General features: G+C 41.4%; 3 protein-coding genes and 1 long non-coding RNA gene across 5 annotated transcripts; 2 read left to right on the top strand and 2 right to left on the bottom strand.

The window, feature by feature from the left end:
* Positions 1–60,593: 60,593 nt before the first annotated feature.
* Gm2a (ganglioside GM2 activator) lies at positions 60,594–72,297 on the bottom strand. The gene is made up of 4 exons (XM_047556807.1): positions 71,970–72,297; positions 67,057–67,218; positions 62,548–62,730; positions 60,594–62,227 (listed from the first exon to the last, which is right to left on the bottom strand). The coding sequence occupies exons 1-4, from the start codon at positions 72,057–72,059 to the stop codon at positions 62,072–62,074; spliced, it is 591 nt and encodes a 196-aa protein (XP_047412763.1). The 5' UTR covers positions 72,060–72,297; the 3' UTR covers positions 60,594–62,071.
* LOC124987523 (uncharacterized) lies at positions 72,221–83,746 on the top strand. The gene is made up of 3 exons (XR_007109201.1): positions 72,221–72,341; positions 74,007–74,099; positions 83,619–83,746. It is a non-coding gene; the product is annotated as an uncharacterized LOC124987523 (long non-coding RNA).
* On the bottom strand, positions 82,213–82,957 carry LOC124987521 (transmembrane protein 53-like). 2 transcript variants are annotated; one of them, XM_047556805.1, is made up of 2 exons: positions 82,766–82,957; positions 82,213–82,707 (listed from the first exon to the last, which is right to left on the bottom strand). In XM_047556805.1, exons 1-2 carry the CDS (start codon positions 82,955–82,957, stop codon positions 82,213–82,215), a joined length of 687 nt encoding a protein of 228 aa, XP_047412761.1. The 2 variants fall into 2 exon arrangements, with proteins under 2 accessions (XP_047412761.1, XP_047412762.1); XM_047556806.1 differs by having other exon boundaries at positions 82,213–82,704.
* Positions 83,747–93,756: 10,010 nt separating the features above from the next.
* On the top strand, positions 93,757–142,896 carry Ccdc69 (coiled-coil domain containing 69). Its single transcript, XM_047554800.1, has 10 exons — positions 93,757–93,780; positions 96,786–97,061; positions 117,472–117,541; positions 119,836–119,942; positions 122,224–122,311; positions 133,302–133,375; positions 134,340–134,441; positions 134,914–135,033; positions 136,001–136,098; positions 136,811–142,896. The coding sequence occupies exons 1-10, from the start codon at positions 93,757–93,759 to the stop codon at positions 136,986–136,988; spliced, it is 1,137 nt and encodes a 378-aa protein (XP_047410756.1). The 3' UTR covers positions 136,989–142,896.
* The last annotated feature ends 1,283 nt before the right edge of the window (positions 142,897–144,179 follow it).

Raw genomic sequence — 144,179 nt, 5'->3', positions numbered from 1 at the left:
GTGAAAAGATTGGGTCATGAGAGCTGTAAAATCAGCAGTGGGTGAGTCTATTAGAAGGATTCATAATTTGAATGGACACTGGGTGCCAACTGTGGGTGGTGGGATGTGGCTGAAAGAGGCAAGTCACTGGGAGTGTGGTCTTGGACTATATCTTGTACCGGGTTCCTCTTTCCCTGCTTCCTGGCTGCTATCAACTCCCGTCCTCCACCTGGACTATCCTTCATAGCTTCAGCTTCACCTCAGACCCAGAATGGTGGGTCAGCTAACCTGCAACCTCCCCACCGCGGGGCAATCTCAGGTGAGATCTAGAGATGCGGACTGCAGAAGGGGCAGGCGCGCTGCCCGCCAGTCCGCAGCCCTGAGTTGAAGGCGGTATCCGAGCAGTCGACTGGGAGCTCCCAAGATATGAAGGCACCGGCTGGAAGCAGCTGTGGCAGCGCCAGAGACCCCGGTGCGCAGCAGCTTCTGACCGCCTGTCCTGGCCGCCTCGCGAGCCACCAAAGAAAAGCCGCGAAATCCAAAGGGAGCCCCTCCTCGTCCACTCCAGTCCGGAGTCCCCCGGCAGCCTCCAAAACCAAGATGAAGGAGATGATCAAGATCATCGTGGAGGATTTGGAATTAGTCCCAGGCCACCGAAAGGACGTGGTCAAAGAACTTGAGGTGAGAGGTGTGGGAATGAGAAAGGAGTTCGGCGCTCTTGCTCCCGTCGGTTTTCCTGGTGCGTTTTGCTTGGGACCTCCAGATTTTCCAATTCCTGGCAAACTACAGAGAGATGTTTGCAGATGGGCTTTGTTGCTCAGGCGGCTCCTGAGAGGGGTTGCTGCACTTTCTTTTTTCAATCAGAAAGAAAATAGTGTTTTAATGGATGGACCTGAGAGGTGTAAGGGTGAGAGCTAGTGTGTCTCTGTATCTGAGTGTGTGTGGTGTGGGAGGAAGGGGTGCACTAGGGTGTGTCAGAGAGGAAGACATGCGCGTGGACCTTGCTCCTCTCCTGCCCTTGCTCCCTCCCCTGCCTCCTTAAAAATTTTCCGCAAGGCTGCTTCTTGCCTGGCAGCCTCTCTAAGCAGTGGTGAAGGGTCGGGGTCCTGGGTCCTGGGCCAGGACAGGGAGCCTCAGCTCTGGTTCTCCTCCCAGTCTCTGGAACCCCAAAGAAGGAAGGCGACCTGAGCTGCTGACAGGAGCGTCCAACTTTGTGGATGTGGAGAGGTCTCGGACTTTCTCACCTTCACAATTCCTAAAGCACACCCTATTCATCTCCTAAGGTTCCTCCCACTAACTCTGGACCTTTGCATCCCGCCCTTCCATCTGGCCTTTCTCCCTTCCTTCCTTTCATTCGGTCACCACTAGACATTGAACCTTGCGGCCCTGGGCGGGGTGGGGGGGATCAAGCGCGCGCCGGGGCCTTGCCACTTTTCCTCCTAGCTCTTTGGAAGAGGGACTGTTTTGGTGCTTCCCTTCCACCAACCCACTCCTGCACCCTCCGAAACCCCATCCCCACTCCCACCCCGAATGCGGATTGAAATCAGAGGGGATGTCTGAGTTGAGGCTGCACAACTCTGCGGTGACACCTGGCGGGGGCGGAGTCCCGACTGGCAGGGGTGGGGGTCTCTCCTGAGCAGGGCTGACTGTAGGTGGTATCGCAGAGCCAATGTTGGAGACCCAGCGCGCTGTTCCACTACTGAATGGACTCCTGGTGCGGTTCTTGGTGAGGGCGTCCCCAGCTCCATTAGCGCTGGGACGACCGTAACTTCGAAGGTGGTGTTGTCCGCAGTGGAAAGAGAAGGGGTTGGGCATTCACAGTGAAATTCCAAAGTTGTCATCCTGTTTCGAAGGCAAGGGGGAGGAGATTGAGGGTTGTTTTGGATAATTGACCTCTAGAGTATCCTCCCCTAGTTTGTAATTCAAATTTAAGGCGTTTCCCCTACCGCCCCTTCACACCTGCCCTCTATCAATTGAATTCCACGTTACCAAATTTTGGTCTGTTTAAAGCGCCCATTTATCACCAGGGTCTGTTTTGCCCATGACAAACTCATGACTGCAGGCTCCTCTTCAAACAGAATATTTACTACTAAGGTCCTGAGAGTGGCAGTTGACACACCGTGCTCTGGGTGTAAAATTTGATGGCATTTGCATGACTTTCCTAGGATTGTTGCTTTACGACTGGTTGACAGATGGAGGGGTTCTGCACTGAAATCAAGTCTAAATGTTTATTATTTATGTATTATTCATTTATTATTCTTTTACTTGACATGTTTAACAAGTTGTGTTTTCATTTGCAACATTGTTAGGGGTTGGGGAATGTAGCTCAGTTGGTAGAGTGCTTACCTCATTTGCAACATTGTAACACTTTTAAAGAACGAATAAATCTGGCCTTTTTTTTTTTTTTTTTTTTTTTTTTTAATCACAAGTGTGCTTATAGTTTTTGAGGTTTCTACTGGGGGATGTGGGAAACCTACAGTAGCACAATAGCATGCTCATTGTCTTCTCCAGGCCCAGATGAAGAGAAAGTCAGAATCTGTGTCTATGGGTCAGAGGTCCTTTTGTTATCATGTGTCAGTCCACTCACTATTTTGGACAGAATAAATGACAAGTAACTACACATGGCCTTGTTTCTGCTTTGCATGGCAAATGTAAGTGACTTTCGAGAAAAGTAGATCTACAGGGAAACTTTAAGGTCCTATGGTTTTTGGATAGAATCAAAAAGATGTAACTCAAGGAGTGTTGATCCCTCTGTTTTCATTTACTTGAGGGTCTTTAAGGGAAATAGAAAATAGTTCATAAAGGAACAGAAAATGATAAGTTACCAGGACTGCAAGCAAAACAATTCTAAGCGCTGGAAAGTTCAAAGAAGCAAATTCTCCCCAGTACTCCTGGAGGGAGTGTTGCCCCACTGAAACCTAGATTTTTTTGCTACATGAAACTGCATTTGGATTTCTAGCCTTTTAAACCACATAGTTTTCAGCATAGAAGAAAAGAAAATCATAAGTAATACACAGTCAAGTAGATGAAGAGATCTGACAGATCTGGAGATAAGTTTTTGTTTGGTTGTTGGAAGTTTTGATTGACTACCAGCACCTGTTCGGGTAAAAATCTCAGGATAAAACTGAAATTTATGAAAGATAAAGGATGATACAAGATAAATGGTGCAATGTGATTGTCTACCACTTTGGTGTTGACATCATCCTGGGTATATACTAGACTGACACACAAAACATTGGTCATTTATCTAAAATAAGTGGAAGTTGTTTTGAGAACTAAATATTTGTAGAGCAGGTTTAACCTGGGACATTTTGCAGCTTTCCAGCATTTATCTTTTTTGGATAGTTCTGCATATGTGACTGAACATGCCTTTAATTTAGTTCTGAAGAAAGAAATCACTTAAAACTTTATAAACTACAAAGCTTGTCATTTTCTATATCTCTAACATAAATATAAATATTACTATCATTTTATCACTTGACACATTTGATCTGGATACATACATATGATATGTATCATATACAGAAACTATAAACTGTTATGTTCAGAATTTTAATTCCTTTCTTGACAATGCTATTCTTTGTTTAAGCCATAAATATTTTTATATAAATTAACAGTGACCTTTCATTAACTTGGAATGGAAATTAAAAATTAAAAACTGGAATGAGAGGGAGGGGGTATGAAAAATTGTGGAATGAGACAGACATCACTACCCTATGTACATGTATGATTACATGAGTGGTATGAATCTACATCATGTACAACCATAGAAACAAAACAATGTACCCCATTTGTGTACAATGAATCAAAAAGCAGTCTGTAAAAAAAATAAAATAAAATAAAGAAATAATTAAAGAAAAAAAAAATGGGCCAGGTGCAACGGCGCGTTCCTGTAATCCCCGCAGCTCTGGAGGCTGAGGCAGGAGGATCTCAAGTTCAAAACCAGTCTCAGCAACTTAGCAAGGCCCTAAGCAACTCAGTGAGACCCTGTCTCTAAATAAAATGCAAATAGGGCTGGGGTTGTGGCTCAGTGATCAAGTGCCCCTGAGTTCAATCTCTGGTACTAAATAAAAAAAAAATTGGTTATGACCAAATCGCTGTCGGTCACCATATGGTATTTTTCTTTTGTGCTTTTAATGTTGTAATTAAATTCAATTTTGATAATATTGTGTCCTTTATCTTTGCATAAGCTCTGCACCAACAATATTGGAGTTTGATATTATATTGAAGTTGTATTTCTTTGTAGATTTCTGGACTTTAGTCATCTGAATTCAGTAAGGTGGATTTGAACTTAGTAGTAACTGTTTGAAATACTTAAATATTTAGTAACAAAACTAAAATCTATCCAGCAACAAGGGTTATTATTATGAGAATCTTTTTATGATTAATTATTTAGATGTAGTTACTTAATCAATTATAATTGGACTGTGTGTTGGAAAAAGAATTTCTAGAAAGTTCAAAGTCAGTTTTATTCTGCTCTCATAATTAAATAAAACCTCAAATAATTTGAGTTTTCATAATAATCTGAGTCATTTGGTCTTCTAGGCTATAATGCAAAACCTTAAATACAATTCAATACATTTACCCAACACCTACCGTGTGTTTCAAGTACTCTACCATCTTTTTATTGCTATCGAGAGGAATTGCTGCAGTGTGTGGTCTCAGTGAGCTCAAAAGTTTATATTGGCTCCATTTAAAGTTTTCTGAGGAATCTCCATACTGCAACTGATGTGATCCTATAATACGTACAATCAGAAAAATGAGAAATTACACTCCATTTATGTATGATTTATCAAAATGTATAAATGCATTCTGCCATGTACAACTAATTAGAACAAGTAAAAATTTTTTTTTAAAGTTTAGGGCTGGGGATATAGCTCAGTTGGTAGAGAGCTTGCCTCTCATGCACAAGGCCCTGGGTTCAAGCCCCAGCATCTCATGCACACACAAAAAAAGTTTATTTTGGGATGCATTTATTCTCTTTCAACATCAGTAATATAAATAGGCATCACTGCCTTTAGTGGCAACTCACACTGATGGCTTAGAGAAAGAAACAGACCTAAGAAGAATAATTAGTATAGATTCATCTACAAAACAGTACTTGTCCTGTATTTAGTAGTGTGATGTTCAGTTGGTGAAGAAAGTCAAATCTTAAAAAGATATGAATTTTATAAACTTACAATTCATTCAGTGCGGGGGCATCCGGAATTCCATCCAGTGCTTGACAAAGATCCTCTGGAGGATGATTGCAAAGGCTCATCCTAAAAGGAATTGCTGGATGTTTTGCTCCAAAGCATGGTGTTTTCTCTGCTGTGTTTTTCTGATAATATATTACTCATTTCAGTCTGAACGAATTGCTTAAGGGGATGAAGGGAATACAACAAAAATTCCAGAAAATATTACCTACAATCTGAAAAACAATGGGTCTTTACCATTAACAAAATTAAAAATAAGTTTGCAACCGTGCAATGAGTCCCTGAAAGCCTCTGGAGAAAATAGTTGTAGATCTGCCTTTGTTTCCAACAGGCTGGTTAAATTTTAACAGTGGTTTTGTTTATGTGTGGTAGTGAGGTAAGAGAATAAGGTTCCAAAACATTCCTTCCTTCCTACAAAGAATATGTCACCCCTATAATAAATGTTGGCACACAATATCCATTGGCACCGCTGCCTTCCTGTAACCCTTAACTCAGCAATTTAGATATTAACCAGAGGGACCTAATAGAAATGGTCACATGAGATTACTTGTCTATCACTTTAACCGCAAGAATAATAAGAATAGTCTTAGGTCACATAGAGTTTAGATATTAAGGAAATAAACATTGTATTAGCTCATCAATGTAGTTAGATATTCTTAAAACAATTGTGATTAGGTAAGGATGATCTGTAAGGTTGTTGTTTTCTGCCTATGCTTTGAAAACTTCTTTAATATTAACCACAAGACTGCCATTATAGCCTGAAGAAAACTGTATATAAACCCAACCCTCCCCAGAATAAAGTGTGATTGATTGCACCAGAACTAGAGTCTGTGTCTTTCATTCTCCATCCATCGCCGACGCTGTCTCCCCACGCCCTGTTTACCGGTGTGGAACCCATGGACTCCTGCTAGGGCTGGACCCCGGCAATTCAGGTCATCATGATTACTATGAATGGATCAATACCATATACAGGGCTCAGATATCCAGATGTTATCACTGAACACTATGGTTTAGGTATGAGGTGTCCCCCAAAAGTTCGCATGTGAGACAATGCAAGAATGGTCAGAGGTGAAGTGATTAGATTATGAGAGCTGTGACTTAATCAGTCTATTAATCCACATGAATGGATTAACTGGGGGTAACTGTGAACAGGTAGAATGTAGTTGGAGCAAGTAGGTCATTGGGGATGACCCTTTGGTGTTTATATCTTGTCCCTAGTGCCGCACTCTCTCACTGTCTCCTGGCTGTCTTCAACGGAGCAGCTCTTCCTCACCTTGCCCTTTGACCATGATGTTCTACTTCATCTCAAGTCCAGAACAGTGGCTCAGCTGACCACAGACCAAACCTCTGAAACACGGAGCCAAAATAAACTTTTCCTCCTCTAAATTGTTCTTGTCAGGTACATAGGTCACAGCGACACAAAGCTGCCCAAAACTAAATATTAGAGACTTCTGTGAAGGGTAGTCCTTTACACAAATGAAGAGTCAAAAAAGAAAGATTTTTTTTTTAAATCTCTCTTTGTAATGTGATAAGATTCAAAGAGGAAGACAAAAGGAATTAATAGGAAACAGCATTGGAATACCAGATTATGTTCTTTTTCTACACATTAAAGAAAAGAAGAAGAAGAAAGAAACAAAAACTAGTGGTGAAACTCTAAAATTTTAGGAATAAAGTTAACCATAAATGGTGTATCAAGTGTTAGTGACTCTTTTTTGCTAAGAAATGTAACTAATGCTTTTTTAAAAGAGTTTTAAAATAATCCAACATCTTCCATAATAATTTGCTTGTTCTTTGTTGAAGAACTCACTAGTAAACTATTTTGTAGTCAAATGCTAGTGTTAATATGGAATCACAGATCTTGTTTTCCGAGGAGACATTGGAGACATTGGAATCTCTAATAGATAGCCTGTTTTCTGAAACAAAATTATTTGCCGGTTTAGCTCAATTCTCTCTTTTTGTTTGTTTGTTTGTTTACTTGTTTTACATTTATTTATTAAACACCTATTCTGGCACTGTTTTAGGCATTCAGAAATAGAAAGATGTTTAATGCTTTTGAGAACAGAACAATGGAATGATTTCTTTTAAAATAAACAACTTATCTATGCGGAGTGGCACATGCCTGCTTTTAACCCCTGTGACTCAGGAGGCTGAGGCAGGAGGATTGCAGGTTCAAGAGCAGCCTCAGCAACTTAGAAAAACCCGAAGCAGCTTAGTGAGACCCATTCCATAAATAAAATATTAAAAAGGGCTGAGGATATGGCTAGTGGGTAAGCACCCCTGGGTTTAATCCCCGGTAAAGAAGAAGGAGAAGAGAAGGAGAAGGAGGAGGAGGAGGAGGAGGAGGAGGAGGAGGAGGAGGAGGAGGAGGAGAAGAAGAAGAAGAAGAAGAAGAAGAAGAAGAAGAAGAAGAAGAAGAAGAAGAAGAAGAAGAAGAAGAAATAGTAGTAGTTGTGCCAGGGTCCAGCCCTAGCAGGAGTCCATGGGTTCCACACAGGTAAACGGGGTGCGGGGAGACAGCATCGGCGATGGATGGAGAATGAAAGACACAGACTCTAGTTCTGGTGCAATCACTCCCACTTTATTCTGGGGAAGGCTGGGTTTATATACATTTTTCTTCAGGCTATAATGGCAGTCTTGTGGTTAATAGTAAAGAAGTTTCCAAAGCATAGGCAGAAATTGTTTTTAACAAGGAACAGAAAGATTATGAGAAAACAGTAACCTTACAGATTATCCTTACCTAATCACAATTATTTTAAGAATATCTAACTACGTCGATGAGCTAATACAATGTTTATTTCCTTAATATCTAAACTCTATGTGACCTAAGACTATTCTTATTATTCTCGCGGTTAAAGTGATAGACAAGTAATGTCATGTGACCATCTCTACTAGGTCCATCTGGTTAATATCTAAATTGCTGAGTTAAGGGCTACAGGAGGGCAGCGGTCACAGTGGTTCTTGTGGCCAAGTTTTTTTTTTTTTTGCTGAATAAATTACCTTGTCTTATGTAGCTCTGTTTTTCCAGAGCAGGGCATTGTGCACCAATGTTTATTATAGGGGTGACCTATTCTTTGTAGGAAGGAAGGAATGTTGTGAAACCTTATTCTTTTACCCCACCACCATCGTTAGAATTTAACCAGCCTGTTGGAGACAAAGGCAGATCTATAACTATTTTCTCCAGAGGCTTTCAGGGACTCATTGCACGGTTGTAAAATTATTTTTAATTTTGTTAGTGGTAAAGATCCATTGTTTTTCAGATTGTAGGTAATATTTTCTGGAATTTTTGTTGTATTCCCCTCATCCCCTTAAGCAATCCGTTCAGACTGAAATGAGTAATATATTATCAGAAAAACACAGCAGAAAAAACACCATGCTCCGGAGCAAAACATCCGGCAATTCCTTTTAGGATGAGCCTTTCAATCATCCTCCAGAGGATCTTTGTCAAGCACTGGATGGAATTCCAGACACCCCCACAAGGAAGAAGAAATAAGCAACTTTTGTTCATTTGAAGATTGCCTAAAGGAAGTAAAAACAAAAAAGTAAAGTACAGAGTGGGAAAAGATATTTGCCACATATATTATAGGGATTAGCCTCTAGAATATATGAAAACACCTTCAAATCTATGAGACAATCACATGGAGAAAGTGAGTAGGGACTTTATCAAAGAAAAAAATAAAATGACCAGTAAGCAGATGTAAATATGTTCAGCCTTGTTATTAGTCAGGAAAATGCAAATTATAAATAATAAGTAAATGTCTCACAGTGAGAAATTTGGCTAAAATTAAACAGAAAACGACTATTGTTGGTGAGGGTGTCAGTGCAGCAGAAACTGCAGACTGCTGGTGGTGGATTAGTGCATTCACTCTGGAAAAGAGCTTGGTATTCTCCAGTGGGGTTGAAGATAACACAGACCCCATGACCACGGTTCTATTGCCAGGTAGAAACCCTTACAGATCCCCTGAATATCTACACCAGTTGGTGAAAGCAACATTGTTCATTATTGTCCCCACATGAATACAGCACAGTGTCCATCTACAGTAGAATAAGCAAATCAATCACGGTATATTCCAACTGTAGGATACTCACAGCAAGGCAAATGAACACACTGCACCTCTAGTCAACAACATGATGAATCTCATAAACATCATGTTGAGCAAAGAAAGGAAGGCACAAATGAATATACACATGATTCATTCGTCTAACTTTCCAAATCAGGCTGGATGAAATTATGTTGTTTAGGAATACATACCCAAGTGACAAAACTATATAGAAATTCAAAGAACTAACTATGCTAAAAGTCAGGAGACTGGACACCTCTGGTGGGGAGGGAAGTTTATGACCAAGAGGGAACAAAAAGTAGGGATGGGGGTGTACAGTCTGGGAGTTATGGAAATGAGGAGGGTAATAGGTTTCCTTCTGAGAAGATTTTTTAAGATGAGTATGTTTGGGGCATTTATCACATGTTGGTTATATTTTATAATTTCATAATAAATTTGCTTTTTAAAAGGCATAATAACCACAAATAGAGACAGAGGTATGACATTTATGAGTATCATAGCATGACACAGGTGGCTCCAATTTTTTTGGGGGGAACAGGTACCGGGATTGAACCCAAGGGTGCTCTCCCATTGAGCCACATCCCTAGCTCTTTTTAATTTTTTACTTTGAGACAGGTCTTACTAATTTCCCCAGGCTGTCCTCAAACTTGCAATTCTCCTGCCTTAGCCTTCTTTTCTTTTTTCTAATTTTTATTGGTTCTTCTTAGTTAATAAATGGTAGTCGAATCCATTTCAGTAGAATGCATTTTGATAAAATTACACAAGCCAGGGTGGGCATGATAGTGGATTCACTTAGGTATTTTCATATGTGTACATGAGAAAATTATGCTGGATTGATTCTACTGTCTTTCCTATTTCCATCCCCTTCCTTCCCTTTGTTCTCCTTTGTCTACTGAACTTCTCTTCTTCCCCTCCCCTCAATTCTCTTTTAGTGTAGAATGTTTTTAACCTTGAACTTTTCTTATAGCGTTTTCCTTTACAACTTTAAGTTACAAGGCTATTATATGCATTGAACAAACCTGAAATATATCTTAATATATGACATAATATATTAATGCATATTTACATATTATATATTAATGTATATCTATATAAATTTGCATATGTATTTAGTTTTTTTAAAAAAGCTTTGTGAATTTCATGGAGGACTTGTTAAAATGAGTTGTTCTGTGAAGGACCTAGAATTACTTATGGGTGAGCCGGTGTCAGCACTGTGGCTATGAACTGGAAAGCACCCACAATTTTTCTTAAAATGTCAAAAAGTAAGTTAAACTTATTGAACTTAAGTTTAATTTTGAAAAAATTTGAAAATTTGTAGCAAACAGCTCTGGGAAATTCAACAGAGTGTTTTTGGTTAAAGAATCCATGCATATAAAATTCATTTCTAAAACAAATTATAGAGAATAAACTCTATTTTCCAAATTCCAAAGTTGTGAATGAATCAAATTTAACAGTTCATTTAATAATAGGAATTACAGTTTATGTAATAATAGGAATAGCTGTTGTACAATCCACCTTCCCAAACTGAATTATATTTACCAAACACTAAAATATTTTAAAATTTTATTAAATATGATGGCTTAGCATATTACTGAGAGAAGAGAATGATTCTGAGAAAACAGAGATAACATAATGGGCATCCCTCATTGTCTCTTTCCAATGAATTAAGCCATTCAACACTCAGAATTCACTGATAAGTAACTCAAGCAGCCTTAAAGTAATAGTGTGCTTCAGGCAGTGGTGAAGTAATAGATAATAAAACCAATATAATAGATTTCATTGTTACCTGGATCTGTTTTTTCCCTGCTAGATGCTCTAAGAATCTCAAGTATTTAAATCTAGACATAGGAAAAGAGATAGAAATGCAAGTTTGAACTCAACATATTTTCTCAAACACACTAAACTCCTGAACCTTCTGTAGAGCTAAGTCATGAAAAACTTCATGGGCAGTTTTTGAGAACTAAATGTTAAAATTCCAAAGTTTGCTGATTCAGTTCTGACTGAAATATGCATAACTGACATCAAGCTGCAAAATTAATACACAACAGAAGTACTACTCTTTAAAGAACAAATTTCTCTTTCTTCTGATCTCAGACATAATATACTATATGAATATTATATAAAGTCTGGAAAAAATTTTAAAGGTGAAAATAAAAATTATTCTTAATACTACACAGAAATAGGTACACTAAGCATTTTATTGTATTTCCTTTCAGTCATTTTGTATGCTTATTTTAACACAGAAGAAGTCATAAAATAATGAATTGTGTAAAATGTTATTTTCTGCTATCTTGAATAATATTAGATTCTAACCAATATAGATTAGCTGTTGATTACTTTATACTTCCCTTAATGTTGGGTATTCTAATTATTTCCAATTTTTGTAGTTATTAAATGTCAGTAGAAAGAACAGCTTTAGCACTAAAAGTTAAGTCTTACTTCTGGGTACTCCTCTAAGTACATTTGTTTATTTTAAATCATCTAATCATCAAAATAGATGAAGAAAGTACTATTGTTCCCCATTTTACAGATAAGAAAACTGAAGCCTGGGAGATTAAGGTCACCTGCTTGTAAGTGGAGAAGTGAGACTTCGATATCAGATATGTTAGTGTCAGAGCCCAGACATTTAAGATACTTTGCTTTTCCTAATTTTTGTTTACATTTTTCTCAGAAGTCAAGGATGCAAAGTTTTGCAGTTTTCATCCATATTACCAACTGTCTTCCAGAAGGTGTTCGCGAATTTTTACTCTCAGCAGCAGCAAATGCAGGCACACTGTTTCCTAGATTCAGAGTGAAGCAAATAATCCATTTAATTTAAGGCTTGCTGGGTAGTTTATTATCTTCATGAAAGTAATCATTTTTGTGGAACACACTTAATTTTCAGCCCAGCATTGAGGTAAAATTAATGGTGAACAAATTAGAATTCGCAGTTTGTGTTTTGCACAAAACTAGATGGGTAGTAATTTTCCTTTGACCCAATTGGTCTTCAACAAAAATGTTGATGAGACTATCGCAAAGCTTTTTAATAGCATGGCTTAGAAAATAAATGAGCAATTAATAGGGGTGCTTGCTGATGCCTAGCATTATATACAGGTTTTTTCAATGAATAAAAAATAATTTTGGATTTATTATCTTTTATTGTTTTCAAATGGCTTCAGAGGGCCACCTTCTCAGAATGTGATTGGGGTTTGGCAGTTGTTTTGCTTTCTGTTATGATTGAAGATATAAAGAACCTTGGTAAATTCTTTACCAAACAAAAAAATTATTAAATTGGCTAATGATATTATATGTATTTTGTAATTAAATTTCTGATATTAATTTTTGTGCTATTGATTGTAAGTCACATATGTATTCCCCCACAGACAAGTGGTACAAGAAATGCCTTATTCTACAGTCCTGTTCATTTCTGTTCCAGTATAATACTGAAATAGGACAGAAGAGGCTGGACACTCAAGGAATTAGCAGTAAGCAGGTTTATTGACTGCAGGATCCAGAGAGGTTATTGGATAGCCTAAAACATTCTCTGGACCCAGATTCTGGTAATTCTTTGAACTTTATACCCAGTGGGAGGAGGACCTTGGAGGTTTACAATTTTGTGGGGGTCTACATTAAAGTAATTTTTTTTCTTTCTTTGAGTTCTCAGATAGTGGTTTGTTTGGTTTTTGTTGTTGTTGTTGTTTTGGGGTTTTTTTTTTTTTTTTTTTTTTTGTCTCATTTCACATGTTTTAACCACAAAAGCAGAAGTAACATAAAGTCCGGGTTTAAACTCAGCTTTTGCAGGGCAGAGCAACAGGAAATAGGAAGTCTAACCACATTGAGTTCTTTTGCAGAAATGTTTACTGATATTTGCTGATATTCTGTTAACAAGATCAATTATGGCAAAGGTCTCTGGAGAAGCTTAATTAATATTCATTGGTGGAGGAGGGGGCACCACTACAATATGAACAGAAATGTTTTCATATGGAAAGTCAGGTAATCAGGAAGGATTGCTCTAAATTAAGGTTTTTGCATTGAATCTGGAAATCCAAAGTCAGCAGTACTTCAGCTCTAAACAAGAGCCTAAAGGTAACATTAACTGAAATGAAAAAAAATACATATATGTATATATATCTATATCTATATATATACACAATCAATGTCCAAATCAAAGTACACTCAAAAGTAGCTTGTCAACTCAGGACAAATGTTACCTTACATGGAATAAGCTATTTTTCTTTCTGAGAATGCAAAGTCATGAGAATCCCAAAGGAATTAAATTCCCAAGGCCCATATTGCAGGCAAGAAATATTAATGTTGTAGGACAGAACTTGTATTTACGATCTTTGTTATTCTTCCCTATACTTTACAAATGCTACTTCAGTAGGTGTTTGAGGTAAATGTTTACTTGTAGAATAACCGAAGTGAATCAAATTATATACCTTCACTCAATGACAGTTATAACGTTTGGCACATTTTAAACAGACTTTCAGCTACAGATAATATATGCCATATTTGTCTGGAGAAAAAGCAATTTGATGAGTTCAACAAGTTCTCTTCTGTAGTATCTCAATATAAAGTAACATATTGGTGTGTTCCTAATGTCAAATCTTAGCCTAAGATTTCAATCTGCCTGGTTCTTTGATGGGAAAATATCAGGTTAAAAAAAAATATTGGTCAAATCAGGTGACTTTAAGTATCAGTACTTCTTAATTCCCTTCTCCATATCAGATCCCTTTGAATAAATGATAAGAGTAAGGAATGTTTCTCCTGGAACAAAAGCTCATGCAGACATCAGTTTTGCTACATGTTCAAAAAATCCTGGGAAGGAGGAAATGACTCCAGGCAAAGCATCAAAATAAGTGATTGCTTGTCCTTTAAAAATTTTTTTTTTTTTTAGCTAGTGACTTGAGTTCCAGCTTCATGCTTTTCAGGATTTAAAAAAGTCCTGGCTCTACAAAAACTAAGTAAAGAAATACAGATGCCTGTCGTCTAATAGTTTTATTCCAGGGAGCAAATGGGTAGCATATCAGCAATTTACTTCTCTTAGAAAAGCCTGGGTAGATGTAATCTCTAAATGGCACAAAAATGTGTATATATATACATACATAAACACATGCACACACAGACACACACACACACACACACACACACAAATTCACTACTCTCCAAAATTGCAGAATATTCATGTATCTAAAGTCTAACTCATTTTGCTGCATTAGAAGGACAAAATATTTCCAGAGCTTACTGTAAACACAGTATATTTTCTTCTTAAAACATACCCCAGAAGAGCATCCTTCTTTATTTTGTTATTTTCCCATGTGACATTCATTCCTGAATTCTGAAATACATCTTGAATTCCTGATATGTGTAAGCTCTGTGCCGAACACCCTGAAAGATGCAAACACAAATAAGCTGAAGGACCTGTTCTTAGAGAACATCAACTCACAGATTACACTTCACCTCTGGTAGGGTGAGTTAGAATGTATAAGGCACCAGACTAAATTACACATAGAATGCAAAGATAGAAGAAGCTTTCCTCTTTCCTTCCATTTTAGTTGATTTCTCTCTGTGTTAATGAATTTGGAATTTTTCTTACTTTGGTATATTTTAATCGAATGCATTAAAAGTACATGTTTATCACATCAATTTTCACAGCATATAAATTCTTACTGTGTATCTTAAAATGTGTAAAACATTCTAATAGGTGCTGTGAGGACTTCAAAGATTAACCAGACACTGAATTTACTGTAAAGAGACTCAGATACAGATAACATATTGAATTTGGAATTTTGCTTAATAAGATATGTAGTAACTCCTGTAATACATCATGGTTTGAAATATGGAGGCAAGCCTTTTAAAGTCATGCATCTGTTTGTTATCCACTTTAGAGAATCCTGTGAATATACTATGTAATTTCCATACATATTACTAACCTGGAACTTACCTTTATGAAGCAACTCTCTCCCATTGAGAATTTCTGTTGCCAAAGAATGTGGATGCATTAGAAAACAATCAGCAGTTATTGTTCTTTTTAAAATTTGTCATTTATGTCTTATACACACTGCAACAACCAATCTTGAATAGGTATCCTATTTCTATATTTTAAGTTAATTCCAACATGACATTTGATAAAACATGACAGAATGACTGAAAAGGTAACTAGGTCTTTTTAATTTCTGTGGTAATTATATCTCTGTGGTCCAACTATAATTAATTGAAGATAACGTTGTAATTTTGAATCCCAAATATCAGAGATATTTCATGTCTGTTGAATTATAGGCAGAAGAAAATATATGCATGATTAAGTCTTTGTTCCACAGATCAATGGTTCTGGTAAATGTTTGGACTTGTCTTATTTTTTTTTAACAATAGGAGAATTTTGAGGTCATGTTGATCAGTAAGGTAGAATGGTATAGAAGGTAAGATAGACTCTGAAGCCATGTTTCTTTGCTTCACATTGCTGTTGTACAATATTTGGCACTTTGTTAAAGTGTTCTCTGCCTTCATTTTTCTCTTTAAAATGCCAATGATGATGATGTTACCTGGCGTATAGGTTGGTTATGGAGATCACTTGAATTATATCTAAAGCACAAAGTAAGCTCTCTAAGTACTTGTCATTATTATTATTTTAATTTGTCTGCATTCCTTTATTCATTTACTCAACAAGTAATTGTTTAGGACCACTGTATGCCAGGCGCAATCCTAGTTGCTGGGGATTTAGTGATAGACAAAGCAGAGAAATCCATGAAAGTGACACAGTGGGTGGGCGGGGGTGCAGGGCATGGAGAAGACAGGCCAATGTCATAAATGCCAAATCACATCGAATGTTAAAGGGACGAGTCCTGTGAAACACTAGGAAACTATAATCTAATAAACAATGTTGGGAGGAGGTATAATTTTAAATAGCGTGGTCCAGAATAATCCTGGTGGATAAAGTAACGTAGCAGCATTGGGAGGAAAACTCGATGGTGAAGGACTATGCCGTCTGGAAATACAGGGCAGCACTTTTCCCAGGAGAGGGAACAGTCATTTGAGGACCCAGAGTAGGCAAGTGTCCCACCTGCGTGCACAAGACATGGAGGCCAGTGTGCAGGAGGGGGTGAGCAGGGGAGAGAGGGGCAGGTGACAGGGTCAGAAAGGCATGGGGGACATTTCTAAGGATTTTTACTCTTAAAGTAGAGACTTTGTAGGATCTGGAGCACAGGAGTGACTGGACCCGATTTGCTCCCATCCCTCCCTGTGTAGCCTTTAATCTCTAGGTCAGGATTTCTCAAATTCAGCTCTACTGATTTTTTACAGGGGTTGGTCTTTGTGTGTAGTGCTTTCCTGTGTGTTGTAGGGCACAATATCCCTGGTCTCTAACAACTAGATGGCATTAGTGACCACGAATGTCAATGTGATGGCTCAAATAATTTCTAGACATTTCCACAGAGCCCTCGAGGCAGGAAACTACCTGTTGGCACTGCTTTCCTAGCTCTTCCTTCTTACTCGGTGTTATTTAATATTGCTTTCTCGACCCACCTTTCTCCTTCCTTATGCTCATCCATCAAGCACTGTGACTTTACTTTTTATTCATATGTTATCTTTCTTAAAAAATACACAATTCATATTTACCTGACTTATTTTTTCACTCAGCCTACTTTTAAAATACACCATTCCATTATACAATGTCCCCTATCATTTTTTTCCATTTTTTACAAAGAAATAAAAATTATATTAAAAATGTTCAAGGAATTTGGGCACATATGTGTACTTTGGGGGAAAAAAAAGGGAAACTCAGAAGGGACTATGGGAGCAGCTAAAGCTGAGCTGCTTCCTCCTACCTTTAGTTCATGAGTGAGGTTGGCGGCAACCTGGACAAGAAAGGGGGATTTTTCATCCCACCTATCAATTAGTTTCACATATCTCTTGCCTCTTTCATTGTGGTGTAAATAGGAGAAGTTTTAATGGTATCCCTGCTCTGTGACAAATTATAGAACACATACGATGAAGGCCATGATGATGATGGTGGTGATGATGGTGGTGATAGTGGCAATGGTGATGGTGATGATGATGGTGGTGATGATGGTGATGATGGTGATGGTGGTGATGGTGATGATGGTGGTGATGGTGATGATGATGGTGGTGATGATGATGGTGATGATGGTGGTGATGGTGGTGATGGTGATGATGGTGGTCATGGTGGTGGTGATGGTGATGATGGTGGTGATGGTGATGATGGTGGTGATGGTGGTGATGGTGGTGATGGTGATGATGGTGGTGATGGCTTCAAGTGCTGTTCTGCATTAGCCTATTCAATCCTCAGTCACCCTTTGAGGTTACTATAATTGTCTTCCATACAAGGAAGTAGAGACAGAGAACTTAACTAACCTAAAGACACATGATGGCGCTAAATTCTTAAACCACGTGCAGGGCAGCCTCCCCATTCCTAGCACTCTGGCATTTTTCAGGTTTTTAACTTCCACTTTATGTTTTTCCTCCTTCTCATCCTCTACTTCTTCTACATCATCTGTCTCTTTCCCATGTGTTGGGAGGAGGCTTCCTTTTTTCTCTCTCCTTCCTCTCTTCCTTTATTTCTCCTCTTTTTCTTGAGGCTCCTCATTCACTTCTCTGATATGCCTCCAGATTTTGTTCACTAGTTCAAAAAATTTCTTTTCAACCCCTTAGGCACTGAACTAGTGGATACAGGGCAAACAGGGAGCAAAACATGTGGTCCCTGACATCTTGGAACTCGCATTTTGGTAGAGAGATATTATCCAAATAATAATAGAAATTATATTGAGTTAGGGGTGTTAAGGATTGTGATGGAAAAGTTTAAGATGCCACGAGAACATAAAATCAGTGCTAAGCAGGGAATTTCAGATTGGCTGACTTCTTTCCCATTGCCACCTACTACCTATGCTATTAATTTCGTGGATGACGTTTTAATAGCCCAGAAGCTAATCTTTCTGTCCCTCCCCACAACCACCACCACCACTAGCAATTCGTTCTCAACTCTGCCAGCTTAATCCCAATCGACTGCGTTCTTTCAGCCACTCCCCAGTTTAAAGGATCCCTCACTGTTCTCTGGTTACTTAAAATGTCAAGCGACCACAGACAGTGTTCACAGAGCGTTGTGACGATTTGCTACTTCTGGCCGCATCCCTGCTATCGACTCAGAGCCACAGCCTTTACTGATCCTCACCAAAACCTCCCGGGGTCGCCCAGGCCTTGCCACCAAGACCACCAGGTCCGTGTGGCAGGTGCAAAGAGTCACCACCAGTACTCCTACGGCCCTCCACTGCCAGATACCCTGGAGCCCTGTGCCTCCCATCTCTACCTGCTTACATAAAGTGCATTTGAAGAACTTTGCCAAATGCTTTCTTCACCTGCTTCATGAGGAAAGAGAACACATGAGAAATTGAGGAAGCTCTAGAACCAACGAGGTGGCAGAATCTTCTTCCGGATATCAAGAAATCAGGTTGTGGGAAGAGCAGACTGAATGCAACAGAGCATGCACCACACTTGGGGGAAAGCGTGGATCAGTCACTACTGGAACTGTAGGAACTGGCCATAAAAGTAACCCCCTCAGTGAGAATCGTTAACTGAATGAGCATGCGAAGTCCATCTAAGAACTGGGCAACAACAAAACCAACTTGCACAGGGAGGGAGCTCCTGAATCTGCAATGGCAGAATCTCTCTCCAACAGAAGGAATAAAAGGATATAAATAGGAAAAAGAAGTCAAATTATCTGTTGACTGATGACATGATCCTGTATGTAGAAGACCCCAGAAAAACTACCAGAAGACTTCTAGAGCTGATACACAAATTCAACAAAGTAGCAAGATACAAGATCAACATACAAAAATCAATAGCTTTCCTCGACTCCATTAGTGAATCCATTAAGAATGAAATCAGGAAAACCATTCTGTTCATAATAACCTCAAAAAACCAAATAAATAAAATACTTGGGAATAAATCTAACCAGGGAGGCAAAAGACCTCTGCAGTGAAAGCTATAGAACAGTGAAGAAAAAAATAAAAAAAGACCCTTAGAAGATAGAAAGACCACCCCTGTTCATGGAATTATTATTGTCAAAATGGTCATGTTTGGGCTGGGGATGTGGCTCAATGGTAGAGTACTCACCTAGCATGCAGAAGTCCCTGGGTTTGATCCTCAGCACCACATAAAAATAAAATAAGGTATTGTATTCACCTATAACTAAAAAAAATTTTTTTTAATTATAAAAAGGGTCATGGTACCAAAAGCATTATACAGATTCAATGCAATCCCCATCAAAATACCAATGACATTCTTCACAGACTACAAATAACAGTTCTAAAATTCATTTGGAAGATGAAAAGACTCAGAATAAAAGCAATGTTAAGCAAAAAGAGTGATGCTGAAGGTATCACAGTACCAGATCTCAAATTAGAGATCAGAGCTATAGTAACAAAAACAGCATGGTAAAAACATACATTGGAGAACAGATAGTCTTCTTAACAAATGATGCTGGAAAAACTGCATATTCATACGGAGAAGAATGAAAGTAGATCCCTATCTTTCACCCTCCACAAAGTCAACTCAAAGTGGACCAAAGACCTAAGAAGTAAACCAGAATTTTGCAACTGCCGGAAGAAAACATAGGCTCAACATATTGGCACACACTGACTTTTTTTTACAAGACCACTAAAGTTCAAGAAATAAAACCAAGAATCATAAGTGGGACAGCATCAAATTAACAATCTTTTGCACAGCAAAGGAAACAAGAACATGAAGAGAGCCTTTAGAATGGGAGAGAAATCTTTGCCAGTTACTTCTCCAATAGGGGATTAATACCCAGAATATGTACAGAACTCAAAAAGTCTAACACCAAAAAAATAATAACCCAATCAATAAATGGGCAAAAGAACTAAATCAATGTTTCTCAAAAGAAAAAATATAAATGGCCAACAAGTAAATGAAAAAAATTTGAACATCCGCTAGCAATCAGGAAAATTCTAATCAAAAACTACATTGAGATTTCTTCTCACTCCAGATAGAATGGCAATCATCAAGAATACAAATAATAATAAATACGGGAGGATACAGCGGTAAAGGTACACTCATACATTGTTGGTTGGACTACAATTTAGTACAACCACTTGGGAAAGTAATATGGATTCCTTAAAAGATTAGGAATGGAAACACCATATGAACCAGCTACACCACTCCTTAGCACTTATCCAAAGAAACTGAAATCAGCAACTATGGAGATACAGGTATATCAATGTTTAAAACAGTGCAAGTCTCAATAACCAAGTTATATAACCAGCCCAGGTGCAGTCAACAGACGAAACAGGGATCTCTCTTGGGGAACTTGAGAGCAGCTTCTTAGCTCCTTTAGTGCCATTCGTTAGGTAGGGTCTCCTTGATGAGGTGGCTTCCTTTGGAAGCATTAGGGATGTCTCCGTTTCCCAAGGACCCTCCTTTGCAGCAGGTACACTGATTGACTTCTCATCCTCTAGTGGTCACATCAGTCTCCCTGATTGGAAGGTTGTGTGGCCCAGTATTGTAAAGCTCCTTAGAGAAGTTCTCTTGTTCCCTGGGTTTAGGCTAACTCTGAGGGCAAGAGCCAAATATTGATTTTCTTGACTCCTTTATTTTAATCTTAATCTTTAGGTTTTGATCTTAAACATCCAGCAAGTCAGTTTCACCAGTCATACAGTAAGAGTGCTGGGTTTTAAATTTAATGTCTATGACTTTATAGTTATTTACTAACTTTTATTAAACTGGGGTCTATATAATCTGTCCTATAGGTGATGACTTATTATCACTAATTAATTTAGCTTGTTCTTGAAGCAGTACCTCTGTAAAACATTAATCAGTCAAAAGTTACATAGTTTACAAGGAAAATACAAAATGGAATTCAAAGAAAGCTGAGAGAGCTTTTAGCTTTTCTTTTGTGTAATAAAGTGGCAAAATGTTTTCCTGTTTTATGATATTAACTTTTAAACAGATCAGACTCTTATTATCTTTTAGAAATACATTTACATTTTTATCCCAGTGCAGAAGGTAACATAAGGTTCAGGTCCAGTTATAGACCACTAAATGATATAAATAAATAAATCCCCAATAAAATTATTTTCTGATAAGTTTAAAATTACCATTACAACTTTAGATGGAGAACACCAGCTTGATAAAATGTTCTTTTAAACCTTTTAAAGACTTGTATACCTGGAAGATATGAACACATTTAATATATGAATAAGAATAATAGAATCATAATTACATTGATGTTTTTATATTAACCATGTTTATCTTTTAAAGAAAATTTAGACTTTGTAATGTAGTACAACACTCTACCAGAGTTGTACAAACTCCCAATTTTTAAGACTATTTGCTCTAGAGAATAAAACATAACAGATACAATGTTAAGAGTAAATTAATGCTTTTAGAATTATTGGCCATTTTAGTGTATAGACTGAAATTTGGTTTATATCAGGTACATTAATATTTGACCTTAGGAAAAACCTTGAATAGTTTTAACTGTTGTGTTACTTACACACGTAAACCTTTTAAAATTTACTCTTAATATACACGTAAACCTTTTAAAATTTACTCTTAATTAACATTTTTTAATCACTTAGACACTCGTTGTTTACTTAGATGTATTACAGCCTTATTTTATCACATAAAGACTTTTTTATCTAGAAACATTTTTATTAAATATATTTTTATATCTAAAACCTTGTAATGTTTTAATCTATTGACCCCCTTTTTTAAAATTTATATTCTGAAACAACCCTTATACATTTAGATAAATCACTCCATTTTAATTAGATGAGATACTTTGTTACTTATAGAATTCTATTTAAATATAGTTGAAACTTTTGGACCCTTTATATAGAATAATACCTGTTAAGACTTTTAGTAATCATGTTTTTGGTGATAACATAAAGTAAATTTAAACCCTTTTTTTATTTACCAATTTATGAAAACACCAAACATGTTTTAAGTATGTTACCTTGTGAAATTTAAGGAGTTAAGAGTATAGTTAGCATTTTAACTTTTTAAAACAATCAGATGTCACTAACAAACACATCCATGATCAATCCCATATATGTTAAATCTAATTTAGTTATTTTCTTAAAAACCAAGATACCAGAAAGTTGTATTGAGCCATATCAGTCATTTCTTTCCTGTTGAAGAAGAACCTAGAAACAATGGATATTAGACATTTTATAAAATTAACATTTTATTTATTTTGGACCACCTGGAAACAAAATTGTGTTAGTATCTTGAAAGCCATACTTTTGTTTACCCAATTTAAAAACCTTTTAAATCATGTGAATCAAAAATATTTGGATCTGTTTTTTAAAATTTTAATTTATGAGCTCACATGTCAATTTTGGTACCAAATATATGTAGACATGACAATACACCAGTGTACATATACATAAAATAAACAGAAGGACAAAGACCTTATAGCTTATTTTTTTAAACCCATTAGATTGAGAGTTAACCCTTGTAAACTGACCTCTGAATGAAACAGAGCATTAAGAAAACTTTATATTTGAACAAAATAGGTCTGATTAAAAATTAACTTAGGTGCACCAGATCAAAATTATGAACTCAAAAAAGCTTTTAAAAGCTTTTTTTTTTTTTTTTTTTTTTGGCCTCCATCCTAAGATGAAAAGAGTTAAGAGAATATAGACAATGTTATGCCCTATCCCTTCCTAAGGAGTTTCCCAAAGAGACAGCAAGGGAGCTGTTTCCATTGGCCTCCTTGGGAGAGCCCCCTCAGGTTGGAGTCTTGTTCTAAACGGTTTTTCTGGTCTCTTGGATAGCAGCCATCAAAATTTTAGCCTGGCATTTGGTGGACCAACTCCAATAGTTGGAAGTTCCTATTGGCAGCAGTTTACATTTTATATCTAAAACCTTTACATTTTAATGTAAACTTCAGCGAACATGGGTAAAAACATTTTTAACCATTTTTTTTTAACCCAAATTTGACTATAAAACATTTGATCAGGATGTTCAGGCTGCCCAAAGACAATTTGGTGGTCCCCTGAGGGGGCCATCTGACCTCAAAAGTTGGTCATTCTCTCTCACAGAATTTAGAGAGAGAAAAGACATCGCAGCGGGTTCCGTAGTCACTGGCTCTCTCCTGGAATTCCTGGAAATTAGTTAACAACTCTGGAGGGGAGTACATGACTGACGTGAGGGAGACTGACCCATGCTTACACTTAAAGGCAACAAAAAAACAGAAAAGGACAACAAACACTGAACAGATAAAACACCAAGACACAGACAAGTGGCCACTCCAGATTCCAGACCAGAGGGACTGAGCATCGTCTTGCCAGTCCCGGACTCGGGAAGTAATGCTGCGTCCAGCCTTCCTCAGAGTCCCCAGATGCGGATCTGCCAGAAACAGACTTACCGGTCGCCCAGGGGTGCAGGAACAGATGACTCTCTCAGAGAATTTAGTTCAGTCCTGGGGCGGGGCTCCACAGATTGGGCAGCCTAGGGCTGAGGAACATCTCAGAGGCCTTCCCCTAGGAGCAACGCTGTGGCCTCTCCCCTCCGCAGGAGTTTCCAGGTCAGTGGTGAGAGGTGGTTACCCATCGGGCAGCGAGGATCTCGCTGGGGCCTCCAGATGTTATGGGGCGCAACTTAAGAACAGACCAATCAACACTGAGAAGTCCAAATTTGAGAGTCTTTATTAAGCTGGCCAGCTGACTGTCTCACACAATGCCCCAAAAAATGGCTATTGGGAGAACAGCCCTGACCACAGGGTTGTAGGGGTTCTTATACCAAAAATCACATAATATTAATCATAAGTGTCTGTTGCTATGATTTGAAATTATACATTAACATCATGAGATCATCAACAGAGGGGGAAGTGGGTCAAAATGACCCTTACCTAGGTACAAACTACAGAATGGTTACTAACATCCACACAATCATTGTTCACATGGTACATTGTTTAGGAGCAATAGGAATCAAAAGAGAGCAATTCTTCACTACATAGGAGTTGCCATTGTATATTATTAAACATGTCACACCAAGTAACTGATGATGGGCACAGAGGTGGGGTGTTCCCATGGGAGAAGCTTATTTCCTACATAACATGGAGTCTTAGAGCAAAATGGAGTCTGTTTAGTCATTTCCCTTAGAGTCTGGCCTATAACATTCTCATGGAGCCAGATCTGTCAGTCCATCACAGATTCAAACTAAAAAGCTTTCTCTCAGCAAAGGAAACTATCAGCAATGTGAAGAGAGAGCCTACAGAGTGGGAGAAAAATCTTTGCCACTCATACTTCAGATAGAGCACTGATTTCCAGAATATATAAAGAACTCAAAAAACTACACCAAGAACACAAGTAATCCAATCAACAAATGGGCTAAGGAAATGAACAGACACTTCACAGAAGAAGATCTACAAGCAATCAACAGATACATGAAAAAAATGTTCAGGCTGGGGAGATAGCTCAGTCGGTAGAGTGCTTGCCTTGCAAGCACAAGGCCCTGGGTTTGATCCCCAGCACCGCAATTAAAAAAAAAAAAAAAAATGTTCAACATCTCTAGTAATAAGAGAAATGCAAATCAAAACTACCCTAAGATTTCATCTCACCCCAATTAGAATGGCGATTATCAAGAATACAAGCAACAATAGGTGTTGGCGAGGATGTGGGGAAAAAGGTACACTCATACATTGCTGGTGGGGTTGCAAATTAGTGCAGCCACTCTGGAAAGCAGTGTGGAGATTCCTCAGAAAGCTCGGAATGGAACCACCATTTGACCCAGCTATCCCACTCCTTGGCCTATACCCAAAGGACTTAAAATCAGCATACTTCAGTGATGTGCCAGGGTCCAGCCCTAGCAGGAGTCCATGGGTTCCACACAAGTAAACGGGGGGGCGGGGAGACAGCGTCAGCGATGGATGGAGAATGAAAGACACAGACTCTAGTTCTGGTGCAATCAATCCCACTTTATTCTGGGGAAGGCTGGGTTTATATACATTTTTCTTCAGGCTATAATGGCAGTCTTGTGGTTAATAGTAAAGAAGTTTCCAAAGCATAGGCAGAAATTGTTTTTAACAAGGAACAGAAAGATTATGAGAAAACAGTAACCTCACAGATTATCCTTACCTAATCACAATTATTTTAAGAATATCTAACTACGTCAATGAGCTAATACAATGTTTATTTCCTTAATATCTAAACTCTATGTGACCTAAGACTATTCTTATTATTCTCGCGGTTAAAGTGATAGACAAGTAATCTCATGTGACCATCTCTACTAGGTCCATCTGGTTAATATCTAAATTGCTGAGTTAAGGGATACAGGAGGGCAGCGGTCCCAATGGTTATTGTGTACCAACGTTTATTATAGGGGTGACCTTATTCTTTGTAGGAAGGAAGGAATGTTGTGAAACCTTATTGTCTTACCTCACCACCACATATAAACAAAACCATCATTAGAATTTAACCAACCTGTTGGAGACAAAGGCAGATCTATAACTATTTTCTCCAGAGGCTTTCAGGGACTCATTGCATGGTTGCAAAATTATTTTTGACTTTGTTAGTGGTAAAGACCCATTGTTTTTCAGATTGTAGGTAATATTTTCTGGAATTTTTGTTGTATTCCCCTCATCCCCTTAAGCAATCCGTTCAGACTGAAATGAGTAATATATTATCAGAAAAACACAGCAGAAAAAACACCATGCTCTGGAGCAAAACATCCGGCAATTCCTTTTAGGATGAGCCTTTGCAAACATCCTCCAGAGGATCTTTGTCAAGCACTGGATGGAATTCCAGATGCCCCTACAGTAATGCAGCCATATCAATGTTCATAGCTGCTCAATTCACAATAGCCAGATTGTGGAACCAACCTAGATGTCCTTCAATTGATGAATGGATAAAGAAACTGTGGTATATATATACACAATGAAATATTACTCATCCATAAAGAATGATAAAATTATGGCATTTGCAGGCAAATGGATGAAATTGGAGAATATCATGCTAAGTGCCAATATCAAAAAACCAAAGGACGAATGATCTCACTGATAAGCGGATGATGACACATAATGGGGGTGGGAGGGGGGCAAGAAAGAGGAAGGAGGGACTCTACAGAGGGATAAGGGGGGGGAAGGGATAAAATAACAGAATGAATCAAACAACATTACCCTATGTAAATTTATGATTACACAAATGGTATGCCTTTACTCCATGTATAAACAGAGAAACAACATTTATCCCATTTGTTTACAATAAAAAAAACAAAGTCTGGTTGAATCTGTGTCCCAAATCTTTCCAGAATCAGACCAATTCTCACCTCCTTCACTGCCACCACCCTGATGCAGACCAACACCCCTCTCATTGGATTGTTACTATACCGTCCTGACTACTCTCCTCCTATGCTCTTTTAATCCTTTCCTCAGGCTCGGCAGTCATGGTAAAAGTTAGATCCCATTCCTCTTCAGATCCCTGTAGCAATTTCTCATTGAACTCTAAGTCAAAATGTTTACAGTGGCTACAATTCCTTGCAGGATTTTCCTTTCCTTCCTGTTATCTCTTTGACCTTTCTTACTACTTTCTCTCTAGTTCTTGCTTCCTCTGCAGTAATCTTGCTCTTCCACAAACAAATGTGCTATGCACATTTTCATGCCTGCATATACTCTTGAGTTAATTCTTTCACCTCATTCAGATTTTGTTCAACCATCACCTTTCTGTGCCCTATTCTGACAATACCGTATGTAGTTATATACTCTTGTTTTACCTTTTCTCTTTTCCTTAGTACTTACCAGCCTTTGATACACTGAACGACTTATTGCACATGTTAAATACTGTTTCCCAACCCTAGAATGTCAGCTCCTGGAGGTTGGTGACCTCTGTTTTGTTTCCTCATACATCTAAAGTTACTGAGCAGTGGCTGACATGCACTTGGTGCTCTTTAAGTGAATTAATAAATAATTGGATTTTTTTCCAACTTGAAACTTATCCTCCAAAGATCTAAAGGTTCAAAACTATCACCTCTGCATAGCCACTACTTGCAGAGAATGAACATGTAATAGGTACTTATTAAATACATTTCATGTGGGTTCTGCCTATTACATATGTAGTGGTGTGTGAGTTGGCTAGAGGGAGTTCCTCTTTTCCTTACTTTGATTTCATAATCTGTTACTCTTCTTAAACCCACCCCATTAAACTTAACCCATGGTATTATCCTTTGAAATGATCAAAGTTTCTCTCAATAAGAGTGAATACAGTGAATGCTTACTATACTTCAATATATATATTAAAATATAAATATATTAACTGAGTTTTAAAATATATATATTAACTCATGAAATCTTCACCCTTCTAATTCCCCATCCAGTGGCTTCCAAGGTGTCTCTCCCATATGGAAATTCTGGAGACTTTCTGTCTATAGAAACCAGAATCTATGGCCTGGGAATCTCAGGATTGCACCATCAAAAAAAGTCTGGCTCTGATTTGAGGTATCCATTGCTTTTCTTTAGGCCCGAGGGCAGCTAACTATGTAGAATGATGTCTCCTAAATCAGGCACAACTCTATTTTCTAATAGAATATGTAAACTAAAATGAGGACAGACTACGTCACTACTTACAGCATTCCCCTCTTTTCCTGCTGCGTCTTTCTTGTCATTAGTCCTTTCAAGTTTTACATTAACTGAAAATGACATTCAAAAGGGAATATTGGATACTGTTTAAAAAGTTTTAATCACTCCATTTCAGAAATAAGCAGTTTGATGAGACCTCATGTTGTAAGAAACTCTGAGGAAGGAGATAATGTCAATGTTGGCTTTCTTTTCTTTCTTTTATACATACTCCCCTCTAGTGTTCAAAAACATGGAAACTTATAATTAATCTATTCAGATACCAAAATATACTGGTAAAAATAGGGTTTTATTTTTTTTCTTAAGGTTTTTTTTTTTCCTTAATGTTATTTTGTTTTACTTAGGAGATTATTGTCAAGTTATTCAGTATTGCATGAAAAACATATTCTCTCTCCTCTTAACTGTGAGGATTTGCTCAGGCCTGGCCTCTGCATAGGTTTGGCTTTTTCAATCTGTGCACTTCAGTGTAGGAGACCACTGGACTTCTGTCTTTAAAGATCGTTTAATGTGTTGCAAACTTTTCCTCTGTCTTTATAACTGAAGTCTATGTTTTAGTTGTGTGATTTGAATATTAACAAAACTTTCCTACATGCTAAATATACGCAAAGTGGAGAACACTGTAAACAAAAAAAACTGGAGTATCTTTGAATGTGGATATGAAAACATTTAATGCTATCACTTTGGTTTTAACATAATGAAATGTTATTTAAATATATTGGTTTCAAGCTGCATTAAGAAATAATCAAGATATCTCTAGGAATAACAACTGAAAAGAAAATATATATATATACTATTGTCATTTAATTTATAATATTAATAATCAATAATACTTTTAAAGTGATGATTATTTTAAATTAGAATTAACTGAATTATTGCTATTTGCTGAATTTTAAAAATCAGGGACTAATTGAATCTAATTGTAATAATTTTACAATGCTCAATAGCTTGCAGGTCACTTTGATGCCTACTATCTCAGTTACTCATTATTAGATAAATGTTCAAAAAATAGAAAAATAAATTATTTTCAATGATTTTCTGAGACATTGTTTCCTAAGCTCTATTCATTACCTGGAAGTAGGTTATGACATGATGATTAACACATTTTAAGATAGAATTCAAAACTCAACATTCACCCTGAAACATTTCTTCATGGAGATTTATATTCTCAATTCTTAAACCTTATTCCTAATAGGCTGCATTATTTACCTTTGGGAAAATGGAATATGCAGAATCACATGGCACAGCCTGTGTGTTGGTGGTTTTTACATTAATCACAGATAGTGTGCACCAAAATGCTTGAGAGATTAACATATGCGTTCTAAAGTCAGTAATGCTCAGAATATCTAATGAATTCTGCTGCTCACCAACAGCCTTTTAGGTTACCTAAGTTTTGTGATTCATTGAATACTGGGGTTAGCCAATAACACTTTTTGGGGAGCAGGGGAGGAGAGTCATTGAGAAGCTGTCCAGGAGAATTTTTATCATAATGTTGTTCTTTTATTCCCCCAAAAAGCAAAGTCCTAACTTACATAGTAACCATTTAGTATGGCTTCATGGTGTTAACTTCTATAATTGTACAACTAGCTCTTAGATTTGAAATGGTTTGGGTCATATTATGTTCTATTGGTTTCTGATAATGTGTCTTCTTTCCTTGAGAAAACTGATGAAGACAGGGGAATTTTATGAAAAATCACTGATACCTGAGCAGAGTTACAGCATGAAAAGAAAAACAGAGCAAGGGTTTTCACTGAGTAGAAAATATATTAATAAGCTTGTCCTGTATGCAGTTAGTAGTATGCACACTACTGTTTTACAGTTTAGTGGACTTGAAAGTAGGCTGTTGTTTGCTAGTTTGGTACAAGATGATGATTTTCTTAAATTGTGACAAAAGTTAAACCAATTAAGTATATTTTAGTTAGAAAACCTATATCGCCTATGAAACTATTTGTATTTCATTCTTATACCAACAGTAAATATATGAGAACTAAATCAATTTGTATCTCAAAATATTCTCTTCTAAAACACACAGTATAGTATTCATTGACATAGCATTAATCTGAAGTACTTTCTTTATTATGACAACTTTTTTTTATAATGTTAAAGTTCATGGCAGGCCAGTTCTTAGGTTGATGAGTTTACTGTGATATTTGCTAGTTTTCAAGTTAAACACAGCTATTTTACCAATATTTCAAAGTATATCATTGCAGAAATTGGTTACATTATTAGTATAGGAAAGAAAGTTAGTAAGCATATATGTATTATAAAACTTTCCTGCAAGTTTTTGAAATAACTTTTAGTTTTTGAAAAATAGAAGTAAAAGTAATAATGAGTCACATTAATATCTTTCTTCTACATAGTAGGAAACACATTATGCTTATTATCAGTACAGGTGGAATATGATACAATAACACAACTAGAAGTATAATTTAAAAATAAGATGTTTCCATGAAATTAAGAAAAACTTCCTAATAAAAGTAATGCTTTATTTACAGTGTCCTAAAAAACAGAATTTACTAGTGGTGAAGAAAATTTTAAATCATAGCATTTATATGATGTTAAGTGAAATTCATTTCACTCTTCCTAGAATAAATGTTTATCCTAAAATTAATTTTGAAATAGCTTAATTATTATATTCAAAATTTCCATTACTCAAGAGAACCAAGAAATATCTAATTTGACTTAGTATCTAATCTGTCACTCTAACAAAAAAATAACTAATGATTCTTTTGTTGTTGTTGTTGCTGTGACAACCATAATATATTTTTTAATGAAGTTAGGCATGGAAGCAAAAATTACATGTATAATTATTTATTTAATACAAAATGGGGAAATTACTAACTTTTTAAATGCATATTACCACTGGTATTGTCCTCCTTACAATCATGATGTAAGCTCTTTGAGAGTAAGAACTCATTTCTTTTGTATTACTCTGTGAGCTTACATAGAACAGCATAGTAAAGAATATTTAATGAAAATCTATCTATACACATGTAATTTAAAATGTGTTTCTTGACAAGTTTACTTAATAGTATGGAATAAATAAGGAATTTTTATATCCGAAATCTTATAATAAGATTTTAGTCTTATATCACCTCCCTTGTATTGCTTTCATTATTTTAGAATTCAAATATTGTGTTGGTCCAGGTAGGTTAAATTATGCTTCACTAATAAATTACCCTTGGAATCTCAGTCTTTTAACTCAACAAAAGTTTATTTTGTCTAACACAGTTTACTCAACAAAGAAATTTAGTGGGGAGTTCTACTTCAAAAAGTCAATTAGGCATCCAGTGTCTTTTGAGACTTCCATTTTGACATACTACTTGAGAAGCACAGTAGTGTACACCTGTAATCCCAGTGACTCCAGGGCTGAGGCAGGAGGATTGCAAGTTTGAGAACAGCCTCAGCAACTTAGCAAGACCCTGTCTCAAAATAAAAAGAACTGAGAGTGTAGCTCAGTGGCAAAGCACCCCTGAGTTCAATCCCATAAAAAATAAAATGCTGTTCAGGGAATAAAAGATTACAAGGAGAATTCATACCCACACTCTGTATTTAAGTCTGCAAGTGAAACAGATTGCCTGTGCATACAGAAAAATAGCCCCAAACAAAATACAAAAACCATAAAGCCTTATATGATGGACGAGAAATCAGCTGGGACTTGAAGAACCCTGTGTTAATTAGCTTTTGGTCATGATGAACAAAATACTCAACAATAGCAACTTTGAGGTGGCGAAGTTTATTTTGGACTTATCGTTTCAGAGGTTTCGGTCCATAGTCTGCCAACTCCATTACTCTTGGCTGGAGTGAAGCAAAGCATCATGGTGGAAGAGTGTAGCAGAGGAAAGCAGCTCTGAACTTGGCAGCCAAGAAGCAGAGAGAGAAAAGGAAAGGGTCCACAGGGAAAATGCATCCTTCCAGGGAATTCCTTCAAAAAGCCACCCCACCTCCAGCCCCACCCCACCTCCAGCCCCACCCCACCTGCCTACAGTCATCGCCCAGTATGTCCTTTCCAAGAGGAATGACTGGCTAGGTTACAGCTCTCAAATCATTTCTCCTCTAATTATTCCTACATTAACACAGGAGCTTTGGGGAGACACCTCATGTCCAAACCATAACAAACCCAGTAACTCTGTTGGCCTCAACTTAACTATTTCTGAATCCTTGCCTTTCAAACTAAGGTTTATGGAATACTAAATTCATTGAATAGGTTTTACACACACATGCACACATGCATACACACACAGAGTCTCTTACAAAGAGGACTTGCCAAATTCAATACATTAACATAATTTTCCAAATTTTTTATGAAAGTAATGTTTTTTGGAAACCAGATGTCAGAACTAGCATTCCAAGGAGCAATTTTACAAAACACTTTTCTTCATAATATAAATCGAGTAAATGTCAGAATGTGTCATAAAGTGGAGAAACTCACCTTTCGCAGAGTCTTTAGCCTATGGTTAATTATGGATACATAACTTTCAATTGTACTTGTCAGTAAAATCTTCTGTTGAAAAAAATTTAGTTTACAATGGTACAAATTTCTGAATACCTCAGATGCCAAGGCATAACTAAAAACTTGAAACTACATGAGAAAAGAAAGGCCTACCGCTAACAAAGTGATTCTTAACTAATTTGCACAATGACACACACTAAAAAAAACTTACTTTATTTAGTTCAGCTCCAATTTAGTCCTAGTTCAGAGAATACTAGCAATTTTAAGATTCTGTCCATAGTGGGCTATAGGTACCAATTTAGAATATGTGGTAGTTCAATACCCCCTCAAGGATTGATATACTAACACTAGCGTGAAACAGCATACAGTCCAACAATAAGGAAAAACCTAGACTGATGACTAGAAAACAAGCAAATGCATAATTAACAATATTTTTAAATAAAAGATAAGATTCCTAATCTTCAGTTATTCAAGTTATCCAAATGAAGTTAAATTACCATTAGCATACTCTGTTTTTAAAAGTGAGAAAATATAAAGACATTTTAAATGATATCAGATAAGCATTGAAAGTTAAAAAAAAAGTTTCATTTCCTAAAGTTGTGAACTTCAGAAACTTGAGGTTTTAGGACTATATCCTCATTTTCATCAATATTAAACTGGAAAACAATGACTAAATGATGACATAATGTTGTCTTGAATTTATAGAACAAAATTTGTCATGTAGATTTTTATTTCTTATTTTTCTCTTTTAATAAGATGATAAAATAACTAGGAATTTGGTACCTAGTCTTATAAGTAGTTTTAAATCATTTAGGTTATACATATGTTTTTATAATTTAAATATTTGTTATATAATTCTATAACTTAAAACTACGTATGTATATGTATATATGTGTGTGTATATAAATATAAATACATATGTATATATATATTTTTTTGATAGAAATGTTTATACTTTATGGGAGACAGGATATATGTTTTCTTCCCTGAACTTCAGAGAATCTTTTATACTGATTGAAATAATATAGCTGACTATCTAACTTGAGTACAATTATTTCATATGTATAATTTTTATTAGAATTTTAAATGGACAGTTAAGCAACTCTGTTAATTTACAGTTACAATGAAATATTAATTAAGTTGTTAAACAGTTAAATTTCATAAATATTAGCCCTATTAAAAGAGTTAATTTAAAAGTATTTCCCTATTTCTTTACAGTAGTTGAAATTTTGTTCATCGTATATTTTTTCTTTAAATTGCTTTCCATAGCTGGAGAATATCATGCTAAGAGAAATAAGCCAAACCCAAAAAACCACAGGTTGAATGTTTTCTCTGTTAGGCAGATACTGATCCATAATGGTGGGAATAGAGAAGAATGAAGGAACTTTGAATTGGGCAGAGGGGATTGAGGGGAGGGATTGAGGAGGTGGGAAGGACAGTGGAATGACATTATTACTCTGCATACATGCGTAACTACACTACTGGTGTGACTCTGCACCATGTACAGCCAGAGGAATGGGAAGTTGTGCTCCATTTGTGTACAATGTGTCAAAATGCATTCTACTGTCACGTGTAACTAATTAGAACAAATTAAGTAAATAAAAAAATAAATAAATTGCTTTCCATAATTCTAGAAAAAGTAATAAGATAAATACTGATTATCTTTAGTTTTAGGCATTTATTAGTGAAAAGCTATAAGTGAAAAGTGTCAGACATAATCAAGTTTACTTTTGAGCATGTTTGCTAGATGATCTTAGGTAATGCAAATGCCAACATTATGTGGACATTGACGTGATTATATGCTTATAACATCTGCTGTTTGTACTTGTTATGAATTTGATGAATTCTCTTAAATGGAAGCAGCAGTGCATCCTGCAAACCGTAGGGAAATTGTTCATTATGAGATACTAGTGAGGCTTGCACATGTTGGTGTAAATTATGTCTAAATTCAGTTTCTAATATTCTTCTGATGTCACGTTGAGTATGACATGTGAAGTGATGTGATGTGAAAAATGTAGAAAATGATGCATTCCGGTGATAAATTTTCTATTAATCTATTAACCTGACATTGAAAATGCATTAAAAATACTATACATTAATCATATTATTTTCTCTCCTCTCTCATATTTTTGTTTTAATTCATGCTAATTTTAAAAATGAGCATTCTGAGGGAACGACATCATAACAAATGTCATTAGGAGTAATTGATTAGTCAAAGAGTTTAGAATGAAACAATTACCTCCATGTATAGTATTACTAAAATATAAATTAAATTATAAATTACAGTGTTCAATCTCTTTATTTCTAATTCACATGTGGAAGACATATAGTGACCATTTTTATAAGGGTAATTTTTAATAATTTTTTGTTTATTTGTTTGAGTTTTAAGTAAAATGAAGAGGCTTATTGATTATGATGGAATACTGTATGCCAGAATCATTATACTTTTTTCTTGTGTTATTTAACCAAAGTCTTTAATAACTTGATACCATTTACTTTTTTTTAACCAGGGACTGAACCCAGGGGCACCAAATTAGGTCGAACCCCTGAGCTACGTCCCCAGCCCTTTACTTTTTTAATGTAATCTTTTTATTTTGAGGTAATTGTGGATTCACATGCAGTTGTGAGAAATAATACAGAGAGATCCCATTTACCTTTTCCCAGTTCTCCCCCCACCATACCAGTCTTGGTAATATCTTGAAAAATGCAGCCCAATATCATAACCAGGATATCGATATTGATATAGTCAAGCTACAGAACCATCCGTCACCACAAGGATCTTCCCCTTTTGCCTATTTATAGCTAAGACCCACTTCACCATCCCACTGCATTAGTCAGCTTTTCACCACTGTGACCACAAGAACAACTTCTTTTGGGCTCATAGTTTTAGAGGTTGAATCCACAGCCAACTGACTCCACTGCTCTGGACCCAAGATGAGACAGATAATCATGGCAGAAGAGCATGGCAGAGGAAGTTCATGGCAGCCAGGAAGCAGGGAGAGAAGGTGTGGTGCCAGGGACAAAATATAAACCCCAAAGGCATGCCCCATCCTACCTGCCTACAGTTACCACCCAGTATAGTAGTCCTTTCAAATTATTAATCCACCAAATAGATTAATCCACTGATTAGGCTACAGCTCTCATAATCTAATCAATTCACCTCTGAACATTGCTATATTGCTTAATGTAAACTTTTTGAGGGGACACATCATATCCAAACCATAACAATGAACATGTCATCCACCTTGACTGTAGAAGTATAAGGATAAATAAATTCAAAATATGAGAAAAAAAGATACTAAGTAATAGAGGAGCAAATCACAACCTAAAAAAAACTTACACCCCATAAGTTAGAATAACTCCAACAGAAGAAACAATAGAGAAGACAGGTAAAATGTGTTTTCAGAGCTAATAAAAATCATACACAAGAGAAAAGGCTCCTTGTGGTTGTTCATTTAGTGATTACTTCTGAAGTACCGATTGCATGCCAGGCGAAGAACGATAAAGCACAGTATATTGTCTCTCTCCAAATGGAAAACACATGCTAAATAAGGTAGCGAAGAGAACAAATATACACAAATGTTAATCACTAATATAGATCAGTGCCATGAAAAGGATTCATCAATGGACAAAGATAGAGATCCAAAAATACATGGACCCTCGTCTTAAGATTGCTGATTCACAAAGGCATCTGAGGAAGTGACCTCTCCACTGATCCTGAAGAATAAGATGATAACAGTGCAAAGAGAATGGGCATGACCTCTGCAGGAAGAGCAAAACCAGAGACGAGGCCAGAATGAGTTTGCTGCTTGGGGACCTCAGAGAAAGTCGCTGTCTTAATCTGTTGGGGCAACTATCATGAACTACCACAACTGTGCAGTTTATGAGCCACACACGTTTACTCTTACAGTTCCGGAGTGTGGGAAGGCCAAGATCAAGACTCTAGCAAGTTTCGTGTCTGGCGAGGGCCCACTTCCTTGTCCTCACACAGCCATCTTGTTGCTGTTTCATCCTGTGGTGGAAGAGAGCAAGGGAGCTCTCTGAGACCTGCTTTTAGGGGTACTAATCCATTCATGAGGGCAACACCCTCATGACCTAATCACTCCTCAAAAGACCCACCTTCAAATACCATCACATTGGGGGTTAAATTAAAGCAGACGAATTGGGAGGGGGGATACATTCTGTATAAGGCAGTTGGAGTGGAACATCAGGGAGAATGACTCAAAGTTGGAATGATGAAAAGAACTCAGATTTTGCAGCATCAGATGGGCCAAGGTAAGGAGTTCTGACATACCTAATACACTTTGAAAATTACAATGATATACAAGTACAGATTTATATACATATACACATATATATATGTATATATATAAAACATTATATTACATAATTAATACACACACAACTCCTAAGTTTCTGCACACAGGCTTATTCTAAAATTCTCTTTCGGAAATTATGAGGGTGATTGCCACTTAAAATTTCCTTAATGACCATTTTGAAATTTGTGTCTTCATAACTGAAAGATATTCTGAAGTGTGCAATGACTTGGAAAATCTCCATAGATAGAGGAGGAAAGAGGAGGTTGGTCAGGTTATCATAAAAGTATTGAAATCAGAGTTAAGAAAAATTATGTAGAGCTGGGGTTGTGGCTCAGTGGCAGAGTGTTTGCCTAGCATGTATGAGGTACTGGGTTTGATCCTCAGCACTGCATAAAAACAAATAAAATAAAGACATGCTGTCCATCTACAACTACAAAAAAAAGAGAAAATTATGTATTTGATGTATTTTATTTTCCAAAAATACTTTTAACTGTATTATTTTTATTAACTGTATTGTTATCAAACATTTGAAGTAGAAGTAAACCTTTTCCTTTCCATACATATATATACATATAATATACATAATATGTATGTATTTTATATATATATATATATATATATACATTGTATACACATATAGATATTCTGGTTTTATGCCTCATCTTTCTTGCATAAAACACCATATCCTTACTGTATGATCCAAATTTTATATTTGGTTTCTATTTGGAAAGCATACTATTAAAGACATGTATGAAAATACATAAGAATAGAATTCGAGATTTTCTGTCTCCCAGCCTTCATCATGTACCTTTTACTTTTTTTCGGTACTGGGGATCGAACCCAGGGCCTTAGTGCTTGTAAGGCAAGCACTCTACCAACTGAGCCATATCCCCAGCCCTCATTGTGGTCTCTTCTCTACCTCATCAATGGCAACTTCTCTCAGAACAAACTTTTTTCTGTCTCCTCAAGACATTCCACATGGTTTTCATAGAAACCACAATCCTTGTGTTATATTTTATAATAGTATTTCAAATATAACAAAGTACCTTGACTTTTATGTACTTAAATGCCCCATTTAATTACAAGTCTTATAGATGTAAAAGGTTTTGGAGTAAAACATAAGTGAGTCTTGATAAACATACAACTTAACTATTGTAGCAGAAATACCCAGGAGTGTTGATACACTGAAGAGTATTTTGTAAACCATGAGTCATCAGCATGTTGTGCTCTTTAGGTAGTTTGTTTTATAGAGGAAATGGAGAATATCAGTGGATCGGACTGATATTTTAGAAAGAGGTTAGTTAAAAGAGTTTGTCAGGGCTAGGGCTGTAGCTCAGTGGTAGAGCACTTGCCTAGCATGCGTGAGGCACTGGGTTCCATCCTCAGCACCACATAAAAATAGATCGAATAAAGGTATTGTATCCATCTACAACTAAAAAAATTTTTTAAATAAAAAATGTGAGTTGGTCTCTCTTTCACACAAACACACACACATGTGTTTGTTTTATATATATGTTTTATACCTATGCATATTTTTGGCCATATTTGTGACTTATAGAATGGAGAAATAAGTGAGGATAAGAGGGAAAATTCCAGAAGTGTTCTTATGTGACAAGGGCTGTGGTTGAATTGGGCACATTTCATCAACATTTCCCTGACATGATTGATGTACTAAATATTGGGCCAGTTATGACCTCTCCTTCAGTCCCTGAACTCTCTGTTTTTATCACCTGCATTTTTATTTTGCCATCTTTTTTTATCCCCCTCTTATAGGTCAGATGAATGTAAGAAAACTCTGTAGTAGATCTTGAAAGCACTCACCCTACATGTGGCCCAACTAGATGCACCTTGGGCCAGTGCAGGGATATCCATCCAGTCTCATTGTTGAAAAGAATAAATACTTGTGGCCTCAGACATTTTTACATGGCTCAGCAAAAAAAATTGCATAACCCCTATTTGCTTTGAGAATCACCAAGTGTTTCTTTTCAAAACCTATGTCATATGCAGTCAGCTTAAAATATCTTTCCGCCTCAAATTACATAAGGCACCACTGTGATATTCCACAATGCAATACATCTTAGTAACTAGGATAACTTAAAAATTGCAGAATCCTCAAATGGGGTAAAAATTTTTTGCAACTGAATACCAGTATACAGGAATGAAGTGTAAATCAAAAGTACCTTTAGATAAAGGTAAAGAATAAAACAAGGTGAAAACATCATTCAGAGTACCTGCTGTGATCTGATGTTTGTGCCCTTCCAAATTCATATGTTGAAATCTTGATGCCCAAGGGGATGATATTCAAGGTAGGATTTGGGGGCAGATATTAGGTCATGAGGGCTGAATGGAATTAGCACCTTTATAAAGTAAGTCCAAAGGAGTTCATCTCCCCTCTGTCATATCATGAGAGGACACAGCCAGAAGGAAAGTGTGTCCTCACCAGATACCAAAACCCCTGACACCTTGCACTTACACATTCCAGTGTTCAAACTGTGAGAAATAAACTTCTGTTGTTTCTGAGCCACCCAGTTTATGATACTGTGTGATACCAAAAAGCTTTCTCTCAGCAAAGGAAACTATCAGAAATGTGAAGAGAGAGCCTACAGAGTGGGAGAATATCTTTGCCACTCATACTTCAGATAGAGCACTAATCTCCAGAATCTATAAAGAACTCAAAAAACTCTACACCAAGAATACGAATAATCCAATCAACAAATGGGCTAAGGAAATGAACAGACACTTCACAGAAGAAGATGTACAAGCAATCAACAGATATATGAAAAAATGTTCAACATCTCTAGTAATAAGGGAAATGCAAATCAAAACTACCCTAAGATTCCATCTCACCCCAATTAGAATGGCGATTATCAAGAACACAAGCAACAATAGGTGTTAGCGAGGATGTGGTGAAAAAGGAACACTCATACATTGCTGGTGGGGTTGCAAATTAGTGCAGACACTCTGGAAAGCAGTATGGAGATTCCTCAGAAAGCTTGGAATGGAAACACCATTTGACCCAGCTATCCCACTCCTCGGCCTATACCCAAAGGACTTAAAATCAGCATACTACAGAGATACAGCCACATCAATGTTCATTGCTGCTCAATTCACCATAGCCAGATTGTGGAACCAACCTAGATGCCCTTCAGTTGATGAATGGATAAAGAAACTGTGGTATATATACACAATGGAATATTACTCCACAATGAAGAATGATAAAATTATGGCATTTGCAGGCAAATGGATGAAATTGGAGAATATCATGCTAAGTGAGATAAGCCAATCTCACAAAACTAAAGGACGAATGATCTCGCTGATAAGCGGATGAGGACATATAATGGGGGGTGGGAGGGGTTAGCATTAGGGTTAGGGTTAGGTTTAGGGTTAGGGATAAGGAGTGTGGTAAGAATGAAGGAAAGAAGGACTGTATAGAGGGAAAAGAGGGTTGGGAGGGGTGGGGGGGAAGGGAAAAAAATGAATCAAACATCATTGCCCTATGTAAATGTATGATTACACAAATGGTATGCCTTGACTCCATGTAAAAATAGAGAAACAACATGTATCCCATTTGTATACAATAATAAAAAAAAAAAAACAAATAAACTACCACAGTATTTTTTAGAAACCAGTACTTAAGAAGAGGTAATAGGATGTCTAGGTATGGTTTTGTTTGCTTAATGGTTATAAAGGGACTGTACCAATGAAAAGCATCAGATTGAAATATTTGTTCTAGTTGGTAAAAGCATGCTCTTATAGTTCAATGCTATATCATTAAGCAAGTTCTCTTACTTCATTAAAACATTTCTTTCCTCTATCAATTTCTGTGAATAGCATTTCTTACACACTTAGCCCCAATTCATCACTGAAAACTTCAGTAGATATTGTACTCCCATTATCTAAACAGGTCTCACTTTTATCATTGTCTCATTCTGTACCCCAAAGTCCCACCTCCCAGGTAGCTCTTCCATGTTTACATACACAAGACATTCATATCTTCCATTCTCATTAAACACTGAATCTACTGTCACAAAAAAAAATTATGTGATATGTTTACCTAAATGAAGCGTGTCTGCTTGGGTACATTTATCATTCTCATTTATTCAATTCTGCTTTAAAAAACTAGAGTACCAAAAAGACCAAAAGTCTGCTTTTAAATTTAGAATGATTAACCAGGTTTTGTGGTGCACACCTGTAATTCCAGCAATATGGGAGGCTGAGGCAAGAGGATCACAAGTTTGAGGTCAGCCTCAATGACTTACTGAAGCCCTAGGCAACTTAGTAAGACCCTGCTTCAAAATAAAAAAAAATAAAATGCGATGGGGATGGCAAAGCCTCTCTGGGTTCTATCCCCAATACAAAAAAAAAAAAAATTCTTCTTCATCTTCTGGGTCCTATCAAAGCAATGCCAGCTGGCAGCTTCTGTCAGTTTGTCTAAACAAACAAACCAGACCTGTTCCTGTCCACACTGGACTTTCTCTGTTTGTTCTCCTGGACTCAGGTTCCGGACATCTACCTCAGACACCAGTAGTTGCTTCTGCTGCCTACCCTTCTCTTTAGCATCCAAAACTTCAGTTTCTCACTCAACCCTTTACTCAGTTTTTCCTGACCTTAGACTCTCCTCATTACAGGATTTTTTCTTCCAGTTTCATCCTTAAGTTCTGTTAAGAAGTTTGCTAGACAGGCAAGAGAAGGGGAAAGATTCAGAAATTATTATTCACTATATCCCTCAAATATCCCCCTTTAAAAAAAAAGTCCTTTCCCATGTTCATATATGCTGATATATGAATACATAACCAATGTAATTCCACCTCGTGTACAACCAGAAGAATGGGAAGTTGTACTCCATAAATGTACACTGTGTCAAAATACATTCTACTGTCATGTATCTTAAAAAGAACAATAAAAACCTGTTTTAATTTTTTTTATAAAAATATAAAATAAGTCTGGGGTTGTAGCTCAGTGGTAGAGCACTTGCCTAGCATGTGTGAGACACTGGGTTCGATTCTCAGCACCACATATAAATATATAAATTAAATAAACATCCATCAACAACTAAAAAAGTATATAAGAAAAGAGTAAATATTAAATAAAATAAAACTCAAAATGAAACTTTTTAAAAAGCTACCCTATGTAGTCCCTACGCACGCACATGCACACACATGTACTTGCACATTTGGTTAACATTTCAATGCTGCTTCCTAAACATTCTGACACTCTGCATGGTAATTTATTTATGTTTGGGAGTGGGGTGGGGGTTGAAAGGCTGTCAAATTCGATGGTGAGATCTGGTGAGAGGGAGGTTTCTTCATTTTTGCTTCCCCTACAATACTGAGTACATAGGTGTTACCATACACGTGGAATTGAATTGAAGATGAGGCCTGCGCCTTTAGGGAGGTAGTAGAATCTGTTTCTATCAGATATGCTTCTCCACCCAGGGAGAGTGGGCACAGTGGTGCCCACCTATAATCCTAGTGGCTCAGGAGACTGAGGTTGAAGGATTGAGAGTTCAAAGCCATTCTTAGCAAAAGCAAGGCGCTAAGCAACTTAGCAGTGAGACCCTGTCTCTAAATAAAATACAAACTAGGACTAAGGATGTGACTCAGTGGTCAAGTGCCCCTGAGTCCAATCCCCAATACCCACCCCCAAAACACACACACACACACACACACACACACAACTGAAGGAAGGATTTTAACACAAAAACCTACAATCTCATGTACTTATTCATTCCTAGGACACACATGGTATTATTTTATAATTGGTATGGAGTAAAATCCACTGGTGTATATTCTCATTGATTCTATCCACTGAACAATCTCTTCATTATTGAGAATTGAGAGTTTTCATTATGGCCTCCAATCTGCAAAAAATCAAAAGTGTATTTCAGAAACTGTTTTTGCATGGTCCTCTTTCCAGTTCGACACTCTTCAGCCTGGGGCTAGATGAGACACCACTCACACTGCATCTGTCACGCCATTCTTCCCTGGAAACATTAAGTTTGTATAAAAGAATCAGGAGTGAACTAGCCATGGTGACGGCTGCACATGAGTTGTCTATGGGCACCTTGGTGTTCACACATGCAAGCACCCAGGATACTTTTTAAACGTCCCTTCTGGTGAGAACCCTGCACCTGCCTCACTCAGAAAAACGCTCTTTCTTTTCTTTCTTTTTGCAGTGCTGGGGATTGAACCCAGAGCCTGATGCATGCTATGCAAACACCCTACCACTGACCTACACTTCCAGCCCCAGAAAACCCATCTCTTTAAATATTCCTAGAGTCCTGTCTCTGTGCTTCACAACCCCACTGTAGGAACACATAAGTAATGCAGGCTTGTTCAATTAGTCCTTCCCATATTAAAAAAATTTGTTGGTACATTATAATTATGCATAATGAGATTGATTGTGACATATTTATACATGCTCATAGCGTAATTTGACCCATTTCATTCCCCAGTCCCCTCTCCCCTTTCCCTCTCCTCTTCCCTTCTGATTCCTTTCCTCTATTCTACTGGTTTCCCTTCTATTTTTACAAGATCTCCTTTTTCCTTTTTTCTCTCTAGCTTCCCCATATGAGAAATGATGCTTGATTCTGAGTCTGGCTTATTTCACTAAATATGATGCTCTCCAGTTCCCTCCATTTTGCTGCAAATGACAAAATTTCATTCTTCTTAATGGCCAAATTACCTTGTTGATAACAGTTCAATTCACAATATCCAAGTTATGGGACCAGTCTACCTGTACATCATCAGATGTCTAGATAAGAAAATAAGTTATATAGACACAATGGAATTTTATTCACTCATAATTTTTAATTGAGTGTGGAAGAAAGGATTTCCATCCTCTTAGATTGCAAGTTTAAGATAATAGGACTTTCATTAGTTATCTTTTCTTGTAATGTGGAGAAGCCTCATTACAGAGATATAAGGCTCCTGGTAGCACTGAATCCCAGTGTCAGTCTCTGAAGACTTGATTCTTCTGGGAGTTTCTCCGCCGTTGGTTTTGTGACTTGTTCCAGTATTCTCCAGTGTTCTTGCCAGTTACTAAGAAAACTACATTTTCCTTCCATTTTTCCTTCCTATGGTTTTCTAGAACTCATGAACCTACCTCTGCTGGTTTCAAACTTTTCTTCTGCAACTTTCTCACTTCTTTCAACATTCACAGAACTGAAGGAAGTTAAAGTCTTGCTCTGGATTAAGTCTTTTAAGGGATTGTTCTGGCTTGTTTGATCTTTCAAGACTGCTACAACTTTCTCCTATCACCAATAAGGCTATTTTTTAATTTTATTAATTTGTTCACTGGGGCAGAACTTTTAATTTCCTTTAAGAACTTCTTCGAGGTCACGGTGGTGCACTCTTATAATCCCAGCAGCTCCAGAAGTTGGGGCAGGAGGATTTCAATCCAAAGCCAGCCTCAGCAAAAGTGAGGCACTAAGCAACTTAGTGAGACCCTGTGTCTACATAAAGTACAAAATAGGGCTGGGGATGTGGCTTAGTGCCCCTAAGTTCAATCCCTGGTACCACCACCATCCCCCCCAAAAAAAGAACTTCTTAGCATTTACAATTTGGCTAATCATTTGGCATAAGACGCCTATTTGGGGGCTTATTTTGATTTTCAGCAGGCCTAAGCTACTAAGCTCAATCCTGTCTAGCTTTTCATTTAAAGTGAGAGAATGTGACTCTGCCTTTCACTTAAAGACTTAGAGACCATTGTAGAGATAATAATTGCTCTAATTTCAACACTGTTCTATCTCCGGAAATAAGGAGGTCCCAAAAGAGGAAGAGTAAGTTGGTAAGTTGAACAGTCACAACACACACATTTATCAGTTGAGTCATGAAGCCCCAAAACAATTATAATAGTAACATAAAAAATCTCCAGTCACACAGCACCATAAAAGACACAAAATTATGAAAAAGGTCAAAATTTGCAGTCGAAAGAATGCAAAAATTGCCAAAATGTGCCAGAGACAAGAATTGAACATATGCTGTTAGAAAAGCAGCACCAATCCACTCAGCTCAATGCAGGGCTGCCCCAAACCATCAGCTTGTAAGAAATGGCAAAATATAGGCAAATGTTATGGCTCTACTTCATGTACAACCAGGGAAATGATAGTTGTACCCCATTTGTGTACAATGAATCAAAAATTTAAAAATTAAAATTAAAAAAAGAAATGGCAAAATACACAAAGCACAGTAAAGTGAAGTGTATCAAAATGAACTAGATCTACAACATATTGCTAAAGGAAGTCAAGGCCTAAATAAATAAGAGACCCCTTATTCACCACTGAGAAGGTGCATTGTTGTTAAGATGTCAATTTTTCCAAGTTCATCTACAGGTTCAACTCAAACCCAATCAAAAATCTAGGAGGGTTTTTTGCATAAGCTGATTCAAAAATTTATATGTAAATGCAAATGACCCAGAATAGTGAAAATACCTTTGAAAAAAGAACAAAGATGAAAGATTAACATGCTCCCATTTCAAAAGTTATAACAAAGATGCAATAATCAGAACTATGTGAGGATTGAGGTATAGCTCAGTGGTAGGGTGCTTATCTGGCATCTACCAGGCCCTGAGTTAGATCTCCAGCAGTGCAAAACAAAGAAAAAACTGGTAGACAAAGAAATCAATGGACCAGAATAAAGTCCAGAAATTAACTCTACATACAGGTAAGCAATTAATTATCCATATAAAAATAAAATTGGATGGATATCATATATCCTATACAAAAATCAACTCAAAATGAAGCTAAACCTAAACTAATAACCTAAAACTATGAAATCTTAAGAAAAAATTGCAAAATATTCTGTAACCTTAGAAAATTGCTTAGATGCAACAGTAAAAGCACACGTCATAAAATAACAAATTGCTGAAGTGGACTTTATCAAAATTAAAACTTCTTTTCAAAAAGTACTACTAAAAGAATGAAGGGAAAACCACAATCTGAGAGAAAATCTTCACAAACATGTTATCTAATGAAAGAATCATCCAGAATATAGTTTTAAATTCCCAAGATCCAACAACAGGAAAACAACTTTTATTTTGTTTTGTTTTGCGGTACAGAGGATCAAACTCAGGGCCTCCCACATGCTAAGCAAGTGCCCTACCACGGAGATACATTCCCAGCCCACAACTTAGCTTTTAAAAATGGACAAAAGATTCTAATAGAATCTTCCCCGAAGAAAATATATAGGTGACAGAAAAACATATTTTTAAAAAATGATTTACAACTTTAGTCATTAAGGGAACTCCAAATAAAAAACATGATTAGAATACCACTTTTCATCGATTAGAGTGATTTAAATTTTTAAAAACTAGGACTGGGACTGTAGCTCAGTGGTAGAGTGCTTGCCGAGCAAGTGTGAGGCATTAGGTTCTATCCTCGGCACCACATATAAATAAATAACTAAAATAAAAGTATAAAAAATACAATAACATTATTTTAAAAATTTTTAAAAACTAACCATGCTGATGTTGGTAAGGATGCAGAATAACTGAAACTCCCTATGTTGCAATTGCTAATGGAAAATGGTGCAACCACTTTAATAAACAGGTGATGGTTTCTTTAAATGTTAAACATAAGCCAGGCACTGTGACACACACAGATAATCCCAGTCACTTGGGAAGTGGAGGTAGGAGGATCACAAGTTCAAGACCAGCATCAGCAAATCAGCAATTTAGCAAGATCCTGAGTTTTAAAAAAAAAAAAAAAAGGGTCTGGGAATGTAGCTCAGTGGTACAACACCCCTGGGTTCAGTACCACATAAAAGGGGGGGTGGTTAAAGATATACTTGTGATTTGATTCAACTATTCCATTCCAAGAGCTTCACCTTTAAAAGAAGGCAATGCATGCCTATTAAAATACCTGTATACAAGTGTTTGTGGTAGCTTTATTTAAAATAGTAAAAAGTGGGAAGGAATCTAAACATTATCAACAGGAGAGTGAATAAACAAATTGTGATGTATAACCAGACAAGGGAATACTACTGGACAATGTACAGAAACAAACATGATACACACAATAAAATGAATTAATCTCAAAATAATTATGCTGAGTGACATACTCCAGATCAAAAAAAGAATACAAACTTTGTGATTCTGCTTATATAAAATTTCAGAAAATGATAACTAATCTGTAATAACAGAAAGCAGATCAATAGCTGTATGAGGGTGAGAGGGAGGTATTACAAGGGGGTATGAGGAAACTTTGGGTTGCAATAATTTGTTCACTATCTCAATTGTGGAGGTAGTTTCATGGAAGTGTACATAAGTCAAAACTTACCAACTTGGACACTTGTAATATCTGCATCTTACTATATATCAATTCTATCTCAATAAAACTGTTAAAAATAAAATATGGAGCATGGTTCTATTTTGTCGTTCTGTTCTTTTTTAAGTCATATCCATATAATTGAATGATTTTGAAGAATATACAGAACAGGGTCTGGAGAGTGTGACTCAGTGGTAGAGCACTTGTCTAACATGCAGGATGTCCTGGGTTTTATCCCCAGGACAGAAATAAAGAAATAAAAGAATACACAGACAATAAAATGCCATAGAAATTTTCTCCAAGTGGATTGACTTCAGTGAAATTATAAATATACATATAATATGTATACATTATATATACAGACACATAATGTGTATGCACATATATCTATACTTTCTTACCTGTATTGTTATATTTTTAACAATAATGAATTGATTTTATAACTAAAGAAATCTCACTTGAAGGAGATAATTATTAATGATGATTTGTTTCATTCTCAAGGAAATACCGCTTTTTAAAAGTTTTTTGTGAACCATAACATCCACATGGAAAAGTATATAAAGCACAAATCTACTCTGTGATGGATTTTAATAGAGATCATCAGTTATCAACCTGACCTTCCAATGAGATGATTGATACTATAAATTGAATAATAGAAATTCAAGCTGGAGTGAGCAGAGTTCCCATCCCATAATGTATTATTCAATTATCAGTGGTTAGCAGTCCAATAACAACCTCTCAGAAAAGATATGAGGTGGCTGTGGCATCAGGAAAGACACAGAGGAAGAGAGAAACATCCTATTACTAGGCAGAAATCTCTAAGTCAACAATAAAAATCTTTGCTCTGGGGGGACCCAGATCATGAGCTTAGAGCTGCTGAGATTTTGAAGAACGTGTGGAAGCTTAACTATAGAATTTGGAGCAGTAAAACAGAGGTAAGGCAGTTGTATATGACTCTGGGAAAAAGGTGGTCATATACCTCATAAAATTTCTGATGAAAGCTATAGCTCCTCTTTCCATAAAACTCACATATATGGAGCAGCGAGTGGGACACAGCTGTAATTCCAGCAACTCAGGGGTCCAAGGCAGGAAGATCGCAAGTTCGAGGCCAGCCTGGGTAACTTATCGAGATCCTGTCTCAAAATAAAATAAAAAGGGCTAGGGATGGAGCTCAGTGATAGAGTATCTCTAGATTCAATCTCCAAGACAAAGAAAAAAAAAAAAAATCACCTACATGCACACATGCTAAACTTCACATGCATTTTCAGGATCAATCACAAATCCTGTGAAGTTAATAGACCCTCAGGTTGCCAAAATCTCTGGGATAAGGCATGCAAGAACTTCTCGTGGCATTGAACAATCTGAAAATCTGAAAATGGTGCAGAGCCAATCCTCATGCTAAGATATAACTGGAGAATAGGGCAATGTGCAAAATCAGATATGAGAGATTGGCTGCCAGATACAAAAACTCAGGCCACCATGTGACTGGTGCAGAAAATACCTTCGAATGCAGCCTGCACTCTGAGATCACTGATAGGTCCCAAGCTGATCATTCCACTTGCAGGAATGTGGGCTATTCTCTGCTGCCACCTGCTTCTTTTGCAAAAACTGGGGCCTGGTCATTGGAATAGAGACATTTGGGAGGATATAGGAGATGGGGGATAGAAAGTGTTGCTGACCTCCAGGACCTTCAGAATCATTTCCCATTGTACTTCACTACCATACAAATGTGACATGTTTTAGTATGATTGGGCTGGACTGTTTTTGAAGCATAGAGGGAAATGATCACAAAATCAGTTTAAGAGAGGCCGAATTCAGATCTTCAACCAGGCCATTGAAAGAAAAAGGAATGGAAAATTGAAATTTGCTAAACAGCTTAAGTCCTGCATGGGGAGGCTGGGGAAGTCACCAGGTGAAGAGGAGCATTAAGAATTAGCTACAAATGGACACAAGAACATATATGTGGTAGTTTATAAGCTCAGGGCCCCCGGGGGTGACGCCGACAGATAACACTGTTCGGTCTCGTGTTAGCTTTCCAAGCCTGGGACAAAACACCTGAGATAAAGAAAAGAGAACGATTTATCTTGGCTCAGTTTCAGATCTCAGTGCATGGTTGCTTGGTCCCGTTTCCCTGGGTGGGGCAGCACATCATGGCAGGAGCGTGCAGCGCAGCAAAGTTGCTCACCTCAAGGGAGCTGGGAAGTGGAGAGAGAGGAGAAGGAGGGGATGTCCCAATATCCCCCTAAGGGCACACCCCAGTGACCTCGCTTCCTTCTACCAGGCTCCACCTCTTAAAAGATCCCACCAGCTCCCAATAGCGCCACCAGCTGGGGAGCAAGCCTTTACTCCCCGAGTCTTTGGGGGACACTTAAGATCCAGTCGCAGTGGATCTACAAGATTTGGTTTTGGTGAACAATATCCAGTCTCTGCCTGACTCATACCTACACAGGAGCCCCTCAAGCAGTTACCCAATCCTAGGTCAAAAGTCAAAAAAATCCTAGCGGATTTTTTGCATCCCTGTAATCCCAGCTCCTCGGGAAGCTGAGACAAGATGTTGGCAAGGTGGAGGCCAGCCTGGGAAATTTAGGGAGATGCTGTTGGGAAATTTAGGGAGAAAATAAAATTGAAAGAAAAGGACTGGACATGTAGCTCAATGGTAGAGTGCTTGCCTAGTATGAGTGAGCTCCTAGGTTCAATCCCCAGTACTACCAGAAAAAAAAAAAAAAAAAAAAAAGGCAAAACCTCTGTGTGGCACACAGACCCCATTTAGGAGTGGAGCTGCTCTAATGATATGACACTGTCAAGGGAAATTGTTCAAGTGACCTTAAACAGAAAGTTGGACTTGCTGGTCAGGAAGACTCAACCATGAACCAAAAGGCACTGGGTAAACTGATCCATCCCCATCTTTCCAGCCTCTTCTTACACTAATAGCACCTTTTCCTTCTGATCACACTGGCCTGAGTCCAGTTCCCCCAAAGCACCGTGCTTCCCTGTGGCATGGGGTCTCCTCCTCTGCTATTCCAGCTTGAAATGCTTTTCCCCTTCTCTTCTCGTAGAGATTCCTTCTCATTTTTCAGATCTCAACCATCCCTTCCTCAGGAAAACCCTCTCTGATCTCACCCACTGGCCCAGACTCCACCTCCCTTAAGCCTCTATTGTTATAACACATCAGTTATATTACTTCATCCTGAAGTTACATAAAAGCAGGTTCATAACGTGTTCCCCCATCTCCAAAAAATAGATACTTCCACAATACATTTTTACACTGAAAACATTTAAACTTACAAGGGATGGCAAAAAGAGTGTCCATGTACCCTTCATCTGTCACTCATGTTTACACTTTATATAACCACAGTACGACTGTTCAAACCACCTAATTAACACCAGTGAAATGCCAGCATTCAAATCAGGAACTCACAATACACCTAGCTGTCATATTTCTGTATTCTCTTCCAGTCTGTGACTGTTCCTCAGTCTTCTTGTTCATGGTCTTGACACTTCTGAAAAGTAGTCGACAGTTATTTTGTGCGTTTATCCCTCAGTTTCAGTGTGTCTGATCTTTTTTCATGATTAGGTTGAGATTGTGCATTGTCAACAAGAATCTCACAGAAGTGACATTCTGCCCTCATCTATCATATCAGGAGTACATGAAGTCAATGTCTTATTACTGGTGATTTTAACCTGATCACTTGGTGAACGTGGTATGTGCCAGGTTTCTCTACCATAAATAGACAATTTTTCCTTTGGTAATTGGTGAGTATCCTATGAGGAGATATTTTTAAACCATGCAAAATCAGGTTTTCCATCACACTTGCATTCACTAATTTGGCACCCAAAAATGTTTCTTGTAATTCTTATGAGAATTATTCCTATGGTGTTGCCTGCTGATCTTTCTTTTTTCTCACAGCTATCATTCCTTCTACATTTCATTGAGATTCCATTGCATATAGGATTCTCTTGTGCATTCTTATTTAATGGAGTGGAACCCATTTTGGTCATTATTTTGTTGCTCACATTTTGTTGCCCAAGATTTAGCCATCAAATGCGAGGTGGTTCTTATAACCTTTCAAGATGTCCCCTCACCCACAATACATCTATCTTCTCTTTCCTAATATACACACAACATACTCTCCATGCTACTAAATTCTACAGTTGTGAAAAACAAATTGACACATGAGACTCAATATTTGTGTGCAGTTCCCTTATAGCAGTCCACCAAAATGCTGGAACCTAAACAAGTTACTTTTTTCTTACCCCTTCAGTGTGGTTATATTATTCACTTGAATTACAGTTCATTCATTCATTACTGAATTCCATTTTGAACTCTCCTGAAAATCTGCTTCATTTTTTTCTAAATTCCATATGAGTGAGATCAGGTGGTACTTGTCTTTCTGTGCCTTGCCTGCGTGTTTTTGTTTTTGTTTTCATTTGAACCAAGGTCCTTGCGCATCCTAGGCGAGCACTCTCCAAAAGGAGCTATTTCTTCAGCTCAACCTGTGACTTGCATGTTTTAAATCTTCTCTACAGATAGTTTCTAGCACATGTAAATGCTACATAAAAATGCACAGTAACATATGGAAACATTACTATGGTTGTAAGACTCACAGTTGCACAAGATACAATGAAAAGTGTCCCACTTTCTTCTTCCTTTATGCCCTGTTATCTCCTTCTCCTTTCACCTCTATTCCCACCAACCCTCCATATGTAGCTCATCTCATTCTTTTCTGGGTAATCTATGCTTGTTTACTTTGCACAGATGGGCAGACACATGTATCTTTTCTTATATTCTTTTCTTTCTACACAAAACATAACATATGCTTATTACACTTTGGTTTTTTGCACTTAACAATGTATCCTGAAAAGAACCCCATGGAGAGCTTCCTCCTTCTTTGCAACTAAATTGAACTATCAAGGTTTATTAAGCCCTTGTATAGGGACATTTATGTTGTTTTTACTATTTGTGGGGATCACAGTGTTAACACACATATGTACTTTTTTATGGTTGGAGTTGTATCTTCGAAAGAAATTCCCAGAAGTGGGATGGTTGGGTCAAAGGATGTTTTTGTACTTTTGTCAAGAACAAGCACTCCATGTCCATGGGTTCTGCATCCCTGGATTTAACTAATTGCATATCAACATTTTTCTTTAAAAAAGAAAATTGTGTCTGTACTGAACATGTGCAGGGTTTTTTTTATCATTATTCCCTAAATAATATAACAACTTTTTACATAGCACTTACATGTATTAGGTAGTAAAAGTAATCTAGATATTATTTAAAATATGCGGGAGAAGTTGCATGATCTCACTTGTGAGAAAAAAGTTGACCTCATAGGAACAGAGAGTAGAATGTTTACCCAAGGCTGGGGAGAGTAGCAGAGAGGAAGTGATGCAGAGAGACTGATCAATGGGTAAAACATCACAGTTAGGAATAAGAACTTCAGTTATGTTGTTACATAATAGGATGACTATAGATAATGATAATGTACTGGTATACTTCAAAAAGTTAGGAGTTTGAATGTTTTCACCATAAATAAGTGATAAATGTTTGAGGACATATGTTTAAACTGACTTAAACATTACATAATGTACACTGTATCAAAAAAAGTGTTACCCCACAATTATGTACAATTTTGTTTTTACATGTTAAATTTAAATTAAAAATAAAAAATAAAAATACAAAATACAAAAAAAAATATGGAGAAAGCCAGCATGGTAGTGCATGGCTGTAATTCCAGTTATTCAGACTATAATCCTGAAGCAGGATTGCAAAATCCAACCTCAAAATAAAAAAATTTTAAAGGACTGGGGACATAGGGCAATGATAGAGCACCTCTCTAATATGCTCAAGGCCCTGGATTCAATCCCCAGTACCTTTTTTTTTTTTTTTAATTCAAGAGGATATATACAGGTTATATAAGAGACCTGAGCATCTACAAATGTTAGCATCCCAGGGAGTCCTGGAGTAATTCCCACAGATACTGAGGGATGACTATACAAATTCCCCTACAGAAGGAGTTATGTTAGTCAGCTTTCCATCACTATGACAAAATGGCTGAGATAATCAACTTATAAGGAGGAAAGATTGATTTTGTTGCATGGCTTCAGAGTTTTCATTCCATAGTCACTTGGTCACATTCCTTTGGGCCTATGACAAGAGAGTACATCATGGAGGGAGAACATCATGTGGTGGAGAAAGCTGCTCCACTTCATGGCAGGCAGAGGAAAGGGGTCAGGGTTCCAATAGCCCCTTCAAGGGCACAGCCTCCAATTGCCTAGCTTCTGTCCACTAGGTTACACCCACTAAAGGTTCCACCACCTCCCAATAGTGCCACAGGCTGGTGATCAAGTCTTCAAAACACAGGCCTTTGGGGGACATTGAAGACCCAAACTATGGTAGGTGGTTTCCATTTGCATTCCCACTAGTAATGAGAAGGCCTGTTTCTCTACAGCCTTGCTTATCAGAACATGCCATCGTACTTTTTTAACTTTCAATATCTATCCAATAATAGATATCAAATGGTAACACACAGTGCTGGGGACTAAACCAAGGGCCTTTCCCATGCCTGGCAAGTGTTCTACCACTGAGCTCCAGCCCCAGCCCCAGCCCCAGCCCCTCGGTCTTACTTCACCTTGGATTTCTCTACTCATGAATTTGGACATTTTTTTCATGTTTATGGGTCATTTTTATATTTTTGAGTGTGTTCACTTCTTTCCCCATTTTTTTCTATCAGGTTTTTGTTACTTTGCTCCTTAACTTTTAGTTCTTTATATAGTAGGAATATTAACCTTCTGTCTATAACATATACTGCAAATATCTTCTCCAGGTCTTTTGACTTTATGGTGTTTTTTGCCAAGCATTTTTTTTTTTTTTTCTCTGTATGTAGTCAGGTTTACCAACTTTCTAGTGCTGCTGGATTTTTTAGTTGTTTACTTCTAAGATTTTCTTACAGAGCCAGGTCCATTTGGGAGTCCAACCTTGCACTGACTTGAAAAAAAGATCTAATTTCAACTTTTCCAAATGACTTTTCAGTTGGCTGAGCAGCATTCATCAAAAAAGTTCACTTTGTCGTATGATTTGAGAAGCCACCTATACCTTCTCACCCCAAGAGACTCTCAAGAGACACTTGAGCAATGAGCATGGCAAACAGAAATCTTCCCTGAGTTCCACTCAAAAATGTGGACCAAGATCCAAGGGCAGAGGAAAGATTGCAGAGGTCATAATGTGATGGGAAAGAAAAACAGCATCCCTAAGAAGTTTCGTGGTGATTAGTAGAGAAAGCAGAGATAAGAAGGGCTCAATAAAGCAGGATAACTAGTCCCCTGTGATGCCTCAACTCAACTCAACTTACCTGGACCACTGCAACAAATCCTTCTGGCAGAAACAACCCACTGCAAACAAGTGTCTGAAATGCCCACATATAACCAGAGAAGCGTAGAGTCAAGACAAAGAAAGAGGCAATCCAAGATGGCGGACTAGAGGGTGACTGCATCTCCAGTTCTCCAGAACCCAGGAGTCAAGAAGGGGAGGCATTGAGAGACTCAGACTAAAATAGAGCCACGGGTGAGTCTGCCCACTGGGTAAAGCTCGGCCCGGGTGGCAGGCCCAGATAGAGGTGGTTTATTGGAGCAGGACAGGGCAACTAGAGTCTTCCACAGGCAACCCTGCGCACTCCGGCGGTGGGCTCCTCCCACACATCCAGCTTCTCCAGGTTCTCCGAGCAGGCCCCCTAGTGAGAGCCTTTCTGATCAGAACAAGCTCCAAGTCCCGGAGCCAGTGCGGCATGCTCCGGCCCACAAGCGGCTTCAGGGACCAGGACAGGGCAGCCAGAGACTTCCCCAAGCAGCCCGGCCCCCTGCGGTGGGAGGCGCCTTTCAAGGCTAGCTTCTCGGAGCAGAATGCCCAGTGAGAGCCTTTCTACACAGAGCCAGCCACAAGTCCCCGAGCCAACAGAGAGCTTCAATCCACAGGCAGACTCTGGGATCAGGGCAGGGTAGCCAGAGACTTCTCCAGGCGGCTCTGCCCACTCCGGCTGCAGGTTCTTTCCACGTGGCGATCCAAGATGGCGGCCTAGAGGGTGACTGCATCTCCAGTCGCTCCAGAACCCAGGACTCAAGAAGGGGAGGCATTGAGAGACTTAGACAAACATAGAGTCACGGGGTGAGTCTCCCCCACTGGGCGAAACTTGGCCTGGGCGGCAGGCACAGATAGGGATGGCTTATCAGAGCAGGGCAGGGCAGCTAGAGTCTTCCCCAGGTAGCCTTCCACACTCCGGTGATGGGCTCCTCCCACACGGCCAGCTGCACGGTGCAGGCCCCCAGTGAGAGCCTTTCCGCACAGAGCCAACTCCAAGCCCTGAAACCAGTAGGGGGCTAGGGGCAGCTTTCTTCGGAAGCACTGCATTGTCAAGTTCCTCCAAGACTTCAGGCTACTGAAGGCTGGGAGGTGATACACTGGAAATCTACCGGGACACTATAAGCCAATAGAGGAAATCTGCAATATCTCAGGGTCCCACTGACAGCTAACCAATATGAGAAAACAAGGGAAGAAAATGTCCCAAACAAACCTAGATACTACATCAATAAAACCCAATGACAGCACAGCAGAAGAAATGTCAGAAAGGGAGTTCAGAATGTACATAATTAAAACTATCAGGGAAGCAAATGAGGAGATGAAAGAGCAAATGCAGGCATTGAAGGAGGAGATGAAAGAGCAAATGCAGGCATTAAATGATTGCACCAATCAACAGTTAAAAGACCAAATATGGGAAGCAAGAGATCATTTCAATAAAGAGTTAGAGATACTGAAAAAAAAAAAAAAACTGAAATCCTTCAAATGAAGGAAACAATAAACCAAGTTAAAAACTCCATAGAAAGCATAACCAATAGGATAGAACACCTGGAAGACAGAACCTCAGATATTGAAGAAAAAATATTTAATCTTGAAAACAAAGTTGGTCAAACAGAGAAGATGGTAAGAAATCATGAACACAATCTACATGAATTATGGGGTATCATGAAAAGGCCAAATTTAAGAATTACTGGTATTGAGGAAGGCTTAGAGAAACAAACCAAAGGAATGAACAATCTATTCCATGAAATAATATCAGAAAATTTCCCAAATCTGAAGAATGAAATGGAAAACCAAGTACAAGAGGCTTATAGGACTCCAAATATACAAAATGACAACAGCCCCACACCAAGGCACATTATTATGAAAATACCTAACATACAAAATAAAGACAGAATTTTAAAGGCCGTGAGAGAAAAGAATCAAATTACATTCAGAGGGAAACCAATAAGAATATCAGCAGATTTTTCAACCCAGACCCTAAAAGCTAGAAGGGCCTGGAACAACATTTACCAAGCCCTGAAAGAAAATGGATGCCAACCAAGAATCTTACACCCAGCAAAACTTACCTTCAAATTTGACAATGAAATAAAATTCTTCCATGATAAACAAAAGCTAAAGGAATTTACAAAAAGAAAGCCAGCATTACAGAACATTCTCAGCAAAATATTCCATGAGGAAGAGATGAAAAACAACGATGCAAATCAGCAACAGGAGGTGCTAGCCTAAAGGAATAGCCAAATAAAGGAGAAACCAAATCATGTCAAAAACAAATATGAGTCAATTGACTGGGTATACAAATCATATCACAATAATAACCCTGAATGTTAATGGCCTGAACTCATCAATCAAAAGACATAGACTGGCAGATTGGATTAAAAAGAAAAATCCAACAATATGCTGCCTGCAAGAGACTCATCTCATAGAAAGAGATACACATAGACTAAAGGTGAAAGGATAGGGAAAAACATACCATGCACACAGACACAGCAAAAAAGCTGGAGTATCCATCCTCATTTCAGATAATGTGGACTTCAAGCCAAAACTAGTCAGAAGGGATAAAGAAGGACATTACCTGCTGCTTAAGGGAAGCATAAATCAGCAAGACATAACAATCATAAATATCTATGCCCTGAACATTGGCTCATCCACGTATGTCAAACAAATCCTTCTCAATTCCAGAAATCAAATAGACCACAACACAATAATACTAGGCAATTTTAACACACCTCTATCACCACTGGATAGATCTTCCAAACAAAAATTGAAGAAAGAAACCATAGATCTCAATAACACAATCAACAATTTAGACTTAACAGACATATATAGAATATACCATCCAACAAAGAACGAATACACTTTCTTCTCAGCAGCACATGGATCCTTCTCTAAAATAGTCCATATTTTATGCCACAAAGCTACTGTTAGCAAATACAAGAAGATAGAGATACTACCTTGTACTCTATCAGATCATAATGGATTGAAATTAGAAATAAATGACAGAATAAAAAACAGAAACTTCTCCAATACCTGGAGATTAAATAATACACTATTATATGATGAATGGATAACAGAAGACATCAGGAGGGAAATAAAAAAATTCTTAGAAGTAAACGAGAACAAAGACACATCATATCAAAATCTCTGGGACACTATGAAAGCAGTACTTAGAGGAAGATTTATTTCATGGGGCGCATTCAACAAAAGAAGTAGAAATCAACAAATAAACGACTTAACACTACAGCTCAAAGCCCTAGAAAAAGAAGAACAGACCAACACCAAAAGTAGTAGAAGACAGGAAATAGTTAAAATCAGAGCCGAAATCAACAAAATTGAAACAAATGAAACAATCGGAAAAATTAACAAAATAGTTGGTTCTTTGAAAAAATAAACAAAATTGATAAACCCTTAGCCACACTAACAAAGAGAAAGAGGGAGAAAACTCAAATTACTAAAATTCGGAATGAACAAGGAAACATCACAACAGACACGAGTGAAATATAAAACATATGTAGAAGCTATTTTGAAAATCTATACTCCAACAAAACAGAAAACCTCGAAGACATCAACAAATTTCTAGAGATATATGAATTACCTAAACTGAACGAGGAGGACATACACAACTTAAATAAGTCAATTTCAAGCAATGAAATAGAAGAGGTCATCAAAAGCCTACCAACAAAGAAAAGTCCGGGACCAGATGGGTTCTCAGCCGAGTTCTACAAAACCTTTAAAGAAGAGCTCATTCCAATACTCCTCAAAGTATTCCATAAAATAGAAGAGGAGGGAACCCTCCCAAACTTGTTCTAGGAAGCCAATATCACCCTGATACCTAAACCAGACAGAGACACATCGAGGAAAGAAAATTTCAGACCAATATCCTTAATGAACATCGACGCAAAAATTCTCAACAAAATTTTAGCAAATCGCATACAAATATATATTAAAAAGATAGTGCACCACGATCAAGTGGGTTTTATCCCAGGGATGCAAGGTTGGTTCAACATTCGGAAATCAATAAATGTCATTCACCATATCAACAGACTTAAAGTTAAGAACCACATGATTATTTCAATAGATGCAGAAAAAGCATTCGATAAAATACAGCATCCCTTCATGCTCAAAACACTAGAAAAAATTGGGGTAGTGGGAACATTCCTTAACATTATAAAGGCCATCTACGCTAAGCCCACGACCAATATCATTCTAAATGGTGAAAAACTGAAAGCGTTCCCCCTAAAATCTGGAACAAGGCAGGGATGCCCTCTTTCATCACTTCTATTCAACATCGTCCTTGAGACTCTAGCCAGAGCAATTAGACAAACCAAAGAAATTAAAGGGATATGAATTGGAAAAGAAGAACTCAAACTATCCCTGTTCGCTGATGACATGATTATATATTTAGAGGAACCTGGAAATTCCACAAGAAAACTTTTAGAACTCATAAGTGAATTCAGTAAAGTAGCAGGTTACAAGATCAATGCTCATAAATCCAATGCATTTTTATACATAAGTGATGAATCTTCAGAAAGAGAAATTAGGAAAACTACCCCATTCACAATAGCATCGAAAAAAATAAAATACTTGGGAATCAATCTCACAAAAGAGGTGAAAGACCTCTACAATGAGAACTACAGAACACTAAAGAAAGAAATTAAAGAAAACCTTAGAAGATGGAAAGATCTCCCATGTTCCTGGATAGGCAGAATTAATATTGTCAAAATGGCCATACTACCTAAAGTGCTATACAGATTCAATGCAATTCCAATTAAAATCCCAATGATGTACCTTGCAGAAATAGAGCAAGCAATTATGAAATTCATCTGGAAGAATAAAAAACCTAGAATAGCTAAAGCAATCCTCAGTAGCAAGAGCGAAGCAGGAGGTATCGCAATACCAGATCTTCAACTCTACTACAAAGCAATAGTAACAAAAACAGCATGGTATTGGTACCAAAATAGACAGGTAGATCAATGGTACAGAATAGAGGACATGGAGTCAAACCCAAATAAATACAATTTTCTCATACTAGACAGAGGGTCCAAAAATATGCAATGGAGAAAAGATAGCCTCTTCAACAAATGGTGCTGGGAAAACTGGAAAACCATATGCAACAGAATGAAATTAAATCCCTATCTCTCACCTGCACAAAACTCAACTCAGAATGGATCAAAGACCTCGGAATCAGACCAGAGACCCTGAATCTTATAGAAAAAAAAGTAGGTCCAAAAACTTGTTGGCTTAGGATCAGACTTCCTTAACAGGACTCCCATAGCACAAGAAATAAAAGCAAGGATCAACAACTGTGAGAGAGTCAAACTAAAAAGCTTTCTCTCAGCAAAGGAAACTATCAGCAATGTGAAGAGCGAGCCTACAGAGCGGGAGAATATCTTTGCCACTCATACTTCAGATAGAGCACTAATTTCCAGAATCTATAAAGAACTCAAAAAACTCTACACCAAGAATGCAAATAATCCAATCAACAAATGGGCTAAGGAAATGAACAGACACTTCACAGAAGAAGATGTACAAGCAATCAACAGATATATGAAAAAATGTTCAACATCTCTAGTAATAAGGGAAATGCAAATCAAAACTACCCTAAGATTTCATCTCACCCCAATTAGAATGGCAATTATCAAGGACACAAGCAACAATAGGTGTTGGCGAGGATGTGGTGAAAAGGGAACACTCATACATTGCTGGTGGGGTTGCAAATTAGTGCAACCACTCTGGAAAGCAGTATGGAGATTCCTCAGAAAGCTTGGAATGGAACCACCATTTGACCCAGCTATCCCACTCCTCGGCCTATATCCAAAGGACTTACAATCAGCATACTACAGAGGTACAGCCACATCAATGTTCATTGCTGCTCAATTCACCATAGCCAGATTGTGGAACCAACCTAGATGCCCTTCAGTTGATTTATGGATAAAGAAACTGTGGCATATATATATAATGGAATATTACTCCGCAATGAAGAATGATAAAATTATGGCATTTGCAGGCAAATGGATGAAATTGGAGAATATCATGCTAAGTGAGATAAGCCAATCTCAAAAAACTGAAGGACGAATGATCTTGCTGATAAGGGGATGAGGACATATAATGGGGGGTGGGAGGGGTTAGCATTAGGGTTAGGGTTAGGTTTAGGGTTAGGGATAAGGAGTGTGCTAAGAATGAAGGAAAGGACTGTATAGAGGGAAAAGAGGGGTGGGTGGGGTGGGGGGAAGGGAAAAAAATAATGAATCAAACATCATTGCCCTATGTAAACGTATGATTACACAAATGGTATGCCTTGACTCCATGTACAAATAGAGAAACAACATGTATCCCATTTGTATACAATAATAATTTAAAAAAAAAAGAAAGAAAAAAAAAGACAAAGGAGTTCTCATCAAGTTAAAAAAGATTTATTGCCAACGCAGGCTTCAAATAAGCCTGGCATGTGGGGCTGTCCATAGTTCAGAAAGCTATCACGGCATGACAGGGTAGTGAACATTTCCAGGTAGCCTGACCTAGAATCCACCTTTTCTTTGTCGGTTCTCTGCTGCACAAGGCAGCTGCTGGCAGGGCCAGTTCTTCAGCAGCATCAGCCCCTCACCCATGCAGGTCACTGCTCTGAGAGGCCACCTAGACCTCTTCTAGCACTGGCAGATCTTCTCCTTGGGGCCAGATGCTATGGATTTGGCCCTATGGAGGGAGAAATGGTGCTAGTGGAGTTGTCTTGACACTTAGAGGTTGCAAACCAGCCCATCCAAGGGTCAGATTTCCCCAGACAAGTCCATTTGGTGATTTTGGCCTATACAGTGTATAAAAAAGAACAAGTAGTTGCCAATATTAAAAATTGTAAAATTTCATATAAAAAATCTGCATTTTTGGCTTCTGTAGGGAAAAAAAAAAAATTGTGACTATCTGGCATTTCTGGACCCAGAACCTTCTTATATGGCACTAACCAGCTAGACTGCAGCTGCCCACTCTGGACTGAATTACATCCTCCATTACATTATATCTCCAACTGCAGACTCGAGCTCAGCTGCCTTGTATCAGTGCATACAGTGCTATTGATTTTTTGTATAGTATAAGGACTACTTATTGTATCCATGGCTTGTATTATCTTTATCCAATAAGGAAAAGCGGAGGTCACACCTGGAAGCAGCACGTCTCCAGTGCTCCTTCTAGCTCACTGATGTCTCTTGCTTGGCTCTGAAGTCACCTGAGTTGGTGACCCATTGTAAACACCTGCAGCATTCCTAAAATAACTCCTGCAAGGGAATCTCAACCACATACACCCTGCCTCTCTAGGATACACCGTGCCCCAGTGTCAACTAGGCAAACCTAGAAAAGAATGAAAAATTAATTATAGAAGTTAATGGAGGAACAGACGAAGATCAACCACTTCACCCCCTTTACTGTAGGAGGGGCTTGGAGTAGGATGAAAAATGTTAATACTCTGAACTCTGCTTTTAAGTTAGTGACCAAAAAGAAAGAGAAAGTCAAAAAGGTACTTCAGGAGGCCAAGACTGGGTCAGTCTGAACTTAAGGTCCCCAAACATGTTGGTTTCCATTCCTTGAATGTTTTGGAAATAAAAGAAGTTCTTAAAAAGTTATCGGGGTGAGGAGGAGAGTGATGTGGCTAGCCCAGAGACAACCAGGCTCTAAAGAACTGCCACAGTTGGCCTCCCTTAGTTCAGAGCTGCTTGGCCCAGCTTGAAATGTAAGTGGCACAAAGGATATTCAGTGAGGGCAGCGGAATCATCACAGACAAGGGTTCGAAGATGGGCAGAGAGTCAGAAATGGGCCTTGGCAAATACAAGACAGAGGAAGAGAACTGCCTTCCTTGTAACCCTGCATTCTGCTGTGCTCGCTGCCACTTTATTTGCCCTTTAGAGATGCGGAGATCTTGACGCAGCCCAGACGCTTCCCGCCACTGCTCAGGATGCTCTCAATGCGGTAGTTCCCGGTGCTGAGCCAGCTGGGAAGCTCCAGGTCGGGCACTGTGAAATCACTCTTGGGCAGCGAATAGGTGCCCTGTGGGAAAGGAGTGGAGCACAGGTCAGGGGAGCCTATGATGGGACTCTCGTTCCTGCAGCCACCGCTAGGACTGCCATGAACTCCCCTTTTCCCCTTCTCCTGGGTCCACACAAGCTTGGCAATCGACATAGCACCACAAGGACCCTGGAGGTCACGTCCAGGTTCAAGTCCTCCATTTCACCCAGAGATAAGCAATTCTTTCATGTCCCCAGAGCATCAGATCTGAAGGAGAATGCAAAGACCCTCCTCTCCAAACCCCCTCTTTGCTCCAGCCACAGGAGTGACACCCCCCGCCCCCCACCTCATTAAGTACATACTTCCTTGAAGGGACAGTGACAGGGAAGCCCGTAAGTGTGCAGGGGCTCCGGGCAGGGCTCCCCGGGGGGGATGAGATTGCTAAGCACATCACAGAAGTCTTCATAGGTGCAGCTGCCGAGCTGCTCCACACACGGGATCTTGACCCAGAAGCCAGCCACTTCCTTCTCCACCGTTAATTCCACCTGGTGAGAAAGGATTACAATTGTAAACCCAGGGCCCAACACACCAGCTCCCCAACTTCTTTAAAGGTCAGCATTAAATTTTAATCACAGAATGTTTAACTGGATGGGTTTTTTTGTTGTTGTTTGTTCTTGTGTTTTTGGTACTGGGGATTGAACCCAGGGGTGCTTAAACACTGAGCTACACCCCCAGTCCTTTTTATATTCTGTCTAGAGACAGGGTCTCACTAATTTGCTTTGGGCCTTGCTAAGTTGCTGAAGCTGGCTTTGAGCTTATAATCCTCCTGCCTTGGCCTCCCAAGTTGCTGGGATTACAGGTGTGCACCACCATACCTGGCTGGATGATCTTACGGATAGCCTGATCCCAGAATGACAATATTGTGGTACACGACCCAGCACATTACTCTTTCCTGTGCCCATGGTAGGCATTAATAACAATTAATAACTAATAATTGAATTTTAATTTTTTTTCCAGTACTGGAAATTGAACCCAAGGGTACTCTACCACTGAGCTACACCCCAACCCTTTTTATTTTTTGAGACCAAGTCTCATTAAGTTGCTGAGACCATCCTCAAACTTGCAATTGTCCTACCTGAGCCTCATGAATGTCTGCTGAGCACAGTTCAATTTTAGAATTCTTGAGGTTGTCACTACCCATTGATTAAAACTAACACTTGCACTGAAATTGCACTAATTGGCTTAGCTGCAGCATTCTTTCCTGGCTTTTGTTCTGAATCCCGTCTTGTCTGCAGAACTCTTCTACACAGGACTTCAGACAGCTTCAAGCAACTGACTGGAGTTGGTGGTGACCAAGGTGAATGCTACTGGCTCTTCTTCAGTACAGTCGCAGAAGGCAGAATGGGAACTTAGAAGGAGAGTACTTTGAGACTGGTTAAGATCTTAATCACAGTCTTTCCGCTTCCTGCTGCCATGACGTGAGCAGCTTTGCTCCATTACCCTTTCCTGTCACGACATTCTCCCTCACCACAGGCCCAGAAACAATGAAGCCAGCTGACCATGTACTGAAGCCTCGGGGACCAAGGGCCAAAATAAATCACTTTTATTATTAGAAATAATAATAATGTCTTAATTACAGGCAGGTTACAACAGATGAAACTATCTGCAGAAGTGGCAGGCTCTCCAGACTCAGTTGGGGAAGCTACAAAAGGATCCCTGCGACCAGAGAGAAGCTGAATGAGCAGATCTAGAATGTGTTCACATCTCAGTGCCGTCATGGTGCTGCTCCCATCATGGAGGAAAGAGCTCACCCAGAGGTGGCCAGGACTCCAACGCGGTCATCCCAGCTGTACCTGGCACACACTGAGCATGAACTGTACATGAGTTCCACTTGTGCCAAATGAGTTGTCCCTTAGAACCAGTTTCATGTTCCACCAAAGCTGTCCAGGGGAATGGTAAGGAAAAGGCAGCAGGAAGTTAGCTCTTAAACATCCTGCTTTTTGTGGGTTTATGGCAGAAAGCCACATTTTTAGAATCCTTTCAACTTTGACATTCCAACAATTTATGAATCCCAGGGCTTGCTTTCTGGGGGATTTTGTTTCTAAGAGACAGATCCTGGATAGGTATTATTTCTTCACAGTCTGCTAGACTCAGGCTGGTTCCCAGGCTATCAACTCAAACCTTCCAACTGCTCCAGGTATCAGGATGTTGGCACCTCTCCTCCAGGCCCAGAAAGAATGAACAAGTCAGAACACCCTGTAACCTGTATGGACAAATTCAAATTTCTTCCCTTGCTGGCCTTGACTGCGCTATTACGCATCCAAACCCCTGGTTGAACGGTGCCCTTCCACCACCCCTTTCTCCTCTCTGCCAAGCCCAGGGATGGCAGCTCATGCCTATAATCAGCTACTCCTAATCCTCTGACCAGGAAGAACCAGAAAGAGGTCCTGAGTTGGAAGTTTAGTGTTCCCACTTTCTAGTATGATGCCTTTGGTGGAGTTACTGCACTTCTCTCAGTTCCCATTACTTCACTTTCAAAAGTGGGGTATTTTATAGTGCCTGTCTCTCTCACAAAGTCTCCCTAAGTGGGACAATACCTGCCCAGCACTTAGCATTGTGCCTGGAATGCAAAAACTGTCTCCTGCCAGGCATAGCAGCTCACACCTATAACCCAGCTACTCAGGAGACTGAGGCAGAGGAATCACGAGTTCAAAGTCAGCCAGGGCAACTTAGTAAGACCCTGTCTCAAAATAAAATAAAATGTAAATCATAAAATTAAGTTTAAAAATGGGCTGAGGATGGTCACTTAGTGGTAGAGTGCCTAGCATTTGCAAGACTCTGGATTTAATTCCTAGTATAGTGGGGCAGGGGCATGGGACACACCTGTCTCCTGCTGCCTGGCTTCTCCCTTGGCTGACACCTACTCCTTGTTTCTCCAATACCCAATGAAAACACTTGAGCCAGTTATGCCTTCAACAAGAACACCCAGCTGAGGGGATGGGGGAAACAAGTCCTGCCTGGGCTCCTCCCACCAAGCTGGCAGCCTATGGGGCTGCACCGGCCGGAAGGAGCAGTGATTCCCTTACACCTTTCCCCTACCCTGAACCAGCAAGGTCCTGGAGACAAGCAGTAGAAGTTACTGAACTTAAGTCAACAGCCAGATCTGAGGTCACAGCCAGGCCTGTCACTTGGAGATTACAAACCATGAGTCATTTCCAGTTCATCTATTTGTTAAAAGGACTCAGAGAAGCAAGCAGAGCTGGGTGAGAAGGTACCATCAACTTCTCTTTTCCACAATTTCCCTGGCACTTTCATGACACAGAGACACTGATGGCAGAATCCTGGGTCCAGCCTTACGTTGGCAAATATCTACTGGAGCCCTTCACAAGCCCTCTCCTCTCTTGAGGCCTTGTTTCTCCACCTTGACAGTGAGGTATGTGGATCTCATGATTGCAAGAAGGTGTATCGGTACTGACATCTGAGTCAAAGGTTCCTGCCGTTTGAAAAAAGAAATGACCTCTCTCTTTGTTCCTTCAAGGGCCTGCATACAAAAGCTCTAGATAAAGATCCATTGTCTTGGCCCAAATTTATGACAAGTAGTAAAATAATAGAAAAGAAGGGGCAGCCAGGCACTGGGCATACGCCTATAATCCCAGCACGTCAGGGGCTGAAGCAGGAGGATCACAAGTTCAAGGCCAGCCTTGGCAACTTAGCAAGATCCTGACTATAAATAAATAAATAAATAAATAAATAAATAAAAATAAATAAGGCTGGAGATGTAGCTTAGTGGTAGAGCATCTCCTCAATTAAAAAAAAACACAGAAACAAAACTCCCTTGTGTATATAAACCACATTTTCTTTATCCATTGACAGACACCTAGAATGGCTCCATAATTTGGTTATTGTTAATGGTTTTGCTATAAACGTAGGTATGCTTGTATCACTATAGGATGCTGACTTTAATTATTTTGAATAAATACTGATGAGTGGTGTAACTGGGTCATGTGGTGGCTTCAGGCCTAGTCTTTTGAGGAAACTTCGTATTGAATTATACTAATTAATGGTTACACTGATTTACAGTCCCACCAACAGTGTATAAGTGTCCCTTTTCCCCACATCCTCACCAGCATTAATTATTATTTGTATTCTTGATGATTGCAACTCTATCTGGAGTAAAATGAAGTCTCAGTGTAGTTTGGAGTTGTATTTCCCTGATGATTAAAGATGTTGAACGTTTATCCATATGTTTGTTGGTCAATTGTATTTCTTCTTTTGAGAAATGTCTGCATAGTTCATTTGGATTATCTGGGGTTATTTTGGTGTTGATTTTCCTGAGGTGTTTTTAATATCTATATTACGAATATTAATCTTCTGTTGGAAGAGTAGCTAGCAAAGACTTTGTCCTATCCAGGAGACTTTCTCTTCACAATCTTGTTTCTTTTGCTGTGCAGAAGCTTTTTTACTTAATACCACCTGAATTATTGATTCGTGGTATTATTTCCTGAGCTTTAACCATCTGCAGTTTCTAACATGGTCGTATAACTTTATATGTGACTACTTTGGAATTAACAGCAACAACAAAACCCAACTGCCAACCAGAGGTGGCCACCACGTCCAGAGAATGCTGGAGTGCTCCCTGCCAGGTGCCAGGGATCAGTCGTTCACGCCCTCCTCAGGGCTGACAGCAGAGATTCCCTGCAATCCTATGATCCGAGATTTTACGAAGCTTAGTGAGAGTCTGGATCTGTGGATCCTGTGGGGCTCGGGGAATGCAGGACTTGAAATTCTTCAATTCCCTGAGCATGACGTTCCTCTCAGGGCCTCTGCTGGCCGCCCATGCCACCTCCCTCCCTCAACCTGCCCCAACTCACCTTCTGAGGGGAAGTGAGGGGGACACTGGTCTTGCCCTCAACACTGACAGTCACATTTCCAGGAACGACAATGGGGTCAGGTTCCAACATCAGGCTTTTGATGACAGCAGGGTCCTTCCCTTCATCACAGTTATCCCAGGAAAAGCTACCAAGCTGGGAGGGCTAGGGACAATCGTGTAGCAAAGAAAGAAGAGAACGGGAAAGAGGAGAAAAGAGAAGTTGACAGATTATTTTGGTTTTTATGAATCAAGATATGAAAACCTCTGAGTGATATGTATGCATTTGAAATGATAAAAAAGGAGTGCCATTGCTATTTGTCATTTTAATGACATACATGAATCCCATGAAATATTTGAACTCAAGAAAAACAAAGTCGGGGGGACTATCTCAGGTCAGAAGAACTGACAAAACAGGCTACTGATGGTGTGAACTTGCATGAGGCACCTCCCCTCTCAGAGCCTATCTCCACCTCTCCATCTTAAATTTGGGGTTATATTTGTCCTACCCATTTCATAGGCAGGACTATACTAAAAGAATATAGTCCTTGTATAGTACGTTGCACATTATAGGGCACAATATAAAAGATCTTGAACTTCAAATGAGATGACCAACCTTATCTGTCTTTGGCAGGTGCCTTCTCTGATCTCCCACCTCCCTGCTGCCCACTCCTCTCTAGCCAGCCTTGGGATCCCAGCAGATGACAAGTTCCTGGAGCAATCACCTCTGAAGTCCACGCCCAGGACCCTATTCACATCATACCCCAAGTTCAGTCCAGGGCCAGGAACAACAGAGAATACAAAACATGTGAGAAACAACAGCACCCAAGCCCCACTCTCAAGAGAAAAAGGACACCCATAAAAAGATCCCCGGTGAGCCCCTTGTTGATGAACAAGCCCCAGGGAACAGACTTGCCCCACCCCAGCTAGTGCTTTCTTACTCCCACCCCATCACTCATGCCATGTCCCCCACCTGAGTCACCCACCTTCCCTCTGCAGAGTTACCTCCCTCGTTCTGCCTCCACATCCCCCGGGAGGTCTCCTGATTTTACCACCATCTTGTCCAACTCACTCCTCGTTCCTACAGGACCTCATGATCTTCAGTGCGCCCCACCCTGTACAAACTCTCCCACCCGCTCACACCTTTCCCAGCCCCTTAAAGGCCACCTACGAGAGACCATCGAGAGTCACACCACCCACACTGAGTGTCAGAAGAAAACCTGCCAGTACCAAGCTCCCAAGCTGACCTCCATCTTCAATATCCCCACAACTGACTGGACAAGAGAGGACATCCAGTTCAGTCCCCAGTACCGAAGTGGGGAAGAGGAGGAAAAGAAACACCTAACCCAAGATTGAGATTCTGATTTTAGGATGAGGACACAAGAGGTTGAATCACCTCTGGGACACGGGGCTTGGTGCTCTTGGGTCAGGAGTTTGGGGTTGAGGCTCAAGCATCTAGACCCGTGACTTGTGACCAAACAGAAGTTGAGAAAGGAATAAGAACTAAGGGTCCTGCCAGTCTGTGGACAAGGGAACAAGATAAAGTGATTACCCTGTGCACAAAAGTAGTGAGGAGTGTGGCTTTGGAGTGACATATGGTAAAGAAAGGCTCCAGTCAAGTAGACCCAGGCTGAAATCACGGCTCAGTTACATTTCCCATGTGATTCCATAGGTCAGTAACCCCCGGAGCCTCAATCTTCTATGTGAAGGTATTTTTATCTTCCTCTCAAGGCTATTGCAAGGGTGAGTGCATGGACGTAAAGCTCATGACACCACGCCAGGCCAAAACACACGCTGCCTCACTAAATGACAGCCATGAGCCATCCCAGCCTCCACTTCCTGGCATGAGTTCCTCCTATACCTGTTAAACTTCCCCTTTACTTGAGCTTCTTGGAATGGGTTTCTAATCCTTGGAATGACTGGTCCCACCATGACTAAGAAAGGCAGGACAGAATAGGTGCTAGCAAATGTTTCCTTCAATATTCATTCCACAGATATTTATGGAGCAACAATTACAGGCCCTAAGGACTGTGTCAATTATTGGTAAACAATCAGACATGGTTCCTGCACTGCCTTGTGGAGCTTATAGTCTAATCTAAATAAATACCACTACAATCTGTGAGGGCCACAAAGGAAAAGAACAGAAGGTGATACTGAGAGTAACAAAGGACCCACTTAAGTAGGACAGAGGGGAAAAGCTAGACCTCCAAGATGAGGAGTCAGCCATGTGTGTGCAGAGAGAATGCAGCAAAGGCCCTGAAGTAGGAAGAAGCCTAGCTGCACCAGGCGTTCACTACAAGGCCAACAGACTAGCTCTGCTGGATGAAAGACTCAGCTGAGGCTGGAGGGATGGCAGGGTCATTTAATACAGGACCTCACAGGTTATAATCAGGAGGACGAATTGACCATGGTGCAATGAAACACACTGAAGAAAAACACCAAGCTCTGATTTAGAGTTGTGAACAGACAACGTGAAAGGGGGGACCACGTGGGAGGTCACTGTCAAGTGAAAAAGGGCCTGCAGTTAATATTTGGGTTGAAGAAATAGGTAGGAGGGCTCACTCTTTTCTGGGGCTGCTTTCCCCAATTCTAAAGTAACCTGATTCACATTGAGGATTGATTCTGGGTTGAGGGAAATTTCCAGAATACCCAGTTAGATCCCCTCCCCTCTCCTAAAGCCCCTTCCCTTTACCTGGGCCCTGGGGGAGACTTAACAAGGTACTTCCCCAGTGGTGGTATCTAGTTAGCTAGAGCTATGGACAGGGGTTCTGCAGCTGCAGTCAGGCTTCTTGGGGAAAACAAATAGGATGGATTAGCCATGCCCACCCAGAGCCAAGCTGGGCACCAGGTATTTGCCATCCCCATCCTAGACCAACAAGTGGGAAGAGGCAGCATAGGGAAGAGGGGAAAGGCCTGGCACTGGAGGCAGAAATGTGGGTACAAATCAGAGACATAGGTTAAAATCAGACCTCAGCTGCTCTCACTGCTGAGACCACAATAAGTTACTCCCTCAAGGTTCAATTTCCTCAGCTATTAAATGGGCGTAATTATATCTTCTCACAGGGTTATTGTGAGGGTAAGAAGTTTGTATACAGAAAGCACAGAGCTCAAGCTCATGATAAAAACAAGGAAAGACTAAGAAACTATGACAGGCCAGAAAAGAGTGACAAGACATGACAACGCCATGTGGTGCCCTGGACCAGATCCTGGAACAGAAAGAAGACATTAATGGAAAATTGGTGAAACCCAAATAAAATCTAGAGTTCAGTTAATCATAATGTACCTATGTTGGTTTCATAGTTTGGACAAAAGTATACTAATAATATAAGAGGCTAACAATGAACACTGAGTATACTGAAACTCTATACTATCTTTGCATCTTTTCTATAAATCTAAAATTATTCTAAGATTTTAAAATGTGTTATAAAAAAAAAAGCACAAGGCTCAATGCACAACACCTGGTATGTTACAATAAATAACAACCACTATAAGCATTAAAGAGTCTATTATGCACCTACTATGTGCCCCACAGAGCTAACCATTCTCCCCTGATATCTAACATCCACCACAGCCCAGAGTCACCAAGACTGGTTAATGCTAGAAGAACTAGAATCCAGGTTTCCAGAGACTGAAACACTGACTTGTCACTCCACAACCTTTATTCGGCCCATGATCACAGGGTCAGGGCTCCAAATGACATGAGCCCAGAGAGAAGATTAAATGATAAGAAGATATGAACTCAAAGTGCCACTTGCTGGTGTGATCTTGAGTGAGCCCCTAAAGGACTGAGTGAAGTGGGTGACCTCTAAGATGTCTCACAGCCCTCTAAAACTGCCAGTCTAAGACCCTATGGTTTGGGATGGCATAGAGGAGAACAGAGATGTAGGGCAAACTGAGCCTCTACCAGACCCCACAGTGGGTGGCCAGCCCTGAAGCCCACAGTAACTTCTCAACCTGCACTCAGGGACAAGGTGCAAATCCTCTAGACAAATAAGGCCACACGGTTCTCACACCTTCATTCAACAGGCAAAATAGTCTTCCTGCTCTGAGCAGGGGAGACCAAGTGAAGGCAGTTCCCTTCCCTGACAACCATCCAGACATCACGCTCTATAGATTAAAAACTCAAGACTCGAGGAGTCATGGATTGGAACAGAGAGGGATCAGGAGCCAGGTCTCCTCGTTTTGGGTCCTATCCACTTCCCCCTACACCATACTGTTCCTCTCTCTGGAACAAACCTCCAAAGTGGTGTGAGGAAGTGATCCGGAGCTGACCGGGTCCCTTTGCTACCAGAGATGTTTTGTCCCAGCTGTGAAGTAAAGGAGGCAATGGAACTGGGCTATTTAGCTCTCGGAATGACAGAACTTCCCTGTCCCAGAGGTCTGCAGCATGGGGTGAATAAGAAGTGAAGGGGGAAGTTTAGAAGATGGGAAGGCCTGGTTTCTCAACCAGAAGCAGCAAGGTCACAGGTCTGGGCAAGTGTAGACCTTCTGGCCTGAATGGGTCCATACCCACCCACCCCAGGTGAAGAATTCAGAGAATTTAGGCCAAAGAAGGCATGAGGAGCCAGGCCTCATCATAGGGAAACGGGAAATAGGGATGGGGGTATGGAGCAGAGTAACAGGGTCAAATCTCTGCGCCTGGACCAGCGTTTTAATTCTGTAGTTCTGTGCAGCTCAGGCGCTTGGAAAGGGCAGGAGTGCAGACGGGAAACGAGATTATTCCCACCGAATGAGTATGGAGCGCCACACCATCACTGCACAGATCAGAGTGCCATATTCGGTCGCTTTGGGAGGCTCTGCTGCAGAAAAGGAACACTAAGAAACAGTGCGACCACAGCCCCATATCCCACCCACCCGCACAATCCCCAATAGGGTCGGGAGGTTGCAAGCAGTCTCCTAAAAGGAGGGGGAACTCACGCGGTTTAGGCCAATGCGCGCAGGGGCCGCAGGGCCGGCAAGAAACAAGCCCAGGAAGATCAGGAGCGGAGTACGCATCAAGGGATGCATTGCGAAGGGTGGACTCACGCGGAGTTAACTACAAGAATCCAGGCAGCGGCGGCGCCTTTAAATGCCTGCCCTCATTGGGTATGCAAAGCTATGCATTGCTATGCAAAAGCTGAGCTCAGCCACCAGCAGGTTCGCCCTGCCCTGTCTTGCCCCGCCCAGCGGAGATATTAGGGCAGGAATAGGAAGGATCCGCCCCGCAGCGCGCGACTGTAAACCGCCTCCTTCCAAAGTGCAGCGGCTGAACCGGAGGAGGAACCGAACACAGCTTCGCGCGAGGAAGGGGTGGGTCTGAGCGCGAGGGAGGGGCGGGCTGAGAGAGGGGGTGGGGCGGGGGGGAGCGCGAGAGAAAGTCGGAACTGAGCGTGAGGGAGGGGCGGAACCCAGTGCGGGGGCAGGGTGGAGCTGAGCGCTAGGGCGGGGAGAGACTGAGAGCCGGGGCGGGGCGGAGCCGGCCGGGCGGGGCGGAGCCGGCCGGGCGCAGTGAGCGGAACTGACAGCGGTTGGAGGGGGCGGGAGCGTGAGGGCGAGCGCAAGGGCTAGGGCGAGGGCAGGGCTGTGTCCATCACCACCTGGGAACCTTAAGGGACCCACGTACCCAGTTTTATTACAAATCCTTGTCCGCATACATGACCTCCTCCCTGCATATATAACAACTCCTCATATCCATGTTACGAATCACTGTCTCTTTATTATAAATGCTTTAAGGCATGCTAAAACCTTAATGAAAGCATCTAGGTTTTAGCCCTATTTTAGCACTGAGGAATCACGCGGTGAGGTTAGCTTTGCCGAAGCCATGCAACTAAGCAATGATACAACAGGACTGTAGTAGTTGAAATTTGCTTTAAATAAAAACAATAAAAATGTTACTCCTACTAAATAACCACCAGATTGTACATTTCTCAAGAGGTAGAACCATGACTTTTAGTCACTGATGGGTACACAGTGCCTGACACGTAATAGTTATCATTGGATAAATGAGTTCAGGAGTAAAAATTAAAACATACCTAATCTATTTTTAATGAATTTTATATTTATAGAAAAGTTTGCGGAAATAGTTCAAAACTCTCTTCCAATTCCCTTTTTAACATTAAAATATCACACTTTTCCAAAATTTAAGAACATGTCATTGGTACATTACTGTCAACTAGGCTCCAACTTTTCCTAATGATCCTCTCATTATGATAAACTCTCCTCTCTTCATCTAACTGAACCTCTTGATTACACACAAGTGCATTTTGCGGTCCAAGGAAGAAGAGGACTTGCCCAAATATTACATGGCAGAAGCATTACTTGAAATCATTTCTCCTGCAGCTGATCCCATAGATTGTGGGAGAGATGCCCATGTGGGCCTGCTCCTTGATGGATGGCAGGGACTATAATGTCAACCCTGGAACTCCCTGGAGCATCACCAGGAATTAGGCACAGACTTCCTTCCAGGATTATTCCTTCATCTTGGTAGCTGCCAAGTCCCCTCAACCTCATTACCCACTTCTTCCCAACTTCTGAATATTCCCTTCTCTTAGTTTCACACTCACTCCATCATCACACAAGAGGTCATTGGCTCAGGCAGTAAAAGTTTCATTCTCCCACCTTGGAAGACTGTGTGGTGAGTGAGCACATTCCTTTCAGATTAGTGTACCTGGCATCTCCATATGAAGAGCTTCTGGAAGTCAGCATACCCAGTGGCTAAAAACCAAGACCATAACAGATGGAAGGAGGGACAGGACAGAGGTTTGTTCAGAGTGCTCTGCTCCAAGTCAGGTAGACCCAAGCTTGCCTCCTGGGCCTGGTGCCTACTGCTGTAAGAACCTGGGTAGGAGCCTTAACCCCTCTGACCTCAATTTTCTCATTTGCAAAACAAGGATTTAAAATAATGAGGATGGTTTAAAATAATAATGATGATGAAACTACCTCTCAGTGATAAGCTATTTACTCATTCACTTATAGATTCAACAATTGGACAAGAAAAAGACCCTGTCCCCATTCCCACAGGCATACCCATATCTCCACTAAAACTAGAGTCTTAGAGAAGAGCAATCGGTAAGTAAAAAATAATAAGAACAAGAAGATAAATGATATTATCAAGTGATACTACCAAAAGACAAAAAAATCAGGTTAAGGTAATACAAAGTGGGGATAGATTGCCTTTTTGAGTCAGATAAGAACTCTCTGAGGAGGTGGACTTTGTCCTTGGGAAAATGAGAAACATTTAGGGAGGGGAAAAGCCAGTGTGACAGTCAAGCATGGTCAAGACCATCAGGCCATCGTTCCCAGCCAAGGCTGCACACTGCAGTCCTCTGAGGATTTCATGTAAAAAGCATGTTTTGTCTTCTTATAAAAAGGAGTAATTTGTCTAAGTTCAGAAATGTCATAAAGGCTGTTTTAATTTATAACCTTAAGGAAGGGAGAAAAGAGGCAGAAAGGAATCAGCAAGAAGGATAAAGAAATTATCCTTATGAATATGAGGATGTATTTTGGAGAATGTTTCTCAATGAAAAAAGAGAAAGGGGACAAAACTAAGAATGGAACCAAGTTGTAGAATGTCCAAGTAAGTCACAGAAGATTTATGGAAGATAAATCTCAGGAAATTTGTATGTGTGATTAAATTGACTATAAAAGATTATATGAAGGGTTTCTAAGGTCAGAATTTAATATACTGACGTAATACCAGCATCTAACTCTCTATGTTTAAGATAACAAGGTTTTCTTAAATCATTTGCTCTTAATAACATTTGCAAAGAGCTGTCTTAAAGAATAAAGATTTTGTATTTTATCAAGATAATTTCTTGTGTCTATTAGTTTCCATTACTTAAGGAAACTTCATCTTAAAAGAATTAGGGTTTAAGTACCTGCCTATTTTAAAGTTTTTGAAATGAACACTTCAAAACTCTGGTTAAATAAACAACTATTATTTAATTTATTATAGTATATTTGACACCCTAAATATATGTGACTAGAGATTATATTCATATAATCTTTTATAGTCAATTTAATCACACATACAAATTTCCTGAGAGATATGTTTACATCTGAGAGTTAAATATGTTTGAACTTTGTCTAAATGATATACAAAAGTTTATATAATTAAAGCTACATAGGTTTAATATAGGCAAGGTAACCAATGAGTACTCTCTTTCATACAATGTACATTGTATCTGGACCTTAACATACAAATGGTCAATGAAACTTTTGGCATTTCTGCCATTGTATTTGGCCTGCATCTGCTTTGACTGAATAAGCACTTTATTATACATATGAGATACATTTGTATATCAGGTACTAAGTCTGTGTTCATTAGCTTTTAAGAGATTTAATAGCCTTGAATTTTTGCCATTGCTGTTAACCTGTATAGAGGTTAACAATTATAGTTGTCCTATGAAGCCATGGGTTCTGAATTTTTTTGCTTCAAGAGTTAAAACTAAGTTAATAAGTATATAAAGGACATGTGTGTAACTATGATGCTAATAATTAATGTCTTCTTTGTGTTTTAAATTTATTCATGTTCTCCAAGCCTTCTAAAATGTAAAGTTCAGAAGAGCACTTTACTAAGCTGGTATCCTCTAAACTAAAATGGTTAGTAGTGATAACCTTTTTCAGGTTTATATAAAAACAGCAAATTTAGATGGGGATTCATTTGTGTAATCTAATTTTATAATTGGATTCAAGTAACCTACTGTCAACAAATTATATAGAGATAATTATTCTTTACACTGGGTGGAAATTTAAATGGATTTTTGGAAAGATGATAAAGGCAACCTGGTTCATTTAAAAGTTGGCAATGTGGAACATAGAAACTTTTTGCCACTTTTTCCACAAAGAAAGGAAATTAAGAGCTCTCTTAGTCTTTCTGTTTGAGTCATGTTTCAGACATAATATTAACATGTTAACTGATATTCAAATATGCTCAGAAAACAATATATAAGAACCTTGTTTTCTTTTTTTTTTACTTTTTTCTCCCAGTTACTTCATTTTTTATTTATTTTTTATTTTTACAGACTGCATTTTGATTCATTGTACACAAATGGGGTACATATTTTCATTTCTATGGTTGTACACCATGTAGATTCAAACCATTCATGTAATCATATACGTATATGGGGTAATGATGTCTGTCTCATTCTACCTCTGATTGCTTTTTTTTTTATTGTAAACAAATGGGATACATGTTGTTTCTCTGTTTGTACATGGCGTAAAGGCATACCATTTGTGTAATCATAAATTTACATAGGGTAATGTTGTTCGATTCATTCTGTTTTCTTCCCCTTCCCTCCCGACTCCTCCCACCCCTCTTTTCCCTCTATACAGTCCTTCCTTCCTCCATTCTTGCCCCCCTCCCTAACCCTAACTCTAACCCTAACACTAACCCCTCCCACACCCCATTATGTGTCATCATCCACTTATTAGCGATATCATTCATCCTTTGGTTTTTTGAGATTGGCTTATCTCACTTAGCACGATATTCTCCAATTTCATCCATTTGCCTGCAAATGCCATAATTTTATCATTCTTTATGGCTGAGTAATATTCCATTGTATATATATACCACATTTTCTTTATCCATTCATCAATTGAAGGACATCTAGGTTGGTTCCACAATCTGGCTATTGTGAACTGAGCAGCTATGAACATTGATGTGGCTGTATCTCTGTAATATGCTGATTTTAAGTCCTTTGGGTATAGGCCAAGGAGTGGGATAGCTGGGTCAAATGGTGGTTCCATTCCAAGTTTTCTAAGGAGTCTCCACACTGCTTTCCAGAGTGGCTGCACTAATTTGCAGCCCCACCAGCAATGTATGAGTGTACCTTTCTCCCCACATCCTCGCCAACACCTGTTGTTGCTTGTATTCTTGATAATCGTCATTCTAATTGGGGTGAGATGGAATCTTAGGGTGGTTTTGATTTGCATTTCTCTTATTACTAGAGATGTTGAACATTTTTCCATATGTTTGTTGATTGCTTGTAGATCTTCTTCTGTGAAGTGTCTATTCATTTCCTTAGACCATTTGTCGATTGGATTATTTGCATTCTTGGTGTAGAGTTTTTTGAGTTCTTTATAGAGTCTGGAGATTAGTGCTCTATCTGAAGTATGATTGGCAAAGATTTTCTCCCACTCTGTAGGCTCTTTCTTTGCATTGCTGATAGTTTCCTTTGCTGAGAGAAAGCTTTTTAGTTTGAATCTATCCCAGTTATTGATTCTTGCTTTTATTTCTTATGCTATGGGAGTCCTGTTGAGGAAGTCTGGTCCTAAGCCGACATGTTGAAGCTCTGGACCTACTTTTTCTTCTATAAGATGCAAGGTCTCTGGTCTGATTCCGAGGTCCTTTATCCATTTTGAGTTTAGTTTCGTGCATGGTGAGAAGTATGGGTTTAGTTTCATTCTGTTGCATATGGATTTCCAATTCTCCCAGCACCATTTGTTGAAGAGGTTATCTTTTCTCCATTGCATATTTTTGGCCCCTTTGTCTAGTATGAGAAAATTGTATTTATTTGGGTTTGTGTCCATGTCCTCTATTCTGTACCTTTGATCCACCTTTCTATTTTGGTACCAATACCATGCCGTTTTTGTTACTGTTGCTTTGTAGTAGAGTTGAAGATCTGGTATTGCGATACCCCCTGCTTCACTCTTTCTGCCAAGGATTGCTTTAGCTATTCTGGGTTTTTTATTCTTCCAGATAAATTTCATAATTGCTTGCTCTATTTCTGCAAGGTACATCATTGGGATTTTAATTGGAATTGCATTGAATCTGTATAGCACTTTTGGTAGTATGGCCATTTTGACAATATTAATTCTCCCTATCCAAGAACATGGGAGATCTTTCCATCTTCTAAGGTTTTCTTTAATTTCTTTCTTTAGTGAAGAACCTTGTTTTCTTATGCCCCTAAGTAGAATGATATTTAGAAAGGGGATGCAGATTAGCTTCAAATGTAAAACACTTTAAGATTTGTCAAAAGGCCAACCTCAACTGAGCTGACTCGACCTATTACATGTTAGGATAGCCGAAAAGTAGGCTAAAATGAAGCCCATTTGAAGTTCTGATGGATAAATTTTTGTTGTAAAAACTGTGATCCCAAAATAGAAAGAGATATATTGCAAAAATTAAGTAAGGGTTTTTAGGCAAATTATAAAGGCTATTTAAAGGTTGCAAAAGGGTTTTTTTTAATAGAATTTGTAAAAGATTTTGTACATGATTGAGTTGACAAATTATGTATTGGTTTTTATAGGGAATAAACAGATATCAAAGCTACATTAGTGTCATAAAATTTATGTTTCCTCCCAGTAACCTGGGAAGCTGAGGCAAGAGGTTTGCAAGTTCAAGGCCAACCTTGTCAATTTAGCAAGACCCTGTCTCAAAATAAAAATAAGATGGGCTTGGACTGTAACTCAATGGATTCAATTCCCAATGCCACCAAAAATAAAATAAAATAAAATTTACATCTCTTGGTTCAGAACTATTATACAAACTGAATATGTTTTTGCCCTTTTTATTTTGATTTTATATTTTCCTTCTAAAACTTCACAACTGTTGCCCATTAGTGTTTTGCCAGCAGGACAACTTCTAACAGAATAACCTAATTAGAGATAATAAGCAATCACCTACAGGACAGACAGAATATGACACTGACTCCCAATACTAAAACCCCCAATGAGATAGAAGGTATAACTGTAAAATTATAAAAGTTCAAATTAAAACCTACTGCTAGTACAGTGGCACATGCATATAATCCCAGCAACCTGGGAGGCTGAAGTAGGAGGATCATGAATTAAAAGTCAGTGTCAGCAATTTAACGAGGCCCTAAGGAACTTAGCAAAACCCTGTCACAAAATAAAATATAAAAAAGGGTTGGGGATGTGGCTCAGTAGTTAAGCACCCCTGGGTTCAATCCCTGATACAATTTTTAAAAAATAAATAAAAACACTACTTCCAGACTGATGGAACTGGGAACTGGCCTTCTGGGTATTCAACAACCAAGACTTAGAGACCAAAGTCAAGGAAAATATAAGGGCTAAGAAAAAAAAATAGTCAATGCTTTGGCCCTTGACCTCTAAAGTCAACCAGAATCCAGGGAATGGCAGGACCCTTCTGAGGACCCTGCAACTCTGGTATGTCACCTCACCTCCCAATCAGTGGGCTCAAGTGGACCCTAGAGAACAGGAGGCCAACCAGGGTACATTCTGCAAAGAGTAGGGTCATTGGAGGGAATCAAGCATTGCCCCAATGCTTCCAAAAGAAGCCACATGATCAGCAAGTCCCTGACCCATAGCCATCAATGACAGAACTGGTAGAGGAAAAGAACAAAGGAGTGGAGAGGCACCTCACAAGTTCTTAAAAGTAACCCCTGAGGAGTCTTGGCTGACCTTAACAATAGGAAGGAAAGAGGTTAATTTGTGGGCAACAGAGGGGTCACCTAACTGATCTTAAACACCCAGCAGGGAAGGCTAGTCAAAGGTAAACATGCTATATGAGGGGTCATACATGGACAATTCAAGGGAAGGCAGTGAACTTTTGAAATGTAACTGAGGATATGCCTTTGTGCCAGCCCTACCAAAAGTAAGTAAAGCAGGGAAGTTAAGAGTTGTTCTTTGGAAGTTCATATACATGGAACTATTTAACAAAAGAGCCCCCTACGTGATTTATGTAGTGGGATAGCTTCTGATTTTGACTCCCTTTGTATTCTGCTTTATCATGTGTAATGGTACTTCTAATTTTTATTTACTTATTATTTTGTACTAGGGATTGAACCCAGGGTGCTTTACCACTGATGTACATCCCCAACCCTTTTAATTTTTTTATTTTGAAACAGAAGCTTGTTGAGTTGCTCAGGACCTTGCTGAGTTGCTGAGGCTGCCCTCAGCAATCTTCCTGCCTCAGCCTCCTGAGTTGCTGGGATTACAGGCAGGGTCCATTATGCCTGACAGTACTTCTACTTTTAGGCTTAAGCATTTAATGCTTCCTGCTTATATGCTTCAGTCACTGTGTATAGACTAGTTTATCACCAGGCCAAGAAGCCTGCAAAGTCAGATTAGCCAACAAAATCAAGAAATGGACAAAAGATACAGAGGAATTTCAACAAGGACTTATACTCCTTCACTTTTGCCTGCAAATGTCTAATGATTGAATAAAAATAGGATTAAAGACTTGCCTTCTCTGTCTCCATTTTGTATCTGTTTCCTTTCAAAGTCTGATTGATAACTCTCTTGTATCACAAGAGAGTTGAAGCTACCCCTGGCAACAGCCACTTACTTATCATAGACAAGTCCCCACCTGACCAATCCTGAGATAATGATGGACAGACCATACCTGATCAAGACCACCTGCTTTGGCAGCTGTGCGAAACCTCCAGCTATGTGTACCCCTAACTCTGGTCCTCATTTCTCTTTCTATAAAATCTCAAAGACAGCACTGAAGACCTGGGTGCCCTTGTTTTCCTGGTGTAGCTTCGCTGATTAAAGTTCCCTGCGTGTTTTTACCATCATCTTTTCTGTTTGCTGTTTGGGAAGAGTGGTCAGACCTGATTTGTTGGATCCCCAGAGTCAAGCCTCTGGCCTAGGGCTCTACTAACAGCTCCACTAAAGTTGGAGAGACAAAAGTTGGTGAAGGAAAACATGTTTATTCAAAGTCAGCCCCCAGGAAGATAGAGGAGGCCTTTTCTGTCTCAAATCTCCATCTTCAGGGTGCTCAGGAGCATGCAAAGCTTTTATAAAAGTTGAGGGGGCACCGTGGGACAAAAAGCAGGGAAACTATGTATGTAGATTTAGCTAGGCCATGCTAGTTAGCAGGCTGTTACAGTTTTGGTTTCCTGGGCGGCCACCAGGGCTGGGGGTTAGAGTCTCAGTTTCCATTCCATGAGGAAGTTCAGGAGCAAACACAGTTTTGAACTTTTAATTTCAAAGGGTGCTGTTACCTCCGATGTAGAGGCTGTAGGTGATAACAAACCTCAATCGCGGTTTGTGAGTCTTCTGTTTCTCAGGAATTTTTACTTAGTGTTTAACGTATAATTTTTAAAGCGATTTCCCAATACAACGTAAATTCCCAGCGTTGCCTGAAAGAGCATAGAGATTAGTCCATTAAAACTGAGCTGCCCCCTCCCCTGAGGCAAAGGCTGGTTCCAAGTGCACCACCCACTTTTATTATCTTGGCGACTCTCATTATTTTTGTTTCAATCAACAAATACGTATTGAATACCTATGTGCCAGCTCTGGGTAGCAACGACTCACAGAAAGACAGTTGGGACAGAATTGTAAGACTGAAGCCACTTCCCCTGCCTGGAGAGCACCAATTGGGTCTCCTTTCAAAGAGATGGTGTCATTTCAGCCAAAACTCCCTCTACCCTGGTTCTGGTCTTTAGGAACCAGAGGTAACTTGCCACAGCTCCCTGTGGCACTGCTCCCCACTCCAGCTGCCCCTTCTATAGACAGCTCACAACTTTCCCAGACCCTAGGAAGCGGCTTCCCAGCAAAGTGTGGAGGAGCTGAGCAGCACACACCCCTGCATCCTCAGCTAAACTGGCATCTGCCTCAGACTCCTGGGCTGAGGTCAGAGAAGCTTCTCTGAGTGAATGGGCAAGTGGGAGTCATGCTTTATGTTGTGGGGCTTTGCCCTTCTGGAGCAGAGATCACAGGCCCTCTCCCCAACCGACCCTACCCTCTGGCACCTCCCCAGTAAAGCTCACCTTCCATTCAGGAAATCAAAACTCAACTCTGGCAACAAGTATAAAGTTTCAGTTATGCAAAGTGATTAAGTTCTGGAGATCTGCTAGATCATTGCTTCTGCAGTTAACAATAGGTGCTATTAGTAAGTGTGTTATACACTTGGAACCCTATGCTAAGGGTTCTTAGCCACATTTTTTTTAAATCAACTCTGAGTTTCATCCTTATTCCCTTCCCTGCTTTTTTTTTTTTTTTTTTTTTTTTGACCCTTTCCAGCCTGAATGGCTCGGAATCAGCAGCCTGACGGTTGCACTTGTTTGAATAATCAACTACAAGGCTCCACAGAAACCTGACAGGCACTTCTGCCCCCAAGGACCACCAGCAGTCCCCCAGGACAGATGTAGGTTGTGGGAGGTGTCAGGCATTTATTTCTGGAGTAGGACCTGAGCCCTGGACACAATTGCGCATGAAGTCAACACGGAGGCTTGTATAGTAAGGAGGGTAGTCACAGAAGTGGCTGACAAGTGCAGATGACACAGAGTCCACAGAGTACCAGGTGGGCCAGGCGTGCCTCCACCATGCGTTCCACATCCCTGGTCAGGACAACCTCATCTGCCCTCGAGGAGAAGTAGAGTCCAGGCCAGCGGGAGCCTGCATTCTGTAGCTCGTCAAAGCAGGGGGTGTGGAAGAGGGCAGTGAGTGGAGCAAGCAGGATGTGGAACAGAACTGCCACCGGGGTGAAGGTCACCAGGAGCCACAGGTGCGTCAAGGCCGACTGATGATCCAGGATGACTGCCAGGGCCGCCAGGGCCCCTACCAGGTTGCTATCACCAGGTCCACTGTCAAAAATGGTGCCCACCATAGGCAGGTGGCAGAAGCACAGAGGGGCCCACAGGAGCTCCAGCGAGCCGCGGCACAGCATAAGGCCAGCACTGCTGAGGACGTGGAGGAGCCGGGGCTCCCTCTCAATCTCATAATCAAAGAGTAGCCCCAGCAGCTTCTGGGACGCCCGGGGACTCTGAGAAGATCCTGTGCCATGGGGCTGTGTATCGGGCCACGATGCAGCCCCGTTCAGGGTAGATGGCGCTGTACTTGGCAGAGTTCTTGTCCCTGCGGCCATCCCAGCCCAAGAGAATCACCACAGGCTGTTGCGTCCCTGCCTCCTTCCCACCTTGGCTGGGGCTGCTCTTCTGGCTCCAGCAGGACTGATCCGGGATCTCAGTGGTATCGTCCAGACCAGCCCAGGCCATGATGAAGGTGCCGGCCCTCAGCACAGGACCACAGCTGCTCTGGCTCTCACACCCACACCTCCCCAGGGTACCTCCTGGGCACTGCCCAGCTACTCTCGTTAAAAAACAGTTTTCAAAAGGAAGATCAAATCGTAGCTCTCATACAGAGATAAAATGAACACACATTAAAACTTTCGTATGGCTCATTCAATGAGGGAACCTGTAAGATGTTACAAACAGTTCAAGGAAATTCTAAAGTACTACTAACTTTTCTATGTTTTTTGGGGCAAGTGGCCTGACCTGATTTGTTGGATTTGTTAGATCAGGAATGATAAAATAAATGTGAAGGCAAGACTGACATTAAAAGACAATTTAAACTCCAAGGAACAAAACTTTGCCCATCTATAGGCAAAGACTAGTTTTCATTAGTCTGAGTTATCTATAATTTCAGAGGCAATGAAAGACATAGCCTCCATACAATCAGAAGCAGATAGTGTGGAGGGGTATGCTCTAGACAATGAATACTCTCCCACCAAAGTCAAAATTTTTCTCTGAATCAGGATGGAGTTTCTAACTTTAGGCAAAGTCTTTGTGTGGTTTGTGTATGTGTGTACCAGGGATTGAGCCCAAGGACACTCTAACACTTAGTTTCAGCCCTTTTTTATTTTTTATTTTGAGACAGGATCTTGCTAAGTTGTTGAGGCCGGCTTGTGATCCTCCTGCCTCAGCCTCCGGAGTAGCTGGGATTACAGGCATGTACCACTGTGCCTGGCAAGGCAGTCATTCACCTCTCTATGTCTCGGTGCTTCCATTTGTAACAAGGTAAGGTCAAATCATATCATCTTCAAGGTCCCATCCAACTTTGAAGGTCTGTGAGTATGTGTATGTGTATAAAACAGGAAGGGGGCTGGAAATGTAGCTCAGTGGTGGAGCTTTTGCCTAGCATGCATAAGACCCTGGGTTCCATCAGGGAAGCCACAAGGGGTCAGCACCACAAGGGGGAAAATAAAAAGGTGGAAGGAAAACTAGAAATTTTTTTCAGTGGACTAGACTCTGACTCTTCTACTGTAGAGAAAAAGAAACTAAAGCTCAGAGAGAAACTGAAATTGCCTTGCTCAAAGGTGAGATGAGGGCCCACGTTTCTGGTCTTCTAGCTCAGAGCCACAGCTCTGGGTAGGATTGTAAAGCTGATAGGGAAACCACCCCTTTCTCACCTTACCAGTCTGAAACCTGAGAGCACCAGAGGCCTGAAGGCGCCCTGGAGAACAGCTCTGGAACTGGTCGTGCAGGCCAGGCAGGGCTGGGGAAGGTTCCTTGGGAATAATCTCCCCCACCTAGCTCAGTCTGCAGGGTTAAAATGGGAGGTCTCCGTGCAAGCAGACATTGCTTTGATTCCCAAAGACTCTCACCTCATTGGAACATTTCCCTAGAGCTGGAATTCCCACTGGAATCACCTGGGGAGCTCTAAAAAGTGCCCAGGTCCAGGCTGCACCTTAGGGTGGGACCCAGGGATTAGCATATTTTAAAGTCCCCTAAGGGATTCCAAGGTGCAACTAATGTTGAGAACCACAGTTCTGAAGCAGTAGGTGCATGCTAAACTCCTGGATTATTAAAATGCAGATTATGATTCTGCAAATCTGGGGTAGAAACTCAAGAATTTGCATTTTTAGTTATCTCCCACTTGAGACCCATGGAGAACCCCAGTTTGAGAATTGTTGGGGCTCAGAAATGATACCCCAAGGTATCACACTTTTGCATGCTGGGCACTTTGAACTGAAGAATACTGGAAGGACCTCAGATGCAAAGTCTCTTTCTGACCCCCTGATCTTCTTTCTCCTGTCCCTGCTCCTCCTCCTCCTGCAAGGCAGGCCATTGAACTAAAAATTCCTCTTTCTCCAAGGCAAATCATAAAACCTAGGTAAATCATAAAAACCAGAATCCCTTCCCCTCCAAATCCAGTCACAAAACCTAGAAATATTACTCTACCCTTCCTCCACTGTGTAGGAGCTGGCTGTAAAGAAATTCTCTGACCTGCCTTGTCTAATATAGATCATAAGACCCTCATTCCAGAAGGGATCTTGCCCTGTACCTGGGGGAAGAAATGCCAGATAAAGAGGCCAAGAAAAATCCAAGCGGACAGGACTTCCTGGATGGCCCCCTCTAAATATATTATAAGTCACACACCCTTTTGTCCAATCTCATTTCTAAAATGGCTGTCCATTCTCTATTGAATATAAGCATAGAGTGGACAGTTTCTGCTGGGTCTTTGGTTCTTCTATCTGAAGGCTCCTAAGTCATATAAGAGTTTGATTAAATATATTTGCTATGCTTTCCTCTTGTCATAGGATGCTGGCTGTGCCCCTCATGATGGGGGAGACAGGTATCACACCTTTCAGCCCCTACAATAGTAAGGGTCCAGACTAGACTGGCTGTCCCTGTCACTGGGTTTCAGGGGTGGTATACAGATGGAGTCACTATTTCCTCCCAAGGAAGGTGTCTGGGAAACTTTCCCTTCCCTCTTTGCTTACAGAAATGGGACAGGAAGGGAGTTCTTCCAAGTTCTCCTCCTCATGCCTTTCAACCCACTGAACTTGAGGGGGTTGTTTTCCACTATGTCTGAGGACCATTCTAGATTCAGCATTCTTGAATTCAATAAAGTATCTAGCTCTGGTAAGTTGTCCAAGAGGAACTGGGTGAATCCAGGGAGGCCAATCAGAAACCTCTTTGGTTTCCTCCCTCCTCTTTTCTTTCCTGCCCCTCTGCTGGTTTCCAGTGTGGTTCATGAGGATTGTATACATTTAACAGACCCTGGTTGTTTCTGCCAGTGATGTTCCATCAAAGGACAGTCCCACCGATGTCTTGGGAGGGCCAGGCAATGCCTAAGAGAACCTTAGTTGTCTGATGACTCCCACAGGCGGTTGGATTGGGTCTGAGGGTATGAGAACCTTGACCCTTCTTAGGTCTTGGGACCTGGATTCAGGCAGGGACTAGCAGGGCACTGTCACAAAATTTCAGCTCATCCATGTGGTTGTCATAATCCCCTTTCAGTTTCCAAAGCATTCTGTAATCTCTCTCATTCACTCATTCGCCAGGCACAGCACTGCCAGTGCCCCAGACTCTGGAATGCCAAACGGAGTCTACCTGCATGTACTCAGATTTCAAAAAGGGTTCAGCAGCTTCAGACTGTTGACCACAGGGAGGGGCGGAAAGGGGAGACGCCTGTTGCCACCTGTAGTACATACCTTTCGCCAGCAGGGGGAGACCGCTGCACAACTCCGGCTGCTCTTGCCAGACAGGCTAGCCAAGTGTAGCCAAATCGGATTTTTCAAAAATTGAAAATCTAGACTTTATGTGAACTCTCCAAAACTGTAAGGGTCGGCGCTTAATTCAAATCTTTGTGAAATGCCATGCAAGAGCTAAAAAATGGGTCTGTAGAACTGATGCACCCTAAAAATCCTCGTGGGCACCCTCTGTTGGAGGGTGAAATGCCAGAGCTTTACCTCATTCTTCTAACGTCCTCATTGTGCACGTGGGGAACTGAGGTTCAGAGGGAACAGGGGGACTTGCTCAGGTTTGGAAGGCAGAGCCCAGGGTAGGACCCTGATGTCCTGACTTCTCCTCCAGGACTGCGGGCCAGCGGGGTCCCTGCGGAGACGATTCCATAGCTCAGGCGAGGGCACGCTCCGGGGAGCCGGCCCTGCCAAGGGGAGCCCCGATGGGCTGGGGAGGTCGCCAGAGCCCAAGGGCAGGAGGGGGAGCGGGAGTTTATTTTTAGCTGCCTCGAGTGTGCCTCTAAGCCTTATTTAGACATCAGGCGACAGGGTGAGCTGGAGGCAGCAGGGCTTGGGGAGGAGATAGCCCCCACCCCGCCCGGCTCCTCTTACAACCGCTCGTCCCCACCCGCCCCCTTACCCTCCTTTCGGGGGCTCCAGAGCGGCTCTAAATAGCAGCCCTGGCTGGCGTGGGCGCTGTCTGGCTCCAGCTCGCCAGCTCCCTCCTCCACCGCTGCCCTGGTCTCATTCTCCCGGTTTCCCAGAGAATGAGAACCCCCAGGGCCGTAAGGTGTTGTCGGCTCATCTTCTGGGAGCACACATCTCTTTGAGAAGCTGCAGTAATCGTCATGGTTATTAACTTAGAGCCGGGGTTGTGGATTCGATAGACCGGAGTTCAAATCTCTGGAAACCCGAGCGGCTTCTTTAGTACAGTGCGAATAGTAACCCATCCAGTCTTCCTCATGGGTGCTGAACAGTCAATGTAGGAAAGTACGCAAAGAGCTTAGGATATCTCAAGAGATCTTCAGTAAGTGTTGGTGGTGGTAATTAAGGCTCTGGAGCTTCTACCCAGAAAAAATGGAATTGCTCACAAGCACACCGTAAATATAATTTCAGGAGCTCCATGGAACCTCTAAAGCACTGTGATCTCTGTCCAACTTCCTAACCCAATCCAACTAATGAATCCGTTCGCTCATTTGTTGATGAATCTTTGCTGGAACTTAACTCCATGCCAGGTACTGAGCAATGGGTGGGGTAGAAGACATGAGAAGAGAGAAGTGAATGCACGTGAGTTATCCAGGGTCAGGGTGCCAATATAAAGCAAATCAAGGATCAAAAGGAAAGTCCATTTTTATAACAACAAAAAAAAGTTTAATGAGGTATAACTAATATATTTTTAAAAACTGCGCCTGGCTAGTGTTTGCAATTTGATGGGTTTGATCATATGCATACACCATGACACCATCACCACAAAGCAGTAAACATATCCATCTCCTCTAAAAGTTTCCTTGAATCTTCATGTTTTGTTTCTGTCTGTTGTTTTGATTTTTTTATTATTGTAAACAAATGGGATACATGTTGTTTCTCTGTTTGCACATAGAGTAAAAGCATACCATTTGTGTAATCATAAATTTACATAGGGTAATGTTGTTTGATTCATTCTGTTATTTTTCCCTCCCCCCACCCCTCCCACCCCTCTTTTCCCTCTATACAGTCCCTCCTTCCTCCATTCTTGCCCCCTCCCTAACCCTAAACCTAAACCTAACCCTAAACCTAACCCCTCCCACCCCTCTTTTCCCTCTTTACAGTCCTTCCTTCCTCCATTCTTGCCCCCCTCTCTAACCCTAACCCTAACACTAACACTAACCCCTCCCACCCCCCATTATGTGTCATCTGTTGTTTTGTTTTTGATTATTGTTTTACAATAAAGCTGACTTGAGAAAGGAAGCAGGGAATGAAGTGACCTGGAGACTTCATCTCCTTCCAAACTTACCCAGCTTTCAAGCCCTTCCTGGAATCGGGGTCTCACATTCAACCGGTTTCCAAGGCTCCCTTAACATGGGATCACCCTTTTAATAGATTTTTAAGAGCACAGTGAAGTACCATCGACCCTAGGCTCTAGGATGTACAGCAGATCTCTAGAACTTGCTCATCTTACATAACAGAAACTTAAGATCCATCCAGATACAATTCTTCATCCCCCTCCCTGACCCTGGCAACTACCATTCTACCCTCTGTGAGATGACTATTTAGATACACATAACAGTGAAATCATGACTGGTGTATTTCACTTAGCATAATTTCCTCCAAATTCATTCACCTTTGTGAAAATGGTGGGATCTCCATCCTCTTAAGGGCTTACTAATATTCCATCGTATGACATGTACGCCATCTTTTCTTTATCGGTTCATCTGTCAATGACGCTTAGGTTGTTTTCATATCTTGACTGTTGTGAATAATGCTTTGGTGAACGCGGAAGAACAGCTACCTCTTCAAGATCCTGATTTCAATTCTTTTGGATGCATACCCAGAAGTGGGATTGCTGAGTCATATGATAGCTCCATGTTTAATTTTTTTGAGGAAACTTCCCAGTGTCCTCCACAGTGGCTGCACCATTTTACACTCTCACCAACAGTGCACAAGAATGACATTCTCTTGAATCTCAACCTAACTCCTTTAAGGAAGAACTTCTGCCTCTGAAAGGGACCACAACAGAGATCCCTTCCCGTTCATTTCAAAATGGATCTGCATTTCATTTCCTCAGATTCCCCTCCCACAACACGTCTTACCTCTGCTAGCATACCTCCTGCAACAGAGCACTCTTTCCCTACGGAGATGGACCCCCTGATCTTTAACCAGGTGGAAGATTTGCCATCCTCCCAAGTGGCTGGGCCCTACATTCCTGGGCACCTCTATTCACTGCTCCTAGCTTTCCAAGACAGCTTGGAAGACTCTCCATCTTGCTCAAATGCTCCTGACTCAAAGGTGTCTTGAAGAAAGAAAAGGAGGAAAACGTGAGCTGGAGACTTGATCTCCTTCCAACCTCACCCAGCTTCCAAGCCCTGCCTGAACTTGGAGTCCCATAGCAATCCAGGTTCCCAAGTCTCCCTCCCTCAGCAGCTGCTTCTTTAAGAAGCACCAAGGGGTTTGGTCCCTGCTACTGTCCTTGGATCCTGTCCAGGGCCCTGATTTAAAAGGTATTGTAACGTTTTTTTTTTTTTTTTAAACAAACATGTGTTGTAACCCAAAGCCCTGGTAACCACAACACTGCTGGCTGCTAGCTGCTGTGTCTCCCAGGCGGAAAGCAGAGGAAACTGTTCTCCGCCTACACCAGCATCCTACACTCTACCACGTGCCGTAATTACCATATTATCTCAGATGACTGGGAGCTCAATGAGAGGGCAGAGTCTGAACAGGATGTCCGCGCTGCAGTCCTTCTGGACCCAAGTGCCTCTTAGAGCCCGGGTGGCTCTCTCCTGAACCTTTCCAGGAGATGTCCGGCAGCTCCGGGACAGCATGTTCTGTCCGCCCTCCAAGGAGCCCCTGAGTGACCTTGGATAACACCAATCTGACCATGCCACTCCCACTGCCTAAAAGATAAAGTCAAAACATCTTGGCCTGGCCTTGGAGGCCTCTCCCTGTCTTCTGTATCCTTCCCCGCACCCCTCTTCCACCCAACACTCCAGCCATGCTGAACCTCGGGGGCCCCTGAAACTGCCACGGAGCGCTGGCCACAAAATCTCTTCCCCCATCGTTGATGAGAAAACCCCTACTTCATCTACGAATCCTGGCCGGAACGTGACATCCCTGGTGAGGGGACCCTGACCTTCACTCTCCCAGGCAGAATTAGTCACTTCTTTTGCTTCCATGGAATTTTCCATATCCCTTGATCCATCCATCTGTCTACCTGGACCAGATGCAATATAACCTCCTACAATATTTTGTTTAGTTTGTGTGGTGATGTATGTGCATGTGTGTGTTTGTGTGTTTGCATGAGAGAGAGAGAGAGAGAGAGAGAGAGAGATTGAGAGATAGAGAGAGAGAGAAACAGAAAGAGAGAGAGAGATTTTAAATTAAAAAAAAAAAAAAAAGACTTCTAGCTTCTGTCGAAACCTTGGAAGATGAGAGCAACCTGCATCTTCATTTCCATACAGCACCCATCCATTGGGATAGACTGGCCTGTGCTCCTTTTAAAGGGTAATGTGAGCCAGACAATGTGGCCACACCATTTGGATTGCAAATTCAAGGCCAGCCTCAGCAACTTAGCAGGGCCCTAGCAACTTAGCAAGACCCTGTCTCAAAAAATAAAAAGGGCTGGGGATGTGACTCAATAAAGCGTCCCTAGGTTCAATACCCAGTACCAAATAAATAAATAAGCAAATAGCGCATGGCCTTGGGTTTGCACACTACCCCTGCATCTCAGACTGGCCTTCTTTTCTGCCCACCAACCCAGACTTGCAGACATTTGGGTTTGAAACTGCAGACCTAGATCACACACCCCATATATTCTGGGCTACCTCCATGTATGAATATTTCTATCTCCTTGTCCCCATAAACGCTTTAGATGGCCCAGAAATTCCAATATTTTGGCAAAGAATAATGCATGAATAGAATAAGATCAATAAAAATAAATATGTCATACAATTCCTTTACTAAATCATGTGTTTCAATATTTTTTACTTCGAAACACAGTCTGACTGGGAATGTAGCTCAGTAGTAGAACATTTGCCTAGCATGTGTGAGGCCCTGAGTTCAATTCTCCATACCACAGGAAAAATATGAAAAACAAAAACAAAATGTGTCTGTAAAAATAAAAAATATTTTAATAAAAAAAAAGAAAGAACAAACAAAAAAAAAAAAAAAACCACAGTTCTCGTCCTTATCTTCCGACTTTCAGTCCCATGGTTTTCTGTGGGTAACACTTTCCCACTACAGTGAAACACAGAAGGTGCCTCAGGGCTGGAAAAGGCCAACTTTTCCAGAAGGGAGAAGTTGGAGGACAGTTGTCTTTGGGAAAGAATGGTCTACATTGTGATTAATAGCAGGTGCCATAGGTTGAAAAGATTCATTTTTTAAATCAAAGAATGACATGGGATGCTGGAAACTAGGACTCCCACTGAACAAAGATCTAGAGTTAATGTGCTCAAAATGGAATGGAATTGAGGTCAGGATATCGGGTGGGAACATGCAGAAGGTGCAAGTAGTCTTCTAATAAGATGTGCATTGAGGGAGGTGGGAGGAAGGGGAGAGTGGATTACCAATAGGTGCAGCCAGACCAGGGTCTCTCCAGCTCTGCTCTGAGCTGGGAAAGACCCACGCTAGTGTTGGAATCCTGCCCACAAAGCTGCTCATGGGAAGATTGAATCCAAAATGGAATTTCAGAATCTCCAAGGCAGGGAAGGACTTTCCTGTAGTCTTGGGTGCGGGGTGGCGCAGGGCCCAGCTCACAGCCCATGGAACAGTCCCCCCTCCTTCACGTGAATGATGGAGGTGGAGGTGGTCCAGATACAGGGCACCCAGCCAGTCAAGGATGTCTCAAACAGAAAACAGTGTTCATTGTCACCAAGCCCAAAAAGCTATTCTATTCCTTACCTTCTGGGTCCATTAAAAAAAGAAAAGAAAAATGTCTATTAGACATGGAAAGGCATGAAGGTTGAAAGCAGTAGTTCTCCGATAGAAGCACTCACTGCAATCACAGGCAGGACTTGGTGGACAGATAGATGCTGGCCACACACCCAGGGTTTCCAATGCAGCTGATCTAGGTTGGGGCTGAGAACTTGCCTTTCTAATACTTCCCAAGGGTTTGATGCTGTTGACTCCCAGGCTGCATTTTAGGAACACTGATGTAAAGATGTGTCTACTTCTAACCCTTCTAGTAGCCTCCAGACCCTGGAGCTTGCTTAAGGAGTGATGTAGTTTTCTCTAGAGAGTGTTCCCAGGAACTGTTCTGTGCCCCTGCTACTCTGTTTTACCTTAACTCAAGCTCCTTGAAGGCCTGCAGCTGAGGTTTAGGGAACAGAGAAAGTGCATAAATGACTGACATGTTGATTGACATGGATGGTTTTTTTTTTTTTGTATTGTTTTGTTTTGTTTTTTTGTGGTACTGGGGATTGAACACAGAATGCTTTTCCACGGAAATACATGCCCAGTCCTCTTTTTTCTCTTTATATTTCCAAACAGGGAAATATAAGATGCTGAGTTCTTGCTAAATTGGCCTCAAACTTGCAATCCTCCTGCCTCAGCCTCCTGAATCACTGAGATTGCAGGCAAACACCACTGCACTCAGCTTGGATTGACTCTTGGTAAAGTGAATCTTGCCACCTCTCCCAAGGGAGCCCGAAATCCCAAACCACAGTTCTCCTGGGAAAATAGGTAGGGATGACTTCTTGCTAATTAGCATTCTCGATTCTCCTTTTCAAGAACTTCCTCCTTAATTCAGTTCAACATAACCCCATGTAATCAATGTAGCAATTCAATTCCCTGGTGGGGCGACCCACCACCACTTTGGGAGAAGAAGGGCTCAGACTTCAGTGAGAAGATTCCTCAGACTCAGTCCTCCAGGTCCTTCCTGATGACAGTAGATGGGGAAAAAGAGAAGACTTGAGGGAAATTACATTTTAAACTACAAGTTGCAGATGCACATGAGCCTACCAGTACTTTGAGAAATGCTCCAACAGAAATTTAAGGATTTTAGGTTTTCTCTCTTTTCCTTCAAATATTTTTCAAGAGGAAGCCTTCAAAACCAACCATCCTATGGCACGTCTACAAAACCCAGGGAAAGTTTCTTACTAGAACCTTGTTTGTCACTTCTAGAACTGAAGCTGGGACTTCACATAGTGTCCCTAAGAATAAATTATCCCCATCAAATTCAATATAATGAACCTTAATCACTGGCTTTTGTATTGGTTAGAATTGCTTGCATTCTGTGCTAGTGACAGAATCTCAATAGCTATGGTTTACACAAATTCATTGTTTATTCTACTGAGTGGAAAAGCTTAGAAGGAGTTGATCGAGACTGGTGTGGGAGCTCCATCAGTTCATCAGAGATCAAGGCACCTTCGTGTTTTTGCTCAAGGTAATAAGTGGCTGCTGGGATTCAGTCATCATGTCTGTATTCCAGAAGGAGAAAAAATGGAAAATGAAAAAATCAGAGGAGGAGAACCAGGCTCCCAGCTGAATCATCTGTTAGACATTTTCCTGGATGGCACACCAACAATTTCCTCTTAAGTATCATGACCACCCCTAGAGGCAAGGGATGCTGGGTAAGTAGCCTGCTCTCCAGCATATTGACATCCTGAAGAATGTCAGAATTCTGTAACTAAGGAAGAGCGAAGAATGACTTGAGTAAGGTGACTGGCAGTCTCTGCCGCAGCTTACTAAGTGCCAGGTGGAGTGAACAGGGTGAGGAGGAAGGAGACAGGGCTGCATGACCCTTCGTCCATTAGGGAGGATACGCAGAGCAAGCACATCAGCAGTGTCACTCAGGGAAATGCCAAGTGCGCTAAGAATCGCAGAACAAGTGCTGGGAGCCCTTTGGAGCATTGGGCAATGGAGCTGCTCTTTGATGATCAGGTGGAATTATAATCCACAGATTATGAAGAAAGCCACTCTGGGCTCAGTACATATGATTGGGGAACAATTGAGTTCAGTCAGAAGAATCTGCACAGGAAAAGTTTTCAAGATAGAAGGACCTTGAGTGGCCACTGAGCTGAGACTTTCTTAATCAGGAATGAACACATGGCCCAGCGTGAGCTGCAGGGGTCCCTGGCCTGTGCGAAATTCTATGCAAAACTTTTTACCTACCAGTATATTGTACTTATGAAAGATGCTTAGCATAATCTGTATTATTCTTTCTGATCTTTCCCCACAGAACCTGCCCATCAATTTGTGTCCCTTTACAGACAGTCTAGCTACAACCCCAGTCTCTGGTTGCCTAATTCCCAACCTCCACACCCTATCTTGAATTGACGCATGCTGTTCCTCCCCCTCATAATCACTCCTCCCTGCGTCTCCTCTTCCCCCTAGATATGGAAAGCTAGGTAGTGATTTCCCCATCACTGGAAGTATTAAACATAGGCTACATAATCACCTAAGTGGAAATCAGAAAAGAGCTTTGTATTAGTCAATGCCTCAGTTGCAAACAATAGAAGCCAAGCATTGGATTCCACCCCAACCTGAGGTTCTAGAATTCCTTTTGACATGAATGTCCTGCAACTTTAATGGTCCTCCAGGAAGTCTTCCTTGACCATCCCTATTCACCCTGGTCTCTTCTCCTTTTAATGCTAATACTTCTGCATGACATTTGCTTTTTAACCTGTTTTATATAATTTCTTTTTTTCCCCCTTACACATAGGTCTCATATCAAAGACATAGAGTATCACTTATTCAAGAACAAGCACTAAGCCTTCTTCTCTTGTACCTATACCATGCCTTGCCTGTAAGGTGGCCAACCATCCCAGTGTGCCTGGGACATGAGACTTTCAGTGCTAAAAGTGGGGAAATCCTGGGCAAACAAGAATGAATTAGTCACAGTATTTGCCCCCCAAATGGGCAAACTTACCTGCTTGTTGATTACTGAGTACAATAGACATTACTCCTATCTCCCAATACCTCTGATTCCCTTCTCCTTCCTGCAACACATTGCACTTCCCTAACCCCTTGAAGTTGGGCATGCCTTTGTGAGACTTGCTTTAACCAATGGAATGTGAGTGGACTTAATGTGCGTCACTTCTGAGCAGAAGTACTTAAGATCCCATGTACTATCCTCTGTACAACTCTGGCAAACCCTGAAGCCATGGTGTTGAGATGGTGCATCATGGGATGAGGTGGTACCTCTGTGAAGCAGAACCTTCTTTCAAGCTTTTTATCACATAGAAACTTAAAAGCATGCAATCAAAATGTCAGCAGTTGGAAAGTGGAGAATGGAATCTACTCTCCCAGAAGGCTCAGAGAGGCTGGAAGCAAGACTCCTGAGTACAGAGGATACAGAACAGGACTTGCCTCCCTAATTCCTACCCACTAGGCCAAGTTATTGATTTCAATTGTTTTTTGGTTTTGTGTGGTATTGAGGACTGAACCCAGAGTCTCCTCAGAACTTTTTATTTGTTATTTTGAGACAGAGTCTCACTAAATTGCAGAAGCTGGCCAAAAACTTGCTATCCTCCTGTCTCAGCCTCCCAAATCATGGGGATTACAGGTATGTGCCACCATGCAGGGATCCAGCATTCTATTTTTATGGCTACATCATAGTTTATTTGACCACGCTTCTTTTCTTGGATATTTCAATTGTGTGGAGCTTGTTGATCAGTTTGAAATCATGAGCACTTTGAATAAACATTGTTAATTGAAGTAGACACTCTTTCCTCATTACCTATTAAGCACATCCTACAGCAGGGATTCTCAAACTTCAGCCTGGATCAGAATCACCCCAGGGGCTGGTGAAACTGTAGATTCCTGAGCCACACCCCCAGAGTTTGGGAGCTGTAGATCCAGGGCGGGTGCTAAGAATTGGCATTTCTAACAAATTTCCCTGGTGGTGATGCTACTGCAGAGGTGGGAAGCACACTGTGAGCCACCACTATGGCATTCTAAGAGCCTAGTGTCACCTGTTTTCTTCATTTGCTTTCTTAAAACCATATGCAGTAGGTTCATTGGTTTGGCTTGGTTTGGCTTGGTACCAGGGTTGGACCCAGGTGCTCTCACCACTGAGCCACATCCCCAGCCCTTTTTATTTTTTATTTAAGGACGGTCTCACTAAGTTGCTCAGGAACTCACTAAGTTGCTGAGACTGGCTTTGAACTTACACGATCTCCTGCCTCGACCTTTGGGAGTACCTGGCAATTGATTTTATACTCTGTGGGGGGAAGAATGTCTTTTGAGGGTTCATATTCTTTCCCTATTCAGGACTCTAAGTTCCTTTCATCGGTCAATCTTTGTAAGAGTTTGGAGGCCTCATTTTCGAATATACACAGATATACGCATACTTTGATTTTCAAAACTAGTGTATTTTTCCTGCGTTGCCACTCCCAGCAACCTTGGCTAGTAATAAAATGAGAAGAGACAAAACTTCCTTTCTCAGACTCTGACATTTTATCTCCATTATTCTCAGCGCATCTGATGATGGACAGAGTAGCATGTTAAAATGCTTTGCAAGCTGGAAAAAGCTATCACCCTGCAGCAAGAAGGCATTACAATTAAACTCAGTATCATCATTTATTTGTAGGAAAGTGGTTCGAAGCTTAGATTCTGGGTTCTGGAGAAGGTTCTAGTTGGGTTCTGGTACTTACCTTAATCACTGTAAACGAATCACTTTGCATCTCTCACTTTGCATTTCCCTCACCTGTACGATGGAGGAAATAATACCTTTGTTGCAAGGATATGTCAAGAAATAAAATAAAATAATAGCTGTAAAAATCTGGGACAGAAACTGCCCTTGATAAATGGTAGCTGTTGTGTTTATCAAGTAATAGTTAAAAATGTTTATCCCGTAGTCCTTTCTCAGCTGAGCGCCAGCAAAAGCATCCATTCCTCCTACAGATCCGTTCTGCCCTAACCTAAGTAAGCTTCCTTTCCTTTAGAGAGATTCTGGTCACCTGCCTCCTGCGCGGAGCAGAGGCCCTGCTCTTCGGGGATTTACGGCGCGCGTCCGCCCCAGCTCAAGCTCAAGTCTGCGCTTCCAGGTTCAGTTTCAGGGTTTAGCCGGCAGCCCTAGCCGGCGGGCGTGGAGCGGGCAGCCGTGCCCGGACCCCGGGGTCCTCTGGGGGCCCCGGAGTTGGGAGGCGGCGTCCGGGAGCCCCCGGAGGAGGATGGGCTGCGGACGCAGCAGACTGAGCTGCTGCAAAGCCCGCAAAAAGGTAAAGGGCGCGGGCGGAGAAGTTTGCCTTCAGAGGGGCGGGGGGTGCGCAACCGCTGCGCCGCAGGGGACTCTGCGCCCCGGGCTCCCGCTTGCCGGCGGGGCACTCCGGGAACAGAGAGAGGCTGGCGCGGAGACCAGGGAGGCTCTGCCCGGCGGCGCTCTCCGACCCGGCCCGGGCTGAGCCACCCCGGGCTGCCGAGTTTACAAACACGGCCCCGGGGCCCGGGAACTGCAGCCGATTCCCGCTGCCTCGGGTGGGGAGATGTCTAGTGTCTATGGCAGGTGCCCTCTCCCCTGGATCTGGGGTTGCTCGCTGTGTGACTGTGGACAAGAGACTTGACCTCTCTGAGCCTTCAGCTTTCCCACCCGTTTAGAGTCAGATGATCGCTAGGTTCACTACTCGGAGTGGTCCACGGACTTGCAGCATCGGCATCACCCGGGACCTGTTAGAAATGCAGAATCTCAGGACTCTGCCCAGAACTGCTTAAGCAGAGTCAGTTAATGAGACGCCCAGGTGGTTACTACACCATTTAGAGGCTGAGAAGCGCTGGTCTAGGGCCTCTCGCAGGCCCCAGAGCCGGTGCATGTGGGCTGCCCTTGGGGTAGGTGGGAGGGGCCAAAGAGGGAGGGCATCTACCGCTTTTTGCAGCCCTCTCCTCCCTTCCTGTCCCTCCCCCAAGGGGCCTGGAGCTGGTTTAGGGCTCTGGGGACTCTACTCAGGTTTCTTGCAGTGGGACCAGCTGCCCCTTGGGGTCTGACAAGCCCGGAAGGTCAGAGCCTGGAGCCAGGACAACGTCCTCAGTGGACAAAGTGAGGCACAGAGAAGGGAAAGGAGGATCCTCAAGTTCTGGCCCTTTCCCTCCTATAACTGCTCTCACCCTCCCATCCCCCCAGCCAGGTGGGAATAGATGGTCCATAAGCTTTATGATCAGTCCCCCTTGAGACCCTGAGAAACCCCCAACTATGGCGATATTTGATGATTTTGCAGTGAATTTTAGTCCCCTCTCGCTTGCTTTGCCTGTGCCTAGCTTTCCTGCCTATCAAGTGCTCATTACTGTCCCCAGGCTGCACGATTCTCTTCCCTGCTCTGTGCCTAGTCCAGGGAGACAAGTTCTGGTGCCAAATATAATGCCTCCTGGTTTTCCTTGCACCAGCTCTATTCTCAGTTCAAAAACATCACCAGCTCTGACCCAGAAACCCTCATGTCCTCCCTGGTTAAAGTCTAAGGGAGGGAAGGGGCTTGACTGAGGTCACAGAGCAACCTACAGCAAAACCCAGGCATCCACCTGGCCCAGGGTTTTTCTGTTTCCTTTCTTTTCTTTTTGTACTAGGGGTTGAACCCAGGGGCGCTCTACCACTGAACTACATCCCCAACCCTCTGTATTTTTTATTTTGAGGCAGGGTCTCACTAAATTTCTGAGACTAGCCTTGAACTTGGAATCCTCCTGCCTCAGCCTCCAGAGTTACTGGGATTATAGGGGTGTGCCACCATACCCAGCTAGTCTGGTGTTTGTTCTTTCTTTCTAATACTAGGAATTGAACCCAGGGGTACTTTTCACTAAGCCACATCCCTAGTTCTTTTTAAATTAATTTTTAAAATTTTGATACAAGGTCATGCTAAGTTACTGAGGCTGGCCTTGAATTTTGGATCCTCCTGCCTTAGTCTTCAGAGTCGCTGGAATCACAGAGCTACACTACTGTGCCTGGCTTAGCTCAGTGTTTATTTTCACCCTCCCCTGCACTTCCAGGGACTTCTTGATGGCTACAGAGTTCTTTGGCATAAAGACCTTCAGAAGGACCTGGAGCACCAGGTCCCTGTGCAGTTTGCTGAGTTCTGTGACCTGTGGGCTTATGGCCTGGTTTTATTTAAAGTTCATGGCTGTTTCCATCCCTATAGGTTGTGCTCTTGCCTAATTTCTCAGTCCCCCAACTGAGTTCCCAAGTCCATCACCAGCAGGTTCTCAGCCCACTGCAGGGAGGGGGACTTTAAGGATGGGATGCTCAAAACTGAACTTACACTACAGAAGGATGGGGTCACAACAATCATGACTCGCCCTGAGTAGTACTTCTCGGAGCACATTCCCATCCTGCCCAGGCTAACAAAAGCCCTGGCAACTAGGCTGAGCTGCGGGGTGAATCTTTGCCGCTTTGCCATTGAGGAAACTGAGACTCGGTGAGGAGTGGTGTATCCAAAGTCAGAAAGCCAGCTGGTAGCAAAGCTGAACTGTTGAGCCCGGGCTGACCTCAACTTTCAATCCCCCTGCCTCAGACTCACAAGTCACTGGGATTACAGGCACACACCACCTTTGAGGGTCTAAATCCTTCTTCTAGGCAGAGATGATTGCTAAGGTGGCCACTTCTGGAGGACTAGGGAAAATGCCAGGCAGAAGATGGAGGCCAAGGAAGCAAACTTCTGTGGGCTCGCTTGGGGGGTGACATGGAGTGAGGAGGAGCTTTCCCTCCCATCGGGTTACTGACCTTCTTTGAGCATCAGGACAGGGGTGGAAGTGGGCTGGGGGGCAGTCAGTGGCCAGCCCCCAGCGTGTACCACTAAAGTATCTTAGGAACGATGGCATTCTCCACTCCCCAGGGCTCTGACTACCTCGCCACAACCCCAAGCAGGGACTCTGAGCCTCTCCCCACAGCTACCAAAACCAGCCTCAGGCAACAGGTGCTCAGTGGGTCAGTCTGGGGGGAACATTCCTGATCCCTTCCAGGTAGCCAGCCAGGTGAGAGAGGGGGAGAAAACAAATGCCTGGTAAGAGACTGACGTAGGCGTAAGTAATTCTGAAGTGGAACCACAAGACCCTAAGGGCATAGGCTTCAGATCTGAATTCACTATTTTTTTTTTTAATTTAATTTGCAAACCTTTGTATGTGGACCACACCAGACTCTGGGTGAAGTGCTGGTTCAGTCCTAGCTTCAGTTGATCTTGATCTTGGCAATGACTTGGCTTCTCCAGGCCTTGGTGTCTTCATCTGTGAGACAGGCATGGTGTTAGCTCCTGTGTTACAGGAAGATTCTGTGAAAGAATGTACAGTCCTTGGTCGCCTGACTGGCAGGTGATAGGCCCTTGAAAGACATAGTGAGGCACAGACTTAAAGTGAGACTTTAAGGGCATCACTGCCTGGATTGTATCCAAGGAAAGCAAACAGGGATGTGGGAGACCTTATCCATGGACAGGCTCAGGGGATGCAGCCTAGTCAGGCCATCTGTTGTGAGGGAGCATGGGAAGCAGCCTGTTCTCTGTTGTCCTAGAAGGTAGAATTATGACCAGTTGAGGGGCAGGAGGGTTAAAGGGAGCCAGATTTCTACTTCTTGTGAGGAGGAAGTGACCAAAGAAGGACCTCAAAGAGTAGTGAGTTCCCCATGGCTGGAGGAGTTCAAGCAGAGGTCGCGTGACATTTCGGAAAATATAGTAAAAGGGATGCAAGCCTAGGACTAATAAATATTAGGGTTCTGCTTAAGAAATATAATTATTCTGATTATTGTGCTTAAATGCAAAATTTTAAAATTCAAAAAAGTATCAGATTTAAAAATTGCTGGGCATGACAGTGCCCCAGCGGCTCACACCTGTAATCTTGCCTAATCCAGAGGCAGGAGGGTTACAAGTTCAAAGCTAGCCTGGGCAACATAGTGATACCCTGTCTCAAAAGAAAAGGAAAAGGACTGGGGGTGTAGTTCAGTGGTGGAGCGCTTGCCTAGCATACTCAGCCCTGGGTTCAATCTTCAGCACTGAAGAAAGAAATTTTTTAATTGCTTTTAACCTTCCCCCAAGGAGATAGCACTGTATACATTTCAGCGTCATTCTTTCTGCTACTTTTCCTAAGTATATGATTTGCATGCGTGTGACTATTTTATAAAACTGAGAATATGCGGTTACCTTCTAGTTACTTAGTATTCTGCTGGCAGTGTTTCCCATGTTAAACAGTCCATGGAAATGATTTTTTTGAATGACCTCCTAAGGTCCTCGGGCTGTTCCCCAGCTTAGGGAGCCTGTTTGGCTGTTTATGTTCTCCACTCCTCCCTCTGAGCATCCTTGTGTTCTCCTCCTAATCTGGGACTAGAGTGACTCTGGCATCAGGGGAAATCACCTTAGTGTGGCGTCTTGGCTGGGTGTTGGAGGGGGGTGGGATGAGACCGTCGCAGTGGGAGAAGGGTGTGTGGGAGGGTGTCCTAGGCAGAAGGAATGTAGGCGCAGGCCTTGACACCGTGTCAGAAGCGATGGGGCAAATCCGACCTTCTAGCTGGGTTTGCCAAGCATGGGACAGTCAGGGACTATGGAAGGAGGCTGCCTCTTCAGTCTGCAAACGCAGCAGTGAGCCCTGTGCCCCGGCCATCGTGAAGAAAGACATTGACATGTATGTGGCCTCTGAACGAGTAGTTTTTGCCCAACCTGGAAAAGAATGCCCACAAATCATGCCAGCTAAAGCCAAAACAGGCTTCCTTACACATGCTACTCTGGAAGACAGGAGGTTTCGGCCACATTTCTGGGTTATAGGGAACATCTTGTAAACGCATAAGGAAAATTCCTATCATCGCCTTTGTGACGCAACCATTGTGACATACATTTTACACACGTGCTTTGTTCTTATTTTTTCAGTGCTGAAGATTGGACCATGTAGGCAAATACCTCGCCACTGACCTACACCCCCAGCCCAACATGTTTTTATTTTTATTTTCAGTACTGGGAATTGAGCCCAAGGGTACTCTACCACTGAGCTCCAGCCCCAGCCCCTTTTTATATTGGATTCTGAGGCGGTTTTCATTAAGTTGCCCAGGCTGGCCTTGAACTTGCAATCCTCCTGCCTCAGCCTCCCGAGTAACTGGGGTTACAGGTGTGTGCCACTGTACCTGGCTTCCTCCTGCATATTTTACTACCACCCTGATCCAGGCTGCTGAAGAACAGGGTGGTGTGAAGGGATCCTCACCCAGGCCTGCCTGAGCAAGGGCCCCTCCTTTCCTGTCCTCCAGAGAAGGCTTCTCCATGACAGGAGCTGACAGCTGAGTGTGTCAAACCGCCAGCCCCTGCCCTACCCAGAGCAAGCAAGCTTGACAAGATTGATAGAGGATGAGATAACAACATGACCTCACTCTGTCTCTTCTTCCCCATGTGTGGCATGTCAAAACCAGAAGGGCTCTTACAGTTCCCATTGCCCAACCCCATGCCACATAGAGGAGGAAACAGAAGCCCAGAGAGGGGAGGGTGCTCACCCAAGGCCACACAGCCAGCAAGTAACAAGCCAGGGTTTCCACTCTGGATGCCTAGTTTGCATTTGGGTTGGGGAGACATATGGCACTGTATCTGGGCCTTCAGCCTGTCTCTGCCCCACCCCCACCCCCTGACACCATTTTCTGTCCAGTTCCTTCAGGGTCCCTTTGATGACTGGGCTGACCCAAATGCAGAAATGGTGTCTCGTGCTTTTGCCAGCTCCAGGCCCTCTGAGGTGACCAGAACTGGCAGACCCCTGGGAGACTGATATGGGACAAGAAAAAGGTGAACTTGAAGAGGAAGAAAATGCAATATATTGGAAGGCCTTTCTGTGGGCCTCAGCATCTGGGAAGGGAGGCCCTGACTCGAGGCCTTTCTGGCTCCTGTCTCTGTCTGCCATGATCTGGGTGGGGTGTGGGTTGTGCTGGTTAGGACGGAAGCAGCAGTTCTTTCCTCCCCCAAGACCTAGTTCACCACTGTCAGACAGGAGCTCCGGAGACCACATCTGTCTCTCCCTTGTGATTTTTCTGGGGGCCCTGCCGGCTTTCAGCCTAGCGGTGCCAGCTGGCACGTGTAACTTTAAGCTGGTTGTATAGTCACCTAGGACCATGCCCTAGGCAGGCTATGAGTGATGTTGACCACACACTGTATAAAGTGAAGGGACCCAACTAAACCTTTAGTGACCCGGCAGTGTGGAAATGAAATCAGATTCTGGCGTTCCTTTGGCAGTATGTTTCTGCCCATCTTAGAGATGTGGAAGCTAAGGCTTGTATTTCTGGTGTTCTTCCGACTGAACCTGCCTCTGTAATTTGTGAATGGCTGAAATTTCTCAATAGCTCTGAACAGTTTAAACCCCACCCTTCCTCCCCCAAAGGCCCTGGAGGGGGCCTCTTGGGCCTCCACCCCCACCCCCTTCCTGCTTCTACCCTGGGCCAATGGGCTCTGCCTGTGGTTGCTCAGATCCGAAACTAATGGTGCTGGGGCCCCACCCAGGCAGAGTCCAGACGCCAGGAAGCTTGCTCTGACCCTGTGAAGGCCTGTGACCTGAGTCCCTGGAGACTGGGACTCACCTCTGCCCTTGAGGCCCAGCTATTTGAATAAATCTGGTATATCTATGCTTGAGAGAAATAGAAGGGAGTGGCTCCTGGCTCAGTTGTGAATGTGGGTTCTCCTTAGGACTCTGTTCCCCTGCTCTGTGGCCTCTGGCGGGTTATCTGCCCAGCCCCACCTCTGGGTCTTAGAGTTTCTGTCTGAAAAAAAGAAATGGGTATTGGGATAAACCACCTCCAGGGTCCCTTCTGGCCCTTTCTTCTGGGCCCCTGTAACCCTTCTTCAACAAGACAGGTGGCATAGAACTGTGTGGTCAAGGAGAGCCAGGGCGGTGGCGCCTGGGATGAAGGAGGAGCCAGGTGAACTCTTCAGGGCCCTTTGGTTTCTAAATTCTCTAATCAGGATGGGAAGCACTTGATCAGAAATACACAAAGTCCCGAAGGCCCACAAAAGGATGGGCCTTTCTGAAGCATGTAGTGGTGGTTCTGAAGGTTAGGCCATGCATCTGCAGGAAGGCTGTGGCCTCCTAGACCCCCCAAGGTGGAGAGTAGCTGGGCACCTCCTATTCAAATTGCTTCTGCTTGATCCAGTCTTGCCTTACAAGTCTCAAAATTTGGGAAAAAAAATTTTTTTTGAGACTACTCCAAAGACTTGAGTATACACTGTGCCCACTCACCCTAAAATAGTGCAGCCTGAACAGCACTCAGCAGAGTGCTCTGAGGCTCTGTTGATGTTGGTCTTTGTGGCCCACCCACTGTAGCTAACCACTCTGTGTTTACTAGAGGGCCTTACTTGCCGAACAGCAGGCCCACTTCATAGAATTACAGGCGGTTGGAGTGGAGCATCCGCAAAGATCACTCAACCCAACCTGAAAAATGATGCTCCTTTCCAAGTTCCTCTGGCATGCTCCTAGTGACAGAGGGCTCATTCTACCACCGTACCCCACCCTCCAGTGAGGGAGCCTCATTAGAGGGACAGTTTTTGAAATTCTTATATGGAACTGAAACTTCTTGAAACCTCTGGTACTTGTCCACAGTCCTGAAATCTGAGGCTCTAGAGGACACACTAGTAGCTTCTACACATGACAGTTCTGTTGATATTTGAAGAGAGCCATCAGGTTTGTTTGTTTGTTGTTTGTTTTTTTTCCTTTTTGTTTTTTCCTTTGTAGTACTCAGGTCTCACACATGCTAGGCAAATGCTCTACCACTGAGATACATCTCACAAATTGCCCAGGCTGACCTCAAACTTGCAATCCTCCTGCCTCAGCCTCCTAAGTAACTGGGATTACCACTGTGAACTACAGTGCCCATCTTCTTACCTGCTCTTGAGTCTGACCAACTGTTGTTCTGTTATGAGCCTCTCCTGGGATTTGGTTTTGAGTCTCCTTCCACATCCTATCAGGATTTTTTCCTTGGTGTAGGGGGAAGGGGAGACACCTCCCAGTTGGTCAATTTTTCTTCCATAGCATGTTCTAAGGTGTCTCACCAGGCCCAGTCTGAGCTCCTCTGGCTTCTTCACAGCTTTGGACGCTGCCCTGTCATTCTACCTGACTCCTTGTCTGCGTTTGATGGCTGCGCCCTGCTACAGACCAGAATTCTTCCAGGTGGGCCTACAATAGGGCCCTGGTCTGCCCCCACAAGCAGCTGGACTCAGAGCCCTGGGTACCTAGGTCCAGGGACTTTATTTATCAGTCTTTTTAGAAGGGCTGAGGAAATCCTGACCCTTCCCAGATAGAGAAACTGAGGTCTGAAGAAGGCAAGTGACTTATCTAAGTCACACAAACTAGAATCAGATCTCCAGGGCTGCCCCCATCCAGGGTTCTCCCCCTGCCAGCTGCCTCCTCTGCAGCTTTCTTGCTCCTAGGTTTCCGGTGACTCAGGAAGCTGCCATCCTTCTTCAGAGCTCAGTCCGGATGCCCTACCCTAGTCCAAGGGCTCCCTACCCACCCCCGTTTGGAAGGGGAAATCCTTGTGTCCCCCCGTCACAGCTCCTGTCTTCTCCCACCACAGATTGCACTCTGCTCCTCTGAGGAGGAAGTGGCCAGGGCCCCAACCTGGGGGTTTCAGTAGCGTAGTGAGTCCTAATTTAGTTCAGGACCATGTGTCCCCAGGCTTTTATGAGCTTCAGAATCACCTGTATGCACATATCCCCCTGGATTCCACTGGTCTAGATCTGGGGCTGGGGATCACATGCAGGAGTGGTTCCCATCCAGGAACCAGGAAATTTGGTTCCAGGCATCATACCAGATACTGGGCACAACCAAAGTGGACTTCAAAAGCGGTCCCTGTCCTCAAGGAGCCCCTCAGGCAAACAGGAGAAACAGACTGCTAACCAGGTGTAGGTCTCCTGTGACAGCCTGAACTGACCCAGCCCTCGGGAAGGCCAGGAGAGATGGTGGAGAAGCGTGCATGAGCTGAGCCCAGAAGCCTGAAAGAGAGTTGGTGTGCATGGTGGTGGGAGGTCCTGCGCAGTTTGGGATGTCTTGAACACAGATGTACGTGTTGGGGCCAGGAGTTGCACAGGTAGCCCTAAGTTGTTTTGGTTTGGTTTTGACCTAACAAATTTGCCAGCGTTTTTAAATAAGTGATAATGGAATATTCCATGTTGGCAAAGTTGTCATGAAACTGGCCTGCTGGCGTGCCGTTTGTGGGTGAGTGCATTGGTAGATTCTGAAGGGTAGAGCTCGTGATATTAGATACGTACAGAATTGTATTTACCTTGTGTGGGTCTTGGGGACTGAACTAGGTCCTCCTACATGCTAAGCACATGCTCTATCACTGAGCTACACCCCTGGCCCTGGACAAAATATTATAAATCAATATGTTCATTGAAACATAATTTGCAAAGTAAAAGTGGAAGTGATCTAAACACTCAACAGGAGATTAAATGACTAAAGTTTATTCATAAAGATATTCTACTCGAATATCATTAATTTAATGCATTTGATGCAGTTTGATCAGAAAAGAGAATTAGATGCGGCACAAGGAGACAGCACGGTTAAGATGCATACGGCTGCTTGCAGGCACTTCCCTGCGCATTCGGTGAGAGCTGGGAAGGGGAACTGTCTTACGGTTCTGGGATTAGTTCTGGGATGTCAGCATGGGAGATCAGAAATCCCTTCACTTTTTTCTCTCTTTTTTCTTCTCTTTTTTATTTTATTTCTGTAGCCCCCAAAACCCATGGTCACACCTTGTCTTTTTCCACTTGTCAGCAGATGCCCAGACAAAATCAGGCACAGGAATGAGACTGTGACACGAACCCGTCAAGAGCTCTAGATTGTGACAGGCTGACAGCAGGTCCTTTGTAATTGGTAGCCTAGAACGATGCAGGCTCTCACGTAAGAGCGGCAGTCCAGCAGAGTTCAGTCTGTCCAGATCTCGAGCACCAGGATAAAATTGTCACAGACTACAGAGTCACTTCAGCCATGCTGGAGAAGGGCAGGCCAAGACATGTGCCATGAGTCCCAGGGACACAGTATTTCCCACAGGACACACAAACCACCCTCCCAGCCAGGATAGCAGACACCTGGGGATGTTCTCTGAGACCCTCCGGGGAGCTTTTATGTCCCCGGAAATGCCGTAGAAACACTGGAACAGCCAGATTGGTGCCAGAGGAGTTCCAGTTGAGGTCAGTGTGAAGAGGCACCAGAACATGAGTTTGGAGCGGCTTTTGCAGCAGAAGGCCAGTTAGAGAGGTGAAGAACTAAATATAGAGCTCCCCTGTCCAGTGGAGACAGCTGGTGTGGCCATTACCTCCAGCCCAGAGACACTCAGAGTTCACAGTCAAGACCTGAGCATCCAGATACCTCCCAGTGTCTGACATGATCCAAACTGAAAGGCCCAGTAAGAAATCCCTCCATCACAAGTACCTGGGCAAGGAGTAACTTCAGACTCTTTCATGTTAGCTTTTTCTATTCCTCTGATATTATCTTCTCTGTGTTGATATGACACCCCCACACTATTTGACCTTGCATACCTTAATCCAATTTTATGTATTTTTACTGTTGTAAACTGTTAACTGGAGTTATTTACTATATTGTTCTCCTCTTTTTTTCCTCTCCTTGATTTTTCTTCTTCTGTCTCCCTTCCCTCCCCCATCCCTGTTTTTATTAAATGTTATAAAGTATTAATTGGATTTGTTCACTCTTTTTTCCCTTCTTTTCTATACCCTCTCCTCCTTTTTTATTTCTTTGATGTTTCTTCTTTTTCTCCTTACTCCTCCCCCAGTTTTTTGAATGCATTAATGTGCTAATTGGATTTATTCATTCTTTTTTCTTCTTTCTCTTTTCTAGTCTCCATGTTTTTCCCTTCCTCATGTTTTCTTCTGCCTCTCTTCCCTCCCTGACTCCCTGTTTGTTTGTTTGTTTGTTTGGGTGTTTTTCTTTTCTGCTTCTTATTTCTCTTTTATTTTCATACTCTGTATATTTTAATACGTATTTTATTTTCTTTAAAACTATTTTTTCAGTCATTGTAGAGTCTTATTCTCCTTTTCCACTTCTGAAATAGTGAAAATACAGAGAACATTTTAAATGAGTCTTATTAGTGTATGGTATGCTCTCACCATAGTCAGTTACAGGTGATCATCATCTCCTCTCAAAGAAATGCTAGGAATCGATCATAGTACTTGAGTGAATACTTTGATATGGACATATACCCCTGGCCCTGGACATGTAGTAAAGAGAAAGCAGCTCACTAAAATGACCCTCTCAGGAAGTGGGAGGGAAGGTTAGGATAACATAAAGGGAAGGTCAATGTAGAAGGAGATCAAGAGGCAGAGTGGAGAGATGGGTAAGGGGAGGCAATACAGAATGAATTCTAGAAAATAACATTTTGGGGGCTGGGGAGATAGCTCAGTCGGTAGAGTGCTTGCCTTGTAAGCACGAGGCCCTGGGTTCGATCCCCAGCACCAAAAAAAAAAAAAAAAAAGAAAAGAAAATAACATTTTGTGCCTATATAAATATACCACAGGAAACCTCACCTTTATGCATAGGTAGAAAGAACCAATCAAATTAATAGATGAGCAAAAGGAAGTCTAATAGAGGAAGGAGAATGGAAGAGGGGAGGTAAAAAGGGATGAATTCAAACCAAAGTCAAATTCTATTCATGTATGAGTTTATCAGGATGAGCCCAACTACTCTGTATAACTATAAACCTCTAATAAAAAATTAAAGTTAAAAAAAGACTCTCACAGGGGCTGTGGATGTAGCTTAGTGGTAGAGCCCTGGGTTTCAATCACCAGTACTACCACCAAAAATATTGAATTTGCCCATTCCAGCAGATGAGCAAATCTCAAAATAGAAACACAGGAAACAGGAGAAAACAAGGAATTAAGATGTATCTAATAGTCTATAACTCTGTAATAACTGAATTCATGAATATCAAGGAAGATGAAATGTTGGACAAAGAATTCAAAAAGTTATGTGTTAAAATGATTAATGAATTACAAGAAAAATCTAAGGAATGAACTAAGGGAGAAAATAAAGGATATGAAAAAGCATTTCAATTAAGAGAGAGAGATTCTGAAAAAAGAACCAAACAAATCCTGGAAACGAAAAACTCAAACAAATAAAAAACTCCGTTTAAAAATCTAATCACTAGATTAGATCAAGCAGAAGATAAAATTATATGAATTTGAATATTCAGACGGCAATAAAAAAAAATAAAAAATCATGATCAGAGTATACAATAACTCTGGGATATCATTAAGAGACCTAACTTAAGATTCACAGGTATTGAAGAAGGAGCCGATATACAGGTTGATGACATTGATAACATATTCAGTGAAATAATAGAAAATTTGAGATGGACACAGATATTGGGGCATTAGGAGCCTCAAATAGCCAAGACCAGAAAAAGAACCTCTCCATGACACATAGTTAAAATGCCAAAATTCCAGAACAAATAATTTTTTAAGCTGTGAGAGAAAAATACCAGGTCATTTAAAAAGTAAACCAATCAGAATTAGAGATTTCTCAACAGAAATGCTATCATTCATGAGGGCTCAGAATGAAATATTTCAAATCCTGAAAGAAAATAACTGCCAACCCAGATTAGTAATTCAGGAAAGTTATCTTTCAGCATTGAAGTAGAAATAAAAACATTCCAAAATAAGATGAACTAAAGGAATTCATGACTACTAAACCAGCATTACAGAAGATGCTTAAGGCAATCCTACATACAGAATAAAAAGTTTAAAACAACCAAGAGATCTCAGGAAAGAATACCTTAGAAGAGTAGATAGGCAAATGAGAATTAGGGTTAAACCAAACATTAGAAGTAAAACAATGTCAGAAAGTAATATATAACTTTCATAATAACACTGAATGTAAATGGTCTAAGTTATCCAATTAAAATACATAATTGGGAGATTGGATTTATAATATGTTGCCTGAAGAAACACACCTCATTGGAAAGACATCCACAGGCTGAAAGTGAAAGGATGGAAAATGATAGTCTATGCTAATGAAATCTTAAAACAAGCATGAGTAGCTACTGTCATATCCAGCAAAGTAAATTCAAGCCAAAGTTAGAAGAAACAATAACAACAACAAAAAGTCACTACATATTGGTAAAGGGAACAATTCAACAAGAAGATATAATGATTGCAAATATTTGTGCCCCAAATGTCAGTGCACCTAATTTCATAAAACAGACACTACTCAACATAAAGGCCCAGATAGGCTCCAATCCAATGTTAGACAGTAACTTTCATATACTTTCTCACTGATAGATCATCCAGATATATAATTAGCAAATATACTACAGAGTTAAAACATACAATAGAGCAAATGAATATAGCAGACATCTACCAAATATTTCATCTGACAACAGTTGAATATACTTTCTTTTCAACTCTTCATGGAACTTTTTCCAGAACAGATCATCTTGTAGGCCATAGAGCAAGTCTTGGAAAATACAAAAAAAAAATTTTTTTGAAATAATTCCTTGTATCTTATTAGATCATAAAGCAATGAAGTTAGAAATCAACAGCAAGAAAAACTATAGAAGCTATACAAACACATGAAGATTGAATAATATACTTTTGAATAATGAGTGGTCATTGAAGAAATCAGGGGAGAAATTTTAAAATTCTTGGACTCAAGAATATAAATACAAGATATAAGAACCTATGGAATATATAGCAAAGACAGTTCTAAGAGGAAAGCTTATAATTATGAGTGCCTACATTAAAAATTAGATCTTAAATAACCTATTAGTGCATCACAAGTTCTTAGAAAACAAGAACAAACCAATCCCAAAACAAGTAGAAGGAAATAAATAATAAAGATCAGAACTGAAACTAATGAAAAAGATCATTTAAAAACACAAAGGATCAATGAAATGAAGAGTTTTTTTCTTTGAAAAGATAAACAAGGTTGATAAGCCCTTAGCCAAACTAGCTAAGAGAGCAAAGACTCAAATTAATAAAAGTAGAGTCAAAAAAGGGGGGGGGGGATATTATAAGAGATACCACTGAAATCCAGGTCATTAGGGACTATTCTGAAAATCCATATTCCAATAAATTGGAAAATCTAGAAGAAATTGGTAAATTACTAGACATATATGACCTACCAAAATTGAACCAAGAGGCTATAGAAAATCTAAACAAACAAGTAACAAGTAATGAGATTGAAGCAGTAATAAAAAGCCTCCCAACACAGAAAAGTCCAGGACTAGATGATTCATAGCTAGATTCTACCAATCTTTGAAGAAGAACTAACACTAATGTTTCTCAAATTATTCCATGAAATATAAAGAGACAGGACACTTCCAAATTCATTCTATAAAGCCAAAGCGAGGCTCACCCTGATACCAAAACTGAATAAGGACGCATCAAGAAAATAAAATCACTGACCAAATATCCTTGATGAACATAGATGCAGAAATCCTTAACAAAATAATTGCAAATCAAATTCAGTCACACACCAAAAACATCACACATCATTACCAAGTTGATTTCATCCAGGGATGCAAGGATGTTTCAACATTCACAAATTAATAAATGTAATACACCATATTAAATAGAATCAAGGACAAAAAAATTACATGATCATCTCAACAGATGCAGGAAAAATCTTTGACAAAATTCAGCACCCCTTCATGACAAAACCTGAGGGAACTAGAATTAGAAGGAACTTACCTCAACATAGTAAAAGACATATGTGGCAAACCCAAAACCAACACCTTACTGAATGAGGAAGAAATTGAAACCATTTCTTCTTAAATCAGGAATAAGACAAGAACATCCGTTCTAGCCATTCCTCTTTAATCTAGTATTTTCAGCCAGAGCAATAAGACAAGAGAGAGAAATAAAAGAGATACAAATAGAAAGAGAAGTCAAATTATCCCTATATTTAGGTAATATGATCCCATACTTAGAAGACCCTAGAGGTTCTACCAGAAGATTTCTAGATCTGATAAATTCAGCAAAGTAGTAGGATATAAAATCAACACAAAAATTAATAACTGTTTTTATATATACAGATAATGAATCCACTGAGGAAGAAATTAGGAAAACAACTCCATTCACAATAGACTCCAAAACAACATCACCACCATCTAGGAATAAATTTAACTGGAGAGGTAAAAGACTTCTACAAGAAAAATTACAGAACTCTGAAAAAAGTAGAAGAAAACACCAGATGAAAAGACCTCCCATGTTCATTGATCAACAGAATTAGTAGTATTAAAATAGCCATATTACAAGTCATGGTGGCACCCACCTGTAATCCTAGCAACTCAGGAGGCTGAGGCAGGATAATTGTAAGCTTGAGGCCAGCCTGGGCAACTTAGTGATACCCTATCTCAAAATGAAATAAAAGGATAGGTATAGTTCAGTGGTAGAGTGCTTTCCTGGCACACATAGGACCCTGGGTTCAAGCTCCAATATCACAGAAAATAAAAATAAATAAAATAACCATATTACTAAAAGTGATCTATAGATTCAATACAATGCACTCTTACTGATTACTAGTGACATTTTTCACAGAACTAGTGAAAAGTCCTAAAATTCATGTGGAAGAGCAAAAGATATAAAAAGATATAGCAATTCTGAACAAAAAGAACAATACTAGAGGTATAACAATACCTTATTTCAAATTAAACTACAGAGCTATAGTGATAAAAAGAGCAAGGTACTAGCATTAAAAAAAAAGAAAGAAAGAAACAGAGACCAATGGAATAGAAGTCACAGCAAAAAACCCACACAAATACAGTCATCTGATTACTTACAAATGTGCCAAAAACATACAATGGAGAAAAGACAGCCTCTTAAATAAATGGTGCTAAGAAAACAGCATAGACATATGCAGAAGAATGGAACTAGATTTCTCACATCCTGCACAAAAGTCAACTCAGAATGGAGAAGAGACCTAGGACTAAGACCAGAAACTTTGCAACTGCAAGAAGAAAACATGGGGAAATATAGGCACAGGGAATAACTTCCCCAAGAGGACTCCTATCACTTGGGAAATAATGCCAAGGATCAATGGTATCAACAGGATGGCATGAAGTGTAAAAGCTTCTACACAGCAGAGGAAATAATTAGCAACATGAAGAGAGAGCCTACAGAATGGAAGAGAATCTTTGCCAGCAACAACAGAGGATTAATATCCAGAATATATAAAGAACTCAAAAACCTCAACATCAAAAGAACAAATAACCCATTCAATAAATGGGCAAATGAACTAAACAGATACTTCTCAAAAGAAGCATAAATAGCCAATAAATATATGAAAAAAACATTCAACATCTTTGGTCATCAGGAAAATGCATATCAAAGCTACACTGAGATTCCATCTCCAATCAGAATGACAATCATCAAGAACACTAACGGTGAAAAAAATACCAGTGGGGATGAGGGAGAAAAGGAACCCTTATACACTGTTGGTGTGACTGTAAATGAGGTCGGCCACTATGGAATCAGTATGGAGACTCCTCAAAAACTAAGAACAAAACCACCACGTGATCCATCTATCACACTCCTTGGTATGTATTCAAAAGAATTTAAAATGCTTACTTTAGAGATACCTGCATTTCCATGTTGACAGCAGTACAATTCACAATGGCCACATTATGGAATGAGCCTAGGTGTTGTCAACAGATAGATGCACGGGTAAAGAAAAGGTGGAATTTATACACAATGGAGTTTTATTCAGCCGCAAGGAAGGAATGAAGTTTGTCATTTGCAGGGAAATGGATAGAACAGAAATGGAGAGCATCATGTTAAGGGAAATAAGCCAGACTCGGAAAGACAAGAGTTATGTTTTCTCTAAGTGGAAGCTAGAGAAAAAAAAAAAAAAGCAGGGGGGATCTCATGAGCACAGAAGGGAGACCATCAGAGCAGAGGAAAGAGATCAGGAAGAGCAGGGTATGGCAAGGGGAGGCACTGGAGAGTGAAATTGATCAAATCGTGTCATATCATACGTGGATATGCTAGAGTGAAACTCACTATTCTGTATAATTATTATGTACCAACAAAAAATTAATGCATTTACAGGATAGCTAATCTGTGTAGTAAATGCTCATAATATGTTTGAAAAAGTAAGATATAGGAAAGTAGATGTAATAGTCCAAAATTGAATATATATGTATAGGTGAAGAGTATATTCCACCATTCTCTTGGATTATGTCTATGTAGCAAGATTTTTGTTTTTATATTTTCCTGTATTTTCCATACTTTCTATAACAAATGCTGAATGCTACTATAATGGGAAAGGGATGTTTGTAAATATTTATGTGTTAAGAAAAATGGCAGGGAAGGTCAACTGGGGACATCGTGATTAGCCTTGAATATCATTCTGGGGTGTTATCCTGGGGAAGGTTTGGTCAGCCTCTGAGAGACTGGAGTGCAAGGCCCGGAAGCTGTTTGTGGAGAAGAGTTCTCCACCATTCTGTGCTGGTTGTTATTTGAGTAAAGTTTTCTGAGCTTATGATCTTATTTCAGGTGATATAATGTGAAACCTGGTGGCAGCCTAAGAGATCTGCCAAAGCTCTGTGTGATCTTTGTTCTTGCCACGTTTATCAAACCCAAAGCAAGAACCTTTGACCATATTTAGAATTTGCTAGATGATTCAGGTGCATTATTCAATCTAATCCTACAACAACCTCATTAGGAAACTAAGACCTGGAGAGGTAGTACAGTCACACTGTGCTGGGTTAGGATCGATTCCAGATCTGGATGATTCTAGAATCCCAGCATTCTGGACCTCTCTGCTCTATAGTCTCTAGTATTCTCACACCTGACTTGAGTATTCACTTGGATGCACCAGGTGATCGTGTTTTCAACATCCAGAGCCTCAGTTTCCTGCTTGTGATAACCTTTTCCTCCCAGTGCTGCTGAGAGGAGCCCAGATCAGACCCTTAGACTTTGAACCTGAGTTAAACTACCAGACCTTCTCACCTCACTGCACAAAGAGGGAGGCAGATACCGTGGGACAGGGGAGGAGGAGGCAGTCTTTGTAGTAGAGCCAGGACTCATCCAGGCATCCTCCGCACCACCCCCTGTAAAAAGCATTCTCCAGGTTCAACATAAGCAGTGGTGGCAACCGGGAGGGGACAACCTCTGTGTTTATCTCCCTCTCCCTCCAGCCTAGGGTGGGGAGGCTGGTTCCAGTCACTTCCCCAGGTTCCGGTGCTGACAGCCTTTCCAGCTGGTGGGCTGGTGCGGGGGGCCAGATTCCTCCGCTCCCGGGGGAAGAGAGCGGGTGGAGCGTTCAGGGAACTGCACTGTCAGACCCGCCCAGCCAGAGCAGATTGGGCATCCAGCGGGCGGGGGAGGCTCCTTGCCTGGCTCTGTTGGCGGTGCCTGGCGCTGGGGGAAGAGCGCACGTCCCGGGAGCCTTCCCTTGATCACCATCCCTGCCCAGTCAGGAGCGTGCTTTCCAGCAGGATTTCAGTGGGTCTGTTGTTCGGGAAACTTTTAATGATTTTTATTCTAATCCGTACCTTTTATAAATCTGTTACCATGGTGAAAAGTGAGGTTTTTTCTTTTATAGAGATCATTCACAATTAAATGTTTCTGTAATGTTTTCATGGACTTTTAAAAAAGTGTTTCTTAAAATGGGGTCGAGAACATCTCCCTCCCTTTTCTTTTGCGAACGTCTAGAAAAGCTGCAATAGGGCTTACATCCTCCCGCCCCTATCTTGGTTCAGTGACCAGAGCCAGACTCTGACCAACTTTTCCCCTATCTTGGCTAAAATGAGAGAATTAAAAGTAAGTGTGTGTGTGTGTGTGTGTGTGTGTGTGTGTGTGTGTGTGTGTAAGAGAGAGAGAGAGAGAGAGAGAGAGAGAGAGAAATTAGAGAGCATCATTTTTCCCTACCCTGGAAGAATTTTTCTCAAGTTTCTCTTACTGTGCTTTTGAAGATTAAAATGCCCTCCATTTTATAAAATAATAGTGATAATCTACAAATAATTTCTTTCAGCATCCTTGCTTGCCAACCCCTATCAACTCTCCCTTTAAAAACATTGCTTGGGTTAGGGTGGAGCTCAGTGGCAGAGCACTTGCCTCCCATGCACAAGGCCCAGGGTTCCGTGCCCAGTACTGGGGGGGACCTCATTCATGCAATCCGGGCCCCTGTGGCACTGCGGTGTGTTGTAGGGAGCCCTTTTGCATCAGGAACTTCTTTGATCTCAGATTCAGCCTCCAATGGCCAAGGGTAGCTAAAGTGTCTACTAGGTGAAGCTCAGACACTTGACTCTGCCAACTGTCTGTCCCCTAAGTCACCTTGATCAAGTCCTAACCTCACTCAGTCTCAGCCTCTCATCTTTATTTATTTTTTAATGATTTTTTTTTTACAGACTGCATTTTGATTCACTATACACAAATGGGGTACATCATTTCATTTCTATGGTTGTACCTGATGTAGATTCATAACCATTCATGTAATCATATATGTACATAGGGTAATGGTGTCTGTCTCATTCCACCATTTTTCATACCACCCCTCCCTCTTATTTCCTTCTACATAATCTAAAATTCCTCCATTCTTCTCTCACCACCACCCCCCAACCCCCATTATATATCATCATCCACTTAACAGGGAAAACTTTCAACCCTTGGTTTTTTTACTTATTTCACTTAGCATGATATTCTCCAATTCCATCCGTTTCTCTGCAAATGCCATAATATTATTCTTCTTTATGACTGAATAACATTCCATTGTGTATATATACCACAGTTTCTTTATCCATTCATCTGCTGAAGGGCATCTAGGTTGGTTCCACAATCTAGCTATTGTGAACTGAGCTGCTATAAACATTGATGTGGCTGCTTTACTGTAGTATGCTAATTTTAAGTCCTTTGGGTATAAACCAAAGAGTAGGATAAGTGGGTCAAAAGGTGGGTCCATTCCAAGTTTTCTGAGGATTCTCCACACTGCCTTCCAGAGTGGCTGCACCAAATTGCAACTCCACCAGCAATGTACATGTGTGCCTTTTCCCCACATCCACGCCAACATCTACTATTGTTTGTGTTCTTGATGATAGCCATTCTATTTGGAGCAAGATTGGGGATATTCATAACCCATTATGTTCTAAAAATTAGAGAGTATAAGCAAGACAGCACAACATTCTGAGTATCACATCTCACTCCCATGCAGCAAGGTAAGTAGGATGGTCCCTATTTCATAGTGGCAGAAGCAGCCCCTCTGAATGAAGAGTAAGCACAGGACATGGGTTTCTTATGCTCTGCCCATAATACTACATAACCCTGAAGGGAGCTGGTTAGCAGCCGGGGCAGCCACAGACCCTGAGAGGACTGGGAGGTTTAGGGCACCTTAAGACAATAGCTGAGATGTGGTAACAGTGGAATGTCTGGCCAAATCCAAGGAGAGGGATGCTGGGCAAGGTGTCCCCAGGGATGGCAGCAAGAGCCAGACTGCAAGAATGAGGAAAGGTCAACCAGCATCGAACTTCTCACGGAGGGCTGTCCTGGCAATGATGAGAAATCACACCCAGGAGCCCCTCCCAGGGCCGAGGGAGCACACCTGAGGTTTGTGAGGAAGGAGCCAAATGGACCAGGCATGGGCAGGGTCTGCTGTAACCAAAGTCCTGTCCTGCCTCTGGAAGCGTCTCACTGTAGCATCCATCCTCACCTTGACCTCCCACCCAAGACCCTCACCACACTGTCATCTCATTTCTTCCAGAGGCACCAAGAACCAGATCAGCCACCCAAACCAGAACCACAAGAATTGGGTCCCCTTAATAAGGACACAGGTGAGTATCCAACCCCATAAATGCTCCCACTGACACTCACAAGGTGTCTACCTTATAATCAACAAAGCCTATCAAGCTACTTAAATATCGCTTGAGATCTTAGTTAGGCTGTGTTAACAGGTGTATCCATCTAAAATCAGGGAGTGATAATCCCGTTCTTTGTTTTCCTGTTTTCAACTGTGGGTGCCACACCTAGCATGCTATGTGCATTTCTGGAAAATACATTTTTAGAGGGATTCAGGAAAATTGGAGGGAATACAGTGGAGCAAAATCAGGCTGGGGAAGAATCTGGAAAATATGTCTTGCAAGGAACAGTTGAAGAAACTCAGAACATTCCACCTATAAAGAAAAGGTTGCCATAAAACAATAGTTTTCTCCAGTTTTCTGAAGTGCTCTGATGGAGCAGAAAGATGAGCTTCGTTTAATTCGAACAGAGGTCAGTACTGGAGCCTTCAGTTCGTAACAACTTGCACACCAAAATCAGCCGTCTCAAAGAATTGTTTGCGTGGTTTTTAGTTTAAAATCCTCAGAGCTACCTGGTAATACAATGAGCTTCCCCATCTCTGAGGTGTTTAATTACAGCCTGAAGGTTGTCAGTGATATTGCAGATGAAGTTCAAGCACCCGATACACCATTGCACCAGAATTCAGAGATTCTCAGATCTGACACTATAAAAATAAGCTGGAGAACATCAAAGATAGAGATTCTGTGCACTCCCCTTAAATAAAAGAGAATTTTGGAGAGTGGGGGTTTTAGTAACTATTTTTTTTAACTAAGTTTTTCTCCAGTTGGGGCCTGTTTTTGATTCATAGTTGTAGATGGGCACAATACCTTTTTATTTTTTTATGTGGTGTTGAGGATTGAACCCAGGGCCTCACAGGTCCTAGCCCAACTCATGGACCAAAATTTGAGCCAGATGTTTCAAGGGAGTCTTGACCATCAATATCAGCTGACTCCTGTCTGTCTGCCCATGGTCCTTACAGCTCAGGACTGAGGGTCACCAACTCCTCCTTCTGCCCTATTGGGTGTTACCACAGTGTTGGCTTCTCCCTGGTGCCGCATTTATTTCTAGACCTGCCCTTTGCCAGACCCAGCCTGTGAAGTTCTCAAAAAACAGCACTAATAATATTAACACTGACAACCTCGTATTAGCCTCGAATGCTTGTCATAAGCACTGATGGACATTTAGGGAAAACATCTAATGAACAATAAAGAACATTCACTGAGCACCTCCAAAGGACCTGGCCTTACATTTCTTTTGTGCACCAGCAGGGACAATACCGTGGTAGTAGGAGTGTTTGTGGTGCAATCAGATTTTACAGGTTCAGATCCCTGCTTCCCTGAATGTGAACTGGCTGGTGTTGGGCAAGCTGTGTGACATCCGTATGCCTCAGTCTCCTTGTGTGTGAAGTGGGGATAATAATAGTATCCACTGCATCATTTGTCATGAGAATTAATTGAGCGGTACCTGTGAAGTGCTTGGGACAGGCTGGTTTTGGTCAGCTCTCTGGACTCCTTTACCTGCTTTTGTTATAGAGGGTTTAAGTAATCCAAGCTGTAGCAGGGTGCAGTGGTGCACACCTACAATCCCAGCAGCTCGGGAGGCTGGGGCAGGAGGATCGTGAATTCAGTCAGCCTCAGCAAAAGTAAGGTGCTAAGGAACTCAGTGAGACCCTGTCTCTAAATAAAACACAAACTAGGGCTGGGGATATGACTCAGTGGTCCAGTGCCCCTGAGTTCAACCCCTAGTACCCCCCAAAAAAAGATGCTCACACCTACAGCAGGTAAATCAAATGATAAGGTGGCCCCTTAAATGCATCCTCAGTAGGGAAAGGTGAAGACCAGGGCAGGCTGCAGAGCCACAAGCAAGCTGAAGGAGGAGGCAGCTAACCTCAGCTCTAGGCTCCGGTTGACATAAAGCTGTTATTTTCAGTTCTTTGGATTGTTCAAGAAAAGTTGGAGATCAGTATTATAAGTAAAAGTTTCCCGCTTCTCAAATCTTGGCAACGACTTATTTCCTAGTTCAGATGTTAGTTGGAGCAAATGGAACACCTCTTTGGACCGAACTATCCTGTGAGCCATCGGTTCTGCTGTCATTTCTAGGGGGCAGATGACCAGTGGCTGCTGCCTTGAAGGAGAGTCTCCGAGGCCAGACAGCTTGAGGGGCTGCTCTTGACTCCATCCCTGAGGTGGAAACCCAGGTTCTCAACATTTTGCCCCAGCTTTGCACACCCTCCCTGCTGGTCCTGACTCCATCTCTGCTTTGTGTGAATTTTTTTTCCCTTCATCTACAGAAACTGCTGTCCAGCTGTGTGCATCTGAGGACACCGAGCAGCAACAGGAGGATATAACCAGAATTCTCCAGCAACATGAAGAGGAAAAGAAGAAATGGGCAGAACAAGTAAGTCCCAGCAACTGCTGCTTTTCATACCTCTTTTCCCACCATAATCCCAGGCCTTTATTGTTATAAGCAACCCATACTCTTTTTGCCAAGAAGGGAGTCCTCGATCTGCTGAATATATGTTTATTTCAGCCACTACATGGCAGGCACATTGGCCAAGACAATCAGAGCAGGCAGCTGCATTCATGAAGCTGACCATTAATTTGATGAGTCAGTCACTGGTGCTGCTGGATTAAGTGCCCCTCCAGGCCCACATCATGGCTGGACAGGGCCATTGGAATAGTTCTCATTAATGAGTTGTGAAAGGAAGAACCAGAGTCACTTCCAGGCTGAGCATTTAGCTGCTGGTTCAAGACCCTTGAGGTCAAAGACCTTGAGGTCTTTCTGTTTAGCTAGTGTAAGGAACTGGCATTGTTTGAAAGAGTGACTCTCTGTGGACCTGGCTCCTTGATGGCCCCTGGACAGCAGAGCACTGACCCACCCCACAAGGACATTGACACAGGAGAAATCAACCTTTTGTTTTAATCAGTTAAGACTTTGCCATGGTTTGTTATGGAAGCATAATTTCTTTTTTTCTGGAACAAAAAGTCAGGTACTAAACATAACTACACAGAATAATTTTTACTCTGAATATAATTGCTATGAAAAGTTTAGAGGGCTGTGAAAGCACATAATAGAAGCCCTTAACTAAGTCTGGGCATCCCAGAAGTCCTATGAAGAGGTGACACTGGGGCTTTAAAAATTATTTGGAAATGATGCCAGGCCAGGCACTGTGGGGCACACCTGTAATCAGGAGGCCGAGGCAGGAGGACCCCAAATTCGAGACCAGCCTCCATAGCTTAGTGAGACCCTGCCTCAAAATAAAAAAATAAAAAGGATTGGGGATGTACCTGGGTTCAGTCTCTGGTACCACAAGAAAAAAAAAATTTGGAAATGAAAATTGAAGGATTTCCTATACAATTACCAATCAGATGTCGAAGTCACAAAAGATGAGGAAAGCGTGAGGAACAATTCCAGATTAAAGAGACTGAAGAGAAGTGACAACTTAATGCAACCACAGTTCCCCTTCCTGGTTCCCATCTGGGCCACTAACCCTTCCCCTCTTTCTGCCTCAGTTTCCTCCCTCACCACTGGGAGAGGTAGAGCAGTAGGAAAGATCTTAGGAGGGTGTACATCAGTTTTCTCTAAATCATTCTATTGGTTATCTTTAACTATATGTAGGAAATATGTTGGGTACACATAAATCTTCAAAATTCTGAAACTTAGTCTCTTTTTAAAAATGGTTCTGTAGTTAAAGACTAATTGCTCCATTAAATTTTAAGATGATTTGTTTCTAAGAAGTTTCCCGCTGGACTCCACATTCATCCAGTAGACTCACTGGGGAAGACCTCTGTGTTGGGAGGGGACCGCCTCAGGCAGTACGAGAGGTGCAGAGGGACCCAAATCTGGAGGCTGTCCCCCAGGTGGTCCCTAGTTTGGGTACAGTGAGCACCCAAACACATTGAAACAGTTTTTGCTAAAAAAATTTAAAATTTTTTTAAAAAATTAAAAAAATTAAAAAAAAAAAAAAAGTTGGGTCTCCTCGTGATACAGTGAGCTAGGAAATGCCTGAGGGGGGAAAGAGTTGGTCCCAAGGCACCAGGGAACTCAGGGCAAAGCTGAGGCTGGAAGCCCCTTTCAGCTGTGCCTTGCCTCTGGGTGTGCCCATCAGCTGTGCCCTTACAAAAGACAAAGAGGCTGGAGAACATCTCAAGTGTGGGACAGAGAGAATGACCCAGAGCATTCAGCCTGGAGAAGAGAAGCATTAGGAACATGGCTGCTATGCTCAGATCTCTGAGGGGCTGCCTGGGCTCAGGAGCAGACTGGTTGAACCCCAGATCTGAGACCTGATGGCATCAGGTAGAGGTGACTTGTAAGGCCTACCCATGGTTAGAGTACGTGGGCTGGAGAGTGAAGGAGCCATCCCTCATTACACACAAGCAGAGGAAATAGAGCAAGAGCTTCCCACATTGAGTGAGGATCAGGATTAGAAGTCTTCCAAGTCCTTTTTCACCTAGATAATTCTCTGAGAATACCTTCTTAGCCCTAAAGAGCTCAAAATCTGCTCTGTCTGCTGTCTGCTGTCCTGGAAGTCTTCTGCCCTCTCTGGCTGTCTTTTCCCATCATTCTAAGGAGGGCGCAGAGTTCTGATCACCACACAGCTGCAGGATGTGGTGAGTTCCTCAGAGATGCTGTGTGAACCTACTCAATCTCACTCCTTCCCGGTACCCTCTGCCCCCAGGTGGAGAAGGAGAGGGCACTAGAGCTTCAGGAGAGGCTGGAAGAGCAGCGAAGAGTCCTGGAAAGAAAACACCAGGAGGCCTTGCAAGGTGAGGATGGAGATGCTCGGTGGGGAGGTGGCGGGAGGTTCCGCCTCCTCATCGTGGCCACGCCCACTGCCTTCATCTGGGGCCTCCCACTGGCTCTTCTCCCCTCCCAGAGGGCAACAAGCGGTCAGGCTACCGCAAGCTGGAGTCTATGGGGTTCTTGGCCCTAGAGGGACAATGGAGTTTTTCTTTGGGGCGTGACTTTTAAAGTCTGGCATTATGCTTTATGCTTTACTGTGCCTTATTTGAGAGTGTTTTTTTTTTTTTCCTTTCCATTTTAAAAGTAATGCATATTCATTAAAGGAAATTTCAAAACCCTAGGCAAATAGCAGATTTTTTAAATATCCATATTCCATTTCCACACTGATTTATGGTTAGCTTGAGTATTTTTTATAAATAACTCTTCTTATATAACTAAATGTGATCATCCCAGAAAATTTAGAATCTATGAATTAAATGTAATGGTCTTATATCATAGAGATTAAGATCTCATTCTCCAGAGCCAGGGTCTTGGGTTTGAATCCCAGCCAGTTCCACCACTTAACCAGTTGTGTAACCTTGAAAAAAATTATTTCACCTCCCTCACAGGGTGTTTGTGAGAATTAAATGGTTTAATGATACAGAATTTAGAACAGTAAAAGATACTTGGTAAATACTTATGAACACTTTTTATTTAATTATTAAAAAATTATAATCACATGTGATTTTATCCAGAGTAAGCTATTGTTATCTTTTCAAGACAGATCTTTCATTTATTTTGCTGTATAAATGCATAGAATATATATATATATTCTATGTGTGTATATACACACACACAAATTAAATTAGTAAATCTGTTTTTCTCATTTCAGTTGCCTTAGCATTCTGTCGTTAAACTCTTCTATAAGTTTTAGTAACTACATAGCATTCCACTGTGCACCCTCATTCACTTAACTGAGTCCCTTTATAATATTCAGGGAGTTTCCAAATTTTTGCCATTGTTTGTAATAGTAATGATCCTTACACAGTGAACCTCATTTTGTAAAATCTTTGTAACCTTCATGATTTTATCTTAAGAATAACCTCCTAGTAGAATTGGAGAGGCAGTGTGTATGTTGTGCATGCGTGTGTGTGTGTGTGTGTGTGTGTGTGTGTGTGTGTAATACTGGTAAAATAGACGTAAGATTTACCATTAGTGACATTTAGTACATTCACAATGCCATGGAAGCATCATGCTGTCTAGTTCCAGAACATTCTTGTCACCCCAAAAGGAAACCCCATCTCTATGGCCTCATCCATTTTGGGCACTCATAAAATGGAATTGTGCAACCTGCAGCCCCTCACATCTGGCTTCTTTCACCCAGCATGGTGTTTCCAAGGTTCATTCCCGTTGCCACAAGCATCTGCTCTCCCTTCCTTTGCATGACTGAATGATACTCCATTGAAAGGACACACCATACTTTGTTCATCTATTTATCAGTTGAAGGACATCTGGGCTGCCGCCACCCACCCCCTCAACCACTAGTGCCCTAGTGCAAGCACCTGCTTGAACAGCTGTCCTCAGGTCCCCTGGGTATACACCGGGGAAGAGAGTTGCTGGGTCATATGGTATTTCTGTACTGAACTTTTTGAGAAACCATTGCACTCTTTTCCCGAGTGGCTGAACTACTTTTTGTTTCCACCAGCAAGACATGAGTGTTTCAATTGTTCTGTGTCCTTCCCAACGTTTGTTATTTTCCATTGTTATTATTGACATTATTATTATTATGCGAAGTGGTATCTCACTGTGGCTTTGATTAGCATTTCCCTAATGACTAATTTTGTTGGGCATCTTTTCATGTGCTTGGAATTCCTATATCTTTTTGGAATTTTCCATTATTTTTGCCATCCTAGCATGTCTGAGGTGGTGTCTCATTGTGGTTTCGATTTGCATTTCCCTGACGGCAATTTTGTTGATCATCTTTTCATGAGTTTGTCGGCAATTTGTATGTCTTCTTTGGAGAAGGTTATAGACATTTTGACAATATCGAAATTGACCTTGAAAATGCATACTCACTTTTTTATTTTCATCATCAGTATTTGCATAACATTTCCCCAGGATTATTTATCCTTTTCTTCTTTTGAGAAACAGAGGTATCAATTTTTTGACCATTATTGACTGAGGTCCCCGTATTTGAGAACATTAAGGTCAAAAAAGTTCTTTATTGGTGCATATTAATTACATAGAACAGTGGGTTTCATTGTGGTGTATTTGTATATATAACACAATTTGTTCAATCTCCTTCCCCTGTCCCTTCCTTTTCCTTCCCTTCTCCCTCCTGAATTCCTTCCTCTACTATAATGGTCTCCCTTCTATTTTCATGAGATACCTTATTTTCCCTTTCTTTCCCTCTAACTTCCACATATGAGAGAAAATATAATACACTTGTCTTTCTGAGTCTGGCTTATTTTGCTTAACATGATATTCTCTAGTTCCATCCGTTTTCCTACAAATGACATGATTTCAAGTTCTTCTTTATGAAACTCTATTGTGTATATACATTTTGGGGGACCTGGGGATTGAACACATTACCAGTGCACTACCACTAAGCTACATCTCCAGCCCCTTTTATTTTTTATTTTGAGACAGGGTCTCATAAGTTGCTGAGGCTGGCCTTGAACTTGCAATCCTCCTGCTTCTAGAGTTCCTAGGATTGCAGACATGTGCCATCATACCAGGCTATATATACATTTTATTTATCCATTGACCTATTGACAGCTACCCAGGCCAATTCCACAACTTGGCTATTGTAAATTGTGCTGCTATAAACATAGAAATGCATATTTATCTAAAGTACACTGATTCGAGTTCTTTTGGATAAATGCTGAGGAGTATTTTATCTGAATTATATGGTAGTTGCATTTTTAGTTTTCTGAGGAACCTTCATACTGATTTCCATAGTGGTTCTACTAATTTACATGTATACCAATAGTGTATAAGGGTTCCTTTTTCCTGCATTCTCACCAGCATTTATTTTTATTTGTATTCTTGATGATTGTCATTCTGACTGGGTGAGATGGAATCTCAGTATAGTTTTGATATGCATTTCCCTGGTAGCTAAAGATAATAGACATTTTTTCATATATTTGTTGGCCATTCATATTTCCTTTTTTGAGAGGTGTCTGTTCATTCACCCACTTATTGAATGGGTTATTTGTTCTTTGGAGTTGAGGTGAGTTCTTTATATCTTCAGGATATTAATCCTCTGTTGGAACAGTAGCTGGCAAAGGTTTTTCTCCCATTCTGTAGACTCTGTCTTCACAATATTAAGCTTTTTAATCTCAATGCCATCCTTTTTATTACTTCCTGAGCTGTAGGAGTCCTTTTGAGAAAGTTGTTGCCTGCACCTGTAAGTTGGAATGTTTCTCCCATGTTCTCTTCTAGCAGTTGAAAAATGTCTGAATACACATACACATACGCACACACACACACACACACACACACACTTTTTTTTCTGAGACCTAGGCTGGCCTCAAACACATGATCTTCCTTCCTCAACCTCCTGAGTAGCTGGGATTATAGGCCTGCAAGCCACCATGCCTGGCTAGAATTATTTATCTTTTTTAAAAATACCATTATTGTTATTTTACACGCAAAATTTTACATCCTGTTCTTTTCATTAACACGCAAAATTTTACATCCTGTTCTTTTAACATTGTATCAGACATGTTTCCAAGCACACTGCTACTGAAATGTTTATAAAGATTAGACTGTAGCACTCATGGTTTTGCTTATTTCCTGTAAGTCTGGACATCTAAATTTTAGCTATTATAAATAATACTGCTCAGAATATCTTTTGCATAAAGATATGCCTCCATTTCACATTAAATCCTTAGAATTCCCCAAAATTGAGTAACTAGAACAGAGGTCTGACAATTTTAAGAATTTTAAAACATATTGCAACATTAGCACAAAACATCTTGAAATGGGATTGAAGCCCTTCCTTGGGAATTCAGAGCTTCTTGTTTTAGTACTAGGTCAGCCTGTGATCAACTGGACCTGTCACTCAACTTCCTCAAATCTCAGTTCTATTATTCTCTAAAATTTACTTTCTCTGCTTTATAAGGCTTTATGGGAGAAACTCGTTCTCCAAGCATTGCTTTGATATTTGTTTTATGACTGTAAATCCATTTAATAAAATTTGCCTGAGCACAGTGGTGCACACCTGTAATCCCAGCAGCTTGGGAGTCTGAGGGAGGAGGATCATGAGTTCAAAGCCAGCCTCCCCAACTTAGTGAGGCCCTAAGCAACTCGGTGAGACCCTGTCTCTAGATACAATAAACAAAAGGGTTGGGGATATGGCTCAGTGGTTAAGCACCCCTGGGTTCAATCCCTGGTACCAAAAAAAGAAAAAATTGCCTACTCTAAAACCCAGAAGGAAAGGGATTTCCTGTCTTACATTCTTCCTATCAGTCAGAATTCATTAATAGTTATTTTTAAATGGCTTGGTGCATATTAAGTGTATATTAAATGAATGTCTAAAAGCATAACTTGGGGAAGATATGTGGGAATTCATTTATTTGGGGGGAGGCAGAGATAACTGGGGGAGACTAGTGATTTTCTACATTTAGTGATTCTTGTTTCTTATTTTCTATTTTTTTCATTATTTTTTTAATTGTCATACAAGAAATTTGACTTTTTTGGTATACAGTTCCATAAATTCTCATGCACATATTGACTCATGAAACCATCATCACAATCAGGATATAAAACAGTTCTATCATCCCCCAAAACTCTCTGGGACTGCCTTTTCATAACATTCACATCCTCCTTAACCCAATCCCTGTCAGCACTGATCTGTTTGTTCTCCATCATTAGAGTTTTGTCTTTGGGAAACTGATGTATAAATGAAATAGTGCTATATGACATTTACATTGGTTTCTTTTGCCCATCATGATGCCTCTGAGGTTCACTTCAGTTGCTGGGCCTTGCAATAATTCTTTTTCCTTGCTGAGTTGTAGTCCATTCTTCACTCCTTCCCTTGATGCAGGACATTTGCGTTGTTGCCAACCTGAGGTGATTAGGAATAGAGCTCTTCTAAACATTCATGTCCAGGCTTTTGTGTGGCTGTCAGTGTCCATTTCTCTGGGGTAAATACATAGAAGCAGGATTGGTAGTTCATGTAGTGAATGTATGCAGCTTTATGAGAAATGGCTGAGCTGTTTTCCAGAGTGACCACCAGTTGACACTGCCCATCAGTGAAGGATCAGGTGTATTGTTCCTTCTTGCCAGAACTGAGTCGTTGTCACCAGGCTTTATTTAAGCTCTTGTACTGCTAGTGCAGTAACATCTCATCCTGGCTTTAGTTTGCATTTTAATAATCATTTTGCTGTCTGCATGTCCTCTTTGGTCAAATGTCTGTCTGTGTCTTTTCTCCATTTTATTAAATGTATTGGTTCTTCCTGTTGAGTTTTGAGAGATATCCTTATATTTTGAATGCAAGGTCTTTGTATTTGCAAATATTTTCTCCTACTCTTTAGGGGGTTTTGTCATTCTCTTAATAAAGTCTTTCACAAAGCAAAGCTTTCAATTATGATAAAGTCCAATTACTTATTTTTTTTGAGAAACAAATTAATTATACTTTTGGTTTCATGTCTGTAAACTCTGCTAAAATCCAGGTTAAAAGATTTTTTTTCCTATGTTCCTTCCAAAAGTTTTATGGTTTGGGGTTTTACATTTAGATCTATGACCTATAAGATTCTGTGCTTTTTCTTCTTTAGACTATATTAGCATATGGTGGTTGAATTGATTTTCAAATATTTAGCCAGTCTTGCATACCTAGCACAAACCCCACCTTCATATATTGCTGAATTCAATTTGCTAATGTTTTACCAATGATGTTTGCTGTGTTCATGAGAGATATTTGTATGTATTTTGTCTGTCTAGTTTTGGTAGCAGGATAAATCTTTCCCCATGGAATGAGTTGGGAAATGCTGCCTTGGCTTCTGTTTCTAGAAGAGATTAGATAGAATTTGTGTTTTTAAAAAAAATATACTATTTGCAGTATGTCATTTTTAAATATTTAGTAGAATTTGCCAGTGGAATCATCTGTGCTTGGACATTTCAAGAATGCACTTAACTACAAATTGAATTCTTTTAAGGATTTTAGGAAGGTCCAGGCTATATATTTCACTTGGATGAGTTTTTAGTAGTTTGTAGTTTTCGAGGAAATGGTATATTTCATCCAAGATGTCAAATTTATGTACATTAAATTGCCTATAGTCGTCCCTTAACATCATTCCGAATGTCTGTTGTATCTGTAGTGATGTCCCCTCTTCCATTCCGGATGTTCATAATTTGTGTTCTTTTCACTTTGTCAGCCTGTCAAAGAAACAAGCTTTTGGCATCATTGATTTTTTTACCCTTTTTTGTCCATTTTCAATCTCATCAATTTCTGTTTTTATTTCTTTCTGTTTATGTTTAGTTAGCCCTTCTTCTTCTCATTTCTTAAGCTAGAAGCTTAGATTATTTATTTGAAACCTCCCTCATACATGCATTTAGTACTATAAATCTCGTCGAAGTACTGTTTATCCACATCCCGCAATCAATATTTTGTATTTTTATCTTTCCCTGTTCAAAACATTTTCTAATTTTTCTTGAGACTTCCTCTTAGGCTCATTGAATATTTAGAAGCGCATTTCCAAGTTTGGAGATTTTTCAGGTTCTCATTGTGTTATTAATTTCCATTTTTTTTCCAGTACAGTCAGAGAACATAGTTCTTATTTTTCTACTTTTATAATTTGTTAAGGTTTGCTTTATGATTCAGGATATAGTCTATTTTATGAAACTGTCGTGTATACTTGAATGTATATTCTGCCATTGTTAGGGTGAATATCTTATAAATCAATCAAATAGATCAAGTTGGGTTGATGGTAGCATTCAGTTATGTAATCTTTCTGATTTTCTGTCTATTTCCTACTGGATACTGAGGAATGTTGAAGTCTCTTAACTATAATTGTATGTTTGTCTATTACACCTTTAGTTCTTTGTCTAAAATAATACCATTACTACAGCTTTATTAGTAAATGTTTCTTTTTCCACTCTTTTAACCTGCCTATGACACATATTTCTGGTGGGTTTCTTTTAAATAATACTGCTTTGGTTTGGATCTTCTGCATCCTCCTAAGGCCCATATGATGCAGGGTTGTTCCCAGCCCATGGAGCTACTGGGTGATGGTGGAAGCTTCAGGAGCGAGGCCCAGCAGAAAGGAGTTAAGTCATTGAGGTGTGCCCTTGAAGGGGATGTTGGGATCCTGGCCCCTTTTCAGGTATCTCTTTGCATCCTGGCACCATGCTTCCCTACCACATGCTCCCACCATGACATACTGTGCCACCACAGGTACAGAGCAATGGGGCAAGGCTACCATGAACTGAATCAAAGTAAACCTTTCTTTCTTTTAGGTTTATTATCTCAGGTATTTTGTAACAGTGATGGAAAGCTTACGAAGATAAGCACATCACTGTTTTTTGGTTTTTAATCCATTCTGATATGCTCTGTCTTTTATTTGCCATGTTTAAACATTAAATGCTTGTAATTAGATCTTCCATTTTAATATTTGCTTTCTGTTTATTTTCTCCACTTTTTAGCCTCTTTCTTCTCCTGCTTCATTTTGGAGTATTTCAACAACTTTTATTATATACAATGTCCCATTTTAATTTTATCTATTGTTTTTCTTACTCTGTCTCCTTGTGTGTTTTTTGATTGTTCTAATGATTATAATATTTACTTGTCTACTTCAAACTCATGTTTTACAATTTTAAATAGTGTGTAGAAATATTATCATCATGAAGTTTCCTCTGTCCCCTCCGTTTTTTGTTGTAGTAGTACCCCCTTATCCATGGGGGAGATATTTCATGACCCCCCACCGGATGGCTGAAACTATAGGTAGCATTAACCCTGTATGTTCCAGTTTTTCCTTTATGTACATATTTGTGATAACATTTAATTTATAAGTTAGACACAGTAAGATTAGCAACAATATCAGTAAATAAAACGATTGTAAAAGTATGCAGTAATAAAAGTTACTTATAATTTTGAGTTGTTTGTTTCTGGGATTTTCCATTTAGTATTTTTGAACCATGGCTGACTACAAGTAACTGAAACCATGGGGAGTGAAACCCTAATAAGGGGGGACCCCTGTTCCTGTTTTGTGCTTTACATCCACAACACCTGGAATACTCCACCATGCAAGCGTATCATTTTTGCTTTTAAATCATCAATCATATTTTTAAAGGCTCAAGAGAAGAAGAGTAGTCTATTATATTTACCCAGGTATTTGCCAGTTCTGTTTTTCTGCCTACATTCCTGAAGTTCCAAGAATTTCCTTCAGTCATCCTTTTAGAGCAGGTCTATTGGTGATGAAAGTTTTTTGTTTTTCCATCTGAGGATGTCTTTATTTCACTTTCTTTCCTGGAGTACATTTTCACTGAATATAGAATTCTGGGTTTACAGTTCTTTTATTTCAGCAGTTCTAAAATATTCTTCTTCCTTATAGATTCCAAAGTCTTTGTTGTTGTTGTTTGGTTTTTGCTTTTGTTTGTTTTGTTTCTTTGGTTTTGTTTTTGGGGGATTTTGTTTTGTTTCAGTGTTGGGAATGGAACAGGGCCTTGTACATGCTAGGCTGTATGCAAGGGCTCTACCACTAAGCTACAACCCAGCCCCTACTTCCCAAGGTTTCTGATAAGAAATCCACATTTATTCAGACTGATGTCCCCTGTAAGTAATGTACCATTGTGTGTGTGTGTGTGTGTGTGTGTGTGTGTGTGTGTGTGTGTGATTCTATTCCAGATTTCTTTGTAACTGTTTTTCAGAAATGTGTATAAATTTCTGTGTCTACATGTGTATTTCATTCGGTTTACTCTGGGGTTCAGTGAACTGCTTTAATCTAGTAAGGTCTGTGTTTTGCCAAATTGCTTCTCTCTTCAATAATCTTTCCATATCATTCTCTTTTTCTTCTTTGACTCAGATGACACAAAATGTTAGACATTTTAGGATTATCTCACAGGTTCCTGAATCTCTGTTCATTTTGTTCCAATTTTTTTCCCTCTTTGTTGATCAGAAAGGGTCATTTCTACCGATCTTTCTTGAAGTTCACTAACTCTTTTTTATATCATTTTCACTGAGTCATTGATTCCACTCAATGAGTTCTTTCATTTATCACATTTTACTACTAGAATTTTCTTTTTGTTCTTCTTCACACCTTCCATTTTTCCTAGGAATTTCTGTTTTTCCATTCTTTTCAAGAGTGTATTCACTCTTATTTCTTGAAGCATTTCTATAATGAATGTCTTAAAGACTCAGTTAATAATTCCAACATCTATATCATCTCAATATAGGCATCTATAAAATGTCTTTCAGACAAGTTAATATTTTTCTGCTTCTTTGTAGGCTGAGCAATTTTGGATCATATCCTGGATATTTTCAGTATTTGAATACAAGAGATTCTGGGTTTTGTTTAAATGTGCCAGTTCATTGGTACTTCAAATTGTAATCTTCTGCCTAGTACACAGTCATTTGCTTCTTTTATTTTTTGCAGCACTAAGGATTGAACCCAGGAGTACTATACCACTGAGCTACATCCCCAACCCTTTCTTTTTAATTCTTTATTTTTAGACAGGGTCCCAAGGCTGGCCTGAAATTTGCAATCCTCCTATCCCAGCCCCCTCAAGTTGATAGGACCAGTGACTGTCGTGTGCCAGCAAACCCAGCAACCATTTATTTTTTCAGAGTCCACAAATAACTTCTCCATTCGTTCAGTCCAGATTTTATAGCTACACAGTGGGACAGACTGGATGGAGTGTGTTTCTTTGATCTTACCTTATCCTGTCTTAAAAAGCAACTTAACAAATTAGGTTCATCAATTTAAAAAATTAGGGCTATAGTTTTTATACAACTGGTCTTACTGATTTTGACAGCTCTATCACATTCTTATTTCTGAACATTCTTTTCGGTGTTTTTACCATCTCCTCAGCCCCCCTTGGTTTATATCTGTGAACCCTACCCAACCACACATGCCAGCCATACCTCACTGAGGCTAAGATCCAAAGCTCCTGCAGCAAGCTTGTCTATTGGTACCGTACCAGGCCATGAAAAATGCATAGGACCAATGTTTTATAAGCTAGGTTAGTCAAATCACAAAGTTGTTAAATTATTGCTTGTCAGTCAAAGTACAAAGAATTAAACTTCCCATTCCTGTCTTCTCTGTTCTATTTCTTTTCCTGGCCATTGACCATTTCTCTGTTATCTTCTTTCAGCTGAGACAGGTTGAAATTTTTCAAATTTTAAAGGGAAGAAAGGATGATAAATATAACTGTACTGATTTTGAAACTGATAACAATTTCAGATCTGTACAACCTTGCCTCACTTGGAAAGCTCTTGCCCATTTTTTTGCTCATGTGATCCTTGAGTCAGCCCCTGGAGACAATCCGGGCAGATTTACTGACCCCATTTCACAGTTGAGGCAACAGGACTCTTAGATATTTGATGTGATTTTCTCAAGGTCTCAGTTTTGAAGAAGTAAAGGAAGGACCAGGTAGATTTCCTGGCCACAAATCCAATGTACATGCCATAGCTTTGTACTTTGATTGACAGGTAATAATTTAATGATTTTGTAATTTGGCTAACCCAGCTTGCAAAGCATTGACCCTCTGTGTTTTCCATGGCTTGATATAGTACAAGTTAGGCAAACTTGCTGCAAGATCTTTGGAGGTGTGGTTGGCATGCACAGCATAGTAGATTTCACAGTTATAAAATGAAAACTTATTTTCATTTCCATGAACTTTTATTAAATACTTAGTATATTTCTGGCACAGCTCTCAAGTAAGCCTAGAAAATAGAAGGATGAATAAGGTCATTCCCCACTTCTGGTCCAAAAGGGACCTAGGAGATCATTTGCATCTTCCTAATCCTTAGGGGCCTGCCAGAAGGCTTTGAGGAGAAGTGTCTGAGCTTATGGAGATCTTCTTTCCCCACAGTCATCCAGGCCTCATTTGAACAAGAGAAAGAAGCCCTTACCCACTCCTTCCAGGAGGCCAAAGCTACCCTTCAGGTGAGAAGGGCTGGACCATGTCAGTCCATGGTAGGGAGAGGGGAGGACCAGCAGGAAAAAAGCCAAAACGGAAGACCCCCAGGTATGAGAGGCCTAAGTGACTGTCTTCCATGTGTCCATGCCTCTTAATGTGGTGACCACATCTTAGCTCAAGAGGATCCAGTTTGTGATTAGAGTTGGCCTGTTTTTCCAAGGACTGTTGGGAGGATCTTGGCAACTGCATGGGCTATGGTTCAAGTAGAGCAGTAGGTAGATGCCCAGGGACCTGTGAAAGCATGAAAGAAGCCACTCAACTCAACTAACTGCTAGAGGAAATGAGATCTGAGCTGGAACCTGAAAGATAGGTTAGAATTCCTAGTGAAGAAAGACAGGAAGTGAGTGTACCCTAGGTAGAATAAAGCGATTTATTCAGAACCGTAGAGGAAAGGGGAATGTATGGAACACCTGAGGAATTGAAGGAAGTGCAGGATACCTGAGGTGTAGAGTTCGGGAGAAAAGGTGAGGCCAGAGAAAGGAGAGGGCCAGGAGGTGGGAGCCTGTAAACCACATTAAGGGGTTGTGCTGTGTGCCAACCAAAGGCAACCGGCAAGGTCTAGGGGGAGGACATTCTTGGCAGCGGGACTTTTTGGAGATAAGAATGTCCCTTGAAGTTGGAGGAATGATGTGACATTTGGCCCCAGGAAAAGCAATGATCGAAAAGGCTGGAAAAACTTATTGATCCTGGTTTGGATGGGCTTTGAATGCCAGGCTCACTGGCCTTTGAGGGTTGTGGAGCCATAAAAGTCTGAATAGCACGAGGTGGGACTGGGATGTTTCAAGCAGTGGTTGTAGGTTAAACCTGCATTGTTGTATGGGTAGGCCAAAGACAGACTGAAGAACCCCAAACTTTTCGTTCTCTGGGATATGGTGAAATCCACTCTCATGAGCCTGACTTTGATCATCTCCTTCCTGCTCCCTTCCCCAGGAGACCATAGCAGGACTGACCTCACAGCTGGAGGCCTTTCAGGCCAAGATGAAGAAGGTAGAGGAGTCCATTCTGAGCCGAGACTATAAGAAACACATCCAGGTAGGTGCACTATACCTGGGGGCCTTTCCTTCTTGAAACTCCTGGGAGGTCAGGGTTGGACAACAGGACAGGTGAGCCCATCTTCAAGGGCAAGCCTCAGACCTGACACTCTCACTTTCACAAGGACCTGGAAGCAAGAGGGTCCCCTTTCACTGAGGAGCTCAGAGAAAGGCATATGGCTCAGTAAAGGGCACAGCTTATAGATTTAGAGAGAACTAGGCGGACATTGGAAACCCACCACAGCACAGGCAACTCAACCTACTTGAACTATAGTCTCCTGGCCTGTAAAGAACAGAAGGGGTGTTATCAGAGTAAAATGAGATGAAGCATATTGACACTTACCACAAGCCAAGAGAGGGGTATGACTTGTGAAAGTCAAACAGTGAGCTGGTGGCAAGATGGGGAGAAGGGAGGTAGCCCATGCCCTTCTGTGCCTGATGGTCTGATGAGGTCATTCTATGTCCCTGTCCAGGATTATGGGAGTCTCAGCCAGTTCTGGGAGCAGGAGCTGGAGAGCTTGCACTTTGTCATCGAGATGAAGACTGAGCGGATTCATGAGCTAGACAAGAGGCTGATCCTCATGGAAACAGTGGTCCGTGGCCTCGGGCTACTGTTTGCTGGGCACTTCCTTTGTAAAACAAGCCTTGGCCTGCCATGCAGAGCTCACATCTTCAGCTGGTCTGTGGCCAGTCTGGGCAGGGGCTCCTTGCCATCTGGGCCCTGCCCTTTTGTTGGATACTTACGTTGCTGTAATTTGGGTGATGCTTTGGGACAGGCAGGAGGAGCTAGCAGATGTCATAGGCAGGCAGGGACTGAAGAAGGAGGAGAGGCTGAAAGGTCAGGCAGATATGGAAGGCCAGCATCAATAAGGACAGGGTTGGGGAGTTGAAGGTTGAAGGTTGAAGGTTGAGGACACAGGAGGTTCTGTTTCCGGGAGAATGGAGGCCTCAGAAACCCGGGGGTGAGGGGTTAAGAATGCAGCTCAGTGGTAGAGCCCTTTCCCAGCATGCACAAAGCCCTGGGTTCAACCCTCAGCACAAGAAAGAAATAAAAGGAGTGGGTAGAGGCCAAGGAAGGAGAAGGAAAAGAAACCTGGGGCTAAATCCAAGCAGTGCTGTTCTAGAGGAAGTCTCTCTGGCCTCCCCATGTCCATATGTCCATATGTCCATGTCCTCAGACCATCTCACATGTTCCCTATAAATTTTGTTGAACCATTCTTGTGACAACATGTAATAGTCTTAATTTTGTTTACACAGATCATGTCCTTCTGACTTTAGGAAAACGAAAAAAAAAAATATCCTTTCTTCTATGAACCAATGGAGATATGGGTTGGGAGTGACTGTACTTTTTTTTAACTTTCTCCTATAGCAAAATTAAAAGTTCTCAGCCATTTGTTAACTCTTTGGCTTTATTTTGGGTGATCTTATTGCTCTGTGAAATGTAGCATCTTGTCTAGAATGAATGAGTGTTTTCAGGGACCACAGATAAAAAGGAGGTCATAGCATGCGTTGGGCCCTGTGACTTTGGTAGCTTCCTGAGCTTGTTTCGATTTGTTACAGAAAGAAAAAAATCTGATGTTGGAGGAAAAAATCTCAACCCTGCAACAGGAGTATGAGGACCTCCAAGTCCGAGCCCGGAACCAGGTGGTTGTGTCAAGGTAGCTATCCCCCTGCCTCTTCTCCTCCCACCCCACCCCTTTTGCCAAAATCACCAGTGAGGAGGGTCTCAGAAGAGCCTAGGGAATGTATTGACAGATGGGCACAGGGCCTGTCTAGGGAATGTGACTCCTCTTTCCTTGTGAGTCAGGAAACCCGATGGACCAGCTCTGCTTAGAAACCAATGCCCACAGTATGTTCCTGTCTGGGACAAGTAGACTCTATGGGAGAGCCCAACATGGGGAACAGGAAACAGGAAACAGGAAACCTGGAGTTAAACAGGCCTACATGGAATGAATCGATTCCAAGGGCTTTGTAAACGAAAGCTCATAGCATGTGTTTAGACATACCTTGTCGAATACCTTATATCTTTGCTCATGGAATCCTCATAATGATTCGAAGAGTTAAGTCCTATTATTATTATTATTGTTATTGTTATTATTATTATTACTATTCCCACTTTATGAATGAGGAAACTGAAATTCAGTGAGAGAGACTAACTCATCCAAGATCAAACAGCTAGGTTCTGGAGCAGAGATTCAGAGCAACCAGAACTACCTTCCTGTTAGGACTATGTACTTGCAAATGACAGGGGCTAGGGTGGGGGCCTGGAGCAGGCTAGTGGCCTATCTCAGGTAGGCCTCTAGAGGGATGGGTTGGTTTCTGCGGCAGCTGCTCCCCCGTAGCAACCCTGGGTTCTGTCTGCATCCACAGGCAGCTTTCGGAAGACCTGCTTCTGACCCGGGAAGCTCTGGAGAAGGAGTCACAGGTGCGGCGACAGCTGCAGCAGGAGAAGGAGGAGCTGCTGTACCGAGTCTTTGGTGCCGATGCCTCTTCCACCTTTGCACTGGCCTCTGTTACCCCCACAGAGGTCTCCTTCCTTGCCACATAAGGGGCAGAGCCTGGGCCCACCATGATGCCTACGGTCATAGCTTCCACCAAAGACTTTCTGGAGAAGACAACAAGAGCCTATGAGTTCTTTGTCCAGGAAGCAAGAAGGTTGGGAGTGAGCTGGGGAGCCTGGGTCTATGCCCAGTGAGCCCCGGGGGGCTTGGGTCACCAAGATCACCCATGGGGCTCTGGAGGCCCCGAGTAGTGCCTCTCGTTGAGTTGGCCCAGGGAACAAGCAAGAGGAGGCCTTTCCTCCCTCTGCCTTCTATCTGTCTATATCAGGAAAGTTCTGAGGCTTTTCCCAGGGCAGCCTGTGCCACTTTGGCCATCTGACAGAGGAGACCACCCCTGGCCCCAGCTCGTCAGCTTTGCTGCCAACTCACTGACTTGCCATCTTCACCAGGTGTTCCACTTCTGCCCTGGCCTCCTCCAAGCCTCAGTTTACCCCTGCTCTAAGATGGCTGCAGTCACTGTCCAATGACTCGAGTCACTTAATGTCCAATTCTAGGATTGTCTGAAAGGCAGACTGTGAATCAGACTGGGAAAGGTGAGTGACTGGAAGCGAGTCAGACCTGGGGCAATGGCCAGAGCTCCTCTGCCTCTGGCAAGTGTGGCTCATCCCCCAGCCCTCCGGGTCCTCCAGTCTCAGTGCCACGGGAGCCCAGGGGCCATTTTACTGGGTCTGAGGACCCTCAACAGGCAGAGCTACAACCTCATCCCTCTACAGATGAGGAAGCCAGAAGGGGAGCAGACCGCACAGTCAGGACGGGGACCTCACCTGTCTGTCATCTGGTCTTTCCCTGTTGCTTTTTTCTGCTCCTGTCCTCTGGGAAAATCAGATCCATGACAGCCTTTCTCCTCTACCTCCCCCACACTTCCAGTCTCTTTCACTCCTTCTGCCACCCCTGATCCCAAGTCCCGGGCTCCCACGTGGCCCCCTACTTCTCTATCAGTAAAAGGGTTGGCCAGAGTGACTGACCTCAGCAGGATGGTCCAGCCCGACGGCGTGTGGATTTTCACTTTTCTCAGGAAGCTTCAGGTCAGCTAGAGACTAATAATAACCCCCGCACCGAGCGTGTTCATCAAAGTGCTTCCTCACACCCCTCCCTTGCCTGGTCTTCACAAGATCCTTGAAGCAGGTTCTTCTCCCTCCTTAGCAGCAGAGCAAACAGAACACAAGAGCCACAGGATCTTGTCTGAGGCCCCCAGCTCCAGCCACAGACCCTGACCCAGATGGTAGGAAAAGTCAGTCCACATTTTCCATCAGATGTTCTGTGCTGACACCTACCACCTCTTTCGTTCCCCTGGATACAATCTCCATCCAGTTCTATTCTAAAAAATTCAGATGCGACTGGGTTTCTCCCTTTCCCTTGCTGAGTGGGGGACACAGAGGGCTCAGGGAGCTGTTTTCCCAGCCTTGGCCAATCAGGTTCTCTAGGGGCCCTGAGGCCAGCTCTGGAATGACATGCACGTGGAATTTTTCACGCAACTTTTTTCATAGCATGTCCATGATATGCTAGTCTATGGGACATTAAGAGGCATGACTGAAAAAGATTCCACGGTGCAGAATCTTGGGAAACTCTAGGTTCAATCGAGTTAAACAAATCTGCACCCTGCAGTACTCTCAAGGACTCTAACATGCTAGTGCACTGCAATTCTCCAAGCAGGGGGCCAGGTCCCCAGTATCTTCCAAACTTCTTTGACAGAGCTTCTACCCTCCACCGCCACCCCTACCCCGTGAAAGCACTTGAGGCTGCAGAATGCACTTTAGAAAGCATCCTTTGAATCAAGAGGGGCAGGGCTGAGCCAGGGGCACAGGGCCTTCTTCATGTACCCGATGCTGGGTGTGAATAGATCACCTCTGGTCATACCTTTACCCTGGGCCAGACAAGCTTTGGAAACTAAAACAACATGCAATAACTTATTTATTGGGTCTCTGTGTTTTCCTGGGAGAGGAGGGAGGTAAATTCTCTGCCAATGGCAGGGATCTTGGAAGAATAAATTCCTGGGCCTAGATGACCCACCAGTGGTTCTGGGATCCCCCCTCACCTACTTACTTGAGCCCCACTGGTCCAGCCTTTTCACCACAGATGGGACCTGGCATCAGGGTGAAAGATGACCTTCAAAACAGGTCAGTACATGGAGTAATGCTGCTGCGGAGGCGAGGGTGATAGCAGGGATGGAGTGGGAGAGGGCAGGGAGTGAATAAGAAGGTGTTTTCTGCTCTGTGGGGAGTTCCTCCTTAAGAAGACAAATCCTGAGATTCCCGCAGGTCCCTCTCCCCATTTCTGTCCATTACTCTACACCCAAAAGCCTTTAGTCATGGAGGAAGCTAAGAAGGGGTATGGGAGACTTGAAAGCTTTGGGTCACTCTGACATGATTGGTGGCAGAACCTGTGCCCTGAAGGTTGGTGGCCTGGGAGATATAGATCCCCAGTCTGGGTCTCACACATAGAAGGTGCTCACTGCCTCCTGCTGTGTCACCTTGGACCACTCACTGACATAGGGGGTCAGCTCAGCTGCAGGGGACAAAAAGTGATTGTTCATTAGCTGACTCAGGCACCAAGCAGGTAAGAGGCACTATGCATCCTTTCAGAGAAAGGGGAAGAGAGTGCCCAAAACCACACTTGATGACACATGGTATCAGACCACCTAAAAGGCAGGTTCTCTGGGAAAACCTTGAAGTTTCTCAGGTTCCTAGAGAGGAGCTGGGGTCCCCTTTCCTACTCAAGAAGTGTCCCAGGCAGGCACAGTGATGCACATCTGTGATCCCAGCAATTCGGGAAGGCTGAGGCAGGAAGATGACAACTTCAAGACCAGTCTCAGCAACTTTTTGAGGCCTTAAATGACTTAGCAAGACCTGACTCAAACTGAAAAAAGGGCTCAGTATATAACTCAGTGATAAATCACCCTTGGGTTCAATCCCCAAAACCAAAAAAAAAAAAAAAAAGGAAGAGAGAAAAGAATGTCCAAAGGTAACAAGGATAACAGCATTTCCTGGTGGGGATTCCGGGATCCTCTGGTTCTATAGGGCTGTTGTTGAGTGCTACCTCCCCAAGAAGGGCAAAGTGCAGATTTCATCATCAGGGTAACACTGAGTCAAACAAAGGGAAATTAGAAACAGACCACTGAATCCACCGTGTGCATGTTTTGACTCTCCAGCGTAGGTGATGCTTAGTAGAAGCAGTGTTTCCTTGAACAAGTTCTTAGGGGCAGGGTGGGAGAGAATTTTGTGGCATGTTACCACTCCGAGGAACATGCTTTGGGGAAATGCTGGTTTAGCAAAGCCATGTGGCTCCAGACCACCTCTTCCTTTTTCTTTCACAGGTCTCAGTTCCCTCCTCTGACAAATTTCCCACCTTTTATACCTTGTAAGGCCGTGAGGATTCCTCTTATGACATCTTAATTGGGACCAACCTTTGGCCTGGCACTGTAGGGAGCACATGGTTCAGACCACTAAAGATGGGAGTAAGGTGCTGCTGGAGCACTTTAAGTTAAGCGGGAACCACACACCTGAGCTGGGTTCCATGGCCTTCCTTTCAGGGCTGCTGAAAATGGTGATCGTATGGAAAAGTCACAGCTTACAGACACCTTATTTCCCCATCCTGTACTTGGTGTGTGCTCATACTGGGTTCCAAATCCAGGGCCTTGTGCATGCCAGGCGGGTGCTCTACCACTGGGCTACACCCCCAGTTCTACTCTTAAGTGGTCTCTGGCTGGGTGACAGTCCCTCACAGGCTCTTCTGTCCCACTCTTTCCATTTTGACCTACACAAGGTCAGCTCACTGCTCAAGATCGTTGATGGCTCCTCAGAGTCTGGAGAATGATTCTTGGTCCCTAAGCTTGGCCTACGCTGCTCCCCTGCATTCTCAGACCACAATAGTGGGAGAGGCAGATCTCTGTGTTGTATGGGGGACATGCTCACCCTTGCCTTGCTCTTGTTGCCATGGGCCAGGAAGACCTTCTGCCCACCTAAATCCATACTTCATAATTCCTGTGAAATTCCAGCTCTCCCAGGAAGCTTTTTAAGAATTCTTAAGTCCTTGGTGTTGGTAGCATACTATTTGGCACAGTTGTACTACAGATGTTTGAAGTTGACAGAGGTAAATTCTTTGAGAGGGAAGTGTGTCACCACCACCCACTCTAACACCACCTCAGAGCTCTGGGTCACAACGGATGCCCAGGAAACTGCCATTGGGATGTTTAGCCCATCTCCCTATCACACACAGCCACAGGGCTGAGCACTTGCTCAAGCCTCATCTTCCTGTGGTTGGGACCAGTCTGGTCATGCCCTTGAAGATGACTCCCTACCACTCCATCCTAGGTAAACCCAATCACATTGCTCTGCTTTGTTGTCACCGTTGCTCTTGGCACTCCCCACGTGACTGAATGTGTCTGTCTCCCAGCTTTGACTATGAGCTTCCAGGTAGCAGAAGCATGTCTCTTTGACTCATCATTATAGTTTCAGTACCCAGTACAATGTTTGGCATGTGGTGAATGCTTAGTAATTATTGCATAAATTAACAAAGAAATTATACATTCTTTGGCAGTGAACTGAAAGGTAGCTCTATTTGACAAATGAGGGAACTGAAGCCCAGATAAAGGAAGTGACTTGCCCTCATGTCACTCAAGGAAGCAGTGTCAGAGGTGGAGCTAGAATCCAAGTTCATCAATTCCCAACGGTGCTTCCATTCTGCAATGATCACTCTTGGCCTTCATCCCAATCCCTCAATCCCACCCTTCTGCCGGTACACACTTCCATGGTAGAGCCAGGGATGCTCTACCACGGAGCTACACCCTCTTCTTGTCATGGATATTCCCAGTGAAAATCCACAGCAATCTCTGGTTCACCTAGAACCATGCAGGTCACATTGAAGTTCTTTCCTGGTTGGACTGATGTTGCTGAAGCTTGGAGGTGGGTTGGGGGGAGGAAGATGGAGCCACCATGGATAAGAGGGGAGAAATGATGGGAACAAGCATGGTAACAGGTTATTTTAATGACTGAACTGATGGCAGGTAAATGGATGGAGAGATGGACAAATTGAATGAATGGATAGTATAGTTAAATTGAATTAAATGAATGGACGGAGACATTAAATTTGTGAATGGTTGAGATGGCTGAATTGGCAAAGGATGTATGAATTGATATAAAGAATTAATGGAGTATATATGGATGATGGAATGACTGACCAATGGAGGATAAATGGATGATTTGAGAGAGGATGGAGGAATGGAACAGTTTGACTTGATTGAGAATAGATGATGGATGGTCTGAACTAATGCATCCTGGATTGTTACATGGGGCAATAAGGTAGGTGGTCTGGACAAAATGGTTAACCACATGGAGTGTTATTAAAAGTTATTGGATTGTTTAGAGCACCATAATTCACACACTCTGGACCTGAGGTTCCCAAAGGAGGTATCTCTTCCCCTATCCCTACCTTCCCTGCCCACTCAGGGCCCTAAGTCCATGCACAGTTGATGTAGATCAGCATGTACTTGGTAGATATTTGTTTCATGCCACCTAGGCTGGTCAAGCAGAAGAGGGAGCCAGGGAAGCTCGGGTCAGTGGATGGTGAATCCCTTCTTCACAGCAAAGGAGATGTCTGTTCTATCCACTGGGACCTCTTCAGGAGGGATCTCCCTTTGCAGTCACCTGGGCCAGGGGGTTAGTCGCCTGGTAAGGAAGCAGGGCTGGCTGATGGGTGTGCAGTTCACCACCTCATAGTAGTCTTCTGTGAAGCTCCTCTGGGTCTAGGAATGAGGGAGAGAGAAAAATAAGCCTAGGATGGATTTGCACTACTACCACCCGGGAGCACAAAGTTGCTCGTGGGGCTTGGAAACCTCACTTTTTTTTTAATTAAATTTTTTTTTATTTTTATAGACCGCATTTTGATTCATTGTACACAAATGGGGTACAACTTTTCATTTCTATGGTTGTATGCAATGTAGATTCACACCATTCATGTAATCATACATATACATAGGGTAGTACTGTCTGTTCCATTCTACTATCTTTCCATCCCCCACCCCCTCCCACCCTAGTTTCCTCTACACCATCCAAAGTTCCTTCATTCTTCTCTTCCCCCACCCCCCGCCACCTCCCCTCATTATATATGGTCATCAACTTATCAGAGAAAACATTCGACCTTTGGTTTTTTGGGGCTTGGCCTATTTCACTTCGCATGATATATTCCAACTCCATCCATTTACCAGCAAATGCCATTTTTATTCTTCTTTATGGCTGAGTAATATTCCATTGTGTATATATACCACAGTTTCTTTATCCATTCATCAATTGAAGGGCATCTTAGTTGGTTCCACAATCTAGTTATTGTGAATTGAGTAGCTATGAACATTGATGTGACTGCATCACTATAGTATGCTGATTTTAAGTCCTTTGGGTATAAACCGAGGAGCGGGCTATTATCAAGAACACAACCAATAATAAGTGTTGGCGTGGATGTGGGGGGAAAAGGCACACTCGTACATTGCTGATGGAGTTGCAAATTGGTGCAGCCACTCTGGAAAGCAATATGAAGATTCCTCAGAAAACTTGGAGTGGACCCACCATTTGACCCAGCTATCCCACTCCTCGGTTTATACCCAAGCACAACTTCTGACCGGGCTGCCTGCTCGCCACTGACCTTGCCAACATGTGGCAAAATGTAATCCCCAACTCCTTTTGCACTCTTGGCACCGTCCCTGTGTACCCTTATTCAGGCCACCAGATGCCCTCTAATCACCCCCACCCGCCAAAGGAAGCAGAATCCCAGGTAATCCCACTTGAAGAGGCTGAAGTAAAAGAAGGTAGACAAATCTGAACCCAGTTTTATGTTCCAGCGTCTGATTATCTTCTGGGATGGTGGGGTCATCTTCGCCTTGATTTTTGGCTTCCTTATGACGTACCTGGCAGGAGCGGGGTCTTCAGCCTAAGACCCAAGCATAGATAGGTCAGCCAGGCAGGCACTATTTTCAGTTCCCTTTCTCCAAATTGAGCAGCCCCGGATTGCTGGAACCTCAAGCACAACTTTTTTTTTTAATTAATCTTTTTTTTTTATTTTTACAGACTGCATTTTTGATTCATTGTAGACCCGCTCCCTGAAACCACTACCCATTTGCTGGATCCTGTGAATCCATTTTATTCCTTTCTTTTGGTGACTACAGTCAGGCATAACAAGACGCCCAGGGT

This window comes from Sciurus carolinensis, chromosome 6 (genome assembly GCF_902686445.1).
Source record: "Sciurus carolinensis chromosome 6, mSciCar1.2, whole genome shotgun sequence".
In the NCBI taxonomy this organism is placed as follows: domain Eukaryota; kingdom Metazoa; phylum Chordata; class Mammalia; order Rodentia; family Sciuridae; genus Sciurus; species Sciurus carolinensis.
Note: the sequence above shows the minus strand (reverse complement) of the source record. Positions and strands in the feature narration are given on the sequence as shown.

Coding starts and splice junctions, on each gene's coding strand:
- LOC124987521 (XM_047556805.1), bottom strand. CDS start 82,957: ATGGCCTGGGCTGGTCTGGACGATACCACTGAGATCCCGGATCAGTCC. Junction 82,708..82,765: donor ACCCTGAACGGGGCTGCATC/GTGGCCCGATAC, acceptor CGGGCGTCCCAG/AAGCTGCTGGGGCTACTCTT.
- Ccdc69 (XM_047554800.1), top strand. CDS start 93,757: ATGGAGCTGCTCTTTGATGATCAG. Junction 117,542..119,835: donor TCCCCTTAATAAGGACACAG/GTGAGTATCCAA, acceptor CTTCATCTACAG/AAACTGCTGTCCAGCTGTGT. Junction 134,442..134,913: donor ACTATAAGAAACACATCCAG/GTAGGTGCACTA, acceptor GTCCCTGTCCAG/GATTATGGGAGTCTCAGCCA.
- Gm2a (XM_047556807.1), bottom strand. CDS start 72,059: ATGCATCCCTTGATGCGTACTCCGCTCCTGATCTTCCTGGGCTTGTTT. Junction 67,219..71,969: donor CGCGCATTGGCCTAAACCGC/GTGAGTTCCCCC, acceptor GATTGTCCCTAG/CCCTCCCAGCTTGGTAGCTT. Junction 62,228..62,547: donor GTCACTGTCCCTTCAAGGAA/GTATGTACTTAA, acceptor CCTTTCCCACAG/GGCACCTATTCGCTGCCCAA.